Source organism: Plecotus auritus (assembly GCF_963455305.1).
Source record: "Plecotus auritus genome assembly, chromosome: 9".
NCBI classification, from domain to species: Eukaryota; Metazoa; Chordata; class Mammalia; order Chiroptera; family Vespertilionidae; genus Plecotus; species Plecotus auritus.
The window spans coordinates 13,136,618-13,280,796 of NC_137783.1; the positions used below are offsets into that span (position 1 = coordinate 13,136,618).

Here is a 144,179-nt window from a genome sequence, read left to right on the forward strand (position 1 = left end):
AAAACGGGATTTGACAGGAAAATTGTAGATTGCCAGGTCCTATTGAATTTTCTCAACAAATTTAATGCTCACAAAATCCTATGAGGTAGATATTGTTATTCTTTTCATTGTATAGATGAGAACTCTAAAGGCCAGAGATAAAAAGTAACTCGCCCAAGTTCACACCACAGGAAAGTGGAGGAGTTGGGGTTTGAAGCGAAATTCTGACTCTTGGTTAATTACAGGATCCAAGTGCAGGGTATGAAGGGTGAAACGTTAGCTCCTTAAGTCAGAAAGAAACCCGAGAGTGTGAGAGATACACCCAAAGCCCAAGGCTCGCCATTCAGATGCTAGAGCAACGGAATAGTTCCCATGGCTTCTAAATAGGGAAAGTTTCAAGATTCTGTTTAGTTGCCAAAAAATGCACCTGTTGGCAACGTTCCCTTGCTCAGCTGGGAGGTGGACACTGGATGTTGCTCTGAGCCTCATTTCTGCTTTGTGTGCTTTCTGCATGTTACCTTTCACCACAAAGGTGGAGAAGTAAGCCTGAGCTGCCTTATCGATGGTAGATATGTGATCACTTCCCCTCAAAATGTGGCCCAACTCTTCAGTTCCCAAACTTGACCAGTCATCAGAACCACCTGGGGGAACTTCTAACGTGAAGAGTCCTACCCAAGACCAGGGACTCAGAATTCCCTGGCATAGGGCCCAGAACTTGCATCACCAGAAAGCTCCCTGTGACTCTCATGCTCAGCCAAAATTGGGAACTGCAGGCCTCAAGCACGCCCATTCCGTTAAAATCAATGTTTTCTGTAATGTTGTTTCCTATGGCCTTTAGAGATGCTCAAAACATGAGTCATGCCAGACAGAAGCTGGTTAATTCGACAGTTTCCTACATTCTGCCCCACACCCTGAACTTGACCCTATGCTTTACCTTCCTGATCTTTCCCTTGCTGTGTACCATGAAAATAAGAAAATATATGCAAGTACAAGGTGTTATAAGAAAAATCCTTTAGCTTACACAACAGACCATCATAAAAATGATGGCATCTCTTCCTTCTCTTTAGCATTCCCCTCTCTTGACACCTCCTGGGGAAGGACCCCATGCCACCCTAAAAAAGAGAACTCTGTACAGACGTTATAGGTGGAGGCACTTACACATATGTGGGAACTGACTGGCCTCCTCACTGAAATGAATGGAGCATCAGTCAGGTGCTACCCCTGCTGAAAAGGCCAGAGCAGGGTGCTGGTCATTAAAGAGGAGTTCTCCACACTCACCTTCAAGCTAGAGCCGGTGAGAAACCATAGTGACCATGGCCACTCCTGGGAGGGAAGGCAGAAAGGCTCAGATGGGGGTTGATGTCTCAGAAGGTGAGAGCTGAGGCTGCAAGAACCAGCCTGTGTTCATGATCAAGGCTCCCAGAGGCCCCGAAGAAGCCAGCTCTGGGAGTATCACTTTCCCTCATTCTCTAGCCTAGAAAAAATACAATCAAAACACAGTTCCAGTGGCCGCCCTTCCCCGAAAAGGAGGAAGAAAGGAAGGAGCGTGAGGTCAGGACTTGCTTTGCGATTTGAATCTCGGGAATGCATAAGAAACAGCAGTGCCTCCTGAGCAAGGATGCACTGTTGAAACTTGACTCATCCTTGGCAGTTTATTGTGTTTCTCCCCCTCTCCTTCCTTGTGACACAGAGGAGTGAGGTGAGTAATGCAGCGAGAGAAAAATAGATCCCCGAAAGCCTTCCATTATGCTGAAAGCCTGTGTCAAGCGGTGGTGGCAGGGGGTGTGGTCACCATCCATTACGGGGGAAGAGCCACAACTTCGGACTCCCTCTCCAGGGCTATGTGCAGTTCTGAAAGCCCAGCAAGCAGGGACTCGGAACTGATAAGCACAGAGACGTCTCCAAGCCCTGCCGGGGGTCTTGGGAACACCACAGCGGCCGAGAGCCCGTGCACGCAGGAGTCCCCAGGGCCACAAAGAGGAAAACAGTCATCCACTGTCTGCTGCCTGCCATTGCCCTCCCCGCAGGCCGAAGAACTACCTCTCCTCCCCAGAGTAAAAACAGCAAATACTTACTGAGCGCCTGTTACATGTCAGGCACTAAGCAAAGTCTTTTCCATGGATTATGTAAACAAATTCATGTGTGTGTGCGCACGCACATATGTACTCAAATGAGGTGGGTACTAGTAATATCTCCTTTTACAGATAAGGGAACTAAGGCTCAGGACATTTCAGTAACTGGCCAAGAATCACCTGGCTGGTGCAAGACACAGACCCAGGCAGCCTTCAGAAGGAAGCTCTGAACAAACAGCCATGTTGTATCGCTTAGCGAAGTACCGTTATTTGCCCAACGAACAAGAGAAATATAGGAACACATTTCTGTTGCTTCATTGACTTGTGTCATAGCCTCCCAGGTCTTATCCTGGAGACAGGAACATGGACAGATCCATGACCCCAGGTGTCCTGGAAGCTTTGTTCCCAACGGCCTTCTAAGGGAAGAAGAGATGGGTCAGTGCCAGAGCCAGGGGCTTGCTAACAAGGCAGCAGCGGCTATGAATCACAGGCAATTATGTGAAGCTTCTTTCTCCATCACAAAAACTTCCAAATAAAATAAAAAGATTATAGCCTCCGACCTTCCCCTATGCAGGTTTAAAAATATATATTAAGTTCCACTATATCAGAAACACATTTTCCCCTCCTGGAATTGACCACATTATCCTCTTACCCAGCTGGAACCAAGCTAGGAAAAAAATAGATGTTTGTTTCAATGTCATTTTCTTATTCAGCTAATTGATTTTTTTAAAATAACAGTAATGCCTGAACATCCAGTCACTAATTACCAGCAGCTTTTTATTTGCACTGTCATTAACTTCACAGCTGCCTTGCCGGTGACAAGTGGCACCACAGAGACGTCAGCTGCAACCGTTAGTTTCTGAAAGGAAGGACATGAAAAAGGCCGGACTCCCCCTCTGCCAAGGTCAGCGAGGGCTTAGGGTTATTTTAGCAGCACAGGTGCCCAACTTCAAATGGAGGAAACCGCACGTGGAACCATGTTGGGTGGAAGGGAGCCTGGAGGGCATCTGGCTCAATCCCCTCCATTTATAGATGAGGGAACTTGAGGCCCAGAGAGGGTTAGTGGCTTGCCTACAATCACACAGCTGGTCACCTCCAGTGCTGGAATAGAAGCCCAGGCCTCCTGATTCCTAGCTATTTTTATAAATTTTAAATTGAAGAATAATACAGAAAAATGTACGTAAGTGTACGGCTTGAATAATTAAGTGAACACACTTATGTAACTACCACCCAGGTCAAGAAATAGACCATTTCTAGCATCCCAGAAGGCCCCCAATGCTCTCCTTCCATTCACTACACAGTCTCCTCTCTTCTCTGTTCACAGGTAACCATGACCCTGACTTCTAACAATAGACTACTTTGGCTTAGCTCATGTTCTTTCAATAAAGAGCTGTTTTATGTGAACTTTAGCTATTTGGACCTAAAAAATAAATCTTCTTTTTTTTTTTTGGAGTGTATTAGATAGTGCATTAAGAAAGTATATTCCAGCCCTAGCTGGTTTGGCTCAGTGGATAAAGTGTCGGCCTGTGGACTGAAGGATCCCTGGTTTGACTCTGGTCAGGAGCACGTGCCCTGGTTGAGGGCTCAATCCCCAGTAGGAAGCGTGCAGGAGGCAGCCGCTCAATGATTTTCTCTCATCACTGATATCTCTATCTCGCTCCCTCTCCCTTCCTCTCTGAAATCAATAAAAATATATTTTAAAAAAGTAAAGTATAACTCAAAAGGAAACTCCACACCCATTAAAGAGTATGGGGTTCCCCCTGGGAGTGAGGAAAATGTTTGGGAACTAGATAGAGGCCAGGATTGGACAACGTTGGGATGTATTAAATGCTACTGAATTGTTCACTTTAAAATGGTTAATTGTATGTTATGTGAATTTTACATCAACAAAAAAACTCATCACTTAAGATATATGTATTTCATTGTATGTAAATTAAACTAAAAATAAACTGTAAAAATATTCAACTAAAAAAAGAGCATATCCCTACATTGCCACCTGGGTGTTTTCCTCTGACTCCCTTCTCATTGCATTGCCACACAGCTTTTGTCCTTACCCCTCCACTGAACGGTCCCTATCAGGGTTATCTTGCCAAAGCCAATGGCTGGTTCTCTGTCCTCATCTTATTCAACCTCTGGGTAGCCTGCGACCTAGATGATGACTCTCTTATTCTTGAAGCACTAGTCTAGGTTTCCGTGACGTCATGTTTGTCTGGTGTTCTTACCTCACTGGCCCTTCCTCATTCTCCTTTGCTCCTTCTCCCCTTCTCTGAATGGTGCAGAGCCCAGGCCTTTGTTTTTGACCATTTCTCTTCTCTTCTCCAGCTGGGTGACCTCATCCAGTCCATCTGTATGTCTATGATGTGCAAATAGGTCTCTCCAACCTACACATCTCCCTGAACTCCAGGTGTGGCTAACCGTCTGCCCATGTGACATCTCTGCGTGGATGTCTCACATAGCTGAGACAGAAATAGAATTCTTTCCTATCCTGTTTGCTCCCCAACTCAGCTTTCTCATTTTTGTAAATGGCACCATCATCCATCTAGCTGCTCAAGTGAAAACTTAGTCATTGTGCCTGCACTATCTCTTTTCCTCACACCTCACTTCTAAATTATTAGTGCATCCTATTGGCTCTGACTCCAAAATGTATCCTAAATCCCACCACTTTCTTCTATTTCCATTTCTGCTGCGTCAACTGTGGTCCAGAGCCCCTCCATCATCTCTTGTTTGAACTATTTAATTATCTCCTAATGGGTCTTTCTTACTCCCCTCTAGTCTTACTTTAGTCCAACCGCCACCCAACAATGGGAATGCTGTTTTTGAAAGGTAAGTCAGGACCTGCTAACACTGCAGTGAGTGCCCGTTGTATTCAGAATAAAACCCAAACTCACAAGGTCCAGGGGTCTGCCCCAGCTTACCTGTCCTTTCACCTCCCTCCACTGTTCCCTAACTCAGGATACTCTAGCCATACTCTCCTTATTTCTGTCTCCTGAACAGGCCAATCTTATTCCTGGCTCCCAACCTTTACATTTGCTCTTCTTTCTGCTGAGAGCATTCTTCCCCAATCTTTGAACAGCTGCCTCTTCTTACCATTGTGACCTCACTCAAATATCACCTCCTCCTCTGATAGACCATTCTCTGGCTACCCTCACTAAAAACAGCCTCTCCTGCTCATGATCCTATTTAATCTTCTTGATATCTCTTATCTATAGCTAAAATTAGGTATGGTAGACTGGTTGAGTGGCTGTCTCATTCTTCTAGAACAGGGGTCCTCAAACTTTTTAAACAGGGGGCCAGTTCACTGTCCCTCAGACTGTTGGAGGGCCGGACTATAGTTAAAAAAAAAACAACAACTATGAACAAATTCCTATGCGCACTGCGGGACGAGTCGGCTGCTAAGCAGGACAGGCAGCGGCACCCGGCGGGCCGGATAAATGTCCTTGGCGGGCCGCATGTGGCCCGTGGGCCGTAGTTTGAGGACCCCTGTTCTAGAATGTAAGTTCTTTGACAGCAAGGACTCTTTTACTCATGGCTGCATCCCCAGTGCTTAGAACTGCCATTGGCAATAGATGACACTACATAAACATAAGTTGACTGGCTGGACCTCATCAACTCATCTGAGAAGATGGGAAGGCAAAGTTATTTATCATAAGATGGTCTCCATTATTTATCGTTTCAGGATTCCAAGTTGCAAGTAACAGAAACCAAATCCAGGGTTTGTTAAACAATGGTAACAGAAGGCCAGGAGTAGGCCTGTCTTCAAGCACAGCTGGCATTAGATACTCAAATTATACCACCAGAATGACTGTTTTTCAATTTCTCCTTTTTGCTCTCTTAGTTCTGCTTTCCTCTGGATTGGTTGCACTTGCTGGCAAGCCCTTTCCATGCAGTGGCTCCTGCCAGCTCTGTGCTCACATTCTACATTGTACAGTTCAGCAACCCCAGCAGGAAGAGAGCTGTCCCTTCCTGGTAGTTCCAGCAAAAATCTCAGAATTGAGTTTCATTGGACCAACCTGGACTATGTCTAGAGGGATAGAATATGCTAATTAGTCAAGTCAAGTCACCCATTCCTAGATGGAAGAGTGTGACGGAGCTGGCATCACCTTAGTCACATGGTTTGGAAGCACGGAGTGGTCTTCAAAAAAAACCCCCGCCGAAACCGGTTTGGCTCGCCGAAACCGGTTTGGCTCAGTGGATAGAGCGTCGGCCTGCGGACTGAAGGGTCCCGGGTTCGATTCCGGTCAGGGGCATGTACCTTGGCTGCGGGCGCATCCCCAGTGGGGGGTGTGCAGGAGGCAGCTGATCGATGTTTCTCTCTCATCGATGTTTCTGGCTTTCTATCCCTCTCCCTTCCTCTCTGTAAAAATATCAATAAAATATATTAAAAACAAAAAACAAAAAAAAACCCCAAAACCTGCAATGCTATAATTAGGGAAAGAAATGAAAGTTGGGGTGGCAGGAGTGGGCGGGGGGGTGTTGAAGGGGGAAGATGTCCTACCATGACTGTCTTTTAGTTTCAGGAAACTGAAGGAAGATTTTGCCAGTTCCAGAAGAACTTGTAATTTTAGAGCTTAAGAATGAAGAACTGTCTGATTGATGACATCTTACAGGGCAGCCTGATGAACTAATTCAGCCACTCAACATTTAACACAGCACTGACTATGTACCTTATCTCACAAGGCCTATGGGGAAACTCCTAACCTAGAAGTAGTAGTGCTTTGTTAGTCTCCTGTTTCTCAGCTGGTGTTGAGTTTTATTACTAAGGCCCAACCTCAAGACTTACAGTCAATGTAATTGACTCTTGTTTCTTTGATGTCTGGCTTCAAAGCTCCTGAGCTCTGCTCCATGAAGCCCCCTCTCTCTAGGTCTAGAGGGTTTATCTTGGTTTTACATGATAGTTAACCTTCCTGATTTAAAAATAATATTTTTACTGATTTCAGAGAAGGAGAGGGAGAGAGAGAGATAGAAACATCAATGAGAGAGAATCACTGTTTGGCTGCCGCCTGCATGCCCCACATTGGGGATTGAGCCTGCAACCCAGGCATATGCCCTGACCAGGAATCAAACTATAACCTCCTAGTTCATAGGTCAATGCTCAACCACTGAGCCAGGCCAGCCAGGCTTCATCTTCCCGATTTTGCCCCTCACTTCATTTTGCTGGACTGCTCCTTCCTACCTCAGCTGCTGAATTTGCTTTCTGACCACCCAGAATTTGCTTTCTGAATCACTAGGCCTATCACTACCTCAAATCTGTCTTCACCTCAGTCATTTTCCTCACCAGGTGATTCCTTCCTTCATCAGTGATGGGTCTACTCACTCTCACTAGTGTTCTCTTCCCTAGAGACATAATGAGACCATCCCATCATGTGCACAAAGAATTCATGTAAGGCACTTAAATGAGTCCATCCATTACTAAAATCTCTCTAAGGAAGGCCATTTTCCAGGTTAAGTTGGCACTGGGCAATCTTTAAGAGGATGCTTTCATGCAGAGGGAAGACCTGTAGATGAGCTGATCACTACCTCCTGTGACTACCTTTCACATAGCCAGATTGACACTCAGTAAATCAAGTGTTCCTAACCCTTTCAGATTGCTACTCCCCATTTTGGTCCTCTGCAATTACCTGTCTTAGGCTCCGGGGCTGAGATATTGTAATAAGAGCACTGCAGTTTTCCCTTTGAGTCATAAACTTGGAGATAAAGTATTCTTCATGATCTCACTTGTCATTTCCTTTTCCTTTAACTACAGAAAGTCACTCTGGTGCTCAGGTGAATTCCTAAACACTGATCCTTTGGCACAGATGCTCCCATTCTAACTACTTATGTTGGGTAAACCATCTCCTCTCTGTACAAGGAGAAACATAAAGCTTATTTCCCTAGAGAAGCTGCTAACCTGACCAGCGAGTGCAGTGTTATTCCATCACAATATAAAATCAAGAGGACAGGGACTTTGTTTAGTTACTATTTTGTCTCTAGTACTTGGCATCATGTAGGCACTCAATGACTACAAATTCATTCATTCATTCATTTATTCATTCAACAAATGCTTATTTATTAAGAGGGCATTTTGCCAGGTGGTACTTGGGATTGAAGAAATAAGAACAAGTGTATCTGGGAGGATATTTCAGTCACAAGTAATAGAACTGTCTTAAACAATTAGGCACTTATTAGTCCACATATGTGGAAGTCTAAATTTAGATCAACTCAGGCTTGCTTGATCCACCATTAAAGATCTAGGGTTTTTTCACAGTTTCCTCTTAAAACTTGTTCCCTCTGAGGAAGGGAGAGAGGGGAGGGAGACAGATCATAGGTGGCTGCCAGTGACTACCAGGGTACCAGCAAGAGAAAGAGTAAACCTTCCTACAAGAGGAAGACCCTTCCTAGAAGTCTCCCCCACTCCTCTTAACCTCTCAGAGGCCAGAATTGGGTCACACACCCATTCCTGAATCATGGATTTAACCTCAGACCACTCAGTCTTTCACCCAACCTCACCCTGGGGGTGGAAGAGCTTTCCCTGAAGCAAGGGGATTGTGTTGAGCCTGCTGAACACATGGAAGTTTTAGAAAGACCGGGAGTAGGAGCTAGGGAGCTAGGGGTGGGGTTAGGGGTAGCATTAGCATTCATTACAAGACACAGTAAGCATTTCTAATTAAAGTCTATAGTTTAAAAAAGTGTCTGTCTCTATATTAGCTCATGTAACCCTTACAATAACAGCAAAGTGGTAGTTCTCAGCCCGGGGTAAGTCAGAATCATTCAAGTAGTGATTCTGATTCGGAAGGTCTGTTGTGGGGCCTGGACAGGGGTGACTCTGATGCCCAGCCTGCACTGCACACCAGGGCTATAAGCTAAGTACCACCAGGTATGCCAATAAAATTTCAGCTCAGTCTCCACCCTGGGAAGCCTACACTAAATGTCATTTAAGAGATTGAACTCTGTGCCAGAGGAGTTGGGGGTGGGGGGTAGGGCTCCCTCTAAGCCAGTGAGTTGGGGATGAATAAGACTAGAATAGAGAATGTATCCAGAAGGGCCCAGCATAAGCCAGTGGAATAAGATGGAACACTTGTCAAATTCATGTGCCATATTTGTCAGAGGACAAACTGCTCTCTGGTTTGTTGTCATATTAGTGCACGAGAAAGGGAAGTTTTCTCATCTTGAATGCGGACTGGAGAAATTGAGGTTTGTTTCTAGGACTCGGGGAATCAGTGCTATCTGATATTCCCGATACTCTGCTGGAAGTATTAGCCAAGCTTCCTCTTTGAGCACAAAGGGGATTTTAAGAGACAACGATTGGGGCTTTCACACATTTATGTTTTAAAAACTAGACTCCTTGGGTGGAAAAACCCTATGAGATCACCTCTCTGCTCTACCTGACCTGTGCCAGGGGTGGAGGGGTGAGAGGATTAGGAGTGGGGGAGGAAGGGGGTAACACAATAATCTTATAAAAGGAGGCATTTAATTCCTCCTCAAAGCAAACTTAAATAAACCTGATTATATCTAGCCAGGCTGCAAAGTGATTAGGAGGAAGCTTAGAAACAACCAAGAGAATATGGAGGAAGTTCGTAAATTGGATTACATTTAAAAATTCAATTAGTGATAGAATAGAGTTTCCTTTAGTGAGTATTAACTCTCGGGCAAGAGGCTGGTGTTTCACTGATAGCACAGAAAGTGAGTCATGCAGCACTGGCTCAGCCAGGCAGGGACAAATGTCACCCACTCACTTTGATGGACTCACCCCATGCACAGAAATATGCAGACAGATATTGATTTTTTAAGAACTCTACCATTACTCATTGTTCTTGACAACTTGTTTTCCTTCTTTGGTATACCTTCGTTGTTACTACTTCTGCTGCATCTAAAACTGAACTCTCAAGGGGTCTCACACATGTTAAAGGAGTATCTCAGAGGTAGAAAGGGAATCGGTAACAGACTCCACTGGACACTCTGCTGGAATATTGCCTCTCCCAGGTTTCAAGAGCCCTGCCTAAGTTTATGTATTAAGTGGGTTCAGGGTGAGAACTCTGGGGAGGTCAAGAGATATCTACAGAAAGTATAAATGTGATCTAGCAATTTTTTTTAAAAGTGCATACTTTTAAAGTAGAGGGTCATCTATAAACTTTCTAAGAGGCTGGTTATTGTCTGGGAGCCCCTATAAAGAAAACATCAGGCCACAAAGAAGTGGACTGGCATAGGCTGGTGAGGGCAGAGGTAAGAGCTGGCTGGTTCTCGGCCCTGTACACAACCAGCTTTGGAAGACGGAAGATGGAGTAGAAGCAAGAGTAGACATGTGCAAGAGGGAAGCTGATGGGGGTGGGGAGTCGGGTGATGCTGTGGCAGAGGCCTCCCTACAAAGTTAAAGATGACTCTTCCTGTTCAGCTGGGAGATCAAACCTGTCTGTGGTTCCATCTTTCCTGGTCTGAGCTGGTCTCTAGGTTCAGAGAGAATCATTTCCCTAGTGTCAACTCTGTAGTCTCTCTTCATGGTGGATCTCACAAGCTGACAAGTGGAATGTAATGAGAACAATAGACAATATTTTGAAAACTTTGGGCCTTGTTTTGGCAAGTGAGTTGCTTAAACCCATTCCAGATAGATTCACAAGGGGGCCTACTAAATATAGGTTAGAAGCAAAGACCCCAAGAATATGAATGATGGGCATGAGAACTATTCCATAAGAAGTAGCATAAAAAGCAAATGAAGGTAGTCTATCACCTATGGCTGGGAAAAATACCAAAAACAAGTTTCACTGGAAAAGATGGCTCTCCCAGTTTAAGCCAGCTGGTCTACCCACGTCATGCTCATGTCATAGGAGGTGATCACCTACGGAGGTGAATCGTTTAGCCCTCTTGGTGGGAAAGTAAGCCCAGTATGCCTCACTATCCTCAGGTCTCCTTGCCTAGGCATGTGTACAAAATTCCTCTTGGGCCTTTGCCCCAGGTTCTTGTCTGCTTTTTTCACGTGGATATTTTTATCTTGGGAAAGTTTATCAAGATCTTAATGACTAAGAATTGGATAAGATCCATATAGGTAATCAATTCATACTCTATTCATTCAGGCATTCATTAATTAATCCATTCAACAAACATCAAGCACCTACTGTATGCCATATTCTGCAGACCTTCAGATAAGTAAGACCTGACCCTAAAGGTACATCAATGATGAGAGCACAGTGGAACACTAGATACAATAGAGGTAAGTTAGCACAGGATGCCATGACATCAAAAGGAGAAGCATAGGGACATCTAAATCCGCCTGGAGAAAGGGGTCAGGAAACTCTTCCAAGAAAAGATGATCCTTGAGCTGAGGACTGAAGGACGAGTACAGATTAGCCAGGGAAATGAGAGAAGAAACTTCCATAAAAACATACCAAGATTGGCAAGGCCTACATCAAACTAACAAGTGTTTGCACAGCAAAGGAAACCATCAACAAAATGAAGACAACACACTGAAAGGAAGAACACATTCGCCAGTGATACAGCTGATAAGGGGTTAATATCCAAATTTATAAAGAACTCAAACAACTCAACACCAAAAAAACGAACAATCCAATTAAAATGGGCCAATGACCTAAAAAGACTTCTCCAGAGAGGACATACAGATGGCCAACAGACATATGAAAAAATGTCACTAAGCATCAGAGAGATGCAAATTAAAACCACAAGATATCACCTCACACCTGTCAGAATGGCTATCATCAATTAATCAACAAACAAGTGTTGGCGAGGATGTGGAGGAAAGGGAACTCTGCTGCACTGTTGATGGGAATGCAGATTGCTGCAGCCATGGTGGGAAGCAATATAGAGTTAGCTCAAAAAATTAAACATGGAATTCTTCTTTGAAGAATATATCCAAAAAAACCCCAAAACACTAATTGGAAAAAATATATGCACCCCTATATTCACTGCAGCGTTATTTACAATAGCCAAGATTTGGAAGTAGCCCAAGTGCCCATCAGTAGATGAGTTGATAAAAAAAAAAAAAAAAAAAAAAAGGAAATCTTACCCTTTGCTATAGCACAGATGGACCTGGAGAGTATTATGCTAAGTGAAATAAGCCAGTCAGAGAAAGACAAGTACCATATGATTTCACTCATATGTAGAATCTAATGAACAAAATTAACTAACAAACAAAATAGAAACTCATAGATAGAGAAGAATGACAGCTGTCAGAGGGGAGCAGGGTGTGGCACTGGGTGAAAAAGGTGAAGGGATTAAGCACAAAAACAAACAAACCCACAAATAAACACAACTTGCAGATACAGACAACCGTGTGGTGATTACCAGAGGGAAAGGAGGATGGGGGAAGATAGAAGAGAGTATGGGGGATAAATGGTGATGGAAGGAGACCTGACTTGGGGTGGTGAAAACACAATATACAATGTAATATAGAATTGTACACTTGAAACCTATGTAATTTTATTAACCAATGTTACCCCAATAAATTTAATAAAAGTATTTTTTAAAAGAAAAAAAAAAAGAGCCCTCAGGAGATTCGGTGATGTGATTTTCAGCTTTCACCTTCTAGTGTAGGATTCAATTTTCTTTGATCTAATAAATTGTTTATTACTTAAAAAAAGATTGGCAAAGCCACCGAGGTGTGATACCACGGCTCATTTAGAAACCTGCAAGTGATTGGTATGACTAAGGCTGGAGGTTTCAGCAGGACCCAGATCTTGAAGGACCCTCTAGGTCATGCTAAGCTACAGAAACTACGTCCAGTGGAATGGAAAACCACCGGAAGATTAAAAACTGGAAAGTGGCATGATGAAAGAATGATTCTGGCAGCTGAGAGAGCAGGATGACAATTTAGGAGGTTTTCAAGCAATTTGCTTTTTTGGACTGAACATTATTTTTTAGTTTTATCCATGTTGATACATGTACCTTGAGTTCATTCACTTTTATTAATTTCTTGAGTATTTATTCATTTTTGGATTTAAATGCACTGCATTTTCCCCCCTCTATTTTTCGGTTGGTGGACATTCAGGTTGTGATTTTTAAGTTTTTTATTTTTTAAAATCAAAGCTATAATAAATTTAATGTGTCTCCCTTAATACACAAGAAAGAGCCTCTCTCAGAGTGGAGCTACTGGTTTGTGAGGGGAGCCCACCTTCAACGTAAGAGAATGCCAACTTGCTCTCCACTGTGGACAGAACAATATGGACTCCCATCACTCGAGCGTAAGTGTTACCATTTTCTGGGGGTTATTTTTCAGACTTTTACATTTTCTTCAATTTGATGGGTTATAGTTTTTGTGGATACATCCCTGATTATTTATAACTTTGAGTATTTTTAAACACATTTTTTTAAATCCTCACCTGAGGATATTTTCCCATTGATTTTTAGAGAGAGGGAAAGAGAGAGAGAAACATCTAGGTGGGAGAAACACATGGATTGGTTGCCTCCTGCAGGAGCCCTGACCAGGGCCAGGGCTGGGGAGGAGCCTACAACCGAGGTCCGAGCCCTTGGCCAGAATCAAAACCAGGATCCTTTGGTCCGCAGGCGGATGCTATATCCACTGAGCCAAAAATGGGTAGGGTTTGAGTATTTTTAGATATTTATTGACCATTTGTGGTTCTTTCTTATGTAAACTGTTTCTTCATATCTTCTCCTCCTCTGACTTCTTGTGTATGTGTTTTTAACTTCTCCATTGGATTATTTACCTGTTTTCTTAATGATATATAGGATTTTAAAAAGTATTCTGGTTACTAGTTCTTTATTGCAAATATCTTTTCATGGCATGTCTTTACCTTTTTAATGATGCTTTGGTTGTATACATGATTTAAATTTTAACAGTCATTTTAAAAATCTTTCCAAGGATGAATCAACACAAATCATTTTGTGCTGGAGGGGGGGAATTATCAAAGGAAGTTGTTGCCAAGTGACCTTTCTTTCCCTGTAAAGTAAAAGGAGAAGTCAGCTCTCAAGAAATAGCTTCCTCCTTTAGCGAACATGTATTGAGTCTACAATGAACACCTAGATCTGGGAGTTGGCCTGCGTGGGATGGGGAGAGATGGGATGAGATGGAATTTCATACATAGAAATCCCTTATTAGAGCTTACCATTAGAGGACTAATATGGGCTAGTCTCACAGCTAGAGAGAGGCAGAATCCACGCTAGAACTACAGATCCCAGGTCCAGCGTGCTATTCCACAGGTCGGCAAACATGTTGACATGTCTTCCTTTGATCACAAGATAGAGATCTGAGAGCAATGCAGAATAAAAACAGCAAGATGAGACAGAATGTCAATTACAACCAAAAAAGCCCATGGCCATTTAATCTAGGCTCACAAACTGTTAGAAGCAGCTATTATAGTCACATTAACTTGTCTGTCTTATGATACAGGGAAATATCCTCTTTTTTTCCAGATGAGACAGAAAAAGTAACATGCCTTTCCCTAGGCACTTTAAAGTAATAGCAAAGAGAGTAAGTGAACATGGGCTTTGAGTTCAATACTCTTCATAAACCACAAGACAAATGGCCACATAGATCGATAAATTGTAGCCACTTTCTTGTCTCAGTTGCTTGAGTTTTGTTCTTTCATTGACTGTTGGGTTGATTGGTTCTACTTCACTCTGCCTGTGGAGAAAGCATCAAATTAGGTAGCTAATCACAAACCAACCAAAAAACCAGAGATACACTGACTAAATCGCTCATAGTCAAGCTATTACAATCCTGTTTTTTCTGTATATATCCTTCCCAGCAAACACACATGTCAACTGCCTGGAAAGAGAGACACTGTTAATTAGGATCAATCAAAAGTTCTCCCCACCAAGAAAATGCGTCAAAACATTAACGCCTTGCATCTTACTACAGTAATAACCTACGAAGAAACTGATACATGTGCCCATGTGTCAGAGAAATATAACTAATGACAAGGAAATTTTTAGAATACTCTCCAAAGTCAAATATAATGTTCACTGCTATCAAAAGTTGGCTTCTTCCATGTTTTCAATTCTACTAGTGCCAGGCACACCTTGCCAAGTGTTAAAGATGCAACAAAGAACAAGATGTCATCCCGGCCCTTTGCATATAATGCCTAGAGGAACGCTGTCCTAAACCCCAGTAGTCTAGGGTGCTCTTACTAGATGTAAAAATACTGAAGGAGAGAGAAGCAAGGTGTTCCGCCTGTGAACACTGATGAGCAGTCATCAATGTTTAATTGGAACTGGGCCATTAAAGATATTCTTTCAGACAGGGAAGTGGGGAAAAGAATGAGAGGTCAACCAGTAAGGCGAGAAAGAGCAGGGCAGGTTTGTACATGGAGTATGTATGTGGTCAGCGCTTAGGCCGAAAAGCAGACTGCGGCCATATCATTAACTAGAGGCCCGTAGCCTCTCCAATCTGGGACCCCTTGAGGGATGTCTGACCACCGGGATCGGGCCTAAACAGGCAGTTGGAAATCGCTCTCACAATCCAGGACTGCTGGCTCCCAAAAGCTCACCTGCCTCTGCCTGATTGCCCCTAACGGCTTCTGCCTGCCAGCCTGATCACCCCCTAACCACTCCTCTGCCAGCCTGACTGATGCCTAACTGCTCCCTGGCCAGCCCAATTGCCCCTAACTGTCCTCCCCTGCAGGCCTGGTCGCCCCCAACTGCCCTCCCCTGCTGGCCCCGTCACCCCTAACTGCCCTCCCCTGCTGGCCTGGTCACCCCTAACTGCCCTCCCCTGCAGGCCTGGTTCCCCCCAACTGCCCTCCCCTGCAAGCCTGGTCCCCCCAACTGCTCTCTCCTGAAGAACTGCTCCCCTACAACTGCCCTCCCCTGCAGTCCTGGCCCCCCCAACTGCCCTCCTCTGCCGGCCCAGTCACCCCTAATTGCCCTCTCTGCTTGCCTGATCACACACAACTGCCCTCCCCTGCAGGTCTGGTCCCCCCCAACTGCCCTCCCCTGCAGGCCTGGTCCCCCCCAATTGCCCTCCCCTGCAGGACTGGTCTTCCCCAACTGCCCTCCTCTGCTGGCCTGGTCACCCCCAACTGCCCTCCTGTCCTGGCCTGATCACCCCTAACTGCCCACAACTGCCCTCCCCTGCAGGCCATCTTGTGGTGGCCATCTTGTGTGTTGGAGTGACGGTCAATTTGCATATTACTCTTTTATTAGATAGGATGGCCTTATATGGTGGGCTAACAAGTTGAGATTTTTTAACAGGTAGGTGTAGTAGGCATATTTAGTGTTTCCAGAAGATCAATTTGGCAGCCATGTGTAGAAGATGCATCTCAGAGAAGGAATTCCATTCTTAGTCTATTGCATTAAGCAGGTGAGAAATGATGACAGCCTGTCTGCAGCAGGGAAGAGGGAATACATACATCCAGAAAACGCTGAAGTGGTAGAGTTAGTCAAATGGCTACTGTATAAGGGGGAAAGTGATTCTTGTAGCTGAAACTGGCAGAAAGTGAGGAAGAGCCTCAGTGTCACAGAATACAAAAGGCAACAAAGTCAGGCAAAAATATAAATTTTAAAACTTCTAATAGTTGGCCCTAGCCAGTTAGGCTCAGCGGATAGGGCGTCGGCCTGCGGACTCAAGGGTCCCAGGTTCGATTCCGGTCAAGGGCATGTACCTTGGTTGCGGGCACATCCCCAGTAGGAGGTGTGCAGGAGGCAGCTGATCGATGTTCCTCTCTCATCGATGTTTCTAACTCTCTATCCCTCTCCCTTCCTTTCTGTAAAAAATCAATAAAATATATTATAAAAAAAAAACTTCTAATAGTTGATTATGCATTTTCTTCCTGCAACTAGGTTATTTTCAGAAAATATGACTTATTCCTCTTTAAAAATACATAAAATTCACTCTAATGGCTTTTGATGTGTTGGAATAAATAATCACCAAATTGTGCCAAAAATTTTTGGAGCATTCTTCAACAGAGGAAATGCTTAGTCTTTTGTACCTGAGATTCTCATGCCTCAGCAAGCTCTACACCATAAAATATATATATATCAGAAATCAATTTGAAACAAACATGATATCATCTGCAGGAAGTGCAGAGGTATTTTTCCATTAGCTTTTAACGCGAGGAAAACAAGATTGAGAAGGTGACATTGTTTCAGAGTTTCTAATATGGGTATCTCCTGCAAGACTGGCAGCATCAGAGATGCCAAAAATAGGGGATGCTGTGGTACCCTGCCCAGATTCCCCCCTGCGGACGGAGGTTCTCATTCTCCTAGACATAGGGAGTGTTGGTGGCTGGCAGTGTTCAATTAAATTGCTCTATTGCCGTGGTCAGCAAACTGTGGCTCGTGAGCCACATGTGGCTCTTTGGCCCCTTGAGTGTGGCTCTTCCACAAAATACCACGGCCTGGGCGAGTCTATTTTGAAGAAGTGGCGTTAGAAGAAGTTTAAGTTTAAAAAATTTGGCTCTCAAAAGAAATTTCAATCATTGTACTGTTGATATTTGGTTCTGTTGACTAATGAGTTTGCCGACCACTGCGAGTCTATTGGCTGATCATTTGGGGTTGGGTATAAAGCCCTGGCTTCCTTAACTTAAGTGGGTGGGGGAGAGGAGCATGTCTCAAGGGCCATCCCAGCTCCACAGCTCCTAGAGAAGTGGTCGGCAAACTCATTAGTCCACAGAGTGGCAAACCGCGGCTCGCAAGCTACATGTGGCTCGCGAGCCGCAGTTTGCCGACCACTGTCCTAGAGGATTGGCTGAGGCCTCTTCTGCATATGCATCGAAGCAACGTCTCCCTCTGTCCAGTGCTGTTCTGTCACCTCTCACTGGTGATGTTCCCAAAGGCATTACCCAACAAACCTCGTGCACAGAAATCTCAGAGTACTTTTCCCTGGAACCCTAACCTATAACATGTAGCAGGCCACAAACAGCCTGTCATGAGCACTAATTAGAGAGAAAGAGGCTGTTGCTATAAAAACCCATATTAAAGGTAGTGGGGTCTTGAACACAATGAGCCACACTTCGCACAAGTGATCTAAAGGACTCTGGATAAAAGAATCATAGCAAGGACAAAAAACAACAACAAAAATACCGATCATGTCAAAAGCAAGAATAGGAGTTGAGTACAGGTGACTATCAGTTCTTCATTTCTTGGACACTATAAACCATAGTTTTTTGGCTGTTTGTTTTTCCCTGTCTACTGCCCCACAAAGCTGCATGGCAATGTTCCTTCACTAAAGCTCCATCTCTGGAGGGCGCGGGGTGGGGGGGGGTGGGGGGTTGGGATCAGACATCAAAAGATGCCTGTGTCCTCACTGCCACCTAATGGGCTCTTTGGGCATTAAGTTCTCCATTTTGTAATTGTTTTTTTGTTTTCAACTGCTGACCCTGTAAGCAATAAAATGGCTAAATGCGACTATATCAAACTATGGGCCAACAGTCTTAATGGGGCAAAACTGTGGGTCTCATTTTGGTTTCCTCTTTACATTTGAGAACATATATCCCCCACCACCTGTTGTTTGATGTAAGTATCCTTAAAAAAAAGAGTGTTCTATTATTTACTGTACAATAAGGGTGATGTGGAATGTTCCAGGCTTTTTCTGCAATAAACTTTCTAGGATAAATAAACTGGTGACATAAACGTATGGAAACATCCAGATACAGAAGGTACTTTCAGGGGCTGTGATGTGGATGAATCCAATTAACTCCAGGTTTAAAAGACCATCTAAAGCCCGGCTGGTGTGGCACAGTGGTTGAGCATTGACCTATGAACCAAAAGGTCATGGTTCAATTCCCAGTCAGGGCACATGCCTGGGGTTGCAGGCTCGATCCCCAGTGTGGGGTGTGTAGGAGGCAGCAGATCAATGTCTCTCTTTCATCATTGATGTTTCTCTCTCTCTCTCCCTCTCCCTTCCTCTCTGAAATCAATAAAAATACTTTTAAAAAAATAAAAGATCATCTTAAGACTACCGCTGGAGGCTATTACATGAGAAAGCCAAACAGGACCAAAAAAATGAAGAAAGCTCTGGTCACCACATCAGAGGGCAAGGCTTACTGGAGTCTCTCCTGTATGTGGGGAAGTCAAAGTAATTCTTTCTCATGCTTTCCTTCCTGGCCTTCAAAGAGATCCTGTGACTGCTTCGGCCTCCACTGCCCACATCTTCCTGCTAAGCCTTGACCCATCTGGCTTTTCACAGCCTTTTGTTTCTGACAACCACACATAGGCTTCTGTAATCTTCCCTATTACTTCTGAGTTGTTAAGCTACTGCTAGCTCCTAGCTCCCCTTAACTATCTGCTGCTTTACCCCATCATTCTCCAAACATACAACGCCCCTCGAAACTATTCTAGCTAGTCTATGGACACTTTTCTCCACCTTTTTCTTTTGAAAAAATTTGAAACATACAGAAAAGTGGAAAGACTAGTACAATGAACACATATATTCTTCCACAGTGATTGTTAACATTTTGCCACATTTTATTCTTTCTCTCCATACAAATATATATATTCATACACACATGAATTTTGTACAACTCTATATAATTTTTTGGCTGAACCATTTGAAAGTATGTTACAGGTGTTATAGTACTTCATCCCTAAATACCTAAATAGGACATTGTAAGTAACCTATGTAAATTTCACAGCTAATAAAATTAACAATTCAATATCATCTAATATTTAGTTCATATTAAGATTTCCTAAAGTGTCTTCAAAATTTCTTTTATAGCTTTGTTTTCCAAGATGAGACCCACCAAGATTTACCCATTGCATTTCATTGATATGTCTTTTGTCTCAATCTAGAACAGTCTTCCACTATGGCTAATAATATTGACTTGAAGAATTTAGGTCAGTTTTCTTATGGAATGTCCCACATTCTGGACCTGAGTTTTCCCTCAGGGTCATTTTACTTGTTCCTCTACCCCTGTATGTCCTGTAAACCGGAAGTTGGGTCAAAAGACTTGATGGTATTCAGGTTAAGTATTTTGGGCAAGGCTTCTTCATAGGTGAAGTTGTTACGTAACATTGCATCAAATCAAGAGGCCTTTAAAGTCAGGTTGTTCCACCATTAGTGGTGGTAAGTATGATCGCTAGGTTAAGCTGGTGACTTGAATTTCTTCATTATATAGTGTATATTCCCCTTTGTAATTACTAAGTACTCTGTGGGGTGATACTATGCAAACATCCTCCTTTTCCCTATCTCCTTTTACAAGATGGATTTTAGCTTCTACGGCTAACCTATGCCTAAATCACTGGGGACTGTACATGGTGATTTTTCCAATTCTTTCATTCCATTTATTGCCTGGCACTCCTCTAGAAAGAAAAAAAATCCCTCCCCCCACCTTTGATTTTGATTATCACTTTGAACTTATGGATTCTAAAAATATATTCAATGTTTTGATAACATATGGCAGTCGTTATGCTTTTAAGACTCATCGATTCACATCTGGCTAATGGAGTCCCCTCAAGCTGGTCGGTGAACTTTTGACTTGATCCTATTAGTTTTGGGGCACTTCCTTGCTTTCTGGCAAGATGTTCCAGGCTCACGTTTGTACTTTTTGGGCCTGAGACCTGAAATCAACCACTTCTTGGAGAAATGCTGTTTCTTTTGTGGGCTATGGTATCTAGATATCAAGATATTGGGCACTCTCCACTGGGGTAACATTACATCATATATGTCATTAGAGGGCTTCCCCCAAAAAACTCTTTATTTTCTACTTTTCTTTCCTCTTAAGAGTTTTAACTAGCATACATATATTATATACTTTATCTATACTAGACATGAAAGTTTCAAAATTACATTATCAATTGTACTATTAGCAATACATCTGTGATGTGAGTTTGTTTTTGTTCTTTTTGCCCTCAGAATATATCCCACAAAGAATGTATGTAAAAGTACTGTTAAACACCATTTTCACATAGGGTTTAAAGAACTGTGAATGACCCTGCCATTTCTGATCCTAGTGAAGCCTCTGATCATAGTCTTTTCCAAGCTGGAAGAATCCTTGCTTTCTGTTTTCATTGGCAGTTTTCTGTTCTTTAGTGGTACACATAAAACAGAATAGCTGGGAATGCACATCCTGAGACTGGCAAGGCAATGCAGACCTGTGTGAACAAAGCAGGGATGCTTTGACTGGTGAGCACCTGCATTGGTCAGCATCCATTTAAGGTTGTTTTTCCATCAACCTTAAGTGAATGATGCCCTGTAAGTCATCCAAGGATATGTTTTCAAGGTACTGTACCCCCAAATACTCAGTAAGCACAAAAAGCCAGTAGCTTGTCCTGCAGCAAATCTCTATCCAAACATTCAAAATACCTATTATGACTAAGGAGAGCAAAGAGCATAAGCAATTATGACTGTGTACACATCTCTAATTCATCTCCTCAGGCATTTGTTGAAGGAACAAGAAATATGTGGGCAAACCTGGGGCTACGCTTAGTCAGGAAGGAATACAACACGGACCAGCGGTCGCCAACCTTTCGGACCTCACAGACCACCGGTTGGCGACCGCTGCTCCAAAGGTTTCCTTAAACCAGTGGTCGCCAATCTTTCGGAACTCACGGACCACCAGTGGTCCACAAACTACCAGTTGGCGACCGCTGACATGGACTATATTAGTGTATTGTGCCCTCCAGTGGACTGACACATTTCCAAAGGCCACTGCTATACTTTAATTTTAGCAGTTTAAAAGTTTTCTTTGAAAGATAGGTAAAAGTGTAATAGTATATTCTGATGACAATTTGGAGTCTTTAAATTTTACTTACTACTGAGTTTCACTAAAATAAATACTAGGTTTAAAGAACTAGAGATTTTAGATTGTTCTTTTTGAAGAATAAACATGACTAAATTTGAATGAGAATTTTTAAAAATATATTTGTATTGATTTCAGAGGAGAGGGAGACAGAAATATAAACATAAATTATGAAAAAGAATCATTGATCGGCTGTCTCTTGCACGCCCCACACTGGGGATCGAGCCCTCAACCTGCTTCGATCCTGTACGCTGACTGGAATCAAACCCTGACCTCCTGGTTCATAGGGCGACACTCAATCATTGAGCCACACTGGTCAGGCTGAAAGAGAATGTTTTAAAAATCAGACACTGAAAGTAGATTTCAAAGGAAGTGGGAAGACAGAACACCTATTTGAAGTATCACTCGTAAATCAGTTTATATTTGCTCCAGTTTTGTCTTTAATAGCACATAGAATCATTGTGAAAATTAAATGAATACATGTAAAAATGGTACCGTGTATACAACTGTTACCATTTCTTTGTGAGAAACTAAAATTTAAGATAGCTTTTCCCCCCCGAATATAACCTATGTTGCACAGAAGGATAGACTAAAAGCAATCCTGAGAACAAAAACTATCCAGATGAGAAAGAAATCTATACTGGAGTTTGTAATAAATAATTTCCTATTTTCTCATCTAGAGGATTTGTGAAGAGTTGTTATTTGAGAGATTTTTACACAACTGTAAAGTTTATTTTATATTCAAGGAAGAGCCTTCTGGATTAATTTTAATAATACACAATTAGAAAAAGAGCAGTTGTCAAAAACTACACTGTATTTTAAACAAACTTCTACTATAAACTAAGGAAAAGCTCATCCTTTCTGGTTTGTCTTCCCCGCTAAAGCTAGCTGCATACTGCTGCCCTCTGCAGCATTTCCAATTCTTGCAAATTGCCACTCCAGTCATCACAAATTGCCATCTCTGTAGATTATGACTCAATATGAGGGATATGTGTAAGTAGAGAAGAAAAGGGAAGATCCCTTCAAAATAAACCAACCCACCCCCAAGAAGGCACTAAGGCAAAGCTATCACAGACCAAGAGTTAGCCCACCTGAGAAGAGGGCCTTAAGGTTGTAGCAACAGACCCCAATCTCCCAGAGAAAGATCTTTCCTGGCCTTTTGTGGCACGGGTCTTTTATCTTTTTATATAGCTAAGTTTAACTGGAAAAAAGTTATATATGTATAGAAAAAGGTAAATAGTAAAAAAGGGTAATCAGCGAAAAAACTGGCTTTCACTCTGAATCTCTAGGTAGGTTTGTGTAACAGTTCAGAAGTAACATGATATATACTATTAGAAACACACCCACTTCATACACATTCCCTTTTTTTGTTGTTAATCCTCACCTGAGGATATTTCCCATTGTTAATCCTCACCCGAGAAGCTTTTTCTATTTATTTTTGGAGAGTGGAAGGGAGGGGAAGAAACACACAGAGAGAAACATCGATGTGAGAGAGATGCATTGATTTGTTGCCTCCCCCACGCCCAACAGGCTAGGGACTCAGCCTGAGACCAAGGTACACGCGCCTTTGATGGATATCGAACCCGCGACCCTTCAGACCGCAGACTGAAGCTCTATCCATTGAGCTAAACTGGCTAGGGCCACATTCCTTTTTTTTTTTTTTTTTAATACATTTTTATTGATTTCAGAGAGGAAGGGAGAGGGAGAGAGAGATAGAAATATCAATGAGAGAGGATCATTGATTAGCTGCCTCCTGCACGCCCACACTAGGGATCAAGCCCACAACCCGGCAGGTGCCCTGACCCTCCTGGCTCATAGGTCGACACTCAGCTAAAGAGCCACGCCGGCGGGACAGGCCATATTCCTTTTTTTTTTTTTTTTAAATATATTTTATTGATATTTTACAGAGAGGAAGGGAGAGGGATAGAGAGCTAGAAACATCGAGAGAGAAACATCCATCAGCTGCCTCCTGCACACCTCCCACTGGGGATGTGCCCGCAACCAAGGTACGTGCCCTTGACCGGAATCGAACCCGGGACCCTTCAGTCCGCAGGCCGATGCTCTATCCACTGAGCCAAACCGGTTTCGGCCATATTCCTTTTTAAACATAAATGAAAATAGTCACACCACTGTTTATCATCTAGACTAGAACTTGGATATTGTTCTCTATCAAGTGAGATATAACCTACATAATTAAAACACATTTGTTCTAACAAAATAGGTTTTAAATAAATACATCTCCAATAGGTTCTGCCACAATTGAGTTTTTTGTTACTACTTAGGTTTTTATTTTAAAAATTGGTAGTTCTCAAACTTGAGCGGACGACCACACTTGGAGAACCAACTACTAGTACGACTGCTGCATTAAACCCCGTTACTCCCTCTCCCAGCGCTGCTCGCCGAAGGAGGAACGCGCCATGAATACCCAGGGAACCTCAAGCAGGACGCCAACACCCAGTCCCGAAAGAATCCGACGACTCCCCCGACTCCCAGCCGGAACTGGAAAGACGAACCTGCACTCAGCGCCGGGCGCAGTCCAGCGACGTCATTTCCGTCCCATTAAACCCCGCCCGCTCTGCGTCCCTAACGCAAGGAAGGGCTGGCGGCCTATTGGGCGCTACGAGTCACGTGACTCTAGCGGCGTCTCGCGATGGTTTTTAACTCTCGCGAAATTTCATCCGCCTCTGTCTTTCCTCCTCCCAGTGCCGGGCTTCCCTCCCCTCCCCCTTACCGCCGACTGAGTTCTTTTCAGAGTCGCCGCCTTGGTGTCGCTGGGGAGGTTTTTCTTGCTGCTACTGTTGCCGCAACCAACCCTGGGCTCATTTGCCCCGACCCCTTCCCGCCGCCCCGACCCCAACCCCACACAAGGTAACAAACCTGGTGAGGGAAGTAGTGAGGCCTCGCCGGGCCGCGGCCTCACCCGAGGGGAAGGGAGGCCCAAGGCCGAGGAGCCGGTCGCGCAGGAGAGGCCTGGCCGCGGGCCACAGTGTCGGGAGTTCCGGCCTCTTCTCCCACCCAGCATTGGGCCCTGAGCGGCGCCAGCGGGGTCGGGGCCTCCGGGCCGAGGCGGCGAACGTGGCTAAGCCGGGGAACCCGTCGGGTGGGGTTGGGACGCGGGAGGCTTCTGAAGGGCAACCCGGGCCGTTTCCGGCGGAGCCTATTTGGGTGTGTGGGGTCCCGGCACCGCGGGCGTCCGCTCGGTTTCCCTGGAAGCTGATGTTTGAATTACTTCGAGGTCTGAGGTAACCGGCCACGTTGTGGTGGGCTTTGAGGTGCTGGGTGGATGGGAGGAGAGCAGCCCGGCCTGCTCTCTCCCTTTTGGAGCCCTTCCAGGTTCCAGCCTGTCGTTGGACGGGACCTGTGAGACAGAAGGGTCCTCTGAAGCCCCGGGCGTGTGCTTATTTATACACCGGGAAAGGATGCCCTCGTATCTTATTTTCAGGAGGATGAGGAGGAGGATTTGGGGAAAGGCTCGTTCCTTAGAATGCCTGAACGAGAGAGTATTTGTGCTGTTTCTTTTACGGAAGGAAATAAATCGGCATTATTTAAGTGACTGGGTGAAAGATTTTGCTCGGAGAAGAACTTCTAAACACACTCAATAGAATAGCTCACGTAAAGGGAGTTATTTGTGTAGTTAACCCAAAAGCCATTTATATTTGGCTTTGGAAATATTCTTTAGTGCTTATAATAAATGTATTTTTAGAAGTCTTCACTCGAACAGATTAATGTCTTGGGGGTGGGGGGTGGCCGGTGACGATATAATAATCCTTTTAAATGAACCAAGCACAGTGCTTTCCTTATTACAGGAGTCTAAAGAAAATTAGAATTTCTGGTTCCCTCATCAGCTTTTCTCTGAACTAAGAGTAGAGGTGATGGTGATAAACTAAGCTGCAATGAATTGCAATGAGTTAGGAGCAAAATTGGTAAGGTTAATTCAGGCAGACGGAATTAAAAAAAAAAAATTGTGGGCTTTTTGTTGTAATCCTCACCTGAGGATATTTTTCTGTCTTTGTTTATGTTCACCCGTGGATATTTTTCTATTAATCTTTTTTTTTTTTTTTTAAGAGAGAGAGTGGAAGGAAAGGGGAGAGACAGAGAGAGGGAAACATGGATGTGAGAGAGACACATCCATTGGTTGCCTCCCTCATGGGCTGGGCATCAGAGCCCGCAACCTTGACTGCAGTCGAACCCGGAACCCGTCAGTCTATGGACGGAGGCTCTACCCACTGAGCAAACTGGCTAGGGCAGGGGTGGGCAAACTTTTTGACTCGAGGGCCACAATGGGTTCTTAAACTGGACTGGAGGGCCGGAACAAAAGCATGGATGGAGTGTTTGTGTGAACTAATATAAATTCAAAGTAAACATCATTACATAAAAGGGTACGGTCTTTGGGTCTTTGGGCTCCGCGGGCCGGATAGAACAGCCGAACGGGCCGGATCCGGCGGGCCGTAGTTTGCCCACGGCTGGGCTAGGGCAATGTTTGTGTTTTTTTGTTGTTCAGTTTTCATGGCCTTGCCCTTTTTTCCCTCCAGATGTCAGAGGATCTAGCAAAACAGCTGGCAAGCTACAAAGCTCAGCTCCAGCAAGTTGAAGCTGCCCTGTCTGGAAATGGAGAAAATGAAGATTTGCTAAAATTAAAAAAAGATTTACAAGTAAGTATGAGGGGACACTTATAGCTACATTATTCAAAAAGAGTAGTTCTGTCTTTTTCAAATGATTTGTTGCTTAGTATTTATAGATGTCCAAGGCACCCCTTGGAGGTGGTGTTTACCCTTTCCCTTTGTGCATATTCGTGGCTTGTAAAAGTAGGGTTGTTTCCTCAGTTTGCATACATCAAAATGAGTGAAGCATTGTCCTTTGTTATGTAAATCTTGTGTGCTTATTTAATAATAATAAAAAGTTGATTTTAGAAGTCTGTCAGAATTACTAGAGAAGAGAGATAATATAACTTTACAGTGGAAAGTGCTTTTACATTTAAAGACCTGGCAAAGGAAGTTTAGTTCATAAAGTAACTAAAATTAAAGGGGAAAAAATAAGACCTGATTAAGATTCTTTTTAATGCCACAAGTCTTTGAAAATGAGAGTGTGTGTTTGTGTGTATCAAAGTTAGCAGGTAACATTCTGTATTGAAAGCGCATTATAAAAACATAAAAGATAATTTGTTTTCTGCATAAATGTTACTTAATGTTTGAACTTAAAGGGTAGATTTTACAGTGTAGTATTGACACTTGTTGAAGTTAAATTGAATCTATGTGAAAGGGATCCTAACTTGTTTTGTTTGTCATGGGAGAGTTCAGTATGTATGACACCTGCTTTTAAAATCCTGTACTGGGCAGGGATTGTCTCAAGACAAATGAAGTCATAATAGTAAATATCTATTATTTCTCAGAACACTAGGTAGATTAATAAAAACTCCACATAAAAGATTTATAAATATATATGACTTTTCATCTTAACAAATTTGAGACTTAAAGTTTTGAACCTGATGTTTTGGCAAGTTTTAAAAGGTGTTTTGATTAGATGCTCTTTCTTTACTGATTCAGTACAAAACTTGAGTCTTCTTTGTCTTATCTAAGTAATTCTTTCCCTCTCTTTATCATCTTTTGCCCTTTAAAGTTATTATTTTAAGAATATTAGAACTGCAAACAAATGAAAATTATTTGACATGGAATCCAGATTCAGGATTCTGAAAGAGCTTATGTGGGCATAATTAAGATATTGAATATTTTCAGGTTCAAATTCTAGATTTAGGATAAACTCTAATGAAGTTGCGATGGTATTTATTTTGTTTGTTTTTAATCTTTACCTGAGGATATTTTTTTCCATTGATTTCTAGAGAAAGTGGAAGGGAGGGAGGAAAGAGAAACATCATGTGAGAGAGATGAATTGATTGTTGCCTCCTGCACAAGCTCCTACGGGAGCTGGGGAACCTGCAACCTAGGTACGTGCCCTTGACCGGGAACAGAACCTGAGACACTTCAGTCCCCAGGTTGACTCTCCAATTACTGAACAAAACTTGCCTGGTATGTTGTTTTTTAAAAACATAGAAAATTTGTAGAAGTCAGGCCAGTAGATTTTAGGGCGCTAGTCAATAAGGAAGAGATGTTTGGAGAGCAATTTTTCCCACTCCCAGGACAACAACTTGCCTCAAGGAAAGATCCTGGCACGCCCCATCTTTTACCAATTTAAAAGCAGTCCCTTCTTTTTAAGAAATAAAAAAGAAACATTGTGTGCAATGTTGTATATATTGCCTCCTGGGCAGTGGGAGAAAGGGTCTGTGTGGAACTGATCAAGGGGAAGTTGGGATGAAGGTTGAAACAGCATGATTATGAGGTCTTTTTAATATTTCTAGAATAAATTGTCAGAGCCTGAACAGAATTGCCTTATACTGACATGATCTGTAGTGGAAGTTCTGATAGGCCTTTAGTAAGAATTCAAATGCCCTGGGGGGCTCATTTATCTGTAAAATCTCTTCTATAACCATTAGAACAGCACTGTACAATAGAACTTTCTGAAATGATGAAAATGTTCTGTATCTGCTGTGCAATACTGGAGTCACTAGGCGCATGTGGCTGTTGAATATTTAAAATATGGCTCAGGTGGCTAAAAATCTGAATCTTTAATTTTATGTAATTAAATAGCCCATGTGACTACCTTATTGGATGGCACAGATTTAGAAGCTTAAGTTCTAACACTTCAGGTAGCCATACAGAATGTTTTTCCTGATTAAACCTTATCACAGTTTCTTTTCCTCTTTGTCTATCATGAGGAAAAAAATCATTTTGGGTACTAGATTTAGGTCTGTGTAAACTAAAAACTACTGAAAGATGGAAGGCATCATTTAAGATTAGATAAAATTCTGGTAAGTGTTTGGATATCTGCTACTACCTATAATTGTTGTCTCTATTGACTAGTTACAGCTTCTATTTAGCATGGGTTTAAAATTCTTTTTTCTTTTCTGCTTTCTGAGATATACCTCAGGCATTGACAATACTGCCTCTTATGTTTGCTGAAAAGTCTGGTCAAACTGATTGAGTTTGTGGCCTCCTTTGTTTTCTTGTGTTTCTCTTATGGAATGTCTTATTCTGGTTATGAATTTGCCCTTTCACTTGTGACAAATACTCTTTCTGTATTTTTTCAGTGACTTCCATTTTGCCAGTAAGGCTTCCATTTTTATCTCTTTATATACTGTCTTTCCTATAGAATAAAGTTACTCAGCAGGCAGCAAATTGATCTACTGAAGTTCTAATTGCCTTTCTTTTTTCACTTAAAAAAGTGGGTATAGTAAAATCCAGGCTAGCTAGCTGACTAGCTCCCCAAGCAGTCTATGATAATCACAAAAATAGTCAATTTATTAAGCTGTTTTGCTGAATAAAACTGGTTCTAAAGGAGGCAGGGGTCAAGTCACTTGTCTCATATATTACAGTGGCTCTCTGCATCCCCGAAACGCCTTCCTTCAGTAAGCAGAGTGCTTGAGTGCATCCCCTTTGACCTGCTGATATGTAGATCACAACATCTGATGCTTCCTGGAATTGCCGATTACTGTAACTGCTGCCCATCTGTCAATGAAGGAGCAGTTTCAGAACTCAGACTTGGGGGAGGAAAAGTAATTAATGGTATGTACCTTTAAGAACCCCCTCATACATAAAATAGTTTCTAATACTTTGGTCCATATGCACATGTGAAGGAAAAAATTCAGAAGGGTCTTCATAGTTTGTTGGGTGGGGTATGTAAAATATGGCACAATAAAAGGACAACTAGGGATAAATGCTGTGTATTTTTTAAAAAGTCATTTACTTGCAGGGCTCTGAAAATTATAACTTTTTAGGACCCTTTTCTTTGGTGAAAATGTATTTTCTTATGAAAATAGGATAGGCCTTCTATTCTAGGAATAGTAGAGTTCTAAATCTTCAACCTACAAATGCAGAATTCATGTTCGTTCGTTAGTAGGTAAATGATCATACCTAGTCAGGTGGAATTATTTAATGATAGAGGTTGTATGGGCTCTTGAGTCAGGCTTAGATTATATTACATTCCTGGCTCTTAAAGTGGTTTATTAAAAACAGGACTGATAATTTACTCTCCTTTGTATAGTACATGATATATATTTTTTGGAAGTTCTTTGCTTTATATGGAAAAGTTCATCTAATTAAATGGTATCTGAATGGCTACTTGGCACCTGATAAAACTTCATTAAAGATACTACTCTACTGAATTTTTAAATCTGAGTTTTCTAGGTTTTTATTCACAAAATTTAATTCACAAAACTGATCTTTCTCTAAGCTTAACATTCCCCCCATTTTTAGGCTCAAATATTAGTTTTTCAGAAATAGCCAGGAAGATTTAGAATCTTAGGCAAGAGGTAATATTTAACTTTCTTGGCTACTGAACCAGAACTATTTATAAAACCTCAATGGGAGCCAGAAGAAACTCAGTACAGAGTTTAACTTGGTAATTTTTATCCCGAAAAACACATGATGTTTTAAGGTATTTTGTATGCAGTAGTAGGGGAACAGGTCTGCAGGTTCTTAAGTCAGATAAGATGATACATAACATGGGTTGTTTTTAGAGTAAAATGATAGCAGACCTACCAGTTTGTACTATTCCTTGAGTTTTTTTAACCAGCCCTCCCAAATACCTTCGAATGAAGCCAATAAGTATAAGCCTGAAACACAAAAAATATTTGCCACACAGAAAGATATTGCTTGCCTGTGTGTGTTAATGTTTATTTATTTTTCCTTTTAAATGAAGATGTGCTAATATGTGTAACATTAAGGTATTGGGATATTTTCAATCTAACCTGGTAACTTGCTTACCTGGATGAGGTAAGCTTTATTATCAATGAATAGGAAGACTAATGGCTTTTTATATATACCTACAGTATTTTAGTAGAAATATGTATGAGCAGGAACATTCTTATTACTACAGATACAATGCTGCTTCAAGTGTTTTAGGGCTTGTGGGGTGTGGGGCATGTTGGCTAGGCAGTTAATAGTACTGTAACGCCCTGTAAAACAATAGTCATGAAATACATATATGACAGGATATAAGTGATCTTGAATCTAGCTCAGGCCTTCATAATTGACTATTTCCCATCTTTGCAGAGATCTGTTCAGCTAAAATTGACACTTAGAAATAATGCATGGTATAAGCTCAAGTCTACCCTATTTCTATTAGTTTTTGAGATTAAGTTGAAAGGTAACTGTCTGGTTTTAAATCTCAGCTCCACACTGTATAAAAATACTGTATCTCAGTTTACACATGGGGATAATCATAGAACATACACTATGCAGGCTAATTTATGAACTGTAAATATGTAGAGTACGTAAGTGCTATATGGTGAGAGCTGTCGTCATCAAAAAATGAAAACTTGGCTTGTTGAAAATAGGTGACAATGTGAATTATAAAAATAATGTTATGGTTTTTTGTTTTCCTTTTTAGGAAGTTATAGAACTAACCAAAGACCTTCTGTCAACTCAACCTTCAGAAACTCTTGCAAGTTCAGACTGTTTTGCTTCTGCTCAGCCCACTCATTCATGGAAAGTAGGGGACAAATGTATGGCAATCTGGAGTGAAGATGGACAGTAAGTGTAGAAAAACTAACTATAACATGAAATATTAATATACAATGGTAAGATGATTTTATTCAGTTTGAACTACCCTATTTTAATCTTCCTATATAGCCAATGTGGTTAATAGAGCCAATTTGATTCTTGGGTGGTTACAATTAATACAGTTTAGTTTTTAGTTTTGGATTAAATTTTGGGGCAGAAGAATGGCTAAGATCCCAGAGGAAAGAAAACTGAAAGCAGAGGAAAATAAATAGATACTTTAAAAAATAATCTAAATTCTGTTTTCCCTCAAATTGAAAATTGAGTGAATGGTTGGCTGTCATAGATGTCCATGAAGTACATACACTGAAATTATTCCTATAAGAAATATCTTTCCTCAAAGAGATTGACTAAAGCACTAGTAGATGTGTAAGAGACTTTCCTGGCAAATATTGATTAGGACTTCCTTTTAGGATACCAGATGGCTAACTCCAACCACTCTTGCATTATCTTTGCCAAAGGGTCATTTGATTACAGAACTTTTATTTTAGACACATGTAATAGTTGAATCACTGCAGTGTAAGTCTTGTAGGCTGAGTACTAAACCTTTACTCACCTGCTTACAGCCATGATATCTTTACAGGTGTTATGAAGCGGAGATTGAGGAGATAGATGAAGAAAACGGCACCGCTGCAATCACCTTTGCTGGCTATGGCAATGCTGAAGTGACTCCACTGTTGAACCTCAAGCCTGTAGAAGAAGGAAGGAAGGCAAAGGAGGACAGTGGCAGCAAACCCATGTCCAAGTAAGTGTCTTTTTAGCATTTTAAGTGTAATTTTCCCCATTTGGGTATTTGAGGTGGTCTGCAGAATCTATGCAGGCTAATTTAGGATAAGAAGGTTATAATACTGCTTACCATTATTTTGAAGATTAGCAATATAAGGTCATTCATTCTCTGTATTTGTATGCCAAGTAAGGTGAGGACATTTGGGTTTCCACTTAGGCATTTAGTAAGTATTTATTAAGTGGATACTATGTCTACTATCACTAACCCAGATGCTGGGGTTCCACAACAGTGAAGAAAGCCTTGTTCTGACTGAGTTTATGAATGAAACATAATAGGTACTTTAAGGGAACAAAGGACGGGTACCAAAACTGCACTTAGGCATTCGGGCAAATTACTTTGAGAAAATGACATCTAAACTTTAGAGATCTGAAAAGAAAAGGAGTTAGCCAGCTAATGCACTAGAACAGTGGTTGGCAAACTGTGGCTCCCGAGCCACATGCGGCTCTTTGGCCCCTTGAGTGTGGCTCTTCCACAAAATATCACGGCCTGGGCAAGTCTATTTTAAAGAAGTGGCGTTAGAAGAAGTTTAAGTTTAAAAAATTTGGCTCTCAAAAGAAATTTCAATCATTGTACTGTTGATATTTGGCTCTGTTGACTAATGAGTTTGCCGACCACTGCACTAGAAGGTATGACTTTGAGCAAGCTGCCTACCTTCTATTTCCTCGTCTGTAAAACAGGGAAACAGTATCTACATTTTTGAATTTGTCAAAGGAGTTTTTAAAACTTAAGTTGCTACTAAATATATTTGAATTTAAGAAAATTGTCATCTATTAAAATTACATTTGATTTAAGCATCCCAAAAGAAAATCAGATTATAGAACAACATAACATCTATTTTTAATTTTTGACATCTGTATGAAAAGCCACACTTGGCTTCATAGTGGTGATTATATGATACAAAGGAGTCTAGATCTTATTACCTCTTTTTAAAGACCTCTTCCTTCATCCTTTTTTATTGAGAACTCAGTGTTAACTGAGCAGAACTTACTGTGAGAGATTTAGGCTCTGATCTTATTCACTGTTTTTGGAAAACCTCAGTTGCTTTTGTGTTAAGAATTGGTAACTCTGATTTCCCTTTGTGCTTCTGTGCTCTTCCAATCTAAATGAAATAGAGATTTATGTTCCTCTAATCTCTTTATACACTTTTTCCAAATGCAGCATTTTACACTTGCTAACTGTCCACTTAGAAATTGATAGGTTTAGACATCTGGTGACACTCATCTTATTCCTAAAACACAACTGGCAAAAGCTATATAAACATCAGCTAAAAAGTCATAGTTGAAATATTTTATTTAAATGGGCAATAGATTACTGTTATGTTTGAAAGTTTCCAAGTATGCGCGATATATTTCAAATAACATTTTTTAGTAGCGCTGGGTCATTGGCATGATGTTAGTGCTTTTATTCATGAGGAGAAGAGTATGTAAGTTTATTCGTTTTTGTTCTTTTTGTTTGTTTGTTTGTTTTGTATTACTAAATATCCCTAGGAAGTCATCTTTTAAATCTTAAGAGTTGACATTTAGTTGTTATGTCCACACAGAAAAGAAATGATTGCCCAGCAGCGTGAATATAAAAAGAAGAAAGCTTTGAAAAAAGCACAGAGAATAAAAGAACTTGAGCAGGAGAGAGAGGACCAGAAAGTGAAATGGCAACAGTTCAACAACAGGGCCTATTCTAAAAACAAAAAAGGCCAGGTTAGTAAATCCTTTCATCATATTTTGTAAATTTGAAAAGTGCAGCTGTCATTAAAATGAAAAAGGAGGTACACAGATTTTTAAAAATACATGATTTTAAATTCAGAATTCAATCTTCAGTTTGGCTTATTGAAAAAATCTACATTATCCACTGTCTCTACAATAGAAATACTATGAATGAGAGGAATTACAAAAGATCTAGTTTTTTCCCCCTTCTATAAACTAAAATTTGAAAAATTATTTGCTGTTTTACCACTTAGAAGGGGGTGTATTGTACCACACTTGCTTTGTTAACATGCCTTATGCTGGACATCATCGGTAGATTTTATTTAAAAGAGCACTTGGGTTCCCTGATGTACGTTTTCTTCTACATATATTTTGTAATTTTTGTTGTTTCCAAAACTAATCAAGAATGGTTTCTGTTTCATTTCCCCTAGGTAAAGAGGAGTATTTTTGCTTCACCTGAGAGTGTAACTGGCAAAGTTGGAGTAGGAACTTGTGGAATTGCTGATAAACCTATGACACAGTATCAAGATACCTCTAAATACAATGTCAGGCATTTGATGCCTCAATAATCAGAAAAACTGTTGGATTTCATCTCTGCAGGGCTTTACATTTACCTTTTTATCCTTATATTTTTCTAAAGGTAAATTATTTGTTAGATGAGTAAGGAAAATACCATTGTTGTCATTGTTTGACTTCAATAGAATGAAACTTGAAGAAATTGCATTTGATAACCGCTATTCATTTAACTTGCTTCATTACTACTACCACAGTTTCCTCAAAGTTTGTTGGGTAACGCAACTTTTCTAGATAGATGCTGCTTAAATAAAGCACTTAGATGAATTGTTGATCTTCCTAATATCAGGCCCCATACATTTTGTAAAGTCCTAACCTGGAACTTACAGTACCTTAAAACTTGCCACGTATTCTGAAAGCAAGTCACTGGAATATCAAGGCAGAACACCAAACTTTACAGAGATCTTTTTATTTTTATTTTTTCTTACCTTCAACTTAAACTTAGCTATTGGCCAATTAAACCTAAAAAATAAGTTAACTTGTAAAAGTCCAATTCTGTTTTCAGGTTTTTCCTTCAATAACTTGTTTCTTAAGCCTGTTAGGCCATCTCTAAAATGTATCTTTTATTCTTTTCTTTCTTTTTTTTTCTTTTATTCTTTTCATTGAGTTTTAGTTTTTTGTAAAAAACCATGTTTTAGCACCAGCTACCTTTTCTAATTTTACCCCCCTCCTGTGTTGGTTTTTCACATAGGGTAGTGGTACCATTTTTTTGGATGTGAAATGTTTATATGAGAAAACAAAAAGCTGATGTATAGCCCTGTATACAGTGTAGATACTATTTTTGTAAAAAAAAAAACAAAAACAACCAACCAAGGCTAAATTAATGAACAAGAGTACTGAATGTTTCATCATTAAAAATTGACTGTATTTCTTGTGCATTAATCTGACCATAATCCCCTGTATATTATGTTCATGTAGCTGAGTTTGTAATTTTTGTTTACTAGATCAAGTTGTCAGCATTTGCTGGTGTAAGTGAACATCATATTTATCCTGAGTTGAGTTTAAGCCAAATATATGCATAGAAAAGTGTCTTCCTATTAATGGAAGTCAGTGATTTTCAGGATGTGTTAATTTCAGTTTTTGTATGTTTAACTTTTATTAAATAAAGTGTTTTTAAAATCTCCAGGGTGTGTTATGACAAAGGTAAAGTCTTACTAGTAGCTCCCAGCATTGATAATGATTAAGCCTCAATGTACTTGCATACATCATTTCTGCAAAAGAAAATGAGTATGATAAAGGTTTCAATAAATCCTTACCTACTCCCCTTCTATTAGACATAAAGAATTGTATTCTAAAGGGCAAACCAGTTTTAGGGGCTTGTGCTATAAGGGGAAAATAAATTTTATTTCATGTATTTTAATCCTTTTGGTAAATTGAAACTTTCAGGAGAATAGTGGTGAGAGGTAGAATTTTTCATCTTGCCCTTCCACCTCCCAACCCAGGAGATTACTTTTTCCTTTAGCCACTGAGTAGCACATATAGGATAGAAAAAAAGGTGAAACTTTTTTATATACAAGGTACAAATTACAGTAGAAAGAGGGCCACTTAACTTGAAAAACTTATAAACGAAACATACTAATGCTCTCGTTATTAATTGTAACATACTAATCAACAGTATCCTTGAAGAATTGCATTTGCACCCTTTTCATGAAAAACCACAGGACAGACATTTGGTATAACTGAGTGGCCACATCAAATGGTTTTTGGTGAGATTACCTTGGTATGTTTATCACTCACCTGGTTGTGTAGGCAAGACTTACGTTGAGACTTGTGCTGTGTTTGACCCTATGGGCCTTCCTTTCTGTACATTTTTCTGGAGGGCTTTGCAGTAGGAGGAGAAAAGAGTAAAGGTGACCATATCCTATAAAATATATTTTTTAAAATAGGCATATGTAACACGAGATCAGGAACCCTAGTGTCAAAAGACCTAGATGTGGTTTTGAATAGTCCGAGGTACCAGGATGATGATAGTGTCTTTGGACTAAACTAAAAGTTAAGACGCCTGGAGAGTGAGTATCTGTCTTGTGTCATGTTAAAGCAGAGAAGATGCTTAATGAGAAGCAACTCATAATACCAATACCTTTTTACAAATGATGGTGGTTAAGCTCTCAATATTCTGAAATCAAATATAACACTTAGTCTTATGAAGCTTTGTTATAAAATTTAATGTAATTTCCCATCAAGAAAGGCTTGACAAGCTCAGTAACTGACAGATTGTGCTGTCAGTCATTTAGGGCTCTCAAGTAGCTATGGTTGCGTACATGTTTTCAAAACTTGACATTTGACTTTATTGTTAACAGTTGAAGAAAAGATCAGTCCTAACGTTCCCAAAATACATAAAATTTAAAATTGTAGTATTAATGACAGGTAACATGCTTTTTAAATTAACATGTAGAAAGACCGTATTAGAAGAGTAAGGACTAGTCAGACTGCTGTGTTTGAATCCTGGCTTCCTTATTTATTACCTGTGTGTATAACTCCTCTTTGATTCAGTTTTCAGCTGTAGAATAATTTGTTTCAATAAATTGTAAGGATGAATGAGTATGTGTCAAGTGCTTAGTGGAGTATCTGGCATGTGGTAAGCACTATAGAAGTGTTTGCTGTTACTGTGCAGAGTGGTAATGATGAATATCTGATCTTTTTTTCTTAAATTCTTTATTGTTTAAAGTATTACATATATCTCTTTTCCCCCATTGACCTCTTCCTAGCCACTCTCACCCCCCTGATCCTTTTTCCTGAATTTGAACAATAATTCGTATCAAAATGTATAATAATGCCCATTGCTTACAATTTGTGACCCCTAATTATAAACATGCTACTGAAATATTATCAAACTTTATAAGAAGTACACCCTAGAAAAGGTTAAAATTGTTATATTAGAATATCTTAGGTATGTTTCTTAATGGGAACGGGGTACAGGTTATAATAAAATTCCTAATGCCTGTTTCAAATGAGGGATTCCTGGATCCTACCTCAGAACCATCTAAGCCAGGGGTGGGCAAACTTTTTGACTCGAGGGCCACAATGGGTTCTTAAACTGGACCGGAGGGCCGGAACAAAAGCATGGATGGAGTGTTTGTGTGAACTAATATAAATTCAAAGTAAAGGAGCGGAGGGGAGAGCAAGAGAACCAGATAGAACAGCCGGATTTGGCCCGCGGGCCCAAGGCTGATCTAAGCCAAGGTATAACTCACTCCACAGGTGATTCTGATGCACATCCCTGGCTGAGAACCATGTTTTTGGGTAAATATACAGGGGTGCACAAAAGTAGGTTTACTGTGCCATTGTGACATTTCTTTTGAGTTAAAGCTATTGTAACAATCATAACTTACATGTCTTTTACCATACAATTTTGTCCACCCTGTATAAAAGCAGTTTGATTTTTGAAATGAAGGAAAAATTATCTTAAGTGGCAGTTTTCTTAGCCCAATTATGAAGACTAGGCATCAAACTAGAATGAAATGCATCCATCTATTGTAATAACTCATTTTTAAAAAACTTGTTTTTCACAAAAGGGTGCCCATGTGTATGTTTCCACTACAATGCAGTTCTAATGCTGAGTGAGCCTGCCTTTAGTGAAGGAAAACCAGATAACAAAGGAAAAATCATAGTTTTGTAAATCGTGTGTCTGTAGATTGTAATTCTTAAAAGTGACAAATACCACTTGCAAATTCAGGCAAAAAATATTTTTAAAGCTTTGATTTGACTTTGCCTTAACTTTGATATTAACTGAAATATAAAATTATTAAAACCAACAAGGTTTATATTAAAATCTTGAGTTCTATAAATACCTGTTGAATTGTATTAAGTATTTGTATTATACTATGAAGCAACCAATTACTATAAATAGTAATTTACAAGTAAATATGAACATTCTTTGTATTTAGGATTTTTGAGTTGCAAGCTAAACACTGAATTTTTACTGCAGTGGAAAGGAAGAGCATAGCAGGCAAAATAACAGGTAATACCGTAGTTTAAACAAAAACCCAAGTAATTGAATCCCCTTACACTATGATTTTTAACAAGCATACCTGTATAGATATGCTCTTAAGAGATTCAGAAACCAATATTGACATTCTAAGAATTTGTTTTGGCCTGGCTAAAAATAAATAGTAAAAGAAAACATAAGATGGAAGGTATTAGATTTCTGTGAAGTTCTTTGATTGCCACCTCTTGCCTTTCAGCTTATGTACATAGAGGTGGTTCTATGTGGCCTTGAGGTAAAGCAGATCTGAGACTAACATGGCTTGTGGTAGTTGACAGCTGAACTAGCTAAAAATATCAAATTATGGATACTTAAATTACCTTTCAGTTCCCAGAAATAAAAACTAGTAGTTTACTTCCACCAAGCCTCTCACCAGTTCATTTTTATGAAACCAGTACAGACTTAGGTTACTGGAATTAAAATTATAATTTGTATCCTCAGTCTTTTTTAAGAGCACAGCTAAAGAAGCCATGGTTATACTCATTATGAGAAAAGGTTTGCTTTCTGTTTGAAGAGCTACCTTTTCAACTTGAGGCCAAAAGTCATGGTTATGATTTGCTGGCTCATGACTTCCCTTTCTTGGTGAAACTGATGTGCTTTTGTTTTGTTTTTCCCCCTTTCAAGCCCTGTACTCACTTTAGCAAGATGCAGTGAATTTCTGACCAGAGAAACAATTCAGGCTTGGAGGAAACGCTTGACTTTTAAGTCCTTGGAAAACTAAGATTTTGAATCCTGAGGTCTGCAGCTAGGCTAGTCTTTACTGGTAATAGATGGTAATTGTCCAGTTGTTCATTGCTCAGAAGTATGCAGGAAGCAGGAGTAAGTATCCCTTTGGTTCCTTTGCCCAGTTTTATCCTCCAAAAGTACTGTTAGATTTAGTTGACCTAGCTTTCAGAGTGTTGATGAAGCTAATCGAGAAGAAGCTGACTCCTTAAATTTGTACTTTTTAATGGCTTTTATGTTTTTACAATGCTATTCTGTGCTTGGTTTGAAAATCTAAGCTAAATGCCCCAAGTACTGCCCTATTAAGCGTTCCTCCATAGCAAAGAGCTTGAGGAAATGGGAAAAATTCCAAAATTTTAGAAAGTTAGCTGGCAGTACTTGAAAAGAGCTTCATTTAAGCCATGTCTCCTAATAATTTATGATTCTATAGAAGTTAAAACAACCAAGAAATGGCCAGCCAGTACATATATTTTGAACTATGCTGATTTAGAAGAATCAGATGTATTCCACAAGAAAACTAGTTTTCTGTTAGATCTGGTAAATGGGCCAGGAAGAATTTCCCCCCTTGGCAAAGCCAACACTAAATGTTAACTAGGACATTCAATTATGCAGTGGCGACGACCAGTGTATAATATACTCAAGCTCAGGGTAGTCATGCCCACCTCGCTTTGTTTTTAGATCCAGATAATTACTAAAACCGTTGATCCATCTATCTTGTAAAGGCTTTATTTTTAAAAATTATTAGGACATAAAAATTGACTTCTTACAAAGTGTAACCTGCTATGTAATTTTGTGAAAATGAACTATTTCATTTAATAGATAGACCTAATCAGAATAACTACTATTCAAGATTAAGGATGAAGAGATTAGAAGATTGCATTCATCAGAGAAAGTAGAGAAGTTATGTACCTTAGTTTCCTTCTGATGTCACAAACTCCTAGATTGAGGGGGTGGTATAATTTATATATGTCAATATTAATCCTTACAACCTTTTGAGACAGGTATTTATCACAACTTTTCAGGAGGAAATAGTCCCTATGAAGAAATTAAGCAACTTGCCCAGGGTCCTTAGCAAATGCTAGAACCGGGATTTAAAGTGACCAAAACCCTTGTTCTTACCACATGATGCTGTTTTTGATAGGGAGGATGGAATTTTTTAGGTTGAAGATAAAAAAAAAAAAAAGGAAGAAGGCAGCTTGTTGCTTTAAGCAGAAGAGAGACACTCAACAAAAAAAAAACACAAACTTTTCCCAAAGGCTAAACAATTTTCTCATGAGAAATGACCCAGGAAGCAGTGTGGCCTTAGGTTAGGAGTTTTGCCTCAATAATCCTCACTTTTAAAATTCCTTTATAATACTAAAGCTGTCTTTGTCACCAGATGAGTTATACCTATACTAATCAGAAACTAGAGAAACAATGACATCATCACAATCTTCTTTGGTAATAGGCACTGAAATAAAATTTACCTGCACCATCACTCAGTTTTTTCCATACAGGGTACCTTCTCAGGTCAGCTTCCAGACTTGGTTTCAATGTGAATTATGTGTGTAGCCAAAGGAATTCCTTAAAAAGTTATTTGGAGAACAGGTATGCATGACATGGCTTTGTGTCCTGCCTGAAGCAGTTAAATATTATCACATACAGTAAACCACCTGTAATTAGGTTATGTGGAATATCAGTCAAGAAGGCACCTGTTAAATTATAGAATAGGAAATGGCAATGATTCATATTGCCATTAATTCTGGACTACTGAAGTATCAACAGACATTTAGGTGACAGTTGCCTCTCAAGGTGTAGATGCTTATTTACATATTTTTTCTTCATAGAGAAGGGTGGTACAAAAAGCACTCAGTATTATTCATTCACAATTTTTATTTCTTGCAATTAACTTGTGTATCTTCAAAGTTGATTTGTCTTTTAAAAAAGTAATACTTCTTACTCATCATACAATCCACCCCCTCCCCCAGTAAAACAAACCCAGGGAAGGAGTAATTTAGGGGGCAGTTGAAATAGGTACTCTAGGTTCGTGACAAAGTCTTCTCAGCCCACCATTCAATACATATACAACAAAATGGCAGCACCTCAAGTTCACCTGAACGAATCGTCCCAAATTCCAGCCCAGGCAAGTGATGTAAGTGAATGCCATGGGAGTAAAACGGAAGCTTAGTCATTGGCTTCCATTTACTTTCCATGGTAGTTAGCAGAGTCTTCAGACTGTCTTACTTGGGAAAGTCGAAAGTAAGCAACATAAGAGCAACATTTTGACCCAGCCAAGAGGAATTTAAAATGAAACCAGAAATAATTTACCTGGGCCACAGAAATGAATTTATATTTTTCCTTGAGTCCCCAGCACCTGAAGTAGCAAGTTCTAATAATTGGCTTCTAAAGGCATGCAGTTTTTCACACATGTACTTCAAAGAATTTCTTCCACTCAAACAGCACAATCAAGGATAAAATATTTTTGAGGCACAGGAAGAGCACAAGAACAAGTAAGTATATGCTGAGGCCTTGTGTATGACCAAGATGGTACACTTCATATGTAGAAGCAGTAAAAGCTGTTAAAGTGCTACTTAAAAGGATAGTCTAATTATTACACACGCAACTCAACTGCACTGCTAAATATGGTTGTCTTTATTGTCTTTTTCTTTGCCCAGCCCTATCTAAACAAAATAAAACTACAGGACTGAAATTAACCCATTAAAATCAGCAATAAGTTATGAAAATCATAAAGCTTTTTAAAAAGTAATTATGGGTAGTTAAATTATTTAAAGTATACAAAGTTCAAAGAGCCAGGGGTAAGGAGGTCTCCAAGAAGGCTTCCTGGGGTAAGGGAGAGGCGAGGCCAGGGAGAAAACTTGGGAATTTGAAGGACAAAGGGAACACATGACATCAAAGTGCAGGCTAGGAATTTCACTTAAAATAACATTTCTGAAAATATTAATAAGAGCAACAATAGCACCTGCACAGTGGGACTGTGAGGAAGGAGAGAGTCTGCCTGTAGGAAAATGGGAGCAAATCTTTACATTAAAATGAGACAAGTCCAGAACTTAACTATGTTAACTATGATAGTGTGTCTGCTATAGATATCAGATGGATAAAAGCTGGTAATGATTCTAAAAGAAAAGAAAAACAGCACTGACCTTTTTCCTACCTAGCCCAGACCTCATTCACTTTGTGCACTATAAAGAGTGAGGCGTTTTATCATTATCAAATGCTGCATCAAAATAGATGATTTTTCCCCCCACATGTTTTTCCACTATAAAAGACATCTATGTTTTTATGGACAAGCTTTAAAAAGATGTCATTTTGGTTTTTAACACATACAAACAGTTATCAAAATCTGAAATAAAAATGCTGCCGTGGCTCAGACCTTGGCCTGCTAATCTGCGTGCACAACTCTTCTCGCCCACGCAGACACAGAGGCACGTGGAGCTTTTTCCTTCTGGCCCCTCAGTCCGACCTCAGGCCCTGTGTGGGAGAGGCTGTCACGCATTAACTGCCCCATGGTGGCTAACGAGCTGGCGGCTGGGTGCCCTAGTGCTAACAATGCAGGGTAAGGTTGGCTTGCTTAGCATGGAATCCAACAGATGGCTGAGCTGCATGATGATCCCTTTCAAAAGGCTTCATGGGAGTCTCTCCTTTTGCAGAGCATGAAATGAATGTGTGCGTTCTTTTTTTAAATTAAAGAATTGATCATCCCCAGGCTTCATGATAAGCTAGCCCAGGCTAAGTTTTAATAGCTGTGTAGCTATCCAAGATTAATGCCTAATTATCTTGTCTTGCCATTATTATACATCTGATTTTGTGTTTAGGACCATAAAGCTCAGGAAGGGTTCAGAATACCATCCTTAAATGTGTCTACACTATGAGCAAACTAGGAAAGAAAAAAAGAGGATGGAATTTCCAATGTCCTTTCAAATCAACTAAATCAAGTCAAGAAAATTTCACACAAGTTTTCTGCTGCCATTAGAAATTGTGATTTTCAAAAGTGAATATTAATATTTGTTCTGCTGGGGAGGCTCTGCCCCACTTTTTGCTAAGTATTTGCTTAAATAGAGGTCTTCTGACCCTTTTGTTCAAGTATGATTTTGTTTAGGTTAGTTTTAAAGGAGACTGCATCATGAACCCAATTTAAGAGATTGTTTGGATTGAATTGGCCCAGTGAATATTTTGCCCTGCACTGTTATGTCATGCTGGGTTCTAGGAAGTGAACGAAAGTTTGACACTGGCACTGGAGTAACCCTCGTCACTCCCAATACTCTGCAGGCTGCTGTGGTCATCAATGTCACTGATGCTGGTGGTACTGATATTGTCCACTTCTCCATGGGAGAACTCTGTGCTTTCAACATCCACTTCAATCTCCTCTGCCAAAGGGGAAAAAGAGAACGTTAGTAATCTAGTTTATGGGCACTTTAAAAAACTAACAGAGGAAAAGTGATTACTTTTTATAGTATAAAATAATTGTTAAACAAGTTTATTATGAGTGATGTCTGGAGAACAGAAGGAACCAAAGGTGAAGAGACATGGATATATTTTACAAAAGGGAATGTCTGGTATACAGTGGTGGTCTCAATTTAGGCAGCAAGTTTACTAAAGCCTTTGACGCCAGCCTGTCTGGACCTCCCACCAAAAGCACTTGGCCTATTTGGGAATTAGTGTTTAATATTAAAAGATCCCAACCCCAAATGGTTTAACAACATCTGTTTTGCATTAAACTAGAAACTAATTCTCAGTCTGTTTATTAATCAGAGTTGCTTTAAGGGGGGTGGGGGGAGGAGAGCATAAACTTAATATAGACAAACTAGAAAATTTATCCGCGCAGGCGTTTGGTAGTATCATTCTACCAACAGTGCTTCAGACTTCTAAGATTCATCATAAAGATATTTGACTATTCAGTAACCAAAATAAGCCTGTCATTATAAAGCAGACTATGGGATTTGTCTTCCAATTTAATTTTCTTGCATCAAATATAGCTTGAAATGAAGGACTGATGCTTAAAGCCTCTGGATTATAGTGAGTTCTATAGTAAAGATTATAGTAAAGGCATTTCAGTGGTGGTATTTAACTTCAAAAATCAAATTTGATGGAAAAAAGTCTAAATACATATTACCCAGCTATCGGTAGATATCTCAATTGTTAAGTACTACATATACAATCACCAATAATATATAAAAAGCAATACACATTTTAAAAAATAAAAGGCAGTTGAAAAGCTGTTTTCTCCCATAATAGCTAGAATGAACTCAAGGTTCTTCAGTTCTCTTAAAACAAACTCAAAGCCTAATGTTTCACATTTGGCACTGACTTTAAGGGTTCACACTGATCACAATTGCTTTAGGGAAAGTGGATTCTTGCTGAGCCCAAGAAGACAGAGTAAGTTAGTTCAAAGAGTATAATTTTCAAAAGGGTTTGTTGCTTCAAAAGTTTTAGAGATCTGTTTTTAAAATGCAGGCAGCTGTCCAAACAAGCTGTCCAAATAATCCTATGAATCCATAACTATTTGTTTCATACCCACAATGCTTCACAGGCTATTTAGTGTTTCCTAGTATCACAGAACATGCATTCAACCTCCAATTGGGAAATAAAATGAAGACACCCTATCTAACAAAGCATGCTGAACTCAAAGTAAAATGAGACATGCTCTAGCCAAATGGAATAGAGATTGTTACTAAAAGTTACTGGGAAAGAGGGCTGTCAGATAAGAACAAGAATACTAGATAAGGCAACTAATATGCTGGGGGTACTAAAAAATGAGAACTATAATGATGAAGATACAACCTCTAAAATTTGGAAGTGGGTAGGTACAAGGAGGAGATAACATCAGGAAGAGCAGTTAAAGCATGAAGACCTGACAGATCACAGTGTGTAAGCGTTAGAAAAAAAGACTAGGATCAAGGTCTGCCTCCTAATTCAAGAGTATTTCTGCTATACCTCACGGTCACTTATAAATGTAGCATGTCCTAGAGGTTCTTGCTGTTTGCCCTAGTAAATTTTTGTTCTTCAAAATTGAGTGCCACATAAAAACAAACTTTTACATAAGAAAAACAACAAACCTAAGGACTCCTACTGTGTTAAAAGGGATAAAAAAAAAAAAAAACAGGTTAAAAGGCTCCTACAGAATATAGGAAATTTGAGTATTAAAAAGAAAAAGAATGACTACAATGGACTTGAACACATTCAATACATGAAAACATGAGTTCATAACATAGAAAAAATAGCAAAACAAAAAGCCCTATTACTTCTGGAGGTTACCAAGGCACCAACTTATTCAGAAAATTGATAAAACAAAAACAAACATCCCATATTCCCTGTATGGACTTTATTTCAGAGTAACCATAAACTAAAGGAAATGTTCTTCCTTATAGAAGGAAAAGTTAAACATCAGAAGAATGATAAAATTAGAAAATCACTATTTTGTAACATCCAATGATATCGGGGCAATAATGATTGCTAAAACTATTAAGTGAAAGACTGAAACATTCACATAAAAGTATCAAGATGACAATACCTGAACCCACTAACCAATGTTTTCACTAGAGTGAGACAACTGGACACAATATTGATGTACCAAGAAGTGCACAGCACCACCTATGAAGTATTCTTGCCTCAAAAAAACCCAAAAGGAACCTGAATTTAATCAACCCCACAAGATCTACCAACTAGTTTACAGGAAATAAGAGGTACTGTTAAGTGACACCATGAAGACAAACATCCAAATAAAAAATGTGGGAAATTCTATAAGAAAAACGGCCCATCCTGTTTCTATAATAAATAAATGGTACTGGGGGGAAAAAGTGGGGAAGGGAAAATTTTATAGATGAAAAGTATCTTAAAAGTCCACAAACAAATACTATGTGGACTTTGGATTCTAATTCAAACATACCAAAGGTAAAATGACATTTTTGAGAAATATCTATTATGGCACTGAATAAGAGCATCTGATTTTATTAATTTTATGGGACATTATAATAATATAATCATACTTTTTAAAGTCCTATTTTTTTAAAGATACATACTGAAGTATTTACAGAAAACATGATAATGTCCTCTGGGATTGATTTCAAACATTCAAAAGAAAATGGTGAGGGTGAGAGTGCGGGTGACAGTGGGCGAACAGATGAAACAAGAATGACAGAATGTTGACAGCTGTTCCAACTGGGTGTTAGGTACATGAGAGTTCATTACTCTATTCTACTTTTGTATATGTTTGAAATTTTCCATAATATAAAGTCAAAACAAGAAATCTTGCAAAAATTTGTTTAGCAATCTCAAGAATCTCATGAGCTCAATTTTCCCAAATGTAAAGTTTAAAATCACCAGAGTTTACCTCTGGGATCCTTTACTGTGGTGTGAGTTCTGATGTAGTAAGAGCTACAGATGAGTAGATCAGTAAAATTCAAATAATTTCTTTTTGGTTGATTTTTCTTCTTAAATTCTGCCAGAGACAAATGTTCTGGGATAGATGGAAAGAGAAATGACGGATATGGCATTTTAAAATACAGGTATAAAAATTAATATCACCAGTAATAAGACATGTCAACATCATGTATCTTCTTGATACAATAAATTGAGAAAGGCATACTATCACTTCTCTGATATTTCTTCCCCCAAATGTATAACTTCGATCTATTAATAGAAAAACATGAGAAAACGCAAAGTGAGCAACACTATATAAAATAATGAGCCAATATTTTTCAGAAGTGTCATGGTCATGAAAGAAATACTGAAGAACTATGTAATGCAATGTAGAATCCTGCATTGGATCCAGTATCAGACCAAGAACATGAGTAGGAAAACTGGTAAAATTTGAATAAGGCCTATAGATTAACAGTATTGCATGAATGTTAATTTCCTGGTGTTGATAACTGCATTATGGTTATATAAAGATGTTAACGTTAGGGAAACCTAGGTAAAGGGTATATGAGAACTCTGTAATTTTCTACAGAAAACGTTTCTCTAAGTCTAAAACTGTTTCAAAGTAGAAAATTAAAAATACATATATAATCAAAAAAGAAGTTCTATAGTTCACATGGGCATTACTAGACAACGTTGTGATTGCCTAAAATCTAGAATATTACAATGTTGGCCAAAGAGTAAAAAGCAAATACAGTGCCTCCCAACCTATGTTCCCTAAATCCAGATACAGGGATTCTTAGTATTTCATTAGGGAGGTAGCACACTGCTTACCTCGCTCTGAATCAGAGCGATCTGAAGAAATAGTTGATCCGATGCTGTCCATTCGTATTCGTTCCATCTCCTGAGGACCCTGCAGCTGTTCCAGTCGCCGCTTTAAAAATCTCTGTTCTCTTTCCAAGTTTTCTAGCTGGTGTTGGCTCTTCCTTTCAGCTTCTTCAAGTTTCTAAAATGATATTTAAGTTTGTGTATAATCCAGTACAAACAGTAAAACTGATTTTTACCTAACATCTCAAAAGATTTGTTAGACATGAATGAATATACTACAAATACGTGTGTGTGTGTGTGTGTGTGTGTGTGTGTGTGTGTGTGTGTTAAAACACGTAAGTACAACAAAAATCGTTATTTCCTTACTTTTTGGGGGTGTGTGTATAATGCATACCACATTTACTAGAACAGTATGTAATTCTCAAAGTCTGTAAGTTATCTCCACGAAAGAGAAACTTGCTCTGCAGTGTAGTCTGATGGAAAAATACTGAGAGACAGAGTCAAATGAAGTCATCTCCACCAGAGGGCACAACTGCCTTCGTTCTGGGTATCACCAGAGTTATTATTTTCCTAAGTATTCCCAGCTCTTCAAACGGCCATGCTGTCAAACAATTATTTTAATCAGGTTATGTTGCTCCTTCCCATCAGATTAGCTGATAAAATTTTAGATTTCTCTTGATTCAGTTACTAAGGAGGGCATGGTGAGCTAGTTGGTGTATATGAATAGGAATCATTGCTTCTAATAAAACCAGGACCAAGAGAATCATGTGCAAATATGAAAGTAAAGGTTCTCACCTTGATGTGTGCTTTGGCTTTGTTGAGCAAACCAAGTGTTGTGTGCCTGGTGCAGTCTGGTCCCAGTGGAATCAGAACTTTTAAGCGTTCTAAACATAGACGCAGATGAGCTCGTCTAAGAAAGACAGAAAAGTCAAATAAGCACAGTCTGAATATTCTACTAGAAATATCCTAAAACCTATTTTTAGACAAATAATAATTTGTACATTATTCAGTCTATAACCATGTTACACCCCTACTTCCATATATGCAAGTGCAGGTATGCTTAGTGATTTTCAACCTGTCATTTCTGTTGTACTCTACAGCAACTGGCCACTTCATATTATTATCCCCAATGGTAATCTCTGTCAGAGATTATTTCATTTTAGCCTGCCCCATAAACTATCTATTAATGTATGTATTAATCTAACATACTATCTAAAACTATGTATTAATGTAATGTGGAAGTAGGGAAAGCATACTAGGGCAACTGTATTTGATGCTGAATAGCTAAAACTGAAGGCTAAAATAGGGGTTTTCAGCTGGGGTAACACAAGGACTTATAAAATGCTCATAGATTTCCATATCCTCCCTTCCACCTTACACACACACACGCACAGCTGTCCTACAGTGTTATATATTATTATGTGTCATGTTGAACCATATAAAATTTCTGCTATTCAACCATTTCTCAATTATAAAAACAACTTCATATGATCCAACACAATAGAAACAGCAAAATTCTGTGACCAGCTAGGATAGGATTAGGCAAAATATATGGCTCTGTGGTCAATTCTAACCACTGAAACCACAACCTATAAAACAGTTCCTTGCTTCCTAATATCTAAGCATACCAGCTCATTAGTTGTTTTTTAAAGATAATCTTTTTTAAAGTATGATTTTATTGATTTTTAGAGAGAGAGGAATGGAGAGGGATAGAGAGAGAGAAACATCGATGAGAGAAGATCATCAATCGGCTGCCTCCTGCACGTTCCCTCCTGGGGATCAAGCCCACAACCCAGGCATGTGCCGCGACTGGGAATCAAACTGGCGACCTCTTGGTTTCTGGATCGATGCTTAACTGCTGAGACACACTGGCAGGGCACTCATTAGTTTTTCATTTTATTTCTGTCTCTCTCCCTCTTCTCTTACTGCCCACCTGCAATGTTCTATACATGGGGAAAAGCCCGGTGAAAAATTCTTTACTGAAAGTCATTTGCGCCAAAACCGGTTTGGCTCAGTGGATAGAGCGTCGGCCTGAGGACTGAAAGGTCCCAGGTTCGATTCCGGTCAAGGGCATGTAACTTGGTTGTGGGCACATCCCCAGTAGGAGGTGTGCAGGAGGCAGCTGATCGATGTTTCTCTCTCATCGATGTTTCTGACTATCCCTCTTCCTTCCTCTCTGTAAAAAAATCAATAAAATATATTAAAAGTCATTTGCATTCTTTAATCCACCTATCCCATGTGGGCAAATTAGAGGATATTTCTCCTGGAAATGCTAGCAGACAACCTTATGGATTTACCTTCCCTGTACCATAAAGGAACTATGATTACTATGATGGGAGTTCTGGGTACATATTTCCACTCTAAAATAATACTAGTCCACATCTTTGATCCTGTGTTTCATAAGGCATAATGTAATTCAGCAGTTAATCATTTATTTATCTGGAAAGAAAATTCACAAATGTGTTCATGGTTTACCCCTATTCCTTAAAGAGCTATAATTGAACATTTAGCAGCAACTGTCTCAACTGTACCAGGAACAAAACACATCTTCCATTTTCTCCTCAAAGAAGGCCAAAATTGGTTTATCACCAAACTATGCTTTATCTGTCTTAATATACATGAAATAATCGTCAAGTGAAATTCCAAATGCTAGCAAATCCGAAAAAGGGGTAGGCAAGCAAGGATGATTAAAGGTAGTAAGGTCAGAGACTTGGCTGATGAATTGTTAAGATTCTTCCAATACCCACTAGCCCAGCTAGGAAGGTCTGTTAGTATTTCCATTCCAAATCTCTCTCCTGAGTTCAATAACTCAAATCTAATAAATTAGTTCCAGGCTGAAACCTGGCATACCTGATGTGGATAAAATACTTTTTTTTATTTTCCCTAAATCAATGGATTCCCCTTAATGTGATTTAATAATTAAAAAGTCACTCTCTCCCCAAATCACAGAGCCTTTATAAAATTTTCATTTTTAACTGGAAAACCTCATAGGTGAGGTCTTTAACATGATCACAGAGTGCTCTTGCTGAGCAGACTAAAAACAAAACAAAATCCACAGTAAAAAAAAAAAAAAAAGGCATTTAAACTCTTCATTGGGATCATTAGAGCACAGGCCTAACAACTGCACGCACGGAACGACGCTGGAGAGACTGGTGGTTCTTTCACCATTAACTAGAGGCTCCCAACAGGGAGCTCTGAATTAATCACGTAAATAAGTTTGCGAAGCAGCTGACCAGTGAAGTGAACAATGATGTTGCCATAAGAATAACTTGCCAATTTTGTTTAAAGTCCTTTAAACAAGAAATTCAATGTACATATAGGAAATATCTTAGAAATTCAGTGTACATATTGGAAAAATAACTTCAGAATGATTCTTTACATCAAGGGGAAAAATGGGTGGGTCAATGTTCTATTTTATGAGACATAAGTAAAGTCATATTAAAATCTGGGCAGAAATCCACTAATATTAAGATGTTTATGTTTTCTATCTCTTTTTTAATCATTCGGTTGTATATTTATTACGTGACTTTTGTATAATCAGCAATAATCCGGACACTTGCTTGAGTGGGAGACGTAAAAAAAGAAATGTAAACTTTTCAGAGTGTAAAATCTAGACTACAGAACAAAATATATTGTTTTGTTTCATTTGGTTCATAATGAAATAAGTCATACAGATAGCAAGGGCAACAGAAACTGAATAAAACGAGAGATTGTAATTGGAGGAGGTAAACTTATAAAAGGTTGAAACTTGACTTTGGACTTTAGGGATATTGAATTTGTCTATGAAAAAGCAAGGATTTTCAAGGGAATTAAAAGAGCAAAGGAAACAAGTTCATATATTGAAAGTTGAATCCTAAAATTAAAAAATACCTTCGTTTTTTTCATTCAAGAGAAAACAACTGAAGTAGAATTCTATTTTTAAAAAGTATAAACCAAGTTCAGCAGTCTGCTGATCTGCAATAGAGCAGTCACATCAGGAGATGCACAAGCCAAGGGAGTCAAGGTGTAAGTACTGCCTAAATGAGCAGGGAAGGCACACTGTCCTCTCAAATACTTGTTATTAGCCACCACTGGCCATTCCTTCCATCAAATACAAAATTATAAGTGCACTGTGAGACACAGCTTACACCAAGAAAACATGTCCTGAGATATCATGTCTCGCCAAGGTCAATGATGTCATTTTCTATGTTTCGTAAATACGGTTCTCCAAAATAGATAGTAGTGTAAAGGATGAGAGGTGAATCATGTCCTCTTTCTTACAGTTTTTGTATTTATAACTCAGTCAGTCAAGCATTTGGAGAGTAGAATGACAAAGGGTTAATGGCAGCTACAGGATAGCAGCCAACCAAGGGGGAGCCACACTTTTCAAAGTTGCCATCCAAATACTGCACACAGTTGTCCACATGTGCTTGCTTCTGTGCCACTTTTAGGTGCACACTTCTAAGAGCGACGGACACCAGGTGACTGTAAACTGCATGGCACAATTCTTCTTCCCTTACAACGGTGCTGTGCTCCTCTCCACCCTTTCTCCCACAGTCTCCCTGCTGGTGACCAGATTGCAAGCTTAACCACCAACGACCTAGAAAGGCGTATCTTTTGATGCCATCTGGTCCTTTCTTTTCTTGCCTTCATTCTCATGTGACTGGTGGCTCAGGAGCCTCCTGTGTGTGCCTGACAAATCATGGGCTGTACGATACTGGAGGAAGAAAAGAGGACAAGAGACAGAAGAAAAAAGCTTGGTTTGAATTGAAAATCCTTATGCACGGAGAAAAAAATTCCAAGTATCATAAAGATGATGTTTTTCACGTCCCCAAGGAGTGGAAGAGCTGACAGACAACAAGGATTTCTAACAGGTACAATCCTGCACCTTTAATCAAAGCAGGGTAAGAAGGCTGGGGAAAGTTAAGGCTTTTGTACTGACTATTCTGATGAACACTAGACTAGCAACCAATAGAAAAAATCCTGACACTGTAAAATCTATGAAACTAGACTTGATCAAAACCGAGAAAAAAATTTAGCTCCCTGGTTAGCATTTACTTAACTTTACACAACACATGGATGGCATAACAAAAATTAAATTAGGAAAGATTTTAGTTTCATAGTTTTTATTATGCTATCCATGTGTTGTGAAAAGTTAGGTAAATGCTAACCAGGGAGCTAACAATGGAGAGATACAAAAGTACAAATATGATCATATTCTACAATTCAGCTTATTTTGTTTGTGAACTAAGAAAGTTTAGACAAGCGGTCCCCATAAAATGGCATATGGCAAATGGCAAATAAGTAAATGCTAACCAGGGAGCAAAGTTAGGATTAGACACTGCAGCAGGAAGTGCCCTATGAGAAAACTGAAGTTTCCTTGCTGAGCGGGAGTGGGTAAGACAATGGAGAGATACAAAAGTACTTTTATTTTCAAAGATGCTTTGAGGTCTATTTTAAAATGACATTTAAAAGTGGGTTTTACCCAGGGGAAGGGCAATTCTCAGTGCCTAACCCTGTTAGACAGAAGGTCCTATCAAAATTTACCCACACCTTCAAAAAGGGCAAGCCCCTTGTGGGAAAAGGAACAATTAGAGTCTGTTTGGCTCTTATTTTGGTAGATTGGGATCATTTTTCTCTGAAGGAACCAATGCTGCATTTGATTTCAAACCTTGTAAACTCTACTGCAAAACTGAAATATCACAGAATGTGAGGGGAAATGATTTTGCTATTAAATGGCCCCTCCTAGTAGCTGTGATATTTTAAAGCATAGGTATATATCAACCACAAGAAGCAAACAGTGTTGAAGGAGAAGAAAGAATTCCCTTTCAGGAAAAAATTGCAAGTATCATCCGATGATGTTTTTCAAGTCGTCTCTGGAAACTCTAATCCCTCTGCCCAACAATAAGAAATTTAACGAGCCTGCCCAGCCTCACAAACCATCCACTGGCTGATGCCCTTGAAGGCACGGTCCTTCATTGGAACTTCTCTTTCATTCCTCCACTACAGGATACCAAGACTTTGCCAAGTAACTAAATAAAAATGGAAAACAAGTCAAGTGATAGGGACAGTACTTGCATTTTCCTCTCTGCTGAATGTTACGCAATGGGCTTTGAGTTCTCCCTTGAGCCACATTCTTCAAAGCTGCAGTGGCTTGTGGCCAGGTTTCCCAACTTGCTACACACTTTTGCACATGACATCAGCTAAATGCTTATCCTACACACTTTATATTCCAACATTTCTCTGAAGTTTACTGTGTTGAGAATCTTATGAAAATCTCCTAAACTTCAAAACAACTGCCTGCCTCCTTTTCTTATGAAAAATGACATTAAAAATGGATCCAGATAGCAAGCACACTCATGCTGCTCATGAATTTTATTTACAAAAACAAATATGATCATATTCTACAATTCAGCTTATTTAGTTTGTGAACTAAGAAAGTTTAGACAAGTGGTCCCCATAAAATGGCATATAGTAATTATGTTTCACTTACAATGTATATATTTTCTCCTTTGCAAAACATAAACGGACTATTAACTCCCTGGTATTAACTTGGTAAGTGGCATTTTCCTAGAGTTAGACCTGACTGTGGTATCATGGGGCTTGATGACAACAAAATAAAAACTCAGGAGACTATCTGGGACCCTCTTCTCAGTTTTCAAAAACAGATGCTTTCATTAATATTCTTCTTAATTCAACTGGTATCTTGTAAAATAACCAGAGAGGAATATCAACAAGTGTTATAATGACGTCTCAAATTATATAAGTTATATACATTGTCTAATATATATATATATATATATATATATATATATATATATATATATATATATATATATCTTATTTCATAGTCACATTGTCCATCAAAGCACTAAAAGGACTCATTTATATATAGATAAATAAAATCAGAAAAATAAAATCAGAAAAGCTGAGATACATGTTACTCATTCTTGGAAGACTTTTAAAAATCACCTTCTGCTAATAAAATCTAAGTAGTTCTTAGGTAGGGAGCCAGACAGTATTTAAAGCCAGAAAGTTAAATATAGTGTGCCTTCCAGAAGTCATAGTTTTCCTCAAATATTTTGAAGAAAAGCACTATTTTATATAAAATCAAGCACAGATGATGCAAAGTATACTTTTAAGATGAAAAAAAAAAAAGACTTCAAATTTCATTATTTCACACTGCATCCGAGGACCTCCAGGAATCTATGTTCAAACTACTAGAGCACATTACTGTAGATCCCTATGACAGTTCTGGATCTCAGAACCTCATTTCCGAGTCATGGCTGGGATTATGACTTTCAAAGGTTTAGACAGGGAGGAGGAGTGAAGAAGAGAGGGGAGGTGGGGAGGAGAGAGGAGAAATTGAGTACTCAAATTAATGACAAAATAGTGACATATTCTTTCTCAAACTACACAGATTCCGTGTAGGCTGACATTTATTTAGTCTTTCCATCTCAGAGATATGAGGAAGATGAAGTGGCCACTCAGAGGCAATAACAATGATCATCAGTAAACAATGAACTCCACCCTATTATGTCACTGAACTAGATGTAAAGATTTTTAAAAGATGCCAGTAGTAATCTATAATTTACCCTTCTCTCTACCATCTTTCCAGCCCCACTTCCCATCACTTCTTGAAAACCTCTTCCACAAACCAAATGTGCTTTCATATTTACTGATTTCTCTACCTGGAATGACTTTCTCTCCACTGTCCAACTAGCGGGCACCTACCTCATTTGTCAGCCCACAGTCAAACTATTGTTTCTCCCATGAGGCCTTCCTTGCCATACCCCTTTCTCAGGTAATTAATAATTGATTTTCATACCAATCACATATTTTAATTATCTTCTAGGTAAGACTGAATCCATTCTTTTACTCATTTCAGGTCTTCAAATACTAACAGAAAGACTGGCCCACCATGGGGAGGAGGTAACAATTTCCAGTGGATTTATCTAGGACTCTCTAGCTCACCAAAGTTGAGGTAACAATACTGAGGCCTCTAAAGACTATAATCAGGCCAACATTCATTAGAGATCTGCTTATGGATGCCAGAATTCTACACTGGGTTGTTTTGTGTGCAGCTGAGGTCACCACCAAAGATGACTACATGTAGAGTAACCAACAATCTCCAACTTAACTCTTGATTAGAGTCGACATCTCGTATTTTATTTTTAAATTTTATTTTTTCCAGCACCTTTTATCCTCTCTATGCCCTTTACCACTTCCACCCATCCCCCTCCACCCCCACAAACCACACTGTTGTACATGTCCATGAGTTCTTCTTTTTTTCTCAGGTTATCCACACTCCCCCACCCAACTCTCTAACTATGAATCTCGACATCTCTTTTAATAGTGAAGCAAAGGGTTAAGATTTGCAGACACTACAACAGAGTGACTTATCAAAGAATTTATAGTGATGGGGACTAGGACAACAATGTCAAAGGAAATTCAAAAATAAAAAATTTTAATTCAATTTTTTGGCACCAATTTCGACTTTTAGACTTTATTAACAACAGGCTTCCTAGCAAATAGAAAATATAACTGATATAAATTTGGCCTCTGTTCCATCTGTTATTCAATAAATAAAAAGTGATAAAAACAAGTATAATAATACTAAGGCAATTACTAAGAAGAAAATAGAAAAGAAACAGCTAAGAAAACTCAGGTATGAAAGGGGAAAGTCTAAAAAGAAGTACTCCACAATGCCCAGGGGCGGAGGGAGGGGGAAATAAATGAATAGTTTTTATCCCATCTGGTAATATGAGAAATTAGTGTTTGCACAGTTTTACACAATCCCAGGACTGCTGATCAGATGAAGGCTACTACATAATACAGAACACATAAACAAATGATTTTTTTTCACTGTCATGCTTTCATCTCTAAGACTTGGCTTTTGACAGCCTCATTTGAAAAAAAAATTTTTTAAAATCTCGTTCCAAAGGCCTATATTCTTCACTGAAACTCCAAGGAACCCAATCTCCAAAGTAATTTAACAAAAATTGCTCACTTGACGTCCATTCTGAGCTAAATTTATATTCCATGCATACATCTCATCCGCTCTATGTTTATGAGGAATTTGCGTGTATGTGGTTTTAAAAAAACAACAACAACACACACACACACAAAAAAAAACAACAAAAATTTATTCATTCACCATATTTCTTCTTTGGTCACACAAGAACTTTCTGTATTCTAAGTTCCAAAGTCTGGGAAATAGGGCTACATCACTGGGGAACACAGTGGCAATTTGTTCTAAATACAAAATAGCTTATTTTCCTTTGGCAACCCTCCAGGGGTTTCGGTGGAGGGAAAGGATACTCTTCTCTAAAGAGATCAGGAGAGATCATGCTCTGAACCTGGCCCACTGTCAAAACTTAGCTGTGGGTGGAAGAGACATTTTAAAAAATTAGTTACCTTTCACATCAACTTGGAAACTGATTAAAGTCTTTTTTGCATTATTAACTGTTTTTCTAATTTTCAGCCTTTTGTTGGTGTTCATCCCTATTCTGGCAGCCCCCATTGGCTGATTTAATGGTTCCAAGGGCTGAGAAGTGTTGCTCTCCAAAAGAAAAAGCATTCTCACAGGGACTGGGAAGGCAATCAGCAATCACAACAGTAGCTACTTGTTAATTTTCTATTTGAAACACAGTGATGTCAATAGTATTGTACCCTACCAGCCACCATGGGGTAAGGTACATTTTGAAATCAAAACAGACTTCCTACGTGCTGGCAAGTCAGATCTGAGACACAGTGATAATGTTCTGTAAGACACTGCCCTAGTTTCATATGCAAAATGCACATAACAAGCATTAGTCTACTCTTCTCTAAAAATCTAACTCTCACAGCCCTTTCTACCCCACAGCCTAGTTATTTTGTTATATCAAATTATAGTCCAGAATGGCAGAGAGAAATGAAGAAATATTGCTACTGATCCCTCATAAAATGGTGAGCCTACATAGCACAAACAGCACACCCAAAGAATGCTTTGTAATGTGAATGTTCATGTAGAGGCATAAAATGAAAATAGCACAATGCCTTTAAAAAATGGCCCTGCTAATAAGATGATTAGCATAATAGTCCACTTTAAGGGGGTGTATCTACTTAAAAGGAAAGACACATTTTATTAAGTGGAACAGGAACACTCTGGCCTAAGAATGAATGCATCTCCGGAAAAGGAATATTTACAATTTATACTGAGTATGAGCAACCTGAAATAAGGAACTAAATGATTAAAAGTGGTGACCATGCTTACCACTGGCAGACGGCAAATGGTTTGGCATTGCTGGACATTTGCCAATTCAGTCAAGCCAGCCAGGGATTATTTTGAAAGTCCCATTTTAGCACAATTTCCCCAGAATTAAAATGCAAGGAATTTTTTTGTGTGTGTTTTTTTTGTTTTGGGGGAGAGGGTTTTTGGGCAGGAAAAGATAACAAAGAGCAATTGTTGGCCCATCTGTAATTAACCCATTGGGCATTTGGAACCTCTGGAAAAATAAGATTCATAGAATTTTAAACATCATAGTTCTGACAATGACAGATAATGTTTTGGTATAGCTTTTTATTTCAGAGTTACTTAACTCTTCTGATCTTTCTCTTTCATAATACTGTATCACATTTTCTGACCACTTTTTTTTCAAGGGCCCAACTGAAGAGTAGTTTTTGAGAGTTACTATTGGAGGCAGCCTCACACAACACCTGGCATCAATCCTGAGCATGCTCTCCTCTGATAAAGCAAAAAAAATTTTCAGTATTGTATTTGGACACTGACAGATGAGCATTTTTAGGTAGGTAGAAAGTGAACATGCCTTAAGAACTACTTTACTTTTTAAAACCCTTCTGAAAAGGAAAAGGTATTCAATGGAGTAACAACAACTACAAGCCTATCTAATAAAAGAGTAATATGCAAATTAACCATCACTCTGCTATACCCACCAGCCAATCAGGAGCAAGTATGAAAATTAACCCAACCAAGATGGCTGCAGAAATGGAGAGAGCAGGAGGGAGGCTTGGGTTTCCCCGGTGATGGAGGAAGCCAAGCTTTCTGCACCCCCTGGCGGGCCCAGGCCTCCACTCAAGGCTACAAAGATTCAATTATAGAAGATAAATAAATCCCAAGAAAAATGGCAGCAGCCACAGAGCTGGAGAGAGCAGGAGGACAGGGTTGCCCTGGGCGATGGAAGAAGCCAAGCTTTCCACACACCCTGGCCTGCCTTGGCCTTCGCTTAAGGCTACAAAGTTTCAATTATAGAAGATAAATAAATCCCAACAGAAATGGCTGCGGCCACAGAGCAAGCAGGAGGCTTGGCTCCGCTCCAGGCTACAAAGTTTCAATTGTAGACAATAAATAAATCCCAGATACCAGGGCTTCCACTTGGGTCGCTGGGGGGCATGGCCCGCCTGCAAACCACCACAGGCCCCTCACCCAGGCTGCTCCACGCCCCAAAGGAACCCCCACCCTGATCCGGGACACCCTTCAGGGCAAACCAGCTGGCCCCCTCCCATGCACCAGGCCTCTATCCTATCTAATAAAAGAGTAATATGCAGATTGACCATCACTCCAACACACAAGATGGCTGCCCCCATGTGGTCAAAGATCCTGCCCCCATGTGGACACAAGATGGCCACCACAAGATGGCCAGCAAGGGAGGGCAGTTGGGAGGGACCAGGCCTGCAAGGGAGGGCAGTTGGGGGCGATCAAGCCTGCAGGGGAGGGCAGTTAGGGGTGACCAAGCCGGCAGAGGAGGGAAGTTGGGGGCGACCAGGCATGCAGGGAAAGGCAGTTGGGAGGGACCCAGGCCTGCAGGGGAGAGCAGTTGGGGGGGACCAGGCCTGCAGGGGAGGGCAGTTGGGGGGGGACCAGGCCTGCAGGGAAGGGCAGTTAGGGGTGACCAGGCCTGCAGGGGAGGGCAGTTAGGGGTGATCAGGCCGGCAGGGGAGGGCACTTAGGGGCAAACAGACTGGCAGGGGAGCAGTTAGGCATCAATCAGGCTGGCAGGGGAGTGGCTAGGGGGTGATCAGGCTGGCAGGCAGAAGCGGTTAGCGGCAACCAGGAAGGCAGGCAGGCGAGCAGTTGGGAGCCAGCAGTCCTGGATTGTGAGAGGGATATCCGACTGCCCGTTTAGGCCCGATCCCACCGGGCAGTCGGACATCCCTCGAGGGGTCCCAGATTGGAGAGGGTGCAGGCTGGGCTGAGGGACACCCCCCCCATGCACAAATTTTGTGCACCGGGCCTCTAGTAGTCTTATAAAAGGCAAACTTCCCAGTAAAAAACTGGGTTCAAATTATAACTGGGTTGCACCACTATTTTTTTTTACTTGTTTCTATTTATATTGTCTAAATTTTAGTTTGATTCCCCTTTGGATCAGCCCAGGAAAAAAATGAGAGAAGAATCAGAGATCTAATATATATTTTGTGTGATTCCAGCCTCAACTCCATACCATTACTAGAGGCCCAATGCACGAAATTCGTGCATGGGTAGAGTCCCTAGGCCTGGCCAGTGATCAGGGCTGATCTGTGGGGCAACCAACAGGGTGATCAGGGGGACCCCCCACCCCCACCCCCGCTGGCACCCGCCTTGGCTGGCCTGGGGCCTGCGGGCTGCTCCTGCATTGAGCGTCTGCCCCCTGGTGGTCAGTGCGCATCATAGTGACCTATCGTTCGAAAGGTTGTTCTACCATTTGGTCAATTTGCATATTAGGCTTTTATTATATAGGATAGTTTTCTGTCCAAGAAGGACTGTTATACAAGTGCTACTATTACACTTTGATTCCAGGAGAACAGCCCTGAAAAATCTATATTGCTATGTGGTTTTTGAAAAGAAGGAAAAGCCAGGATGAGGGAACATGGTCCACTTTGATACCACAGCCAATCAAAATCCTGGCTGCTCATCAGGGCAGGTTGTGTGGCTCTCTCACCTAAGTATATTCCAACAACAAGAACACAAAAATGGGCGCTCCAACCAAAAAGAAGGAGGTGGAGTTTGGAGGATAAATTTGTGCAACTTGGCTACATTTCCTTTCAGATATTAGAGATAGTATAGGCTGAAAGTCCTAAAACATCTTCCAGGATTACCAACACCTCTAATCTCAGGGAACAAAATATGAAGGATCCTTTAAAAGATGAAAAATAAGACCCCAAATCTATTCAGTATTTTTTTAAAGCACACCAATATCCAGAACATTAAAGATAGCAAATATAGTTCCTATTTCCTTGTCACCTGACCCAATCCATGCAGCAATAAATTCTGACTGCTTAAGAGAGTGCTCAGAGCCTAGGATCACCAGATTTCTCTTTAGGAAAGCCTCCTCCATTACAAAAATAGCAGTCTTGCAAAGTTGTTAGGCTCTATCTAATTTGTGTTATGTTTACAAATGTTTTAACTGCAAAGATGAAATTTCCAATTGAAAAAGAACCTTATGTAGAAGAGATTGGATTTTTTTATAGTTATGCCAAATACAAGCTGTTCTATAATTTGTGAACCAGGCTGGAATAAAGGAATCAAGATAGAAAAAACATACAGACGTTACAATCCTAGAGAAAAAAATGCCATAACTGGTCATACCAATAATTCAAATGCCAGAGTATGTTTTTGTCAGTGACACCAACAGATGGCTCGGAGAAATTATGATGGTTGTCCTCCATGACAATACATATTGACAATACATGACAATACACAAAAATACTAGTGGCCCAGTGCACGAAATTTGTGTACATTAAAAGGCAATTAATTAGAGGAAATATTTCAATATTGCTATTTGCCTGTTCTCTATAATAGAAGAATCAGAGATGAAAGAAAATTAGTAAAATGTATATGAAAATCTCCCTCCTGTCAGAGTCTGGGGCACGCCGCAGGACCCAGAGTCAAGTCCCCGCCCATCTGCGCGTGCCTCGAAATAGTTGTGAGACCCCGACCCGGCCAGCCCCACCCCCGTCAAGCCCTGCAGGATGGTAGGGCACAGCCTCAGGTCTCCTCTCAAGCCCCGCCAGGCTGGGGGCCGCAGCCTCAGACCCCCCAGTGCGAGGGCATGGGGGTGCGAGGGTACAAGAGCATGACAACCATTTGCATATTAGCTCTTTATTAAATAGGATATCCCCAACATATTTTGTAATTTTTTTAAATTTAATAAATCCTTATTGTTCAGATTATTACAATTGTTCCTCCTTTTTCCCCCCATAGCTCCCCTCCACCCGGTTCCCACCCCACCCTCTGCCCTTACCTCCCCCTACCCACTGTCCTCATCCATAGGTGTATGATTTTTGTCTGGTCTCGTCCCGCATCCTCCACACCCCTTTCACCCAGAGAATTGTCAGTCCACTCCCTTTCTATGCCCCTGATTCTATTATATTCATCAGTTTATTCTGTTCATCAGATTTTTTTATTCACTTGATTTTTAGATTCACTTGTTGATAGATATGTATTTGTTGTTCATAATTTTTATCTTTACCTTTTTTCTTCTTCTTCCTCTTCTTAAAGAGTACCTTTCAGCATTTCATATAATACTGGTTTGGTGGTGATGAACTCCTTTAGCTTTTTCTTATCTGTGAAGCTCTTTATCTGCCCTTCAATTCTGAATGATAGCTTTGCTAGGTAGAGTAATCTTGGTTGTAGGTTCTTGCTATTCATCACTTTGAATATTTCTTGCCACTCCCGTCAGGGCTGCACAGTTCCTGTTGAGAAATCAGCTGACAGTCGTATGGGTGCTCCCTTGTAGGTAACTAACTGTTTTTCTCTTGCTGCTTTTAAGGTTCTCTCTTTGTCTTTTGCTCTTGGCATTTTAATTATGATGTGTCTCGGCGTGGTCCTCTTTGGATTCCTTTTGTTTGAGGTTCTCTGCGATTCTTGGACTTGTAAGTCTATTTCTTTCACCAGGTGGGGGAAGTTTTCAGTCATTATTTCTTCAAATAGGTTTTCAATATCTTGCTCTCTCTCTTCTTCTGGCACCCCCATAGTTCTGATGTTGGTATGCTTGAAGTTGTCCCAGAGGCTCCTTACACTATCTTCATATTTTTGGATTCTTTTTTCTTTTTGCTTTTCCGGTTGAGTGTTTTTTGCTTCTTTGTATTTCAAATCTTTGACTTGATTCTTGCGATCCTCTAGTCTGCTGTTGGGTCTCTGTATAATATTTTTTATTTCAGTCAGTGTATGCTTAATTTCTAGTTGGTCCTTTTTCATATCCTCGAGGGTCTCGCTAAATTTATTGGCCTTTTCTAGGAAATTCTTGAAAAACCTTATAACCGTGGTTTTGAACTCTATATCCAGTCGTTTGCTTTCCTCCATTTCTTTCATTTGTGACCTGTTTCTTTGTCTCCGCATTTTGGCTGCTTCCCTGAGTTGATAGAGTCAGCTTTGTGTGCTAGGTGTCCTATAGGGCCCAGTGGCTCAGCCTCCCCAGTTACCTGAGGTGGACACTCTTGGTGAACCCTTTGTGGGCTGTGTGCACAGTCTTGTAGTTAAGCCTTGATTGTTGTTGGTATCACTGGGAGGAATTGACCTCCAGGCCAATTGGCTGTGAGGATCAGCTGTGTCTATGCTGGGAGAACTTCTGTGCTGGAGACACCCTTATGAGATAAGACTTGCAAAAGCCTCTGTGCTCAGCTTGGATGGGGCGGAGTCTCACGGCAGAGCAGACAGCATTGGTTTCCCATCAGCTCTGCCCTAATAGGCCCCTGTGTCTCAGTGTCCCGTAGTAATCGCTGCAAGCACCTCTGAGAGAAAGCTGCCCTCGAGTTCTGCCCGCTGCCAGACAGTCCAGTTTCTCCCCGAATGAGTCTGGGTCCCCAGAGTCTTGCCCGGAACTGGAGTTCAGTGCAGTCGGGAGCTTCTGTCTCCCTCCCGCTTGAGAAAGCCAGCCGCGCACTCAGTTGCCCGCCCTCTCCGCGTGCGTGCCTCGGTACCTCTGCCTTCCACAGTTCCTCTGAGTCTCAGTGTGCTTTTTTCTTTACCGACAGTCCAGTTTCACCCCGTATGAGTCTGGGTCCCCAGAGTCTCGCCCGGAACTGGAGTTCAGCGCAGTCGGGAGCTTTTGTCTCCCTCCCACTTGAGAAAGCCAGCCGCGCACTCAAATGCCAGTCCTCTCCATGCGCGTGCGTCTCAGTACCTCTGCCTTCTGCAGCTCCTCTGAGCCTCAGTGTGCTTTTCCCTTTCCTTCTAGTTGTAGAAATTCCACCCAGCTAGCCTTCCTGTGGTTCTGGATGATGTCCGTTTTGTCTTTTAGTTGTAGTTTTGAAATTGTTGTGCGAGGCAGCAGTTTAGGTGTTTACCTATGCCGCCATCTTGGTTTCTCATATTTTGTACTATTTTATCACAAGTGAAAGTGCAAAGGATGGGGAAGAGGACAGAGTTAGAGAGGTCAAATTGCACTTTAATGAAAATAATAAAACTGTTGCTAAAAGATGAGTAATTCTTAACTATTGTTTATTCCTAATCCTCTCTGTTGCACCTGTACTAGCATCTAACCCCTCTGTACTAAAATACTCAAAGCTCTATAAAAAATATTGAGAAGCCCGGTTGGTGTGTTCAGTGGTTGAGTGTCAACCTGTGAACTAGGAAGTCAGTCATAGTTCAAATCCTGGTCAGGGAACCCGCCAGGGTTGTGGGCTCGATCCCTATTGTGGGGTGTGTAGGGGGCAGCCAATCAATGATTCTCTCTCATCACTGATGTTTCTATCTCTCTCTCCCTCTTCCTTCCTCTCTGAAATAAAAATATTATTTTTAAAAATGGAGAAATCTCTAAGCTTCACTTGATTAGAAAAATAAGGCCATTTTGCAAACTGTAGGTGCCAAGTTCAAACATGTTTGAGCTCTGCTTTGCTATGTCTAAACTAAGAAATCCTAGAAAGATGTAGAATATAGTTCTTTATATTGTTTCCAGAAAGTTTCTCCAGTGAGGACTACCAACTGAAAAAAAATATTTTTAAATTAAAACACTAAACCAGAAAATGCCCTAATGCTAATGTTTAAAAATCCATTTTTTCTATTTCATTCAAATAAGTATTACTAAACTAAGCATTATTGACTACAATTTTAAAATAAAAAATAATTTTACTGTAGCAAATTTTTAAACATTTAGAAAATGACTGGCAAATGCCCATTATCTTTATCACAAGTAAATTAATCTAGATATCTATCTGCATGAAAATAAAATCTATGATCTCAAGAATAATGAAAAACTAATCACAAATATCTTTTCTTCTAAGCACAGCAGATCAAAATGTGTTAAACATATTTTCCCCTTTTTATTGAATTTATTGGGGTAACAGTAGTTAACAAAATTATACAGGTTTCAGGTTGCACAATTTCACAACACATCATCTGTACACTGTATTGTATGTTCGCACCCCATCAAGTCTCTATTCATCACCATTTATGCTCCCTATACCCTCCTCCACCTTCCTGAACCCCCTTCTCCCTGGCAATCATCACACTGTTGTCAGTGTCTATGAGATTTTTTTTCTCAGTCCCATAATTTTAAAAAATTTCTAATAAAATGCTCAATAGAGCAAGAATATGTTTTAATACAGCATATTTGAAATACATTAAAGGAGTCACAGATAATTTCCTATTTAATAAATTATTATCTCTAATTACTTCACAGCTTTCAAAAGAGCTAAATTCATAACTGCTTTTTAACAAAGATATATATTCATACACACATACTTATTTTTAAATTCTGGCATAATAAAAATAGCTCTAGATTTATACCTGTGAGCACCAATTAGCCATTTCAATACAATCTCTTTGGCTAGAAGCATTCATGGAAATTCCCAGCATTCTATGATGTTTTCCTAAAGCTATTAATTCTAAACTAAGAGAGATGTTAGCTTTCCAAAAAAGAATAAATCTTCCTAAGGCTCCACCCAAGAGCAATCTTCAGCTGATTATGGAAACTTCCATGAAATAATCTGTTTAAATAATTATACAGGCTTTTAATGGTGTCAAATTAAACAGCTATCAAAATAAGCCAAGTTACCAAAAAATTAGAAGCAAAACAGGATGAACACAACTGCAGATAAAAATCATAGGGAAGAGTATCTCAAAAAGCAAGCTGAAATTTAATAAGATGCTAATATCAAGTAATAGAGCTATGCAGACAAAACAGGATGACAACACATAAAGGACAAAACCTGTATAAATTCTAAACAGTTTGAGGAAATACTTTCACAATTAAAAAGGATGTCACAGCTTTTATGGTACCGTATTTATAATAAAATTTTAAGTCATAATTGAGTTTCTTGGTCTTCTGTATAAATTCAAACACAGAAAGAAATGTACTTTCATTTGTATAACCAGCACACTCAAGAGGCATTTTCCTGTGGTACAACTTTAGTAGAGGTCCCATTATGAAGCACAATCACCACATATTTCCTAAGTGGGTCATATTACCTAGAATATCCTATGGGGACAAACTGTTCTGAAGCAGGAGTGGAGAACAAAACTATTTTCCTTGGAAAGGGAAGATATTTGCAGGATGGCAAATATCTCACTATGTGCTTTCCTAAAATATTTTCTATCTTGAAGTGTCAGGTCTCACACACATACACACACACACACACACACACACACACACACACACACTAAAACAAAAAAAAACAGCTATTTATTTGACTTGGCATTTAACTTCTTTCTCTTAATCTAACACAAGGTGCATAGCCTACTACAAATATCAAACAAACAAAAATGTTAATTATTAATTCACTAAGCACCTGTTATGTGCAAGACACTGCATCAGATACAAAGATGAACAAATTACAGTCCCTCCCCTCACAGAAACTGTAATAATGAAAGCGTAATATGCTAATTAGACTGGACAGCTGAACGACCTTCCAAAAGTCATTCTGGATGAAGCTGTGGTGGTGGGGGCCAAGGCAGAGGTGGTTAGGGGTAATCAGGCAGGCAGGAATGCAGTTAGGGGCGATCAGGCAGGCAGGCGAGTGGTTAGGGGTGATCAGGAAGGCAGGCGAATGGTTAGGGGTGATCAGGCAGGCAGGAAGAGAGGTTAGGGGCAATCAGGCAGGCAGGCGAGTGGCTAGGGGCGATCAGGCAGGCAGGCAGGCAATGTTAGGAGCCAGCAGTCCTGGATTGGGGGAGGGATGTCTGACTGCCAGTTTAGGCCTGATCCCGGGGCCTAAACCAGCAGCTGGACATCCCCCGAAGGGTCCTGGATTGTGAGAGGGTGCAGGCCGGGCTGAGGTACCCTCCTCCCCCCCCCCGCTCCCATGTACTGGGCCTCTAGTATCCTATCTAATAAAGAGGGAATAGGCTAATTGACCCTCACGCCATCACAAAGATGGCAGCGCCCACAGCCAATAAGGAGGGAATATGCTAATTGACTGTCACACCTTCAAAGATGGCGGCGCCCACAGCCACAAGATGGCGGCGCCCAGTTCCCTCAGCCCCCCAGCCACCCAGGGCCGGCCCAAGGCACAGGCCAGCCTTGGATGGCATCTGCCCAGCCGATGCCCAAGGCGCAGGCAAGCCTCAGATGTCGGCTGCCCAGCTGCCCAGGGCCGGCCCGAGGTACAGACAAGCCTTGGATGGCAGCTGCCCAGCCGCCCAGGGCCTCCCAAAGCTTGTGCTGCCGCTAGTGGCAGCATCAGAGGTGTGATGGGGGTGTCGCCTTCCCGATTGCCGGGTCGCCTCCCGCTCCTGAGGGCTCCTGGACTTTGAGAGGGGGCAGGCCAGGATGAGGGACCCCCCTCCAGTGCATGAATTTTCATGCACCGGGCCTCTAGTTCATAAAATAAGGATACTAGACTAGGTGACTTTCTAAGATCCTTTCTAGCTTTATTGTCTATGAAAATATATGGGTAGGATTACCCATACATTATTGCCTTTTAAAAATCTTTTTTAAGTAACACATTCTTACTACAAAAGACTTAGCAATAAAATCAACATGATAGTTTCTCCTTGACTCTTGCTTTCTTTCCCATAGGAAGTTTATCAGTTTGACATGTATCTTTCCAGAACTTTTCCAATATATTTATATATATGAATGTGGTTATTTTTTAACATAAATGAGATCATACTGGAAATGTTATTTTGCAATTGGCTTTTTTCACTTAATATGTCTTGGAAATCTCTCCACATATACACATAGAGGTCTATATCATTCTTTTTATCTGCTCCAAATTTATGGATGTAATATCATTTATTTAGCCATTCCCCTATTGATAGGAATTCAGATTACTTCTAATTTTTGGTTATTATAAACACTTTTGTTATTCTTGTTCAAAAGGAGAGTGGGGAGAGAGGGGTTAAGGAATTTGAACCATAAGTATAAAGATAGAAAATATAGGGGGAGATGAAGTTTGAACCAGGAGTCTATATTTTCAGCAAAAGAGAAAATAGGAGTCGATAATATACAGAGAAATATCTTTAGACCAGGAGCAAGGAGATATGGGTTCAAAAACTAGATCTGAGTAAAAAGTGGGACTGAGTACCTAAGATCTCAGGATTTTTTCAGATTAGAAGAGATCTTAATGATCTTTCCATTCTACCACCTAATTTTAGAGAAACTGAAGCCGAATCCTTAAACTAGAATGTGATACTGATAATGTCTAGCTTTGTGCTTTTGCCTCACACTCATTGAAGGGATTTTTGAAAAAAGGAGGGGGTATCTGTAGTACTTTCAACAATAAAGATAATTTTTTTAAAAAGTTTGAATAGTCACTGAAATAAACATTATAGGCAAACAATAAGCAAAAGGCCCAAGATAGAATTATCCGAAGAGGAAGTGAAGGCCCATGTCAGCAAGGGCAAGCTGGGTAAGCTCAGTGCCTATGCTGAAGGAAGTCTGCAGCAGTATGGGCTGTAGGCTGGGATGAGGAAGTGGGAGCTGCTAGGCACGCTCACCAAGCACGTCCAGGACCGACCAGAGACTGTACACACAGCCACCTTTCCACACTGTCGCCAGGCTGCCTGGTTTTGCTCTCAAGTTGAAAAATGTCTCTCCTGAGCCAGGAAGGGTCTGCCTCACAGAAGCAGGACTTGACATTTATGAGACTCTCTGTTGCTGTGGAGACAGTATAGCACCCCCACTTTGCTGTGTCCTATCCTACTGTCTGAAAAAAGAGCCCCAATTTTGTACCATAAAGAAACGTTCATAGAACTATAAAACTTTTCATATAGGGAAGGAATTCAGAGGTCATCTAGGTCCCCTTCTTTTACAGCCAAGGAATGCAAGACCCCAAGAAGTGAGATAACTTAGGTGACATCCACAGTCTACCAGCAGTAGAAATAAAAAGAGAAATTATTATCTTCTGACTTCTGGTACAATTCTCACATCAATGTATAACCTATCCCCAAAAAAAGTCATCAGGGCTGGCTTCCAGGCAGCTTTTTGACAATTTAGCTCTTAAAGCATGTATAGTATTAAAATCTACTTTTTTTCCATTTGCTTTTACCAAAATAACAACAAAAGTCATTTACTTATGAGTTAAGTGTAAACTTTTCTTGATTTAGAAGATATGGATATAAGCAATATGTTATGTGTTTGTCCTGGAGCTGAATTAATTATCTTCCAAGCAAATCTGCCTTCAAGAACTGGTTAGCAAATAGCCATATTAGGAAATTCGATTCTCATTAATGAATCCTACCCTTGAGACTTGTGGTTATTCACTAGTAACACCCATGGGACTTCCAATTGGCATTATTTAATAGAATACATAGAAAAATATAAGCAAGTACAAAATAACTACCCTCTTCTCTGCAAAATCTAAAATATAGCAAAAGAACCTGAATCTCTTCATTTTTAAAAGCTAAATAAATATAAGATACTAAAGAAGTCACTCATTTAATAAAAGGATTTCTTACTGATATATCTCTTGGCATGCCTGAATTGCCAAAAGTTGCACCAAAATAGAAATTTCTTAAAATGAAGATGCTAGTTTAAGAAAAAGTGTTTGAATTGCATTTATTATTAAAACAATGTTTATCAAGAACATTTACACTGCAGTAATTACTATACGCAGCAAAGGAATTTAGTAAACTAGCATATTGCCTTAAAATCTAGAATTCTGCTCCTGTATAATTATGAGCATTAATATAAAAGGTATAGTCAGTTTTATGGATCAAACACTGTCCTCAAAGTTGCATATAAGATAAACTTTTTATACTGCATTATCTAAAATATATCAGGAAAATCTAATTAAACTATTCCTTTTTTAAATTACCAATTCATAGTTTGAGAGGAAGTGGGTTTTTTTGGTTTCTTTTGGTGTGTGTGTGTTTTGTTGTTGCTGTTGTTAATCCTCACCTGAGGATATTTTTCCATTGATTTTTATAGCGTGAAGGGACGGGGAGAGACAGACAGAAACATTGATGTGAGAGAGACACATCGATTGGTTGCCTCCTGCACACACCTTGGGGGTCCGGGGATCAAGCCTGCAATTGAGGTATGTGCCCTTGACTAGAATCAAGGTTGACCCCTTCAGTCCGTGGGTCAACACTCTATCCACTGAGCCAAACCAGCCAGGGCAGTAAGTATTTTCTTAAACAAGTTACAGCTACACTGAGATATAGAATCTACAATCACTTGTAGAGTGATATAAAAAAGCTACTACATACATCTTCTCTATCATGGCCACCATGTAAATTATTTAAAGTCTGATTTAATTATTTGTTTATTTCTAGAAGTTTCAAGTTATAATATTTCTGGGTTATTTTTAAGACTAATGATCTCATCTATTTCCATGTGTCAGTTGTAGAATTGATTTAAACTTTAGGAATTGGATAACTGAAGTTCTGAGAACACTTGGTTTCTAGAATGCAACCCTTGTCTGAGTCAGTCTCTGTCACCTTGCTGGAAGTACAAAGCTTAGCCTTAATGAGCTATTTCTGACAAAGGTCAATATAGAGACTGTGAATATATCTAGACACTACTGCAATGACTTCATTGCACAGGCTGCATTTTAGATGTGTAATTTTATCCTGGTTATGCTTCTTCTATTAACCATAAATTTTATCTCCAAAACCCACACATTACTTCATCTCTATCTCATATAACATTCAATTCTTACTGTAACAGGTGCCTATCTCTGTACTCTAACAGCTATTTTTAGTTTGTCTCCAGTTTTCAGCATTCCTACCCATATAAAAATACAATTAAAATATTCATTTACTTGCATACAAAAATACATGCACCAATTACATGTCTCTCTGACAAATGATATTACCCTGCATACTGTTTAATAATGTAATTTCTATATTTATCTGGTTCCATAGCTTCATAATAGTCAAATTCTATTAAATAAGTGTCCTATACTTCCCAATCTTAGCTACTTTTTTAGTGTTTTATAGTTACCCTTGAAAACTCAGTACTATAACTGGACTCATACTATATATTTATAAAAAGTACAGAGAATAAATTTCTCTTCCTTAATATTTTTACATAAATTAAAAATAAGGGTGTCAGTTTCCCATCATTAGACTAAAAAAGAAAAGCAACCATCATTTTTACATGCCAAATCAGAAAACCAGATCAGTAGCTATTTCCTGGTTTCTGGGCAATGCTGTTTCTCCTTCCATACAGAATTATACTTGTTAAACTTTGTTGTTCAAGATCTAATAAATACAATCAAGTTATATTTTATTATATCTTAAGTGGAACTGATACAATTACCACATTTGTTCAATATATGGTCTTAATTTTGTTAGATTTTACTGTTAATTAATGGCTTTTTAAAAACCTTTACCTATATACCCTTTTTATATGCTACAGAGGCTCAATCTTTCCTCATTACCAAGTAAATCACGTTAGGTAGTAGCACCATATAATACATTGTAAACTTATCTGTGGTTAATTACATGTCTTACTTGTAAAACGTTGAATCATTTGTGCAGTGCCATTGGATGATAATGACATCAGCACCTTTTAAGGGCCAAAATGCAAGGTTAGTGGACTTTTAGGACCTTCTCCCCAATCAGTGGTAGCTGGTATGATGAATGGATGGGCACAAAATTGCTGAGCAACACTAGTTAGCCATTTTAGTAAGTACGAAGTGATAGCCTACATTTTCCTAACGACTACTGATGTCGAGCATCTCTTCATGCGCTTACTGGCCTTTTGCATATTTTCTTTGGAGAAATATCTATTCAAATCATTTGCCTGGTTTTTTTTAAATTAATTTCAGAGAGCGTGAGAGGGGGAGGGAGGGAGAGGGAGAGGGACAGGGACAGGGAGATGAGCCAGGGCCCTTTGCCTGTTTTTGTATTGGGTTGTCTTTTTTATCATTTAGTTTAAGAGTTCTTTATATATTCTGAATACAAGTCTCTTTTCAGATATATATTCTGCAAGTATTTTCTTCTACAATTTGTTTTCACTTTCCTAATAGTGTTCTTTAAAATATGAATGTTGAGAAACCAAGATGGCGGCATAGGTGAACACCTTAACTGCTGCCTTGCACAACAATTTCAAAACTACAGCTAAAAGACGGAATGGACATCATCCAGAACCACAGGAAAGCTGGCTGAGCGGAAATTCTACAACTAGAAGGAAAAGAGAGGGGCACATGGAGACTCAGAGGAGCTGCAAAAGGCTGAGGTACAGAGACACGTGCACGGAGAGGACAGGCAGCTGAGTGCCTGGCTAGCTTTCTCTAGCGGAAGAGAGACGGAAGCTCCTGACTGCACTGAACCCCAGTTCCGACTGCACTGAACCCCAGTTCTGGGCGAGACCTTGGGATCCCAGACTCATACGGGGGGAGTCTGGACTGTCAGGAAAAGAGAGGAGCACATGGGAGCACATGGAAACTCAGGGGAGCCGCGAAAGGCAGAGATCTGGAGGGGCACGCGAGTGCGTGCAGGGAGGACTGACTGCTGAGTGTGCCGCTGGCTTTCTCTAGCAGCGGGGGTGGGGAGGGGGGGAGACAGAAGCTCCCGACTGCACTGAACTCCAGTTCCGGGCGAGAATCTGGGAATCCAGATTCATTGCGGGCGAAACTGGACTGTCTGGCAGCGGACGAAACATGAGGGCAGCTTTCTCTCAGAGGTGCTTGCAGCAATTACCGAGGGACACTGAGACCCAGGGGCCTCATAGGGCAGGGCTGACTGGAAGCCAAGGCTGTCTACTCAGCCCTGAGACTCCGCCCCATCCAAGCTGATGAGCACAGAGGCTTTTGCAATTTTGCAAGTCTTGTCTCATAAGGCTGTCTCCAGCACAGAAGTTTTCTCAGTGTAGACACAGCTGTTCCTCACAGCCAATTGGCCTGGAGGTCAATTCCTCCCAGTGATACCAACAACAATCAAGACTTAACTACAAGGCTGTACACACAGTCCACAAAGGGGTGCACCAAGAGTGTCCACCTCAGGTAACTGGGGAGGCTGAGCCACTGGGCCCTATAGGACACCTAGCACACAAAGCCACTCTACCAACTCAGGGAAACAACGAAAATGCGGAGACAAAGAAACAGATCACAAATGAAAGAAACGGAGGAAAGCAAACCACTGGATATAGAGTTCAAAACCACAGTTATAAGGTTTTTCAAGAATTTCCTTAAAAAGGCCGATAAATTTAGCTAGACCCTCAAGGATATGAAAAAGGACCAACTAGAAATTAAACATACACTGACTGAAATAAAGAATATTACACAGAGACCTAACAGCAGACTAGAGGAACGCAAGAATCAAGTCAAAGATTTGAAATACAAAGAAGCAAAAAACATTCAACCGGAAAAGCAAAAAGAAAAAAGAATCCAAAAATATGAAGATAGTGTAAGGAGCCACTGGGACAACTTCAAGTGTACCAACATCAGAATTATGGGGGTGCCAGAAGAAGAGAGAGAGCAAGGTACTCAAAACCTATTTGAAGAAATAATGACAGAAAACTTCCCCCACCTGGTGAAAGAAACAGACTTACAAGTCCAAGAATCGCAGAGAACCCCAAACAAAAGGAATCCAAAGAGGACCACGCCGAGACACATCATAATTAAAATGCCAAGAGCAAAAGACAAAGAGAGAATCTTAAAAGCAGCAAGAGAAAAACAGTTAGTTACCTACAAGGGAGTACCCATACGACTGTCAGCTGATTTCTCAACAGGAACTGTGCAGCCCTGACGGGAGTGGCAAGAAATATTCAAAGTGATAAATAGCAAGAACCTACAACCAAGATTACTCTACCCAGCAAAGCTATCATTCAGAATTGAAGGTCAGATAAAGAGCTTCACAGATAAGAAAAAGCTAAAGGAGTTCATCACCGCCAAACCAGTATTATATGAAATGCTGAAAGGTACTCTTTAAGAAGAGGAAGAAGAAGAAAAAGTTAAAGATAAAAATTATGAACAACAAATACATATCTATCAACAAGTGAATCTAAAAATCAAGTGAATAAAAAATCTGATGAACAGAATAAACTGGTGAATATAATAGAATCAGGGGCATAGAAAGGGAGTGGACTGACAATTCTCGAGGTGAAAAGGGTGTGGGGGGTGTGGGAAGAGACTAGACCAGGGGTGTGCAAACTTTTTGACTCGAGGGCCACAATGGGTTCTTAAACTGGATCGGAGGGCCGGAACAAAAGCATGGATGGAGTGTTTGTGTGAGCGGAGGGGAGAGCAAGAGAACCCTCCGCTCTTTCGGCTCCGCGGGCCGGATAGAACAGCCGAACGGGCCGGATCCGGCCCGCGGGCCATAGTTTGCCCACGGCTGGACTAGACAAAAATCGTACACCTATGGATGAGGACAGTGGGGGGGGGAGGTAAGGGCAGAGGGTGGGGTGGGAACCGGGTGGAGGGGAGCTATGTGGGGGGGAAAGAGGAACAACTGTAATAATCTGAACAATAAAGATTTATTAAATTAAAAAAATAATAAAATACAAATGTTTTCAATTTTGATAAAGTCCAATGTATCTATTTTTTAATTGTTGTTGCTTGTGCTGTTAGTGTCATATGTAAGAAATGATAGCCTGGTCCAAAGTCATAAAGATCTACTCTCATGTTTTTTTCTAAGAATTTTACCGTTTTAGCTCTTTAATTCAGATCTGTGATTCATTTTTGAGTTAATTTTTGCATATGGTGTGAGGTAGGAATCCAACTTCACTATTTTACATGTAGATATCTAGTTGTGATAGTACAATTTGCTGAAAATACATTAACTTAACACCTTGTTGAAAATAATTGACCCTAAGTATGCAGGATTAGCTTTGGACTCTATTTCATCCTATATAATAAAAGGCATTAATATGCAAATTGTCCCCTCAACTGGGAGTTCGACCAGGGGGCAAGGCCAACTGGACAACTGCCCACGGCCCCTCCCCATGGCAATTGCCCCAATTGTCCCCCACCCCAATGGCGGTGGGGCCAGCCCACCAACGGCCCGGGGCCCCTCGTGCACTGGGCCTCTAGTTGATTTTTAAGTCTATTCTTAGGCCGATATCACATTGTCTTGATTACATAGCTTTGTAGTAAGTTTTGAAATTGGGATGAGTCTTCCAACTTTGTTCTTTTCAAGATTATTTTGGCTACTCTGGGTACCGTGTATTTCCATATAAACTTGTTAATTGCTGCTAAAAAAGAAAGCTTGGATTTTGATAGGGCTTACATTGAATCTGTACATTAATATGGCGAGTACTGCCATTTTAACAATATTAACTCTTCCAATCCATAAACACAGATGTCTTCTTTAATTTCTTAAAACAGTGCTTTGTAATTTTCTCTTTTTAAAAATTTCTGATTGATTGCTTTTAGAGAGCGAGAGGAAGGAAGAGAGAAAAAACAATATCGACTTGTTGTTCCACTTATTTATGTATTCATTGTATAGGTATATGGGTTTCAACATTCAGGGACCAAACCCACAATTCTTGGCGAATTGGGACAGTGGTCTAACCAGATGAGTTACCTGGCCAGGGCTAGTCATTTTCAATGTACAAATCTTTCACCTCTTTGGTTCAATTTATTCCTATGTATTTTATTCTTTTGGATGCTGTTGTAAATGGAACTGTTCTCTTATCTTCAGATTGTTCATTGTTGGTGTATAGAAACACAACTGGTTTTTGTGTGTCATTCATGAATACGGTAACTTTGCTAAGTTCATGTATAAGCTCTAATAGTTTTTTTGTGGATTTCTTAGGATTTTCTATACATAAGACTATGATATCTGCAAACAGTTTTCCTTCTTCCCTTCAAATCTAGATGCCGTTTATTTCTTCCTCTTGCCTAATTGTCGTGGCTAGACCCTCCAGTACAATGCTGAGGAGAAATCATGAGAGCAGACATCCTTGTCTTATTCCTTATCTTAGAGAAAAGCATTCAGTCTTTTACTATTAAGTATGACATTAGCTGTGGGTTTTTCATAATGTTATTTATCAGGCTAAGGAAGTTATTATAAGGTATTTTCATACTGAGATTTATATCTCAGTAATAAACCAAGGCTAATAAGAGCTTTTGATTAAACTTTCCATAATTATCAAACCCAATTCAAAACTGTGGACTTTTTTTTAAAAAAATATATTTTATTGATATTTCACAGAGAGGAAGGGAGAGGGATAGAGAGCTAGAAACATCGATGAGAGAGAAACATCGATCAGCTGCCTCCTGCACACCTCCCACTGAGGATGTGCCCGCAACCAAGGTACATGCCCTTGACCGGAATCGAACCCGGGACCTTTCAGTCCGCAGGCTGACGCTCTATCCACTGAGCCAAACCGGTTTCGGCTCAAAACTGTGGACTTTTGATCCAACTCCAGTTATATCAAACCTACAATAAAGGTTTAGTTTCCTTAACCCCATAACTTGTTTTTAATGCAAGTTCTGCCAAACTTCCCTTGCAATTTATTTTTCACTCCTAACAAAACAAATGTACGTTTTTTCTTGAATGTGCACACTGTATATAAAAGTGTATGTTCTTTTTAAACAAATGTCATCCAAGCACCCAAAATATGCAGCTAAAATCAGTTATGTTCCTCCTGCCAAGGAATCCTAAATAGTCAGGTGATGTACTAAGAAACCACTCCCTAACCCATGGTCACAAAGATTTACTCTTATATGTTGTTCTAAGATAAGGTAGACTAAAACACTTTGTCAAAATTTCCATGTCAAATGGGGACATGTGAATAATCTAGAAAAACGTACTGTATTCATTATCATGTCCAAACCATTAAGATCGATCTAAGTAATGTATTAAAAATTCTAACACAAAAAAGTTGAAATTATTTGTGACATCTAGTCTCCAAGTATATATGCATCTTTACCTCATAAAAATGCTTCCCATTTCAACTCATGGAATGAAAAAAGAATAAAGACCTCACAAGTGGAGCATAAACTCCATCAAGTAAAGTGTTCTCCTTTATAAAACCTCCCATCTTTATTTTAGTGTACTCTATACTATCCTAATGAACTGAAAGAATCAATTAGCCTGTTTAAAAAAGGTTACGGACTCTTTTCTTATTAGCAGGATAAAGTTCTGCATAGGAAAAATCCTTTAAGATGTTGGCACTCATCAAGCTTTTTCATATAATGTACTGAGAGAGAGAGAGAAACATCGATGTGAGAGAGAAACATTGATCAGTTGCCTTCCTTCTATACGCTCCCGGACTGGGGATCAAACCTGCAACCCCACCCAAGTATGTGCCCTGACTGGGAATCAAACCGGCAACATTTTGGTGCCCAGAACAACACTCAACCAATTGAGCCTCTCCGGCCTGACCATATAATTTACACCTGAAGAATTAATTAAATATTCCATTTACCTCCTTTGAAATTATTTTATTATAATGCCTGTTACACTTTCAAGAGTATATTATTTGTCATTTTTCACTTATGTTATTGTAATTCATTAACACATATTATTGGTTATAGATATACTCAGTAGTACACAGAATCATTTTGTCACTCAATAATATTTATTGAATGACTGCTATATGCTAAGCCTAAATAGAGTCCCTGCCTTCCTGAAATTTATGGTTTAGTGAAAGAAGTCAGATAACTGAAATAATTCAGAGATAAATGTTAAGGCAACAAAAAAGACAATGGGATAGAGAGTGATGGGGGGGGGGGGAAGAGCAATTACTGTTCTCTAAGGAGATGACCTGACAACCGAGAACTAAATAATGATGAGGAGTTAGAACAAGGACTTTCTAAGTAAGCTAAAGGAAGAGCAAGTGCAAAAGCCCAAGATGAAAATGAACATGGTCTGTTTGGGTGGGGGTGGGGGGACGGGACGGGAGGCAGTGCCAGCTGGACCGTAGGGGATGAGGGGTAGAATGGTAGAACTTTGTAGGCCATAGATTTTACCTAATAGCAATGGGAAGCCAGTGGGAAATTATAAACAGAAATGACAAGATATATCCTTTGAGAAGATCACTGTTGCTGCTATGTGAAGAATGAAATATGAGGAGTTGATGGAAAACAATATTCTTTCTTTATATGGTTTCCTAGTCCTCTCTCTTCCTTTCTGTTCCCATTTCTAGCACCTGACTGCTGGTTCTTATATCCTTCCACTACCGTCTCCCTGCTTCTCTAGCTAGACTAATCTTTTTTTTAATGCTTTAATCTGCCTATCTTGTTGCTTCTAAAGCCTCAAAAACTCACTACTGTCAACAATATAAAATCCGAATTCCTTGACATTCAGTAACATTCCACAATTTAATTCTAAACTACTTTTCCAGCCTCATTTTCCACTATTAATTTGACTGACTGTTCTTCACCTCCATATGGTCTACTCACTGTTTGAACACAGCTTATTATGCCACCTCCCTGCTTCCAGGGACTGCCTCCTTTCCTTAGATTCAAATCTATTTCTTCTTCATGGCCCAGCACATATTCTCCTTGACTATCCAGAGCAGTGGCTTTTTTACTATGACCATAGTATTTTATACCATGTCACTTTACTTCAAGCAATGCACTTTGATATTTTCTATTCTATTCCTTTTTCAAAATGACTCACTAAAATGACTACACAGACCATAACTGGGTTTCAACGTTCAGCATGAAAACCAATTTTTGTACACCTTTCTAGAATTCACTGCTAATTTAATGAGATCCTGGTACTGAAAGATGAAATCTGTAATTACCCAACTATAATGACCTTAACCTTAAGAATAGGATAGGGTCAGTATCTTATACTTCATTTGACCTACCATGATGCCAAGAACAGGTTTTATTAATCATTACTGAAGAAAAAGACTGCTATTAAACACAGCTATCATATTTATGATCAGATATGATCATGATTGTGTTTCCATCGTCTTATTTCAAAATGTAGTAATGGTGGTCAAAATGGCTAGTTTTTAGTATTGCATAGTGGGGGAACACAGCAAGTACTCTATAAATGCTTATTTTCATCTTTGCTTCAGAGGTACGACAAAGGCTCTATATGGAGGATACCTATTGCTACCATTCACTGGACATGCTTTTTTTTTTTTTTTTAAATAAAAAATACTCAGGCACTTCTGCTCTGCCTAGGAAGGCATTATTAGTCCATTATCCTCCTTTGGGCCTTCTAGCTTTGCCAACATTGCAATAAAGGTGAGCCTTTTGTTTCAATGTAATGACAGATATTAAGGTTGGATGGCCTCTCTTGCCACAGCACTAAGGTTCCTGACCATTAAAGTCCTGTTAAAGTTGTTGTTCTTTCAAAAACATCATCAGTAATTTTAATTTAATAAAATAAAAAACAATGAAGCAATCTAAAATCTGTAATGGTTTCTACTCTGGCAAAGGACCCAACACATAAGGTAAGCTAATGTAAATTCTTGATTCTTAAATCTCAAAGATTCATTCATTTTACCATGAGATGATTCATACAGATTCTTGGGGAATGCAGAACAGCTAGAGGTACCCTGCTGACCTTTTACCTCCACCTCCTTGTCTTTTAAGACCTATTATGGGTCTAGGGAGACAGGGTGAGTATGCAAGTAACAAATGCTCTGAACCATCTGGACTAGGCTCAGTGTAGCTGACAGGGTTGTAGGCAGAAATAAGCCCCCCAGGACCTATCCAAAAAAGGATCTGAATTTCTTTATCAGTCCTGGGACTATCTAAAGCTCCCTAATCATCTGTAGGCACTTTGGGGTGATTTTGGACCAGAACAAAGTTCTCTGGGCCAGCCAGACCGTAATCTCCACCGTCAGGCTTCTTTCTGAGATCTGGGTACATGAACCTCAACATTTGTTGGCTTTTGTCTCCTCAAGGACAGATCCAGGGCTTCAACAATCTTGGGGCTTTAAGTTCACTAACAGTTTAGAACCATCTACTCTACTCCTCACTGCATTGCCCCAGTAGGAAACACTAACTCAAAGCAGCTTTATATGCAAGATTGTAGAACCAAGGTAAAAAAATAAAATAAAAACAAAGAAAGAAAAAACTTCTAACATCAATATGTATGTAAAGCGGCAACATTTCAAAACTATGAATTACTTCAGATATTTTTTCAGAATATATTTTCAGGATGAGGACAAAAATCAAATTGCCCTTTTCATAGTGAATTACTTTCCTCATATGAGCTCACACTCAAAAGCAAATGAAAGGTAAAGCCAAAGTTCTATTTATTTTAAAGGATGCCAAAGTTAGATTAACTTTTTTAAAATTTAAAATGCCAAATAAAAAATGGTGTCTTGGGAAAAAAAGAACTGTTAAATAGAACTAAAGGCTTAAAAATGTGGTAACAATACAAACTTACATTTTTAAAATATTTTTTTATATCTGGCTTCTTGCAAATTTGGCTAAAACACCCCCCTCCCTTATATCATCCTGTATCTACCAACATTTCTGTGTGTTGTTTTTTTTTTTTTTTTTGCTGGATCACAAGCTAGTAACTTTTCAGAAGTGAAGTAGAGGTTATTAAACTGGATTCTTCTTTGGCACTCATTCTCTGACATATTCCACTAAATAAGATTTATTTATGTTGATAGATACCCCATTTAAAAACAAATTCATCTTGGAAAGGTTAATTCTGTATTACCTTTCAATTAAGCCTCAAGGAAGAGAGGGAGGGATGAACGGATAAAGGAAAGACGGGAAGAAGAGAGAGGGGAAGAAATAATTTGAGAAACAAAGGCTATCTAGGACTATCAGGAGAGGACAGAAGAGGATGAGGGAGCCATGCCTTAAGTGAGGTAGGGTAGGAAACAACCAGAAAGACTTAGACCTTAGTACATAAAATGAGGACAAAAAGCCTTCACTGGAGACACTGGAGATTGTGTACAGTCCAGGCAATAAAAGCCACACATGTTACACCAGTGCCACAGAAAGACACTAGATTAAACAATTTATAAGGTATAGCAAAGTAATACTACGGGTGATGAAGTTATCAGTAAATCAGAACTGGTATGCAGAATGCATGAAACAAAGTTTACTCAAAGATTTAAAGAGCTCCATTCTGAACAGTTTACTGAAAATTCTCTTTACTCCAATGATAAAAAAAAAAAAAAAAGAAAAAAAGGTTTTTTCCAGGTTTCCAATGAGGGTCTCACCCAAGGACCACATTCAGGTGGGAGAAATTATTACAAAAGCCACGTTTATCAGTATTTAAAGCATGTGACCCAAAATATACTCTGAGCTCTAATTTAAAGTTCAATCTAAGGGGTTTTTTTGTCGAATCCTCAGAGCTGTTATTTATTGGTCTTTTTGCTATGTCTTAATTAGCCATAATGTAAGGCAGAAAAGAGATTCTTTAAAATGAAAGGTTTCCTGCCAAACTGCTTTGCTACAAACCAGCAAACATCTTTACTAAACCACTAAACTTTGCTCCACTTCTATCCTTCACTCAATATTGAAGCCATCAGCTACTATATATGCATCAAATGCTAGGAGCTGAAGATAAAAACTTGAACAAAACAGAATCCCTGCCTTTGAGCAATCACAGTCATATGGCAGAAAGAGACATGAACAGATACTACCTGATTAGGTTTTACAGTAGGAGATGAACAGAGTACACCACAAACAAAGTGGTAAAAGCCGAAGTCTGCCTGGAGGACTATGGTAAGCCTGTTCAGGAGAATCTGACATTTAAATTCATCTGCAATGAGGCAGTTAGGCTAGTCAATCTGTAAGGTCTCCTCTATTTTTAAAAAAAGGGGGGGGGGGGCAGGACAAAAAGTTGTCACGGAAATCTTTTTTGTCAAAAATGACTGGTACAGCCCTAGCTGGTCTGGCTCAGTGGATAGAGCATCAGCCCTCGGACTGAAGGGTGGGGCTCTATTCCAGTCAAGGGCACATACCTCACTTGCAGGTTCTATCCCTGGCCCTCCTCCAGGCTTGTGCAAGAGGCAACCAGTCAATGTGTCTCTTTCACATCACTGTTTTTCTCTGTGTCTCTACCCCTCCCTTCCACTCGCTCTAAAAATCAATGGAGCCCAGATGGAATGGCACAGTGGTTGAGGATCAACCTATGAACCAGGAGATCACAGTTCGATTCCTGATCAGGGCACATGCCTGGGTTGTGGGCTCGATCCCCTGGTAGGGGGCATGCAGGAGGCAGCCGATCAATGATTCTCTTTCATTATTGATGTTTCTATCTCTCTCTTCCTCTCCCTTCCTCTCTAAAATCAATAAAAATATATTTAAAAAATTTTTTTAAATCTATGGAAAAATATCCTTGGTGAGGATTAACAATAACAACAAAATGACTGGTGCAGACAATTCCAGTTTGTTGGTTATTAATCTAATTTCTATCAAAAAGAATATTTGTAAAATCTTCACCTTCTCTCCCAAACTTGTCCTCTTCCTATATTCATTCTCAGTAAATACTAATACCACCTAAAATTTAACCTTCTATAGCAAACTAATCACCAATTTCTATTGCGTATACTCTATACTATCTCTTTATTCTGTCTACTTCTTTCTCCAATGGCCCCCATCATCTCTTACCAAGGAGGCTTCCGATAGCTTCCAAAAGAGTGTTCCTGTCTCTGAGATCCCTTCTTCTAATCAACCAATGCTTCACACTGCAGCCAAAGTGATCTTTCCAAAACACAAAGTGGATTGTATGACAACCCATCTTCAAATCATCCAACTGCCCCCTATTGTGCTCAGAAAAAGCCCAAACTCTTCAGCATAGCTGTCAACCACTGATCTGGCTTGTCTTGTGCAACAACCTTTCATACTCATATTGAAAATCTTGAAGTTCCTTCAATATACAATGCTCACTCACCATCCTCTGCAGAGCCTTCCAAGACTCCCTCAAAAAAGAATCAGAGGACCCTCCAAAGTAATATTTCAGCACCCCTGCTTCTCTATAACCATACTCACCATTCTCCATAGGGTTTTAATTACCTGTCTGTCTCCCCAGGAGGTTGTAAGTTCCTTAAGTATAGAAACTATCTTATGCATTCTTATATTTTCTATGTAAAGCATTATGCCTGCCTGACAGACATATATATAGTTCATGCTTGATAAAGATTTGCTGAATGCATGAATAAATGAATAAAACTACAAAGAAAGAGAAATTCAATGGTGTACAATTTTTCATAATATGTATTAGCTACACTACTGAAACCTAATACTTTAGCAAGACCATATTTAAGCCATGAACCTATCACAATAGACCTGTTTTCAGAGACAGAAACAAAGGCTATACCATAAACTCAAAATTGAAATGAACTTAAAAATGTATTTCCAGTTTGGATAGTATAAGCTTACTATTGTATGCATTTTTTTGGAGAAAATACATATCATGATATGCTGTACATTTTTTTTTAAATCTATAGCTACAGCCCTGGCCGGTGTGGCTCACTTGATTAGGTGTCATCCTGGGCACCAAAAAGGTGCCAGTTTGATTCCTGGTCAGGGCACATGCGTGGGCTGCAGCCTCAATCCCAGGTAGGGGACGTGCAGGAGGCAGCTGATTGATGTTCTGCTCTCACATCAATGCTTCTCTCTCCCTCTCCCTCCCTCTCTCTCTAAAAATCAATGAAAATATTAAAAAATATATACTATATATATATGATTACATATGCATTATAACATTATTTTCACAGGTAAGATGTTGAGTTTGCTTTTTAAACATAAATGGAAACAGCACCTCATCACTGACTCACCGATTCTTTTCCAGCTCATTGTGTGTAGACCTAAAAGGAAAAGAAAAAAGAGCATTAGCCATGTTTTGTTGCTAAGGCTTTAGAAAGGAGGGATTAGTTTAGATACAGCTATATCGCATTCAGTGAATTTATTTAATAATGCAATATATGATCAGACTTCTATAATCTCACTCATCAAGAAGAAATAGACTGTTCACTCAGATACAGTATTTTTAGTTAATAACTCTATTCTAAAACTGGAGTTTCATTGTTATTTTAATAAAATTAATACTAGCATTAATACTAGTTCTTTTCCTATTTCTGCTACCCCACATTTTGTTGATTTGCAGACATTGTATCAGAAATTTTAATTCACATATAACCTCATTTTTGTTTAAAATGAGAAAAAAAAAAGTGTATGTATTTCTATGTCCTCTTCCATCTCCACTTACTCCTAAACATAGGGAGAAAAGGTTTTGGCAGCATAGAAGCTGCAACAGCCTTGCCTTACTGCTAAGTGACACAGACAAATTCAAGCCTTCCTGCCTTTTGTGTAAAATATAAACAAGGAAAAGTTATAAGAGAGAAAAATAACAAGCAGTCGATATAATAATAACATAAGGGAACACATTTTTAAGAGACTGGGAGGATATACCTCAAAATGCTAACAATGGTTGTTTTCTTTTCATGACTTTTTTCATTTTGCTTATCAGTATTTGTTATAATACCATCTATTGAAGAAGCATAGTGTCTGCTAAAGAATGTGCCAAGCAGTTAACATACATTATCTCATTTTATCCCCTAAATAGCCCTTGTTTTATAAACAAGATTACTAAGGCTTAGAAAGGTCAAGAGAGATGCTCTTGTCCCAAGAGTGTAAGTGGTAGCCATGATTTAAGCCCAGGTCTTTCTTACTCCAAACCTCAAGTTCTTAACCACCTGGTGACAAGGAATACTGAAGGGCACAGATTCTACGGCCAGACTGCCTGGGTTCAAATACTGTGTGGCCTTGTTAAAGTCCCTTAATTTCTCTGTGCTCAGTTTCCTCATCTATGAACTAGGAAAAATAATAATACTTGCCTTATATTATGGTTATAGGGAATAAACAAGATTACACTGAACAGCAGAATATAATAAACTCTGAAGTTAGCTACTATCAGAACTATGTTATACTAGTTTTCTTGAATGAACATGTATTACTTTTACAATAATTTAACATTAACAATAACACGACTTCTTTAAAGGAGAATTTAAGATCCTAACACCAGAACTAAAACTTTTAACCATTTAAGATAGTGTATTCTGGCTAATGTTAAATGCCTTCAGAATATTACATTACTGATGACATTAATCTGATTTATTTTTCAAATGGATGTTTAATAATCAAATTTCTAAATTTTAACAATAAGAGTGTTTTTGTCAGTCTCATAGTTTTGCGGAAATTTTACCCACTGTCTTAGTTCAAGAGCCAAAGGCTTCTCTGAGTTACTGTCTCCTGTCCATCTTTTACTTTCTTGGCAGTTTCATAAGGTCCAAGTGACACAGGATGAAAAAGACTGGCATTCATTTTTAAGAGATTATCTTAATTAAAGGACTTCTCCATCAAAGGAGGTAAAAAAATCTTAGGATTCTTCGAGAGTTCAACCAAATTAAAGGCAAAGATATGTACAATTCAGATGGAAGAAACTATAAAAACATAGAACTTTTAAGTCTAACAGAGACAAGAGTTCAATACCCAATAAGTAAATTATATTACAACTAAATATCTAGTATCATATAGGTGTTTATAAAAAGTTTTAAGTTCTTTTTTGTTTGATTGAAATGTCTAAGTAAGACAATAAGTTAGAATAGGAAAAAGGCATATTAGGGCGATTTAAAACAAAGAAATATTATTCAAAATTTGAATGAGTAATCAATAATAAAATTCCCCACTCCCTCTTAGTAAGTTTTGGTTTAATTACCATTATCTGAGAAGAAAACTCAGAACAAGTAAAATGAAAACAATGTAATACTAGAGTAAGTAATTAATGGTAACTGTCTATTTAGAGAGAAGTAGACTGTGTACCATAACCCTATTCTAAACAGTTTGGCAATCCCATATATGGCCATAAAAACAAAAAATAACATACCCAAAGATAACCAACTATTGAATTCCAATATTATATTGAGCCTATTATCAAAGGAGCAGCAAAAGAACAAAATTTGACGCCCTGCTATGAACAAAATTTTAACAGCAAATTCTTCTCACCTCTCTGATTTTTATTTATCATTTATCTTCTTAAAAATATAAAATGATAGCTAAAAATATGAACATTTTCACCAAACCAGGAAATACATGCCATATCTAGTTATACCACTAGCAAAATTAAACACAATTTCCAAATACTAAGAAGCAAAAATGATCATATATGTACAAATCTTTATCACACTGCTATGTTTTTCAAACTAAAAAAAAATGCATCAGTAGTGTTTACTCCTATTTTTATGGTTGTTCTTTGCCTATAATCTCAAGTCAACAAATACTGAGTATTTTAGTATTCAAAGCTGTTTTAGGCTATGAGGACAAATTCTAACCTCTCTGATTAAGAGTTTCCTCATTTGTAAAACTGAAATGTTAGCTACTGCAAATATTCTTATTATCTACACTAATAAAAGAGTAACATGCTAATTGACTGTGCCTTTGCAACCCCCCCCCCCAGCCAATCAGGAGTGAGTATGCAAATTAACCCAACAAAGATGGGAGGTTAATTTGCATACGTAGGCACCGAGCGGCTGGGGGCAGGGCAGGACGCTTGAGTCATCGCCATGGGAACGATGCAGGCATTCCGCACCACCTCAGCCGCTCCAGGCCTCTGGGCAGCATGGGAAGGTGGAAAGGCGGCACCAGCCAGAGTGAAGACGGTGCTGGCAACCAGGGGAAGGAAGGCCCATTCTTGCACAAATCTTCATGCATCAGGCCTCTAGTTTTTAATAAGTATTATTAAGTATTATGTATACTACATGGGACAAATTGAAAGGTTCCCAGTAACACCCAGAATTAGCTTGAAAATAAACAAACCACCATAATGATGAAAAAAGAAACTGAAAGAAAAGATTGGTATTTTCATTATTTAGTCAGCTATGAGGACAGTACAAGATTTAGGGTATGACAGAGAGGAAGATGCCTAACTATATGTACACAGAGAAAAGAATGACCTAAATAATGCTAGCAAAAATGAGTAACTGAACTTATCACATACTGCCACGCTCAGAAACAACCTCTTTGCTCTTCTGAGCCTGTGTGTCCAACCAAGCCCTTCCAATAATGTGCCACTGAAATATCCAATTATGATAAATTCTCTATAAGGTTGAGATGAACTGAATAATCCATCTGGTTAACCCACTCTTCTTCTCCAACTAAAATGCCCCTCTGAGAGCAAACACTAATGAACTGTCTTTCTTTCAGACATCTTTACTCTGAATGCTTAGCTTCCAAGGACAGAGAGAATGACATTTCTATCATTTTACCACTGAATTACAGGCAATCTTTTTCACAAATAACATCCCTATAAGACAGACATGTTAATACATTCTCTATTTAACTGGGAGTCATTACCTCAACCAGATCTGTGACTTTTCATTGACTACTACACAGCTCTAATACATAAACTTTTAATTCTTTAGGGGGCAGTTTGGTGGCAGTCAATAAAATGAAGCACAGAACTGAAACTGCACAATACTGTAAGAGTAGTGCCACTGTGGAAGGATAATAAAAGCCCCCATTCTCAGAATTAATACTCACTTCTTGTAAAAGAAAATACCTCTATATTTGTTTAATTAATGAGCCAACTCCTAATTTACTAACGTATTTCTTTCCCTTACTTTCTAATCCTAAAGTGCCTAATGGATGTCGCCCTCCACACAATGAAAAGAACATATTCTATGAAGCTAAATGAGTATCTCCTAACTGTATCCCTTACACTTCATATATATATATATATATATATATATATATATATATATACACACATATACATACATACATATATGTATATGTATGTGTGTATATATATATACATATATATACACATATATATATATATGAAGTGTACTAGTACACACACACACACACACACACACACACTCAAAGGGCAAGAAAAAAAGAAAACTTTAGAGAAAGGGTCTGCAAAGTATATAACCTGAAGGAGGTGAAAAAGAATTAGTGGAATAGTAAAACTGCTATTTATATGTATTCTTCTTAAGCTTTATCTTGTATTTATAAAACATTAATACAATAATACAAGTATACAATTATAAATACATTCTCATATAGTGGGGATATAGAATATTTTTTTTTAATATTGCAGACTTTTAGAAAAAAATGCACCATAAGAAATTTATTGCTTTCTTTAACAATGACAAAAACACATCACCATAATAACTAAGACCACAAAAAAGCAAGTGCCTAAAAGGATGAATAACAAAAACTACAATAAAATTTTGCTGAGAAACCAAGATGGCGGCATAGGTAAACACCTAAACTGCTGCCTCGCACAACAATTTCAAAACTACAACTAAAAGACAGAACGGACACCATCCAGAACCACAGGAAAGCTGGCTGAGTGAAAATTCTACAACTAGAAGGAAAGAGAAAAGCTCACAGAGAATTGGAGGTACGGCAAAGGGGCTTTGTGCGCGCAGAGAGGAAGGGCGGCTGAGAGCCTGGCTGACTTTCTCTGGCGGAAGGGGGAAAGAAGCCTCCGACCGCACTGAACCCCAGTTCTGACTGCACTGAACCCCAGTTCCGGGCAAACCCCTGGGGACCCACGCTCTTACGGGGGGAGTCTGGACTCTCGGGCGGAGACTTGAGCTGGGAAAGGCAGAAGTCTGAAGGCGCACGCGGGCCAGTGCGCACAAAGGCTGCAGAGGTTGCCACAGGCTTTCCCTAGTGGAAGGGAGTCAGAGGATCCTGACTGCACTGAGCCCCAGTTATGACTGCAGTGAACCCCAGTTCCAGGCGAGCCCCTGGGGACCCACGCTCTTGTGGGGGGAGTCTGGACTCTCGGGCGGAGACTCGGGAGCTGGGGAAGGCGGAGGACTGAAAGCGCACATGCGCGCAAGGGCAAGGCTGACAGGAAGCCAAGACTGAGACTCCACCCCATCCAAGCTGAGCACAGAGGCTATTGCAATTTGGCAAGTCTAATCCTATAAGGCTGTCTCCAGCACCGAACTTCTCCCAGCATAGACACAGCTGATCCTTACAGCCAACTGGCCCGAAGGTCAATTCTTCCCAGTGATACCAACAACAATAAAGACTTAATTACAACAAGGCTGTACACACAGTCCACAAAGGGGTGCACCAAGAGTGTCCACCTTGGGTTAACTGGGGAAGCAGACCCACTGGGCCATATTGGAAACCTAGCACAAATATCTACCTTACCAACTCAGGGAATCAGTGAAAATGCGGGGTCAAAGAATCAGATCACAAACGAAAGAAAGGGAGGAAAACAAATGACTGGATATAGAATTCAAAACCACGGTTATAAGACTTTTTAAGAATATCCTAGAAAAGGCCGATAAATATAACGAGACCCTCGAAGATATGAAAAAGGACCAACTAGAAATTAAACATACACTGACTGAAATAAAAAATATTATACAGAGACCCAGAAACAGAATAGAGGAACACAAGAATCAAGTCAAAGAATTGAAATACAAAGAAGCAAAAAACACTCAACCGAAAAAGCAAAAAGCAAAAAAAAAAATCCAAAAAGTTGAAGATAATGTAAGAAGACTCTGGGACAACTTCAAGCGTACCAACATCAGAATTATGGGGGTGCCAGAAGAAGAGAGAGAGCAAGATACTGAAAACCTATTTGAAGAAATAATGACCGAAAACTTCCCCCACCTGGTGAAAGAAATAGACTTACAAGTCCAGGAAGCCCACAGAACCCCAAACAAAAGGAATCCAAAGAGGACCACACCAAGACACATCATAATTAAAATGCCAAGAACAAAAGACAAAGAGAGAATATTAAAAGCAGCAAGAGAAAAACAGTTAATTACCTACAAGGGAGCACCCATACGACTGTCAGCTGACTTCTCAACAGAAACTATGCAGGCCAGACGGGAGTGGCAAGAAATATTCAATGTGATGAATAGCAAGAACCTACAACCAAGATTACTCTACCCAGCAAAGATATCATTCAGAATTGAAGGGCAGATAAAGAGCTTCACAGATAAGAAAAAGCTGAAGGAGTTCATCACCACCAAACCAGTATTATATGAAATGCTGAAAGGTATTCTTAAAGAAGAGGAAGAAGAAAAAAGTAAAGAGAAAAATTATGAACAACAAATACATATCTATCAACAAGCGAACCTAAAAATCAAGTGAATTAAAAACCTGAGGAACAGAATAATCTGGTGAATATAATAGAATCAGGGGCATAGAAAGGGAGTGGACTGATAATTCTCAGGGGGAAAGGGGTATGGGGGGTTCATGAAGAGAATGGACAAAAATCATACACCTATGGATGAGGACAGTGGGGGGGAGGTAAGGGCAGAAGCTGGGGTGGGAAATGGGTGGAGGGGAGCTATGGGGGGAAAAAGGAGAAATAATTGTAATAATCTGAATAAAGATTTATTTAAAAAATAAAAAATTAAAAAAAATAAAAAATAAATAAAATAAAATTTTGCTTAAACCTTACATATCAAAGCTGAATATATACACACCTTATGACTAAACATTTCCACTTATAGGAATACACCAAACTAATATATGCATATATGTTCACCAAAGGATATACAAAAGAATGCTCATTCTTTTCACTGGGCCCAAACTGAAACAACTCAAATATCCATCAATAGTAGAATAAATGAATAAGTTGTGAAATATTCACATAATGTAATATTGTATAGAAAGCTGAGAATGAACAACTATTATGCAATAACATGGGAGAATCTTCATAATTTCAACATAATGATGGATGAAAGAAGGCAAATACACAAAAATACATACTGTGTAATTCCATTCATAAAAAGTTCAAAACTGGCAAAATTAATTTATGGTATCAAAAATCAGGGAGGGGGGTGACAGTGACTGGAAAGAGTTAAGAGAACGGCTTCTAAGAAGAGTCTGTAATATTTTATTTCTTCACCTTTGTGAAAACTCATCAAGCTGTACTCTTAAGATTTGTACATTTTTCTATACATACATATTCAATAAACAGGGAAAAATTACATATAAACTGAATTCTGTAAAAATCAATTCATTTTCAATTATAGCAAACACCCTAATTTAAGTCTTTGACAAATCCTTTGGCATATTGCATAAATATTCCTAAGTTATGCACTTTGTAAAGCACAATTTTTAAAATAAATTTATAAGTACAAAAATCATACAGAGTAAGTTTTCTAAGCACAATGGAATTAAATTAGAAATCAGTAACAGTAACATAACTATTGGTAGAAAAAAATCACTACTTGGAAGATGTGTCACAAATCAAAGAATGAACTGCAGAGAAATTAGAAAATATCCTGAACTGAAAAATAATGAAAGCACAACCTATCAAATATGTTGGATGTAGCTAAAGCAGTGTTTAGAGAAATATGTTTAGCTTTAAATCCTTATGTTGCTGCTGGAGGAGCCCAAAATCAATGATCTAAGATTCCATCTTCAGAAGCTAGAAAAAGAAAAAAACTGAACCAAAAGAAGTCAAGCAACGGTTCTCAACTGTGAGCTGTTTTGTCCACCAGAAGACATTTGATTATATCTAGAGACATTTTTGATCATCCCAACTAGGTAAACGTTACTGACATTTTCTAAGGAGAGGCCAGGGATGCTTTAAACAACCTATGATGCTCAAAACAGAATTATCTGGCCCAAAATAGTGCTGAGAACAAAAAACTCTAAAGTAGAGGAAAGAAATAATAATGCCAAGAACAGGAGTGAACAAAACAGAAAACAATATCAATAAACCTAAAAGCTGACTTTAAAAAATCAGCAAAACTGATAAACTTCTTCGAAGACTGATGAAGAAAAAAAGACAAAAATTACTAATATGTACAAATAAGAGTGAAAGAGGGCCTATCTCTACAGCTCCTATATACATTAAAAGGATGATAAGAGAATATTATGAACAACTTTAATGCCAATAAATTCAACTTAGAGGAAATGAACAAATTCTTAAAAACACGGTATTAAAACTGACTCAAGAAGAATTAAAAACCCTGAATAGATTTGCATTTATTAAAGAAATTAAATTTGTAATTAAAAAAAAAACACCTTCCCACAAAGAAAACTCTAGGCCAGAAATCATCATTAGTAAATTTTACCAAGCATTTAAGGAATAAATAATACCAATCTTATAGAAAAATCTTTCTGAAAATTAAGAGGGAACATTTCCCAGCTCATTTTGAGGACAGTATTATTACCCTGATTCCAAAAACCTGACAAAGAAACTACATTGGGATAACAAATAAAACAAAGCAAAAATAGACTACTATCCCTTGTGAACATAGACATAAAAATTCTTAAGAAAATATTAGCAAATAGAACCCAACAATGTATGGAAAGTAGCAGTTTAACAATAAAGAATTTGTCTTGTCTTTGTCCCATCTTCCTGAGACAGAGCTTCTAAAACCTTAGAATTTCCCAAGTTATAGCAATGTCTCCATTATTCATGGTGGGCCCTGGGACCACACTTGAGTTTATGCTAAGCTTCACATTGGAGGATGACCATGCCAGAAAGACCAACCATGTGATTAGAGGTTTGGAGCCAGTTTAACATACATATTACTTCACATATTACTTTTATTAGTACATACATGTTATATATATTACTTTTTTAAGTGTTAAGTGGATTTAAGATAAATATACCTGGCTTGCTTTCAAATGCTAGTAATGCCAGAAATTAAGAAGCACCCAATACATACTAAAGTTTATACATTATTAGTGAAATAATCACTTCTTAGGTAAGAGAACAATATTGGAAACCATAGAGAATTTTGAAGATCACAATTACTGCCCTTAAGCATATTTTCAAAGGTTAAAACAGAAAATTTAAGAAGATAAACCACTAATTATCTAGACTACTTCATTAGTTAATAACATTTTATTACAGAGCAACAGTCTAAAAACCTTTAAAAATGGAGAAAATATTAGTGCTCCTTAATCACTTGAGTTCCAAATTGTAATTCAATATTTTCAGGAAAGAGGCATAAAAACAAAACATTCAACAGGTACTCGGTGGGGGGAATGGGGGGGTGAGGGAGTGAATTTTAACAGCATTACCCATAATAAATATAAAATCCATTTTTTCGAAGTTGGTCTTAATTTTACTTGTTAATATACTCTGTTTCTCCCTATAGTACTAGAAGCAGACACAGATCTTGTACATCTATTTCGAAGAATCACAGAAAAGTGGTTCTCACAGGGAGTGAGAGAGGTGAGGTTGGCAGTATAGCTCAATTTTCCTGCTCTGGGAGCTCCAGGAAAGTGGAGATGCCTTCTTCTAACCAGCTATACTCCCTACTTACTAGTTTATTTCAAGTGTTAAAGGAATCTGCTTAATCTTCATTCATTCCACATTTAGTTCTTTTTAGCATTGTCACATGTTCAAGGCTCTTCATTATTTTATTGTAATAAATAAGAACGGTTAATCTTTTCTTTTAAACCATTTTATTCAGGTGTAAATTTAAATAATATAAAATTCACCCATTTTAAGTGTACAGTTCAATGAGCTTCAGTAAATTTGTGCAGTTGTGTAACCTTTACCATAATCCAGTTTTAGAAAACTTCTATCATTCCAAAAGTTCCCTCATGTGCATTTGCAATCCATTTCCACTCCCATCCCCTAGCCACCACTGGAGTGCTTTCTATCTCTATAGTTTTGGAATCATATACTATGTACTCATATGTATCTGACTTTGTTTACATATGTTTCTGTGGTTCATCCATTTTGTTATATGTATGAGTGGTTTGTTTCTTTTTATTGCTGGGTAATATTCCATTGTATAAATATACTACATTTTATTTATCCATTCACTAACTAATGGATATTTTCATTGTTTCCAGCTTTTGGTGATTATGAGTAATGTTATAACCATTTACATTCAAGTCTTCCTGTTGACAAGCAGAATAAGAGACCTTCACCTTCTAAGACAGTGCCTCACACTTGTTACACTTACTTGACCATTAAAATCCAAGTTATTTTTCAAACTTATGAAAATGGCACATACTGGTACTTACCAAATCAATATTAAATTCCTAGTGATACTTAAAGGTTTGCTAAAGAATAAAAGAAACACAATGCTCAGCTATTTCTCATAATATGGGCCTCAACTTCAAATGTTGAAAAAAACATAACTTTGTCTCCAATAAGTGTACCTGCTAAAATAAACTGACAATGAGAATAAAAATATTAAACATCCCTAGATCAGTTTCACAGAAAGGGCAATCAACTAAGCCCAAATTTCTCTAAAAGTCTTCTCAACATATGTCAACATTTCATTTAAAAATACCTATGTAACTGGGCTGGAAATATTCAAGTACTCACTCAATTAGTATGTATTTATTGGGTATCTATACTGAGAATACAAACATTCTAACATTACAAAGTCCTTGCCCTAATGTAGCTCGCATTCCATCATCCACTTTTTGCAATAAATAAACAAAAAAGGCAGGATTTACTAAGAAAATTACAACTAAATACTCAGCACTATTGGCCAAAAACGGGGTCTAGAAATATATTTTGTCAAATCATACCATCCAACCTCTCTGATTAGATTAAGATCTGGAAAACTGTCTTCACTTGAGAAATAACAAAGAATCATGCTATATCCAAAGTGAGGCAATGCTGTTTCACTTGTAAGAAGAAATTTAGAAGAGAAAGCTTTCTTCAGGTCAACGGTCTTAAAATCCAATTTGATGTTAAACTCAACCATTACCGATACCTATCACGCTTAGGCAAATCACTCACCATCCTACGCCACATGTGCTTTAATCATAAATGAGTGGTGATATCTTACCTTCATAAATCAGGGAACTATGCAAGATGAAATTCTGAATTCCCTTTCTATGATTTGTGATCTTCCACATCATATATTTAATATTCTGGCAAAAGGCATCTCATCAAATAGGAACAGAAACAGTTACCCTACTGACTTACAAGGCATGATCATTTAAGTCTCCTTCAAAAGATATTTCCACAGAGGAATATATCTTTAAGAAACCCAGCAACAGCAAACTTATGCTTCAATGAAGCATTTAATGAAAAGTCTGAGTTTGTTTAGAAGTATATAAATAATTCTTGAGAATTTTTCATTTAAACTCAATTTTAGTGGAAGACAATATCACAGAACATATCACGCAGAATGTTAATCATTCAAAAGATACAAAAGAAATTTTTCATCAGCTTGAAATTCAAACATAAATTGATACTCACTATTTTCTAGATCACTTTAAAAATAATGCAATTACTATGTATATGTCACAGGTACATACCAATATTTGACAGACATATGGTTCTTTGCATACGTAAGTTTTGAGATTTTGTTTTCATGACAAAGAACACAATAAGTGTTCTTTAAAATTAATTGTCACATTCTGTAGAACTGGTGGTTTGAAGATTTTTATTCTTCAAATATCACATATTGTTTTCCTTTCCAAATGTGTTATCATTAACATCTTTAGAGTACAAAGTAATCAAAGAGGTTGCTAAAGCAAGAGTTGCATATTCTTCCATCATTTCTCCTTCAAGAGTCTGATATGGTATGCAGCACAAAAGACAAAGTCCGTTTCAACTTAGAACAGTCTACCTGGAGTTTTAAAACCTTCTACTCTATACAGGGCACCGTGATAGGTACTGGGGATAGTACCTAAAATCTATTTCTTCTAAAATCTATTTCTCTCTTATTAGTACAGCAAATGAGACATAAATTAATCAGTCAGATAACTATATTCCTGCATACTATAAGAAGAAAAAATAAGGGTGCGATGAGGTATGTGAACATCTGATTTACTTTTGCAGGTGAGGAGAAGCTTTCCTGAAGAAGTTATGAGTGAGAGGAAATAAGAGTGTTATTAGGCAGAGATAAATTGGCCAAAGGGGAAGAAAAACTATTCCCCAGCAGAGAACAGAGTACAGGCAAAAAGATAGGAGAAAACATCAGAATTATCTTTGGGGGAAGAGTGGTTGCAGAGATACCAGTTAGGAGGTTATGGCGGTCGTCCAGGTGAGAGATGATGGTGTCTTAGATTAGGAGGGTAGTAATGAGGACAGAAGGAAGATTGAAGAGATAATCAGGAGGGAATCAGTGTTACACACTGAAGCCACATAGAGTTAGCAGCATTTTAAAGATGACAGATCTTGAGATATTTTTCTGTTGTGAAACAAAACAGTAAATAATCTGGGAATTTGCGCTTATCTGATGCTCCTCAATAAACCAGATAGCGATTGTAGCCAGGCTCTCTAACAGCAGTAACATCCTAGCAAGGGTGATTTCAGATGGTGTGCCAGAAGCCCATGACCAAGACTACAGTAAAGTCGACCATGTATTTAAGAAATAATTACATATCACAGATTCCAAGTGTCAAAATTACTTGGATTTTCAGGGTACTGCTTATAACATTACATTATAGCACTTAGTCTCTCTCCTTTGTATGTCTGTGAAAATAAGATTTCAAGACTTAGGGGAAAGGAGGAATAGAAATGTATAATATTAAGAGTCAACTAGCAACATAAATTTGTAAAATAACATTTGATATCAGGCATATCTTATTATATCTGAGATTATTAGGGAAAAAAACTCAATCAACATTGTATCTTACAGATGTTGCCATGTAAAGGAAACACATGTCATTTTATGATATACAAGACCAATGTTTGAAATGCATAACAGGAACAACAACTTCCACAAAGATAGCTTTTTTTGGTCAGGAAAATAAGACATATATACTCATCAACTCTATTCCTTTCCTTGTTTCAGATTACTAATAAATGGAAAATGTTTACAAGTTTTCTTTCTTTCTGCCTTATGTAACCGGTATAATAAAATCTCTATTAAATCCAGTAATAGGCTTAAAGTTAACAGGAAGTCTACAGTTTTCCCTTACAAAAGGACTAACAACACTATTTCCCAAGTATTCCGGTACTGAAATTTAATTCTTGGCTCCCCTACTTCATGAAGCAGAAAAACATTTTTAAAACAGTAAGGAGGAATAATTTCTATTGTTTCACTTTAACATACTAGTTTTTATCTATAGGCCCCAGTTTAAATCTCACACGTGAGAAAACTTTGATATAATATATGCTAAAATCTATTTCTCTCTCTACTTATATTCCCATGAAAAATTACCTTCCTTAGTCTTAGGTGGTCCAATGTACATGTAGTTATTTTCCCTTGGGAACTGTAAAAACATGGAATGCTTCTAGTTTTACAAATTTTCTGACATGCTATTTGAAAACACACAGTAATTAGCACTGGGGTCCCACACACAATAGTAGAATCCTGACAGGAACACTAGCGTGAAAGAGAAATATCACTTAGTCAAAACCCCAACCTGAGAAAGTAGGAGTCCAAAGATGACAAAGACTTATTAATGACCTGTAACGTAATAGGTAAAATCTAGAAATGCACATTTATTTATGTCTCTGTAATCTTTGAGCTGTTATTAAAAATGTCACATCTGAAATGATGGGGTGGTATAGTGAATAACTAATAGAGGAACTGATCTCTAAAACTGTCAATAAATCAGTGTCATAGAACTTGAGGGAAGAAAGGACCTTGGGGAATATGTAGTCTATCCCCTTATTTTAAAAATAAGAATGTCAAGGGACAGGGACAAAATGCAATGAGGTCATATACCTGATATCTATTAGATAAAAGACTCAATAAATACTTGTAGCATGACAGAATCCAAGCCTGGTGTTCTAGCTGGTACTCTTCTCAGGTCTTCAAATTTAAAAAAATATATATTTTTTAAGCCACGCATGGATTGACAAAACACACAAATTATTGAATAGAGGTCTTAACTTCTGATTCGTTAACCAGAGAAACTTTGAAGAGCAAGAAAATTTATACTTACATTTTTTAAATAATGCTTATCATACTATATATTTTCATCCCAAACCTACTATACCACAATAAACCCTCTAGACCCACACATAAACATAAATACAATATAAAGTAAGTTTAAAAAATACAGAATAATCTTGAAGAAGAAAAGAGCCAAAAAAGGAAGCACACAGCTTTACAGACGAGTCAAAGGGAGAAGAGCGAATCCGAGTTTTGCTTCAGTGATGTTATAAATGCAGAATAGGAAAATCTAACCTTTTTACCTCTGTCCTCTACGGGAGTTTCAGGTTTCCTGCATCAATCAGTAAGAGCCCCTTGTCCTGCTGCCTACCTACGTGGCTATCCAATCGCTTGTCTGGCTTTCTCCACAGCCTTCAGAGATTGCTCTCTGCCCCTCCAAAATGCATGTTTATATTCTCTAGACAAAGCTTTGGGAGTCAGGGGGAAACATCTCAATTCCTCTCATCCATGGAAAAGGCAGCATCTGTTGCTTTTCTTTTAAGACAGCCTTTTGAAATTCTCATGAGATGAATCCTTAGAATTCACTGACCCTCTCGAACAAGAACACTGAAGAGACAGCCAGTCACTACCAAAAATTTTCAAAAAATGGAAGTCAACTGTGTCTGAGGTCATCCAGACAAGCGTTTTCTAGGGGTCTGTTCTGACTGAAGAATAAGCATCTTCCCTCTATTTTTTTTTTTTGCTCCCTTGCCAATTCAATCTTACTAAATAAAAGGCAAAACTTCCACAGCATGTTCTTCCCCTTCATCCTTAAACAATCAACAGACCATGCCCACTAACTTCCTACTCTACCTAATACGATATGTCTGTTCCTTTAACAAAACCCTTAATGCTGCTTTATGTCCTGCCTGAGATAGTTCTGATTTTTAAAAATTCTTCTTGGATCATCCCAAGTTTAAAGCTGGGCCCAAGATTACTTTCAGCATGTCACTGCATGCATATTTACATGCTGCAAAGCCTACTGCCCTCTAAATCATAGACCTCCCCCCGCAATCCCAGCAAGAATTTGTATGGTTGTCTTTCCAGGTTCTATTCCTTCCCTTCCACACCAAGTCAGGTTATGGTTCCTGCACTGCATTATGTTAAAAGGGCCACATCCCCAGGGGTGCTGGTAAAAGAACCCACCTGGCTGAGCAGTGTTGCTCCAAACTTGGTGTTAGAGACCTGCGGTCGTGTCCCTGAGTGTGTCCTCCCTCCCTCCCTCCTCCCTCCTCCCTCCTGCCTCCCTCCCTCCTCCCCCCGGAAAGCCTCCCACCCCCAAGCTTCCCCAGCTTGCTACCTGTTGGCAGTGCTGGTGGTGCCGCTCCCGCCGCTGTGTTTCTGCGCCCGGCTCAACCTCCGTGGGGGCTTCGAATGCTGCAGCCGGGGGCTCGGCATGGAGGGAAACGTTGAGGCGTAGCCATGTTCACACTCTAAAGAGACAGCAAGAAAAAAAAAAAAAAGATATAAGGGAAATATACCCAAATCCATGGATCCATGGCGCTGAAGTGCTTGCAGGAGCATGTTGTTAAAACAGGAGAAGACAAAGAGGCACTACTTTTCCATTCTTTCTGGTTGGAAGATAAAATTCCCAGTCCTTACCTGGACATCAATCCTGTGACGTTACACACAGACCCAATCAACCACCTGGAAGGTGTGTGGAGACTTCCTCTAAATCAAGTCGTTTACCCCTCTAACAAAGTCATTTTCTCCAAGAATTCTGGCCTTACCCTAATTTCTGAGCCAGGTTACCATTCACCTCAATCATTTCACTTGTCTCACAATTTCCCCTTTCCTTGAACTCTTCCCATTCTAGAAGGTGTCATTCTAAGCCCCACATTTTCATGTACTGAGTGATTCAATCTCCTCGTCTTAGGACATTTTCTCTCCTGACACCACAACTCCCACTGTTGCTTCTCTTCATACCCCATCTCTTGACATCTCCTCTAGTCTCCATCCCTAAAGGGATCTCCCGTCATCCCGCCTTGATGGATCTCCACAGGTCCCGCCCCAGTGTGCACCCTCTCCCTTGTCTCCCACCCCTTCCTTCAGTCTCTGGGGTCCCATTCCCCCCAGCTTCAGGTTCACCCTCTCCAGACGCCTGCTCTCCAGCCTCCCAGCTCCCACCCGTTCCCTGGCCCCTGCACCGCCCTTGTCCTCCTGCACAGACCTACATGCGCCTTCCCACACGTGTGTGTCTACCTCCTCTCACAGAGGGGCCTCCCACACGCCGCTCCCTCACGAACTCACATGTGCACCTACCTCCTCACACGCATCTCCCCTCACACATGCACCCTCCTCATGCATGCACCCTCCTCATACATGCACGGTCCTCACACACGCACACCTCCCCTCACACGTGCACATTCCTCACACATGCACCCTCCTCATACATGCACACTCCTCACACACGCACACCTCCCCTCACGTGTGCACCCTCCTCACACACGCACCCTCCTATACACACACACCTCCACTCATGTGTGCACACTCCTCACATATGCACACTCCTCACACACGCACACCACCCCTCACGTGTGCACACTCCTCACACATGCACCCTCCTCATACATGCACCCTCCTCATACATGCACGCTCCTCACACACGCACATCTCCCCTCACCAGTGCAGCCTCCTCACACACGCACCCTCCTATACACACACACCTCCACTCATGTGTGCACACTCCTCACATATGCACACTCCTCACACACGCACACCACCCCTCACGTGTGCACACTCCTCACACATGCACCCTCCTCACACACGCACTCCTCACACAAGCAAACCTCTCCTCACGAGTGCACCCTCCTCACGAGTGCACACTCCTCACACATGCACCCTCCTCACACACGCACACCTCCTCCCCTCACGAGTGCACACTCCTCACACACGCACACCTCCCCTCACGAGTGCACCCTCCTCACACATGCACACTCCTCACACACGCACACCTGCCCTCATGAGTGCACCCTCCTCACACATGCACACTCCTCACACACGCACACCTGCCCTCACGAGTGCACCCTCCTCACACATGCACACTCCTCACACACGCACACCTGCCCTCACGAGTGCACCCTCCTCACACATTCACACTCCTCACACACGCACACCTCCCCTCACGAGTGCACCCTCCTCACACATGCACACTCCTCACACACGCACACCTGCCCTCACGAGTGCACCCTCCTCACACACGCACACCTCCCCTCACATGCGCATACACCTCACCCACATACGCGTAGTCATAGGCACCTCCTCACATGCGCAACTGCCTCATGCACACACGACTCCTCATACACGACTTTCACATGCGCACCTCCCCTCATACATGCACCCTTTTCACACGCGCACTTCACACGCGCACACCCCTCCTCTCACGCGCACCTCCCCTCACACGCGCACACCCCTCCTCACACGCGCATCTCACCCGCCGCACCGCACTCCCCGCGCGGAGCAGGAGTGCGCGGGCTCCGGCAGCGGCGCCCAGCCGTTACCTCGGTCTCGGCGCTCCAAAAACTCGGCTGCCTCCAGCAGGCGCTGCACATTGATCATCCGCACCCGCTCCATGGGCACCGCGGTGGCGGCCTCTCCGCGCTCCCTTCCCCGGCCCACAGGAGGCGCCGCAGGCGTCTACAGTCCGGCACCGCCCCGGGACATGTGCGGCAGGGGCCGGCCAGCCCGGCCGCTGCTCGGCGCGCTGTCCGCCCCCAGCCCCGCCGTGCCTGCGGCCCCACCACCCTGGCCGCGCCGCCCGCAGCCCGCGCGCGGTTTGTTTACCTCTCCGCGCGAGCACGGGGAGGGGCGGGAGCAGCGCCGCGGCCCGCCCCCTCCCGCCCCTCCTCTGCCTCCTGGGAAATGTAGTCCCGCCCCGCCTACTGCACGCCGGGAATTGTAGTACGCAAACCGCTTTGGTGCTCTGCGTGCAGCCGGGTTCCGCAATGGCTGCTGGGACATGTAGTCACGTTTGGCTTCTCTATAGGGTAGAAAGACCAAGGGGTTACCTGGGTTTTGCTTCTGTCAGGGAAGGGTTTGGGTGAGCTGAGTGTCCACTGCCAGGAAGCCCTTTTCTCAGCGACTACCAGCGGGTGCCCAGAGCTGGAGCATTCTTTTTCCCAAGTTCCAGTCCTCTGTCCACCCCCAGTCTCCTGTAACTTCTGTACCTTAGTCTCTCCCTCTGCAAAACGTGCTGCTCAGACAGCACACACAGAAACACTTGAAAAGCCAAAATCACCGTTCAGAAACAAGGGAAATTAGATGTTCACAAGCCACAGGAGAATTAAATTTTTTGTAAAGATCCCTTCACAAACAGAGAGGGCTCCATAAGGCCCTTCTTCCTACCTCAGTTTTCACGTAGAGGTAGGTGTTTCCTTTTTAATCTTCTTTTTAAAAACTCCTTTCTCCTCCCTCAGCCCTTCACTAGTGATTTTAGAGGCCAGAAAACCGCTCTAGTGCTGCAAGTGAAGGATGTAATTCAGTGGGTAAGTGATTTGGTGCTGAAGTCACACAGGGTCAGTTCAAATCCTGACTCTGCTACTTACACTAGCTGTGTGGTCCTTTCAAGCCTCATTTTCCTCATGTGTAAGATGGATATAATTACTCCATTTATCCAAATGTTAAAGGCCTGCCACATGCCAGGCACTGTACTAGACATAAAGTGCACAGTAATGAGAGAAACAGACAAGGCCCCTGCTCTCAAAGAATGTATAGTCAGTACGAGCTTATTGTGAAGATTAAATGAAATAATTCCAGCACTTAATACATGACACTTAATAAATGGAAGCTATGATGGCTGTTTCCTCTCATGTTTTCCGTAGAGAGAACTGAAAGCGGTGGTTAACGACAGCTGGGACCACATTAAAAGACTGTCAATGGCTGCCCTCACCATCACCCTCTTTCCAAGTCCTCAAAGTCTAGACCAGAGTTTCTCAGCTTCAGCATTATTGACATTTTGGGGTGAATAATTCCAGGGCGGGGTGGGGGGGTTGGGAGCAGGAGGCAGTGGGTGATCTGTGCATTTTTGGATGTTCAGCAGCATCCCTGGCCTCTACCTATTATATGCTAGTAGCACAACACCAACCCCCAGTGTGGCATCCAACAGTGTCTCCAGACATTGCCAACTGTCTTCTGAGGCACAAAATCATCTCCATTTGAGAACCTCTGGTCTAGGGAGCGGAAGGGCAAGACGGTCATAACTGTTGAATGCTCTAGGACCAAGTTGGTAATTATGTAAACATCCATAACTTTTCCCCACCCTGATTATTTTAACCTGCTGGTGGACATCCAAAATAACAGGAAGCTCTTGGTGAGGGGAGAAATTCCAGTGGCTACTGCAGAAAATACCATCTCAGGATGAAAATCTTACTCTCAAAAATGTCATGGGCTTCATACTGCATTTTAATACCTTCTCTCTTTTTTTTTTTCAAAGTGAACAAGATTTCCAATGAGGTCAAACACTGCAAACGTCTGCCAGCCCTTTTAAATATTATACTTGGCACCACATTTAAGAACTAAATAGATGGTCCAGCAAGTGCAGGGAGACCCGAAATGAGAGATGTTCACAAGCCACAGGAGAATTAAATTTTTTGTAAAGGCTTTAAAACAGGGACTGTGCTTTTTCAGCTGTTGGCTGGGCCACTTCAGATCTGGACTTTCCCATTGGGTATTGGTAACAACCACCCTCCACCCTCAAAAAAGGGTCATGTTGGGTAGGAGAAGAATAGGATAATTTAAAAGACAATACCTATTCACTCATAACATCTGTTAGGTGAGGGTAGAAATTATTTCTACCACTTACAGAACCCCTTTAAGCTTTAGACCTCAAATTGCTAAGAGCTATCTGCAGAACTTAAAAGAAGTAGTTTTACGACAAATAAAAGTCTACCCAATGGGAATTAAACCATGTGACATGCAATCAAGAAAAAAAAGTACAAACCGAAAATACATATGGGTTCAAGATGGGTTCAATGCATAGATCATAAGCCCTAGGATGTTATTACGAGAAAGTGGGATGCTTAGTGCACATGTATGGCCTTCCTTAGTTGACCTACAGATGAATTAACCAGCCCTTCTTTTTGTTATTTTTCTCCTGAAATTGTTATTGTTCACAATGGGGGGGGGGGGGAGAGAATCAGTTTTTCAGTTGAAACATATTGGAAATTTTAGTTAGCCTGGAAAGAATAATTATTACTGGAAATCTTATAAAGAAGATACATAAGGATTAACCTGGATCCATTATGTCTGTAATGATTTTTAATAATATATTCTCTTCAGTGAATATATATTACTAGCGGCCCAGTGCACGAAATTCATGCACGGGGTTGGGGGTGGTCCCTCAGCACGGCCTGCGCCCTCTAGCAGTTTGGGACCTCTCGGGGGATAGCTGGCAGGCGGACATCCCCTCACAATCTGGGATCCCTCGCTCCTTACTGCCCACCTGCTCGCTGCTCCTTACTGCTTGGCTCGCTGCTCCTTAGCACTGCAGCGGAGGCGGGAGAGGCTCCTGCCACCGCCGCTGCACTCGCCAGCCATGAGCCCAGCTTCTGGCTGAGTGGCACTCCCCCCGTGGGAGCGCACTGACTACCAGGGGGCAGCTCCTGCATTGAGCGTCTGCCCCCCTGGTGACCAGTGTGCATCTTAGCAACCGGTCGTTCTGGTCGTTCCGCTGTAACAGTTGTTTAGGCTTTTATTATATAGATATTAAAAGCATAAAATAAGAGAAACATACAGATAAACGACAAGTCACAAAACAACTCTATATTCTTGTCTTTTAGTATATATTTCAGAATAGGTGAGTATTATAAGCCAGAAAAACGGCTGCTTTGAATCAGCCCTTCATTAGAGCCATGGCCAAGGGGGAGATGGGAGATAGAAAGTAGAGCAAGAGCCACCGAGAGGCCACGTGCACACACGGAAGAAGAGGGGAGATGACGTAATGGTGGGCAGTGGAAAGGGTTAACGGCTGGTTTGTATGTAGAATATCCAGCCTTTTCTCTTTTCTATTTTTATTTTTATTTTTTATTTTTAGGGAGGGTGGAAGAGAGAGGGAAAGACAGACAGAAACATCGATGTGAGAGAAACACATAGACTGGTGGCCTCCTGCACGAGCCCTAACCAGGGCCCCGGCCGGGGAGGAGCCTGCAACCAAGGTATGTGCCCTTGACCAGAATCGAACCCAGAACCCTTTGATCCGCAGACCGACGCTCTATCCACTTAGAAAAACCAGCTGGGGCGCCAGCCTTTTCTAACAGCAATGGAAGCGGCCACTTTCTTCTCCCTGCTCTGGGTGACTCCAGAATGCTTGTTGGCCACATGGGCCTCCGCACGAAGCTTGGGGCTCTAGCCTCAGGAAAGGGATGCCACCCACCAACCATCCCCCAGCATCAGTCCCAGCCCGGAGGAACCCAGCGGCAGCCCTGCCCTTCCTTTTGCTCACGGGTCCGTTTTTGCACTACCAATGCAGATGGGGAAACTGAGGAAAAGCACTTGCTTCCAAAGCCTACTGACCACAGAACCTGGAATTCTACCTGTGTCTCTGGTTCTGTGCCCTCCTTAAAGCAGCTTTCTCCGCGAGTCTCACTCAAGGTGGAAGAAGCCCCCAGGCCTATAACTAACATAGCCCGATGAGGACAATCTGCCTTCTGGAGGAAGCAGGCCAAGCTCTCAGTTCTTAGGGGTGCCTTCCCTGTACAGTTTACTCAATGCAGATTTTCAAACGATGTATTGCATATTCACGAACAATGCAGGAGGCTGGTCTGTGTTCTCTTTCCTGCAGAGAGAAGAGATGGAACAAGGGGAAGGGACCATGAGGTGAAGGTGCAAGTCCAAAGTCACTGTGTTGATGACACTTGGAGCTTAAGAGAACTCTGAACTGCCCGGTGCTTACTGTGCAGGGCAATGTTTTCTGCAATTATCTTTAAGAATGGGCATTTCAAATAATCAAGGCTGGGGGCAGGGGAGGGTGAGTCCTGAGCTCCTAAGTGAGAACCGTAACAGTTCTACATCTTTCTATTCCCCTCACCCCGAAATGACAACCGCAGCCTCCTCCGCTGCCCTCCCCCTCAGAGCCCAGAAACGTGAAGAGCAGCAGAAAACCTTTCCCTCCTCCCAGTGAGTCAGCCTTGCCTAACTTCATGCGTAAGCTCTCCTCAAGTCAGTGGCAGCTCAGAGCTGTGGGTCTGTGTGCAGCCGCGATAAATTTGGGTCTAGAAGGGATGACGTAATGCTAGACCCGAGAGGTAGCTGCTGCCTCCCAGAGCTCCGGTCGCCAGGGCTGTCGGCTGACATCCCAACCACAGGGGAAAGCAGCAGGCGACCCAGGTGCCTGAGCTGGGGAGAAAGGGACAGAAAGAACGAGGGGGTGGGAGGAAACAGGAGGGGAAGACAGTATTAAGCAGAGCTCTCTGAATCTGGAAGTTTGTTGTTTTTTAACTTCAGTTTTCTGGTGAGATCAGGCCACTGGCAGAGGCTCAAACAGCTGCACTTGACTTGCATCCTGGCCTATCTCTTCCCCCTTATAGAAAAGGGCTTCCTACATTATATTTAATGGCCCTTATTACAGCAGCCGATTTCAGTGGCTTTGTTACTTGTTAATCTCTCAGATTTCCCTTTCCTTCCAAGAAGAAATCTGCATTGCAGGACTCAACAGTCACATCTAAGAGGCTTGCTTATTCTGGAGCATCCCACTTGGGGGTGCAACTGATGAGGTATTCGGGAGCGTTTTGCTAGGTCCATGCCAAGTTAAGGCATTTTGTGGTTTATTTCATGGAAGTTTATATCATTAAGCTTATTGCTTAATCCAGTCTTCATTTTTCAGATGGGAAAACTGAGGCTCAGAGAGGTACGGTAACTTACCCAAGGCCACACAGCTGTCTACCAAACAAAGATTAGGACTCAGGGCTACAGACCTTTGCCTTGTGCTCTCTGCCCATCTCCATAATTCTTTTTCAGATTTATTCATGTTTTTAAAAATATATATAACTAAATGGAGTGAGTTTTCTGGTCTTTTAAATTTGTGGAGCCCCACTCCTTTAAGTATCAAGATCAAGTTACATTCCAAAGGAATCCAAGACCTGCTTTTGTTTTCTGTTCAAGGTTCATTCTTCCCTAAGGAAAGGACGGCCTCCGAATCAGCTCCTCCACTGGTGAGGACCATAAGCCATGGTCCCGACTTCACACTGCACTGCTTTAATTAAAAGACCACCACAGGTGAATAATCCGTGTTGTATGGAAGGACGTAGTCTCCTTCATCACAGATGCCTCCCAACTTCTTTTTTCAAATGGCATTTCATCATTTGTTGCTGTGGTCATGTCTTGAACTCCTTTAATTTGTGGTTATAATCATTTATAGCAGTAGACTTGGTGACTTTCCGCCGTCTCCGGCATCTCGCCTGGTCAGCCATGGTATGTTATTCTTCTGAAACGCTGCCATCCCATGAGTTAATATTTTGTTTAGAATGTTTGCATCTATATTCAAAAGCAAGATTGTACTATAAATTTTTGTGGCATTTATTGGGTTTGGGATGCAAGGACCTGTTCTTTCAAAGTTAGATACAATGTGATTTTACAACCTTAAAAAAAAAAGGTTGACAGAGGCCTTCCCCTGCTGCTAAGGATGCCTCAAATTCTTGCCACAGCACTGGGTAACCCTGCATCCCCTGCCAGGATCGTGCCTAGAGTTGCCCTACCCCCACCCCTTGGCATCACCATTCCCTTCCAGGCAACAGAAACTTGTGGAGGTCACCCTTAAGCCCAGCCAGGCCCTGGACACTAAATCACACACCCAGCCCTGCTGCCTTGTGGCTGAATTCTCAACCTTAGGTGGACCATTTAGAATAAAAATACCGGGTCCTTGCCTGTCCAAGGACATTGGCATCGCTTCCAACTCCAGCATTCTGATTCTAGGCTTCTGGGATTCTCCAGAGGTCCTAGAATAACATGCCTCCATTTGCCTACTAGTTGTCATGTAGTGAGAGCCAAGTATGTGCATGGTGTTGCTCCTACATGCATGCTCATTTAATTCTCAACATGCCTTTGAGATTCCTGTTTCACAGATGAGGCCCAGAAAGATCAAGTGATTTAACCAAGGCCCCATAGTGAATGGATTCAAACCTTGATTTTCTAACTCCTGGACCCCATAGCATACATACATCAGGGTATGTTCAATTAGACAAGGTCGAACAAAATTAGTTAGGGCAATGGTAATGTCATCCCCCTAGAAGGCTTTGGAAGGTGTGTAGGAGTATCTTGTTATTTTTTTTCCAATATGTTTTTATTGATTTGAGAGACAGAGAGGAACGGAGAGGGATAAATAGAAACACTGATGAGAGAGAAACATCGATAGGTTGTCTCCTGCACATACCCCCACTGGGAATTGAGCCTGAAACCAGGCATGTGCCCTGACCAGGAATTGGACGGGTGAACTCTTGGTTCATGGGTCAACACTCAACCACTGAGCCACCCTGGCCGGGCAGGAGTGTGTTTCTTGAGTATCACAATGACGGAGTACTGCTGGGATTTAGTGATTGGGAACCAAAGATGTTGGATCCTGCCATATTCTGGACAAATCCGCACAAGAACCGTCTCACCAGTAGCTCCCTTGTTGAGAGACACTAGGTCAGAAGGCAGAGAACTCATCATTCATTCAACATCTATTGCTTAAGCATCTATTATATACTAGGCACTAATCTAGACGCTGAAGATAGAATAATGAGCAAAATTACTTATGGTCCCTGTCCTCAAGGTACTTGTATTCTAGCCTGGCAGACTGATGATAAGCAAGTAAAATCATTGTAAGTTGTGATAAGTTGGATAAGGGATAAAGAAAAAAACGGGGGTGGGGTAGCTTTAGGTGGGTGAAGCAATTAGGGAAATCACAAGGGCCAGCTTCTCGAACTTGAATGGACACACCAATCACCTGGGAATTGTAAAATGCAGATTCGGATTCAGCAGGTCTGGGTTGGGGCCTGGGAATCCCATTCCTGACAAGCTCCCAGGACACACACCTCGGCTCCCCATCTGCAGACCGCACTCCCTCTAAGCAGTCAGGGTGAAGGCCATGAAGGAATTTGGATTTTATTCTAAGCGAGACAGGAAAGAAACTATTGAAGGGCTTTAACAAGTAAGTGACTTGAACCCAGTTATATTTAGGGTTACTCCAGTTCCCTAGATCTCCATTGAGGAAAGGAAGACGTTGGTTGGACCGATGCCGTTTGACTGGAACCAGCTGGCCTGCGCTGTCATGGTGACAGCCAGGGCCTAAAGCTCATCTGCGCAGCTCACACTTGCCTCTCTCCTCTGGCTTCTTTGGCAGAAGCCCTTGGCTTCGAGCATGGGCCAGACCAGTTGCCCTACGAGCTCGGGCGCCTTAAGGAAGCCTAGTACAGCCTGATAGGGTGTGGATTCACACCCCCGACACCCTAACACGCAGAGCCACAGGTGAGCCCTACTGGTTGGGTGAGTTCCCCAGGGGGTGCTGGGCAAGGTAGTATTGCACATGCAAATAGCGACACCCTAGACCAGTGGTCGGCAAACTCATTAGTCAACAGAGCCAAATATCAACAGTACCACGATTGAAATTTCTTTTGAGAGCCAAATTTTTTAAACTTAAACTTCTTCTAATGCCACTTCTTCAAAATAGACTCATCCAGGCCGTGGTATTTTGTGGAAAAGCCACACTCAAGGGGGCAAGGAGCCGCATGTGGCTCGCGAGCTGACCACTGCCCTAGACCATTGTCCTCCAGAAAAAAAGAGTCCTATCTGGCTTCAGTGTCAACACCCAGAGAGGTCTGGGAGATTTTGGCTGCCCTCTCTCTGCCCGAGGATGAGTGGGAAGTAAAGGAAGTCGCTCCAGGGAGGCATTCCCAGGGGACCCTCAGCCTGGACTTCAAACATTCTAGATTCCATTTCTTGCCTCTTGCTTCCTGAGGCTTCTCCCCGAGCCCTAAGTTCTTCTAGAAAGAAAAACCTGGGTTTGAGCCTCAGCTCTACTCTCTGCTAGCGTGTGGCCTTGGAATCTGTCAGCCTTGCTGAGGCTAAGGTTTTCCTCATCTATAAAATGAGGGTAATTATAGCACCTACCTTCCTATTGGATGGTTGTGAGGCTTTAATATAAAGCACGTAGCATTGTGCGGGCACATAGTAACTGCTCAGTAAAAAGTGGGGCGCCATTATCACTATTCCTTTGGAAAACAGAGAAAACTTGACACAGGTTATCAGACTCCCAGGAGACAGACCAGATTTGCTGGCCTCTGTGTGTCTATCAGGTACACTGCAGTGTAGAACTGGACACCATCATAGTGCACTTTGGAAGCACCGAGTGCTTTCATATAACCTGGCTCCTGGTTATAGGTTAGAGACATTGTTTATTGAATCGAGCTAAATTTTACAGCTGGTGAAAAGAATGATAGAAAGTTGTATGCAAGGCACTCAGAGTCTTGGGAGTCAAGAACCATGGTAAGGATGGTCAGGTGTGGTGGAGAAAAGAAGGAGAGAACACAGGGACACCACAAGGTAGTTCTGGGTCCCTGTAGAAATAAAAACAAAGGTCCAGCGAGCTCCCACTTGCCACCCATGGCCAGAAACAGAGCAGCCCTGGGCATGCCCTCTATTAATACTGTTGTATTATCTTTATTCAGGTATCCTCGCCAATGGCAATAAAGATACAGAGTAAAATATCTCAAATAGTAGGTAATCCAAGTCCCCTTTTATTGGCCCTAGTTTGAATTTTCCAATCTCCCTCTCCCTCAGGACACTGTTTGTCTTTCTAATTTTGCTGTGTTTAAATTTCCTTAGCAGACACTGGAGTTGGATAGTAGAGGTATGTGGCCAAGGGCATGTTGCATGCGAGAGCAGGCTTGGTAGGAACACTGGTAGGGACAATCCTCCAAGTACGGACTGCACCAATCTGTAAAGAACTGGGAGTGGAATGTGTTTACTTCCCAGGCTGCTTACACGGTACTTGGTTTCCTAAGCTCAGGCAGTTTTTTGTGGGTTTTTTTTTTTAAGTCAGAGCTGTAAAAATTACAAGGACAGACACAAAACACAAAGGATTTTAGACATGGGGGCCACAAAGGGGAAGTAGAGGTACAGGGAGGGTAGAAACTATTCCTTTTGGAAGCCCACGATATAGTTTTGTTTTATCTATAATGACAGCCAGAACCAAAGACACAAAACCCAAGTCAGATGCAATCCCACCTTGTTGAGGTTCACTTTAAGACAACTGCATTTCTAAAACCTGGTCCTGGATTAGAGTATACACTCCATGAGGAAAGAGACTGTACCTCTGGGACCTAGCACAGTGCCTGACATAAGCAACATGTGCTCCTTAAATACCAGTTGAATGAATGAATGAATGAATGAACTCACAGAATAAATTAGGGAGAACTCCTGGTACATAATTCCATATTTTATAAAAGTATTTGCCATGAGTGCCTTTTAAAGAGAGGTTCTCTACAATTTAAAAAAAGGGGATCCTATTTACATATATTTCGTGGCGATTTATTGCTCAAGCAAGAGGCACCTGAACTTTTAAAATATTTCATAAGCAAGGGGCCCAGCACAGCATTCTGCCAAGATGAGGAAGCAAAGAAGGAACCTCCAGCTCAGGAGAATGGCAGCAAATGCCCCATTATTTTTGGCCTGGAGAGAACAAGTCAGCTGTTGACAGCTTTAACACCTCCAGCCAGGCCACTCAGGGACAATGATATCAGAGACAATTACTTCCCTTTAGTTTAGCATTAGAGCCAGTGAGCAAGTGTCTGTTCCTGCAGAACTGAAGTCTCTCTCCAGGTTGAGCCCAGAGCTCCACCCTCCACCCCCAGGAGAGGCCCCTCTGGGAAGACTTGAATTCCTCCTCCTCAGTGAAGGCTTGTGTAGCCATCCTGTCCCTCTCACCGCCTTCCCACTCCCCACCCCCAATAGAAAAGAAAATATTTTTTTTCTAAATGACAAATTCAAATTAGCTTCATTTTGAAAGACCATTGAGAATGTTGCAATGACCTTTGCAATAACTGGACACACCCTAGAATCAGCAAACCAGGTTTGAGAGTTGCTGACTTTATGAGCAACTGACCTGTAAAACAAAAGCCCAATGTGGTGCTCAGGCTGGGACCCATTCTCATATCAGGCAGGAGAGAACACAGCCCAGAAGGACCTGGTTCTGCCTCTGCTGTGGCCTCTTGAGTAAGCCACTGTCCCTCTCTGGGCCTCAGCCTCCCCGTCTGCATAGTGAGGATGACGGATGCTCTGTGACCTCTGGGGCTCCTTCTGGCCCCAAAGCTCTGTCTTACCACCTGCCTCCTTTCCAAACAAAACCCAAAATGGAGAGGAAGGAAGAATGGGAATGGGAAGAGAATAGTTCAGAAGGCCAGACGGCAACCAACCTCCTTCTATTTCTGCCTGCTTTCTTCCTTCTGCAGGAGGATTCCCATTTCTTCCCGGGTTGTTGCTTTTTTACTACTTTTTATTCCTCTCTCTTTAAGCTCAAAAGCCACAAAACCACAACTCACCTCCCCCGAATGGGTCATTTGGAAGCCAGAGCTGTCTGTCAGGGTTAGGTGTGTCAGGCCTGGCGTACTGCTGGTATCTAAGTGAAGACCGGGCCAGGGCAACCATGTGCTCCTCCTCCAGAAACCCAGTTTAAATCAATATTTATCTAACTGTATTTATAGAAAGTGGTGGTGGTAGGGAGGAGGGGGTGGGGTGGAGAGGCAGGGGGATCTAAAACAGAACAAGCCACAATGACTAATGCAAATCCTTGTGGCCAATTCGTTTCTGCAGGACAGGGTTTTGTTGTTGTTGTTGTTGTTGTTGTTGTTGTTGTTGTTTTAAGGAAAAAGACCCAGCTTTTGATGAACCTGCTGTTGGCTCTAGTACCATAGCAACAGCCCCAAGTCCTCTAATATGTCCAGAGGGCAGACTTGGGAAAGGCAGAGGTGGGGGGTGGGGGGAGGGAGAGGGTGTTTCCTAGGAGCATGAACTTGAGTTAGGGCCTGGAGCGTTGAACAACTCTTGAAAGTAAGAAAACTCTCTGGTTGGCTATTCTGTCTCCAGCCTAACTTCTCAACTTTGTGTAAGCAAGGTGTGTACAGGAAGACCTTGGACAATCAGCAGGCTATTTCAAATACCAGCTCTGTTCTAGGTTGCTGGGTGACCTTGAGCAAGCCATTTCACCTTTCTGGACTTCATTCCTTGGCTGTAAAATTCATACCTGTGTAATTCATACCTGTGTATATGGTTAAGACCTCAGCCTCATTCTGGTATCAGGCCTAGGTTCCAAACTCAGCTCTGCCACTTACTAACCATGTGACCTTTGGGTAAATTACCCAGCATCCCTGCTCCTCTGTAAATGAGTGTAATAACATTGCTTGTGTCAAGGGGTGTTGTAAAGATGGAAGGAGATAATGCATGTTTAGCCCCATACTTGGTATATAGTCAGTGCTCAATAAATGGTAGCCAGTATTGATACTATGCAGTACATTTAGTTGCTGCTGCTGCATGCTGGTACCCTCTTCATTTCCTTCATTTTTACCTCCAGACTTTTGCTCAGTCATCCTCAGATGAAAACCCCATTTCTGAGTATGACAGTGGGAGAGTGTTTTGGTCATTAAGGGAAGGTAGGTGAGCAGCGGTTGCTTTGCCTTGCAGCTGATAGAACATCCCTTTCCCCCAAAACCAGGAATGTCTCAATTAAGCTTCAATTTAATAAGGCCCTCCCCGCTTTCCCTGGGTCCCCTCTGCAGGATACCCAGTCCCTGGGAGCTCCGGGACTCTAAGAGCCACAATAATATCCTGGAAAGCCTACTTCTGGCATTTAACCAGTGGGCAGAGATCATATTAAAACCAGAAAAAAATGTTGAATGGGGAACATAATTCAGGATGCAGAGGGAATAGGAGCCTGATTTAAGAATGTTTTTTATACAACCAAAAACAAATATCCCACTCTACCCCCAGCATAAATCAACCCAGAGTTTTCAGAAAAAAGGCAACTGCATATAGTAGGTCCTCAATGAATATTTGTGGAATGAACGAATGATAAGACACCTGCCATGCAGAAATGTGACCTGCTTGAACATTAGTTGCCATCAAAGCCCTCAAATTTAGCATAAGTCCCTGCTCTTTAAGCCAGTAACTAATGCACTTTCAGAGACACAGCAGATCTCAGTATGCACTTTCAGCTCTCCAGGCCTTACCTACCATCTCCTTGCAGGCTCTGTTCTTTACAGCCCAAGGGCAGTGTGTGGGTTATGCATGCAGCAGCAGCAACTGATTGCATTGCATAGTATCAATACTGGCTACCATTTATTGAGCACTGACTATATACCAAGTATGGGGCTAAACCTGCATTATCTCCTTCCATCTTTACAACACCTCTTGACAAGCAATTTTATTACACTCATTTACAGAGGAGCAGGGATGCTGGGTAATTTACACATAACCCTCCCTTCTTGGAGGAGGTCAACATTTCCAAGTCTTCTCCAAATCTTTAGAAAGTCTGTCACATGTACCCTAGCCTTCAAACCTGATCGCTCTGCCATAGCCAATAAGTGACAAATCCAATCAATCAAAGAATGTATATTAAGTGTTTACTGTATGTCCAGTGGTATGCTATATGCAACAGTGATATATACTGAGAAACTGTAGGTGATCTTTTTTCCTTAAGATGCTAATAATCTCCCTGTGAGGATAAAGCCAAAAGCACAGGAAACAAGCAGAAAATTGCATGGTACTGATTATCAAAGCTAGGAGAAGTGACTATTTATTGAGCACTTACTATATTCCAGGTACTTTAAATGTTTAAAGGGAGTGCCTCATTTAGTAGGTCAGCAATGACATAAGGCTGGTGCTACTGTTATTCCCATTTTACCAAAAAAGAAATGGAACCTCAGAGAGATTCACACAGCCAATAAGCAGCAAAGGAGGAATTAGTTCCCTGCTTTGATGACTGTAAAGCGAGCATGTCAAGCTCAAAGGCTAACACGGGCCAAATAAACGAGGCATGTGGCCCGAGGGCCGCGAGTTTGACATGCTTGCTGTAAAGCTTTCACTGTCTCAACTGCCCTGACTTAAGAAATAGCCAGGGGAGGCTTCCTGGAGGAGGTGGGAACTGACCTAGGTCTTGAAAAGTAGGTAAGATGCACCTAACCCCAAGGGAGTAAGAGAATGAGGGCATACTAGACAGAGGGAAGAGTCTGAGTCGCACACAGAGGCATGACTGGGAACCCTGCTTGCTGGTAGACCTGCTGGACAGGAGCAGAGGAGATTAAGTCAGGAAGGCAGGGTGGGGCCAAATGATACCACACAGTAGCAGCTTCCTCCATTAGGAGGAAAAGGCTGCTCCTTGGCCTGTTCATGCTCCCAGAAAAGTACCTCACCCTCAAACCCAGGTAATCCGTTCCAGACCACGGCTTCTACTCCCATTTAATCATTCCTCTCTATCCTAAGCATTGTCCCGAAAGTCACCTTCACCAGTCACGGAGAAGCTCATTTCTGTCCTCTACTGAGTAGACCTCTCCTTGTTGCAGTAGTTTCCTCTTGCCTACTGAACGGCTTTTATGCACACAGCACCCCTTTGTGAATCTTTCTCTCTCAGTTTTAACCTTTTCCGAAGCAGGAAGCAAATATGTTTATCAGTCAATCCTAAATCGCCACCCCTCCACTGGACCCCAAATGGATTTAGGTGATGATGCCAGAGGTTATTTATATATAAATGCTGAATTTGTGGTAACAGAGCCACAGTCTCCATGATTAATGTTTCTGGAGGCCTTTGAGGTTCTTAAGGACTCACATCAGTTGGGACTTCAGGAGAATGTACCTGCCTAGGGAATCCTTGCCTTGCACAGAGCAGTCACTACTGGATGACTTACTTTGGATCCCCTCCCCACAAGAAAACTCGCCATATCTACTGGGGATAATTCAGCACGGTGGCCATAACTTGGTGAGCACTCCTAGTATGGAAACCTCAACTAGGCAATGAAAAGTAGTTCTGGTGAGAATGGAAAATAAGGCAAGCTCCTGCCAAATAAGTACTTTGCAAACAACAGTAAAAACGGAACGTGTGAACTCATGACCAGGGACTACCGGTGCATTTCAGGAAGTTCTTACAGAACGTGAAATGGAGAATCGAATTGAGGCTCGACAGCCATCTCCGGGGAGAAGAGCGTCCCTTTAAGAAGGGACTGTACCAGCTAGCCGCACTACAACTCCCAGAGATTTCCTGGCTTGCCTCCTGGCCCCACCCCCTGTCTCTGGCCTCAGCAACGCGTGACGTCATATGAAGCTGCCGCTGCCGATTGGCTAAGCGACGCAGCTAGGTCAAGTCCAGTCAGAGGAAAGAAGTTTGTCTCCATGTGGAAACCATGTGTCTCTAGCTGGGAGGGGGTTGGAGGAGAAGGCGGAGAAACTAAGATCAAGTGATTACAGGGGAACTGGCTGAAATGAAGGCGGGGAGGTTGTGCACCTGAGCCGACTAGCCATGCCCTTTGCAGTAGTGACCTAAAATAAAAGAACCAAAACTTGCCCAAAAGACAAAACTTGAGCCCTCCCATCATAATAATAATTACAAAGCTAGGGTCCCTGCTTCCTTCCAAAAACCAGGGACCTAGGAAACGCTGGAATCCTATCGAACGCCCTGATCCCAATCCCTCCTCCCAACGACGAATGATGTAAGCTTTTCGGAAAGCGGGGCTCTGAAGCAAAACAAGCCCCGCGCGCGCGGAGCGACCCGCAGTGCCCGAGCCGGGAGCACGCACGACCCGCCCCCCGACTCACGTTATTGCTGTGCACACGCGGACCGCCGTGACGCGCGGGCATTGTGTGCAGCGAGCAGAAAACAACAGCGAGCGCCGCCAGCGCGAAGAAGCGCCCCCAATAAAATGAGGCCGATGTAGGGCCCGCCGGTTTCCGTACCCGGACTGGGAGCGGGTGGTGGTGGTGATGGAGTGGATAAAGTGGCCACCGTGGGTCTTTCCAGTTTGAAAGGGGGGGTCACAGAGGGCCCAGCAAAGGGTCGCCCGTAGTTTGCTGGAGGTCGCCCTCGCCTGCGTGAGCCGTTGGGGTCTGGAGTGGGGTCTCGTTAGCCGAGCCGGGAACGGCGCAGCGTCCCACGCTCTCGGGGAAATCTGGGGGCTGTTGACATCACGTCATGCTGAGCCAAACGGCGGCGGTGAAAAGAGGCAAGAGAGCTAAAAATACTCCCCCGGGGAGCCGGCCCGAGGGGGGGGGGCGGTGTGCAGCGGGGCCGAGGGACTGATTACGCACTCGAAGTTGACTTTGGGGCGCTGAGGTTCCGAGCCCCTCTTGGGGGCTGGCGGACGTGCAGCGCGGACGCCTCGGGAGAGGGACCGGGAGGAAGCCACTAGGCTTCTCAGCCTGGGGAGCCCAGCTCTGTTGTTGCTGTCCCGCCCCATGCGGGGCAGCCCGGCCCTCTGCTTACGTGACTAGTGGCCACGCCGGAGCCCCGTCTGGGGTAAACAAGGAGGTGGCGGCGGCCAGGAAGGCCGGGGGTGGATAGTGAGGGGGTGGCTGAGGTCTCCGATTGTCTGCGGGTGCAAAGGGGTGACGGGACGCGGTGGGAGCTCCAGCAGCCTCCTTAGTACACCCCACTGGGGGAGGGGGGCCAGCCAGGTTCGCCACACACTTCCAAGGTGCCCTCTTAAGGTGCACCCCCCCCCTCCGCCCCTGCAGATGCCGGCGCTACCAGACGGGCTCCAGAGAACAGGGAACCCAGGCTGGGGGCAGCTAAAGAAATCGCGCCCCTCCCCCCTCCAACAAAAGCAAACACACCAAACAAAACCAGGTCTTCAACCATTTCCCCACCAGCTCTGGCTTTTCAGTAACTACCCTCCTGACAAATGCACAACCGCCACCACCATCACCCCCCCCCCATACACACACACACACACACACACACACACACACACTCCGAATAATAATCACAATCTGATTTGGCTACACAGCCGGCGATGCGCCTTTCTCTAAACCCAGGCAGGCACTTCGAGAAAACAAGAAAGAAGAGAAAGAAAAGATCGCATCACCGACCTCCCAACACAAATCCTTGGTTTTTTGCCTTGCAGCTTTTGAAAAATTGCGTTGCCAACACAGGCTTACTTTAACCCTGGAGGCCTGGGGTGTCGGTCAGCTAAGATGTTTTTGTGTTTGAGGGTTGTTGTTGTTGTGTGTTGGGGGGGGGGAGGTTACAATATCTGACACGTTGCAATCGGACCATCCCCCCCCCCCCTTCTTATTGATCTTCCTACTTGTTCGGACAGATTAAACAGGCTGGTTTTCTCTAGTCTGTCGTTCTAACTGCCCCTGCCCCTTCCCCCTTCTCGCAGCTATTATTTGTGAGGACCGTGCTGGAGACACCGCACACGCGTGCCCCCATTAGGGCGCAGAGTCGACTGCCTGGGGAGGACTGGGGGGACCCGGCTGGCAGGAGCAAAAATGAAACAAATACAAAAAAAAAAGCAGGCCAGGGTGGGGCTCCCAGCCCTCCCCCACTACCACCACCACCAACGCATCACTCTCCACCTGAGCCGGGGTGGGAAGGTGGGGGTGGACGGTAGAAATCGACCAGAAAGGCATTTGCCTTCCTCGCCCTGCTCACTCGCTCGGGAGCCGTCTCCCGGAAAATAAAGAAACCGCACACAACAGCCCACACCTTCTTCCCCAACTATTGTTTCCTGCGAGATCCCAAAGTTTCCTTCTAGCTGCGTCCCCCTCGCCAAGTTTCCCCGTAGGACGGCGGGTTCGGGGCGAGCTGCTGGCGCTGCTTGGCCCAGCCGGCCTGCTTCTTGGGGGAAGTGCGGGGTGGGGGGGGGGGGTGGCACCCCAGGGCAACAGAGGCGAAGGAGCACTGTACCGGAGGACGCGATGGCCTGAGCCAGCCCTGCTGCGAGAGGGGAGAAAAAAAGCGAAGTAGACGGGAGGGAGAAGCCCCGCCGAGCCAGCCCGAGCCCACGCCGTGAAGGGCTTTTCGGTGGCTGCTGTTATTGTTGTCGTGTATGTCTGTGTGTTCTCTTTCTGAAACCGCTGAGCACTGCCTACGGTTTCCAACTTTCGGCTTCTAATCCTCCCCACCCCACCCAGGAACGAGCGACAAAAAAACAACACTTGTCTGCCCGAGAAGGCTCCGGAAAAAAAAAAAAAAAAAAAGGAAGAAAGGCGACCTCGAAGAGCTGAGCTCTCGGCTCAGTTGTCAGAAAACAACAACACTCTCTTGCTCTTCGTCCAGGCGATCCTCCCAGCCTGCGGGAGACGGACAGACAGATGCACGGACACCCCCCCACCTCCCCCCCCCCGCTCGTCTTTGTTACATCTTTAGCAGCTTTGTGCGTGCGTGTCCTTTCTCCCGTGTCATCGGTTTTTCCTGCCGAGTGCTGGATGTGTGTTGGGGGGAGGGAGACGCGGGCCGAGCAAGCGACAGGGGTCGCCCAAGTGGGCGAGGAAGAAAGAGCCGGGTCCCGAGGAAGAGCGGGGGCCCCCAAACTTACTTTTGTTTTCTTTCTCGATCTGCTCCAGGTAGCTGGCGGCCTCGAGCAGAATCTGCACGTTCTGCAGAAAAGTGTTGATGTGCTTCTCCATCGAGTTCTCGCTGGTGTTGAAAATGTCCGAGAAGGGGCACCTGAGCTTGGCCCCCGCGGGCTCCTCCGGCTGGGCAGGGGGCTGGGGCGCGGCCACGGCCGGGGGCGCGGCGGGGGCCAGCCCCGCGCCCTCGCAGCGTGCCTCCTTGCGCGGCCGTCCGCGTTTGCCCATGGGGGGACCGGGGTCCGCCGAGCTCGTCCTCGGGTAGGGCTACGCGGCCCGGCTGGGCTCGGGCCCCAGGGAGACCCGGCTGGCTGGAGCGGAGGAGGCGCCCAGGCGAGGAGGCGATCTGACTTCCCGAGCCTCACTGCGTGCAGTTGTGTGCCTGAGTGTGAGTGTGTGTCGGTCTCGCAGTGGGTCTGTGTGTATGGGAGATTGAATGAACCTACAGGACAGACGGAGGCGCTCTGGCGCCTGGGTCCTAGCGCGAGCTTGTCGCCAGCCGACCGGTCAAAATAAAAGGTGGAGACTAGCGAGGCAGGGACCGCCCCCTGGCCGTCCCCGCACCCCTCCCCGCCCCTCCGCAAATCTTGCCTCGGTGTACAGCGCCGTATTTTAACCGGAATAGAAAAAATACCCGATGCCTTGATTGCACCTGCATAAAAACAAACTACTAAGCTATTTTTTCCTTCACATCAAAATATTACCTCGAAAAGCGTCCAGCACAAGGCTTGGCACATAATAGGTCTCCAATAAATGGTAGCAGCTATGACTTTAAAAAAACAATAAAAGCCCAATCAAGAAAACCCATCACATGTAATCTGAAGTCCCCCCCATACTTAAACACACACACACACACACACACACACACACACACACACAAGGGCTTGTGCCTTCAAAGGGCCAAATGAAATCCCCAGGCCAACAAATCCCAGGTTACAGATTTACTCTCCTTCTTTCTCCCTTCAAATGCAAAGTTTTACCCAGGAAGGGGAGGAGATGTAAGCATGTCTCCATACTCCTCTTCCCGGCCCTGGTCCAGCTGTGCAAAGCTCACACTAGGGGGCCATCGCACCTGGCCCTTTTATTTGACAGAGAGGCAGAAGTGGCAGCCCAGGGCCACCCCACTCCAGCTGAATTCCACCTTTTGGCTCTGAACACCCCTACCCCAGTTGGCATTATTTTCACTGCTGCTGCTGTCACCCAGTCAGGGTCTGCAGGATCCCTGGGTGCTTTCCAGACCTGGGAAGTGCCCTGGGAGTCAGGGATATTTGAAGGCCTCTGGGGAGTGCCATAGAGAACGTTCAAGTCCCACCTCTGATGCAGACAGACTGTGTGAGCTTGGGCAAGTCCCCTAACCTCTGGCCTAAGTTTCCCCACCTGTGAAACTCTAATAACAGTCTTGTTCTTGCCAGGCCAGTGTGGCTCAGTACCTGAACGTTGACCTATGAACCAGGAGGTCACAGTTCCATTCACAGTCAGGGGACATGCCCAGGTTGCCACTTGATCCCCAGTGTGGAGCATGCAGGAGGCAGCTGATCAATAATTCTCTCTCACCATTGATGTTTCTCTCTCTCTCTCCCTCTCCCTTCCTTTCTGAAATCAATAAAAATATCTTTAAAAGGAAAAAAATTAGAAAAAAAAGTCTTGTCCTGATTAAATTGTATCTGCACTGCGCACACTACCTGGCTCATAGTAAGATATTTTTCTTCCAATCCAGACCCAGACAAGAGGCTGGGTCCCCTACTGCCGTGGTCGGCAAACTGCGTCTCACGAGCCACATGCGGCTCTTTGGCCCCTTGAGTGTGGCTCTTCCACAAAATACCACGGCCTGGGCGAGTCTATTTTGAAGAAGTGGCATTAGAAGAAGTTTAAGTTTAAAAAATTTGGCTCTCAAAAGAAATTTCAGCCGAAACCGGTTTGGCTCAGTGGATAGAGCGTCGGCCTGCGGACTCAAGGGTCCCGGGTTCGATTCCGGTCAAGGGCATGTACCTTGGTTGCGGCACATCCCCAGTGGGGGGTGTGCAGGAGGCAGCTGATCGATGTTTCTCTCTCATCGATGTTTCTGACTTTCTATCCCTCTCCCTTCCTCTCTGTGGAATATCAATAAAATATATTTAAAAAAAAAAAAAAAGAAATTTCAGTCGTTGAACTGTTGATATTTGGCTCTGTTGACTAACGAGTTTGCCGACCACTGCCCTACTGCATCAGAGAACATACGTTGCAGGAAACAAGACTCTTCTGCACTTCGTTGGAAAACATCTCTGCCACAGGCCCGTCTAAATACTGTCACCCGGCAAGGCCACCTGGAGTTTTCCTCCCAGGGAACCATTTCAGAGAAGACACAGGAATGCTGCCCCCTAGAGTTGTCCACCCAGCCACCCCACTCAGAGGCAGCTTCCTACACAGGTGTCAGGAAGACTCTTACTGGAAATGGAAACTTTTTGGAAAAAGGAGAGAAAGTGCATTTCTTTGTAAAACACGCACTGATAGAAACTTTGGAGTGCACACACCCTCACAGAGCCTTCAAAAAAGTCTTTTGTACTTTTATAATACAACAGGTCCTCAAATAACGTCATTTTGTTATGTTAGTGAGATGCTGTAGAAACATGTTTATATTAATTAGCCAATGGAAAAATGGGTTTTCTTATAAGTTATTTTGCTTCAAGTCGCAGAACCTATGGACAATGTTAGGTGAGGGCCTACTGTAATACGTATTAATAACAGGCTGCTGGTGTGACAGGAACAATCAGTCATTGACATTGTAAAGCCAATGTATTCCGAAGAGCTGTGAGATAAAAATTCACCTTCCATTATCACAATAATCACTGACTTTCTTGTTTCTATCAGAACCACAACCCAAGTTATTCATGTTTAAAATCTATAAATGTGGCCCTAACTGGTTTGGCTCAGTGGATAGAGCGTCAGCCTGCAGACTCAAGGGTCCCAGGTTCTATTCTGGTCAGGGGCATATACCTTGGTTGCGGGCACATCCCCAGTGGGGGGTGTGCAGGATGCAGATGATTGATGTTTCTCTCTCATTGAGGTTTCTAGCTCTCTCTCCCTCTCCCTTCCTCTCTGTAAAAACTCAATAAAACATATTTTTTTAAAAATCTATAAATGTGTGAGGGCTTTAGGAAGTTACAGTTTCAAACAAGTTTTATCCAATACCATTTTGCAAAAACTGGCATTTGTGTGAAATAGCCCTGATCTTCCCCAGCCCTAAATAAAAGAGGATAGTGAGACAATGAACCAGGGAAGCCCAGACCCCAAAAGCCTTGGTCCCTCTAATTCCCAGGTGGAGGCCTGGGCCAATGTGCACATATGCAGTCCTGTGACCTACATGTACGTGCACGCGTGCACACACACACGAGGCAGGCACACTGCACGAATGAGTGCAGGGGTTGGTAGTAGGGTGTGTTGTAATTATTTATTTATCCTTATTTCATCTCTCATAGGTCTGTGAGCCTCAGAAAGCCCAGCAGGAATCTTCAAGCTGGGCCATGGATCTGACCAAAGCCAAAATAAACAATGGCTTGAAGAAAATCTACAAAAAGTGCTGATTTGCACTATTCCCACAGATGGCCACAGCCCCCACCACCATTCCCATGGAAAACACCACCGCTGGTGCCAAATCAAGTTTTTCCCCCATCATAGGGGCATTGTTTTTTGTTATTATGTGAGTGCTTAGCATCAGACAATGGCACCACAAGAGACACAGTGGAGGCAGGAGAAATGCCTTTTTGTTTCACAAAGTCTGTGCTATTGTAGCCCAGAGTCTCACATGTAGTTTCGTCGCATATATTCATTTTGGTAACATGTATGTGGAAGGATGAATGTGTCAAGCTAAATTAGCTCAAAGCCCCTTTCTTGGTTTTGCAGAGCCCATCAAGTGTTAAATCATGTTAGCGTCATATTGACTCCCCTCCCCCACTGTCCCCAATTAACAGATTTCTCTAATAAAATTGGCCTCGACAGAAAGAGTGGTGGTTCAGGGGTTATATCATGGGCTAGGCCTCCAGGATGCTGGGTTACAAGCTCAGCTCCATTCCCGATTAGCTTTGCTTCCCAGGAGGAACCATTCAAACCCTTTGCACCTCGCTTTCTCCGGGGCTTTGACTCCATAAATAAATAGGCCTCTTTGGAAACTGGCCGAGAATTTGTGCAGAGAGCAGGTAGGGGATGAGAAGGCTGGCGCAGCCCATGAAGAACATATGCGCTCTCTGAAAGGAAAGCATGACTGCAGTGCCCAGCAAGGCCGGCCACAGCGCTTTCAAAGGCCCAAGGTATCTTGGGTGCCTGCTCAGCATGGGTCTTATCTTCCCAACCTTCTTTTATCTTTCTTCAGCCTATTTGCCTGTTGGGTAATATTTTTCCATCAACCTTGTTTGCATTTTAAAGCAAGATCACTCTCTCTTTTATTTGCCCCTCTTTCCCCCCAGACATTCTGTACTCTTACTTCAAAGGAGTTGTTTTGTCTGCAATCGTGTCTTCAGGTGCACAGAGGCTGGTGAATTACCGAGATGGCGTTAGGACGGTTGCCCAGACCTCCCCATCCTGCGACAGGATGGGATGCTGGGACGCCCTTTCCCACCCTGGACCGTTCTGTCTCTCCTGGGCTCCTTAGCTCTGCTCTTCCTCCTTACCTGTGCTCCCCTCACGAGTCCTTCCTGTCTAAATCTACAAAAAGTGCTGATTTATCCAATCTGTCCCGCCAAAGTCTAGCTTTTCTTTGGGCCTTGCCAGCATGGCCAAGTCAGGTTCTTCCCTGCTCTTTGACCTGTGGTCTTTGTACTCAGGCTTGATAAATACCATCAAGAGGTCTCCTGCCCCTGCATTGTCACTTGAGTCCTAACCCCCAGAGCTTTCCCAGCCAGGTTTTTCCTGGGCACCTTTCCCTTTGACAAGGCATCATGGCAACGAGTGGAGGAACTGGCTTGGGGCTCTTTCTCTCCCTAAGAGTCTTCATCGTGTCTTTATCCATTAGAATGGAGGTGTGGCTTCAAGGAAGGCCCACGACTAGTCAGGAGCTGTAAGACCCAAGTAGCATGTCAGGAACAAGGAGAGCTGTGGGACTCTGCCTCTCCCAGTGGCTCCTGGCACAGGCTTAAGAGTGTTGACCAGGCCTCTTCCAACCACTCCCCACCCCCACCCACACACTCACCAGCGGGTGTAGACATGGGCAGAGGATAAATAGCCTCCACCCTCCACGGGAGCTCGCCCGGGTGTCACCTGCTCCTAGCATTATCTCTGCTCTTCTGGACTCTGCCCTCCCTCCTTCTGGACCTCTGAGGTTGGCAGGCCCTTCCTGTCTCAGTCTGGGCTTCTTCTATACAACGCCCAGTACTTAAAGGGTTCATTAGACTATGAGCTCATCAAGGACAGGAAGCATACCTCCCGCCCCCTGTCATTCCCAGCCCCTGGCACCTGGCACAGCACATGCAGGACATAAAACAGGGGCTTGGGCCATGAGGGTCGAAGGCAGGAATGCCCTTACCTGCCTGGCCAGGATCTTGATGCTGGCCCTTCATGGCTTCCTTGCTCCAGCGAGGCAAGAAGAAGAATTTGACACTGTTTGCAAAACTATTTCTGAGTCACTCAATTAAAGTTTAAATATCAAGATGCTGTCTCCGTGGAGAAGCCAGAAACCCAGGGAGCCAGATGGTTGAAGATCCCTGCCCCAAAAGTACAGAGGCTCAGCCTGCCTTTCCATATTCTCACTGCTCTACCGACCTGGTGCCATGATGGGTCTCCTCTGTAATAAGATGCCTCTGATGGGGAATTTTCAAAAATCACCAGACAAGCCCTAGCTGGTTTGGCTCAGTGGATAGAGCGTCAGCCCTTGAAATGAAAGGTCCCAGGTTCGATTCTGGTCAAGGGCACATGCCTGGGTTGTGGGCTCAATCCCCAGTGGGGGACTTGCAGGAGGCAGCCAATCCATGATTCTCTCTCATCATGGATGTTTCTATCTCTCTCTCTCCCTCTTCCTTCCTCTCTGAAATCAATAAAAATATATTTTAAAAAAATCACCAGGCAATGAAGGCAGTGGCCTGAGATCAAGGTGAGATTCATACACAGCTAATTTTTTTTTAACATCTTCTCACTCTGGGTGTCTTGTAGATGGATCCATCAGGCCCCTACTTTCTTTAATGTCTCCATATTTTTTAAAAAAGGGGAATGCATCAAAGATCCTAAATTCATGTACATTAAGGTACCCGTGAATGATACTAGCTGAAATACAATCATTCCCAGAGACATTTGGCATTAAAAGGTGGCCAATGCCTTGAGCTAAAAGGAGAAAGTTTTACCCAGCCAGTGTGGCTCAATGGTTGAGCGTCAACCTATGAACCAGGAGGTCACAGTTAGATTCCTGGTCAGGGCATGCAGGAGGCAGCTGATCAATGATTCTCTCTCATCATTGCTGTTTCGCTTCCCCCCACTCCCCAGTCTCTCCTCCTCTCTGAAATCAATAAAAAAAAAATATATATATATATATATATATATTTTAAAGAATAAAGTTTTAATGGTGAAATGTTAGCTATCAGGTGATGGAAGGGAAGGTATCTGCAGATGGCAAAGGATTTCCCTCCTGATTGTTAGCTGGATAAATTTGTGTACGCGACTTAACCTGTCAGAGCCTCTGAATTCTCATCTACAAAGTGGGAAGAACAAGGTTTGCCCTGCTGAAGGGGCATATATAGAAACTTTGAAACTGTGAAGTGTTGTGCACATCAGGATAACAGGCTAAGAGAGTTCTGAAAGATTTTCAGGGAAAACAAAAACAATGACAAAAAGATGGATCAAGAGTTGGAAGCCCAGAGCTTTGGGCTGGCTCTCCCACTGTATTACTGTGTAATGTTGATAAGTAACCTCTCCATCGTCAGCATCAGGGCCCTCGCCCATGAAGGGAGAGTTTCATCGGCACAGTCTACCTTTCCCCCATTCCAAAAAGAATCATTAATTCATCTCCCCATATTCACTAATCACAGGCTGCGATGTGACTGCCCACTGAGGTTTCGGATTAGCAAGGGAGAACCAGCATGACCACACTGATAAAATTCTAGTCCTAAACAAAGCAACTGGCATTTTAGGTCATCCAATCTACCTTACTACTGGGAAAAGCCTGCTTCCCATTGGTTCTTTTTAAAACAACAACAACAAAAACCCCACACACAATAAAATGCAGGAGGCAGCTGATCAGTGATTCTCTCTCATCCTGATGTTTCTATCTTTCTCTCTCTCTCCCTTCCTCTCTGAAATCAATGAAAAAACATTTTTTAAAAAGAACAAAGGAGGCCCATTCCTATGTTCAGAGAGGTCTGGGGGGTCTAGGACCCCAGGCTGTGAACCACTGGGTCCATAATCTTGGAGGCAGCCCCCACATCGGGGTCATACAAAATCTACAGGTGAGTCCCTGACCTTCTGCCTGGACACCTGCCCACCCCCATCCTCTCCTCCCCTGAAGCCTATTTTCTCTTTCTCTGTTTCCATTTCTCCTGCTTGAGCCCCGTAAGTTGCCCTCTCCCTTTCCTGACCCAGAGCTCAGTTCTCATGGATGAAAGGTTGATGAGCAATGAAGTGGGTACATTTATCATAGATAACACACATGAGGACCAACTCAACATACAGATTAATTCCGCTAATCAGAAGACGTATTTTTACATGTGTCAGACTTGTTTTAGGTTTAGGGACAGAGCAAAGAGCCAAAACCTACAGTCTCATGGGACTTATTTCTTACCCAGGTATACATGTAGACATAGGACCAGTCCTATGCATGCAGATATCCATGTGAGCACACACATGCATTCAAAGACAGTCCCTTTGCTCCCGTGTCTTTCAGAAAATGAAATGAAACTCCAAGTAGAAGACAGAGTAATAGGATTCATCCAAAGGGACTGTTACATCCTCTTATTCATCACAGAAATAGTCATAAAAGGGAGTGCGGCCCTGGCCGGGTAGCTCAGTTGGTTGAGCGTTGTCCATGCATCAAAAAGTTGCAGGTTTGATTCCTGGTCAGGGCACATGCCTACATTGTGGGTTCCATCCCTGGGAGGCAACTGATGAATGATTTTCTTTCCCATTGATGTTCTTTCTCTCTCTTCCCCCCCGGCCCGCTAAAATCAATAAACAGCCCTACCTGGGTTGGATCGGTGGATAGAGTGTCAGCCTGTGGACCAAAGAGTCCCCGGGTTCGATTTTGGTCAAGGGCGGTGTGGTTCCAGTCAAGGGCACATACCTTGGTTGCAGGCTTCTCCCCGTCCTGGGCTCTGGTCGGGGCACATGCAGGAGGCAACCAATCAATGTGTTTCTCTCACATTGATATTTTTCTCTGTCTTTCCCTCTCTCTTCCATTTTCTCTAAAAATCAATGGAAAAATATCCTCCAGTGAGGATTTAAAAAATAAACAGATCATTGGTGAGGATAAAAAAATAAGAGTGAGGAAGTGTTTGCCTTCATATTCCCCTTTCTGTCTTCTTGTGTTCATTGGAAATTAATTTTGTTTGCATAAGACTGACCCTTTGCAGATTTCCACAGTAGTAAGACATACCACATTATGTATCGGAATAGTTAAATTTTTAAAAATGTCATATGTCATTCTAATTGACATAGTCCCGATGATCTCACGGATATATGTGGCCTGCCAAGGAGTCACGTCAAAACAACCATCTGAAATTATAACCTACCTGGAAAAGTCAGAAACGTAATCAGAGGCAATTTTCATATAACTACACCCTAAAACACCCATCCCAGACAGGCAGGCACATGAGAATAACATGTTGGCATACAGATGCAAGAATCTGCCTTAGACTTTTGATACTTAATTGCATTAAAGTAGAATTGAGTAAAAAAAATCTCAGACACAGAGGCTAGAATTGGGAAATTCTTCTTCATTTCCTGTCCATGTTTCAAAGTTGTAGAAGAGCTGGGCTCTGTCAAACCTCTGGCTGAACGAATGTTAAGGAACATCTTAACTTAATTTAATTTAATTTTATATCCTATGAACATGAACACTTTTAGGTGCATTATATAGGGGTGGGCAAACGAGAAACAGTTTATTCTTGTATTATTATTTATTAATTATAGTATTATTTATTAGTATTACAACCATAAACCTCCGTTTGCCCATCCCTGTATATATGTGTAATGTGGTCTCAGATTGTCTTAGAGATGCTCTTAAGTATAAGAGCTGCTATTCATAAAATGCTTATAATATTCCAGACCTGTTTTCCAAGCACAATTTTATTTTATCCTCACACTCCATAAGGTATTATCATCACCCCTATTTTACAGATGAAAAATGGAGGCTGAGGGGAAAAATGCCTTACCCCAGATGGCACAGCTGGTAAGTGATGCTCCCTGGTCCCAGCCAGGCAGAGCAGAAGGTCCTTCTTCCTGTTTGGAGCACTTACCTTTCTTTGGTCCTGTCCAGCCACATGCCCAGTGGGTGTAAACTGACGCTGTCTGGCTAACTGGGGTTATGTGCATGACAAGGGTGCTTATTCTAAATCCTCATCAGATTGTAGAATGAAAATTTCTCCAGTAAAGGAACTTGGATTCTCCCTTCCTAGGCCTAGAGCATCCATGGCATCTCTGGAGTGCCCAACCCTGCATAGCTTACCTACTAGGACTCAGCACAGGACCAACCCAGGGAGCAGGCAGCGTCTTCAGTGTTATTTACCAGACATCACCAGTCTCCCAGTGGCGCCCCAGCTAACCTCTCATGATTTGTCCTCCCCTGTACACAATCAGCTCTGCTGCCGAGTTAAAGGCCAGACACGGTGCCACAAAAGACCCTAAAACACACACACATATTGCCGAGTGGTCGGCAAACTCATTAGTCAACAGAGCCAAATATCAATAGTACGATTGAAATTTCTTTTGAGAGCCAAATTTTTTAAACTTAAACTTCTTCTAACGCCACTTCTTCAAAATAGACTCACCCAGGCCGTGGTATTTTGTGGAAGAGCCACACTCAACGGGCCAAAGAGCCGCATGTGGCTCACGAGCCGTGGTTTGCCGACCATGGCCCTAGCCGGTTTGGCTCAGTGGATTGAGTGTCAGCCTGCGGACTGAAGGGTCCCGGGTTCAATTCTGGTCAAGGGCCCATGCCCAGGTTGCAGGCTCGATCCCCTAGTAGGGGGCGTGTTGGAGTCAGCCAATCAATGATTTTCTCCTATCATTGATGTTTCTATCTTTCCCTCTCCCTTCCTCTCTGAAATCAATAAAAGTATATTAAACACACACACACACACACACACACACACATTTGCTGCTGGGGCTGGAAGTGGTAAAGCTGAGAGCAACCCGTGAGTGCCTGTGGAAGGAAGGCTTGCCATCACCTAGGACATAGGTTCTCAGCCTGCATCTGCGGATTACAACCTGGGGATAGGAAGACCAGACTTACCAAATGAAAATACAGGGTGCCCGGTTTAATATGAATTTCAGATGAGCAACAACTAATGTTTTAGCATAAGCATAACCCATGCAACATTGGCGATATACTTATGCTAACATTTTTAATAAGCAGCTGTTATTATTATTTCATTGGACTACCTTTCCCAGATACCCCCTGCAGCTCTTCCTCCCCCAAAGCTTGGCAGCAAAAGAGCAACCTGACATGATCTCACTCATTTATGGAATGTAATGAACAACATAAACTGATGAACAAAAACAGATCCAGAGACAGAGAAACATCCATCAGAACGTCAAACCTCAGGGAAGGTAGGGGAGGGTGGGAGTAAGGGGGAGAGATCAACCAAAGGACTTGTATGCATGCATATAAGCCTAACCAATGGACACAGACAACAGGGGGGTAAGGACATGAATGGGGGTGTTGAGTGGGTATTGGGGGAATAAGGACACATATGTGATACCTTAATAAAGAAAAGAAAAATGAGCAACCTGGAGCTCCCCAAGGAGTCCCTCTCCTGGATGGAACATGGGCTCAGACCCGCTTGTTCTCAGCTTCCTGGCTTTGAGCCCTTGACCAAGCCTGGTGAGATACGATTACTCACAGCATAAAACCATGGCTTAGATTGCACTATAGGGCCCCGACTCTCTGAACTCTACTTGTGATTTTGTCACCAACTGGTCATGATGTAGGCAGGTCTTGGCCCCCCTTGGGGCTGTTTCTTCATTTGTAAGATGGATAAAGGCCAAATGGTCACTTCTAGCCATAATGCTAGTACTCTATGATCAGCTTACTAGTAAAAATTCTGGCCTTGACTGCATAGCCACTCTCTCTCCCCAGAGAATTAAGATTCCTTTTCTACCTATTCCCAGGGTCCTGAAGTTGAACATTGGGGTCCTGCAGAGTGAAGAGGAGATATCCTGCCTTCTTTTCAGGTACATATATTCTTCTGTTTTGCTAAAACACACATACCTTCTCACTTTGAGTTGTGTATTAACCAATGCTACCCCAATAAATTCAAATAAATAAGCAAATAAAGAAAGAAACATCATGTTTTCAAGCTAAATGTGAGCCAAACAAACAAAAACAAAAAAAAAAGGAAGGAAACTTCTGTGCTCATTCTACCTTTTGACCTTCTGTAAAACGGCCACAAACTCACCAACACTGGCCATTGACAATGTCCATGGGTGTAAGTATAACTGAAATGCAAAGGGGCTATTTTGAGGGCATTCAAACACTGAAGCCCCGCTCCCAGCCCAGCCTGGAGAACCCTGGATACACCTGTTCCTTTTCTCTTAAGTAACCCTTCCCTGATCCTTTTCCAAATTTCACCTGTTGTTGGAGTTCACTGCTGTTGTCATTTTTTTTTGAAAGACAAACCTGTTTTTCAATTGGTAAATGCATGGGCCATGTGTCTCCATTAGCCACCCCCCATCCCACCATCTTTCTCCAACCTCGAAGTGAGTGAAATAATAGTGCAATAAAAGACTGGTTTCAGCAGACAGCATTCTGTTCATGTATGTTTAATATCAGGATGAACCTATGAACAGACCAGGTAACAAAAGAAAAACGTCCTCTTTGGGTTTCCAGAAGTTTTCCTGCCACAGGGCTCAGAGCTTAAGAAACGGCTAACTGTCCCCTCTGATGAAGAAAACAATTTCATTAGTGTAGACCCCCAGGAGGCATTGTGCTGCTTTTAAAATATATGTATTCAGAGAGGAAGGGAGAGGGAGCGAGAGAGAGAAACATTAATTATGAGAGAGAATCATTGATTGGCTGCCTCCTGCATGCCCCACACAGGACTGAGCCCGCAACCTGGGCATGTGCTCTGACTGGGAATCGAACCATGACCTCCTGGTTCATAGGTCGATGCTCAACCACTGAACTACACAGGCCTGGTTTGCTGCTTTTTTACGGGGGAACATAACTGGCTACGTTCATGCTGATGGATATTCTGAGAGCACGCCTATCTTCATTAGGGCTTGAGATAAAGTCCTAATCAAAGTGGTCATGACTCCTTTTGAAGCTGCACAGGAAATCTCTAGGAAACACAGTTTAAAAGACTCTCATTCAAAGGAAACTCCTCCTTTATTAATAATATTCAGAAATTTGTTTCTGATCTGGTTTTGGTAACTTGCTGTGCTAAAAGAAACATCATAAGAATTTGGACAGTTTTTCTGGGAAATCAAATCCAAAAGGTTAGGGTGGGGGTTGCAGGTCACTAATTTTGAGGGACATTGTTAGCCACCACTTGCAGTTTGGGCATGGGAAAGCAAGACCCAACAGAGGGGCATGTTGGTGTGTTTAGGGTAGCTATTCTTGGTGTAAAACTATCTTTGCCTCTCCCCTTTGAACTCGTAAGGTTTAACATCCTTTGATGTAGTTAATTTTACTGTGATAACAGATTTACCCAGAGATCATTCTTGCATAATTCAGGCCTGATTATCTCTCTGAAAAGGTGGGTCCAAAATATCTCATGGAGATATTCTATTAGCAAAGGGCTTTGGTCACTTAAAAATACTGGTGGGTTATGCTAAAGGTGGACATGATACTGAAATTCTGGTGGGTGTTTGCTTGGGTTAGAGGTGTAGGGAAAAGCAGGAAGGAAGGCACTTGCACTTCCAGGAAGATGAGGTAGACAGTTTTCTCTTAGGGACCTCAAGGCCCAAGGAACAACATAGTGAAGAGTTCTCTGGGTTTTAGTTTTGCTTCATTTATCCCAGTCTTGGAGCTAAAGAAGCTGGCAGCCTGGAAACGTTAAGTGAAGACAACAAAAAGGTCAAGAAAAACCTGTTCTCTCTTTCCAAAGGACCAGAAAGGGGCACCCTGGCATGACAGAAATCTTTTAGATAGTAACCACTGTGCTTCAGCCAAACACCACCGAAAAACTGTGACCCCACCCACACTCACCCCAGTCAAGGCCAAGCGGGAGCCTTGACTTCCACCCTAGCCGGGCTGCAACAAGGCTCCCCAACATCCCCACCAGAGTGGTGCCAGAGAAGGCAGAACCGAGAGCCCGAACCTTGAACTCTACCAGCCGGGAATGAGGCACACCCCTCTGCAGTGTTAGGGCAGGTCACATTGGGAATTCCCACCCCTGCACAGCTTAACCAAGTGCCCTTCTCCTCAAGGATCAATGGAGGCCCAGAGGCGAACCTGGACTTCTGTCTCCACCTAGCAGTTACAGGCAGTGCTCCCCTTTTCCTGCCATAGTGGTGTCAGAGGGAGTCACAAGAAACAGGAGGTTTAAATAGGATGAAGAGTCTTATAATATGAAAATGCCCATGTTTCAATAGAAATTCATTCATCATGTCAAGAACCCGACAATCTCAAACTAAATATAAAAAGACAATCAATAGATGCCAACACCTAGAATAGAGAACTAGTCACATAAACATTTTTTCAATGAACAATTAGGAAACATGCTTGAAAAAAAGTGAAAAAAAAAAGGGGGGGGCAGCCAGCATGGCTCAGTGGTTGAGCAACGACCTATGAACCAGCCAGGTCACGGTTTGATTCCTGGTCAGGGAATATACCTGGGTTGCAGGCTCAATCCCACTGTGGGGCATGCAGGAGGCAGCCGATCAATGATTCTCTCTCATCATTGATGTTGCTATCTCTCTCTCCCTCTCCCTTCCTCTCTGAAGTCAATAGAAATATCTTTTTTTTTTTTTTTAAAGGAAGTCTCAACAAAGAAATCTGAGAGATAAAGAAGAGCCAGATGGAAGTTTTAGAATTGAAAAGCACAATAACCAACATAAAAAGCTCAGTGGATGGGCTCAACAGCAGAATGGAGGAGACAGAAGAAATAGTCAGTGAACTGGAAGCTAGGACAATAGAAATTACACAATCTGAACAACTGAGAGAAAATAGACTGGAAAAAAAGTGAACAGCCCTAGCCAGTTTGGCTCATTGGATAGAGCATCGGCCTGTGGACTGAAGGGTCCCGGGTTCAATTCCAGTCAAGGGCACGTGCCCAGGTTGCGGTCTCAGGTCCCAGTGGGGGAAATCAATAAAAAAGGTATATATATTTTAAGAATGATAAGTGCTAATGAGAATGTGGAGAAAAGGGAACCCTTGTGCACTATTGGTGGGAATGTAAATTAATGCAGACACTGTGGAAAACAGTATGGAGATTCTTCAGGAAATTAAAAATAGAACTACCATATGATCCAGCGATTCTAGTTCTGGAGATATATCTGAAGGAAATGAAATCCCAATCTCAAAGAGATATCTGCACCTCCATGTTCATTGCAGCATTATTTACAATAGTCAAGACATGGAAACAACCTAAATGTGAGTCCACAGATGAATCGATCAAGAAAATACGGTCTATATACATATATATAATATTATTCAGCCTAAAAAATAAGGAAATCTGCAACAACACAGATGATACTTGAGGACATTATACTAAGTGAAAGAAGCCATATAGAGAAAGACAATGCTGTATGATCTCACTTATATGTAGAATCTAAGAAGAAACTGAATCCATAAAAAGAGAAGAGTCACCAGGGGTGGGGGTGGGGGTGAGGTGGGGATAATGAAATGAAGGTGGTCAAAGGGTACACACTTCCAGCTATACGATGAGTGAGTTCTGGGGATCTAATGTACAGCTTGATGGCTGTAGTTAATAATACTATATTGTAAACTTTAAAGTAGATCTTAGAAATATCACCACACACACACACACACACACACACACACTCATACACAACTATGTGAAGTGATGGTATGTTAGCTTAACTAACCTCATTGTGGTAATCATTTCACAATATATATGTATATCAAGTTATCACATTGGACTCCTTAAATTTATACAATGTTATATGTCAATCATATCTCAATAAAGCGCTATTTTCATAAACACTCACACAAGTGTACTTGCAAGTACCATTGGGGGCAACCAGGTAAAGGGTAGACAGGAGCTACAATTATATAAACATCAAACATTTAATTTTAAGAAACAGCTCAGGGGGAAAAGTCAGAATTACATTTAGAAGTCACAACCATGCTCCCCATTCATAAGGGTAGAGTTTAAGCATGTCATAATATACCTCATTCCACTTCAATATGAGTAACCTCTGGTCCAAAAAGAACTAGAATTATCTTACTGTGATGTAAATTTAAGAAAAGAAAAAATGCATTAGTGTTGCCCAAATGTTTAGTACAATGTGCTTATCATTGCTTTATGCTACATTTAAATGCTATTTTTATTAAGTAATGGTTGCAGCTAAACAACACAAAACAGAAAGAAGCTCTCTAGTCCAAGCGTCACCACGGTTCTGGGTTGGAGTTCTCTTTTTCCTGTTCTGCCCGGTTCCTACCCGCAGCTCTCCTGCACAGCAGTAGTTTTGGTTTCATTGTGTGTTTTTTTTCTCCTTTCCAGGCCTCACCAAAAATGAGGTGACCACGTGGCAGAGTCAGGCCAAGGAGAGCCAGCGTCTGCCCAGAAATGGAATCTAGCCATGCCAGTACAATTGACCTAAGGAGGCGTGACTACAGGAAAGAGGGCCTGGCCGTTGGTGGCATGTGTCCCAGGGGCCCGGGGAAGGCCATGGGCACTGTCCCTGAGAGACTGCGGATGAGATTCCAGAGCCACCGGAGTTTGCAGGAGTTTGCGTGGCTGCTCTCTCAACTCCCCCACCCTTCCACCCTCCCTCCCTCCCTCCCTCCCTCCCTCCCTCCCTCCCTCCCTCCCTCCCTCCCTCCCAGCTCTCAGGTCCTCCAGCCACCTTCCTTTGGATTCCTTTTAGTCTTTTTTTTTTTTTAAACAACACCACCAAAAAACTTTAACATTTTAAATAAATAAATTATCATCACAGAAATACAGAGGGAAAAAAAGATAATAAGAGTTATTCAAATCCCGGCTGGTACTGATAACATTTTGGTTGGTATATACATAGAAACATACTTATTTTCACACTTCAGGCCCTTAATTTGTACCACCCTTCCCTCCAGGGTAAAGTAAAAACTTGGTAAGTGAAAAAGCCATGTTGCCATAATGCAGCAGATATCCCAGACGGCCCCGAGTCCACGTGCCTGTAGCCATGTCTCCCCTGAAAGAAAGTTCTCCCTAGTTACTCCCCAAAATGTGTACACACTTTGAAGCCAGTGTTTATTAAAATACATTTTACTTTCAAAACGTGCTAGAATCTACAGTTATCAGCTGTTAACGTGTGTACACACTTTTTGGGGACAGCCTGTATATACACACACACACACACACACATACATACACTCCACACACACAGATTTTTAAAAAATAAAAATGAGATCCTATCATATAGTTTTGTAACCTCTTTTTTTTTTCCCCCCCACTCACTCATGAACATCTTTCTAGGTCAGTAAATATGCTTTACAATATTATGATGGCTGAACAATATTCCATTATATGACTGGACCATAACCAGTCTCCCAATGGTAGACATTTAAATTGTTTCCAAATACTTTTTGCTGCTGTACTGTAAACAATGATACAATAAACATCCTAGAGCAAAGCCTTCGTGGACATTCTTACTTATTTCCTTGGGATACATTCCTGGAAGGGAATAGCTAGCTATATGTTTGAATTTTTTTAAAGAATAAGTATTTTTATTGATTTCAATTCCCATGAACTCCTGGTTCATAGGTCAACGCTCAACCACTGAGCCACGCTGGCCGGGCCACTAGAGGGTGTTTCCAAGGAGCAGTCATTCAATGTCAGCTTCAGAACAGGCGAGGTCTTCCTGTCTGTATACATTGTTTTAAGTCTTTCTGTATTGGCGTCTTCAAAAACTTTGAGCTAAAGACAACTCCAGCCCTCTAGTCCCAATGCTATTGTAACATCAGAGCTTGATGACCAGACTACTTTATGAAACCACCTCGGTCACAGTCCAGATCAGTGGGAAGGGCGCTGGAATCAGAACTGAAGACCTGGGTTCAAGTCTCAGCTACACACACACACACACACACACGCACACGTATGGACAAGTCACTGATTTGTGTAGCCCGGGCTTCCTCTCTGTGAAATGAGAATAATTGTCACCGCTGCCTACTTCACAGTGTTGTTATGAGAGAATCCGTTAACACGTCCCACGAGGAGCCCTGTCATTATAGAGCACCATACAATTACGGGGCACCATGATTATTTTTTCTTGCCCAGACACTTATTTGGTTATTTTTCCTGAAGATCACATTCTATTCCATCTGTACGTGGGGAAATGAACTTCGGGCAAAGCCAGGTACGTCTCAACTGGCCCTAGGGGAAGTGGGGAAGGTGGGGGCGGTCGTGGCAGTTGCTCCCCTTTCCCTTCCTCAGAAGCCCCAGCCCCCACCCCAGCTCCCAGACACTGCAAGACTCTGCTCTCAGGGCTTATAGCATGGGGGCGGAGGGGGGCGGTGGGGACTGGGGACGGTGGGAGAAGTGAAGAGACGATCACGTGTTGTGGTAAGCGTTACAGAGGTCACCTGAATCTGCGGAGGGCAGATCCCTCCAGAACAGGGAATCTGTCCCCGGAGCCTGGTGGTCAGGGCTGGCTTCTGGGGAGGGAACCAATGCTGAGTAAAAACAAACAAGCAGCTAAGCAAGGCAGGGGAAGGAAAGGGCGCTCGAGTGCAAGGAACAGCGCCTGTCGAGGTCAGGAGGTTTTCAGCAGCATACTGGGTTCCCAAGCCTTGGGTGGGACAGCCAAATCCACAAGGCTGTGGCCGGCTCACTTTTATCCTGTGGATTTTCCAAAGCCCCAAGCCCATCCCAGCTTATTCTGAGCGGGCCTAGGGGTCCTGCAGGCTGCATCCCTGTCCTGGAACCCGCCTCCGCGTGGCTGTGGAACTTGGACGGCAGCTTCAGCTCCTGGCTGCCTTGCAAACAGCCAGTCTGTCATCAAAGAGTTTCCCACTGAAGGCAATTTTGTTATGGCTGGGGGGGGGGGTGCGGGGGGGGATAGCCCCTTTCCTCCCCCAACTCCCTGACTTGAGTGAGGTCGTGTCATTAGTTTCTTGCTTTGGCAGTTTTATTATGGAAATGACATATTGAAATACAAATTGGGACGTGTACAGTATAATTACTGATACTGCATATTCATTTCCTCCCTTTGTTACTGGTGAGTCCCCACGAAGCCCTCCCACCAGCCACGTCCCAATCCTGCGCGCTGCTGGCTCTTGCCTCTTTTCTTCTGCGGGCCAGGCGGGACTGAGGGAAACACAGCCAGAGGAAGTACCTGCCTTCCCCGAGAAGGGCTATTTTTGTGACAATGCTGAGCTGTCCCGGCCGCTGAGGTCCAAGGGCTTCCCAGCTCTCCCCACACAAATAGTTCGCAGACCGTGCCAGACACGGGAAGTCCCAGCCAGGGGACCTTTCTAAAAAATTAACTGCAACAAAACAAGTATTTTCAGCGGTGGATCAGGCTGGACTATGCCATCCTCCCGGGCCCGTGACTGTCTTCTGTCAGCACCTTCTCAGGAGAAGGAGGTCACATAAGCTGGTTGATTTGACCACCTGCCAGAGCTGCACAGTCAGGCATTCAATGCTGTGTGACCTTTCCTGGCTCCTTTGATGACCTTGACTTCGGCTTCTCCCCAGGGGAGCTGTAAACACACCTGGCGGTGAGGCAGGAGTGGCTAAGAGAGTGGGCTCTAGGTTTTAATCTTGCCTCTGCCACGGAGCAGTGGTACCACTTTGGGCAAATGTGCTTACTCAGTCTGTAACTCAGTGTCCTCATCTGTAAAATGGGGCTACGAGTAGTTGCCATGTCAAAGAGATGTTCTGAGGACGACGTGCCTTCATGTAGATGAAGCATGTGGAACAGAACTATTGTGCTGTAGATTCATTGCACTGATGGCCTCAATTCATGTCCTCTCTGTATACAGCCTTTTGCAATGTGGCTTTGCGGGAACTTCTGTCAGCAATACGAGCCTATTTCTCTACTCCTTGAGTCTGAGTCAGCTTGCTTCTTGGGCCAGCAGAAGTGACAGTGGGCCAGTTCAGAGCCTAAACCATAAGACCTAGGTCCCCAGAGGTCTTACTCACTGCTGCTGTGTTGGATCCCTGGCTCTGCCCGGAGAGCAAGCCCAGGCTAGCCTGCTGGGTGATAACAGACTACGTGAGGCAGAGATGAGTCAGCCTTATTGTCCCAGCAGAGGCCCCAGACATGTGAGGAAGTCCAGCAATGATCAATGAACCAATCCCTAGGCAACCTTTCTAACCAACGAGCAGCTGACCACAGGGGCATGAGTGAGGCCATCCTAGACCAGAAGAACCACCTACCCAACCCACAGGCTCCGGAGTTGATTACATGCTTATTATTTTAAGCAACTAAATTTTGCAGGTGGTTCGTTATGCAGCAATAACTAACCGGTGCATATAGTAAGCTATTAATGTACTTTCCCCCTCCTCTAGGACTCATTTTCTAAGTGTATTGAACCATTGCCTATCTATACCACCATCTGATAGTAAGGTATCAGAGCAAGAACATAGGCCTTGGGCTCAGACAGTTAGAGTTTAAATCCTAGAGTTTAAATCTGATAGGTACAGAGATAGGACCTTTAACAAGTAACTTCTGTTCCATTACATGGAAATAATAGCATCATACAAGGTTGTAGTAGGAATTGAATAAAATAATGGATGGGGAAGAGTCTGACACCCAGATTCTCCTTCTCTTTCCACAGGAAGCTCAGTGTCTTGCACAGAAAGTAACATTCAATCCATGGTGATTGAAATCATATTTGACAAGGTTGAGCGGTTAAGCTCAGTTACCTGATGCTCTAAAGCAGTGGTTCTCAACCTTTTTAATGCCGCGACCCTTTAATACATCATGTTGTGATGACCCCCAACCATGAAATTATTTTCGTTGCTACTTCATAACTGTAATTTTGCTACTGAGGAACTGTATTGAAGGGTCATGGCATTAAAACGGTTGAGAACCACTGCTCTAAAGAGAAGGCATAGGTAAATAGCTTCATTTGAAAGCACAAAGGAAGTGTTCTCCAATTAGCCAGTGATGATAATCCCAATCCCAATAACTATAGAAATCCATGGCGTTTGCTTTGTGTTTGGGAAGCACGTTCCCATAGACATTGTTGAGCTTCACAGTAACTTTGTGGAGCCCTTCAGGATCAGCACTGTCCCATTGTACAGCCTCCAAAGAAACTGTGGAGGTCAGTGGTTTACCCTTTGATACACAGCTGGTCAGTGGCAGGACTGGGACTCCCAGGGCGCATGCTACCCCCAATATTCCAGTTGATACAGTGCTGAGGGCCCATGCCCAGGAAGGTCCTACTAAGGACACATTCACCTCCACTTTTCTGTTTTTTGAGTGCATATACTGTTACACGATGTGTTCCCCATCTCCTGGAAACACAGTTCAGACCTTCCCTTGGCTAAGCACTGAGGTCTTGGGCTTTTTCCATTCAGGAGCCTTTTTGTTGAGGCAAAGAACCTTCCCTTGTCCTCATCACTCACTGCCAGAAAAGAAAAGGACTCAAAACAGCAAGAAGAACAATCCGAGTCAAACTCTGCAGCCGACACGTGGGCAACCAGTCTACTACACTGATGGGCCTTCCTCCTGCAATTGCTGGGAGGGTCCTCCCCAACCGCCATTGGACGATGTGTCTCAGCAGCTGAATCCTTCAACGATGAGGCTGTTTCCTGAATAAAGATCATGAACTCCTTTCTAAACTCATTTTCAGTAGGAAAGCCAGGGCTTCCCTTCCAGTGTCAGTCAGCTCGTGCACAGAGCCCTCCTGATGGGCTGACTTCTATCCTGGGTGAGATCATGAAGAGGTGGGCATGGAGGATGCAAAATGTCAGTGAAACAGTCAAGTACCACTTCTGCCTTCCAGGAGCCCAAAATCCAAATGGGTCCTGGGAAATGCCCTCCTGGGAAGCCATCTCCATCCAGGAAGTTGGTCAAAAGTTTAAGAACTATTCGTATAAAGATATATACAGCAGCATTATTCCGAGTGAAGACAATCTGGAAATTGCCCAAATGCCCAACCAAAGAGGATTGGTTATGCAAACTTTGTTTTATCAAATTGAGGGAATATTACTTTTCCATTAAGGATCCTAATGAATTATAAGTAGATCCATGGAAAAGTGCATATGAAATAATATCGGGTAAAGGAAGAATGCCACAGTTCCCATGCCTTGGCTACACCTGTGCAAAATCTGTCTTGCACAGTGATAATGACTGTAGGAAGAGATCACAAAATAAACATGTGTTTTAAGGTAACGGCATGATTGTAATGTTTGGGTATGTGAGCTTAATATGCAGTGGGAAAAAAATCTAGAAAGTAGCAAGAGAGACACAAACGATCTGGCTTTCAGAACACCAATAGTGCAAATGAGAAGAAGATACGTGTACAATAGTCGGTGGGGGTGGAGGGGGGGGCGGGGAGGTGTTAGGAAAAGTTGCGATTATTCAAGAGTTGGACTTTGAGTGGCTGAATGAAGTATCACCACTGACCGGCACTCCTAGGGACATTTGGCCATACTCAGAGAGCGTGCAGCAGCTGTTACGATGGAATCCCAGACACAGGGCCGCCTACTGGGAGAGCTGTGGAGTGTAGGGAGGTCTATGGGGTGCTCTTCAAGTCATATCAATAACTTGGCCGCTCACTTAGCATGGGGATGGCTGGTCCTCGACCTGTATTCAAGTTTTCTGGTGTGTGTGTGTGTGTGTGTGTGTGTGTGTGTGTGTGTGTGTGTGTTGTGTTTTAATATATATTTTTAAATATATTTTTATTGATTTCAGAGAGGAAGGGAGAGGGGGAGAGAGAGAGAAACATCAGTGATGAGAGACAATCATTGATCGGCTGCCTCCTGCACGCCCCGTACTGGGAACTGAGTCTGCAACCCGGGCACGTGCCCTTGACTGGAATCGAACCTGGGACTCTTCCGTCCGCAGGCTGACACTCTATCCCCTGAGCCAAACCAGCTAGGGCTTGTGTCTTAATATTAATAGCACTGTATAATGATGCGAAAGAACAAAGATGAGCAATGAGAAGGTGAAGTATGCATTCAATTTGCTTTGAAGAAGCCAAGTCTTATTATCAAGATGTTTAATGTAGGATGTTTCTGGGGGTTCAAGGGAGGCCAGTACATGTCCCCTGTCTGAATTTCTTCTCTGGCCAGAAGTTAGTGTCCCAAAATGCACAGCCTGAGACTCTACCTGTCTGTTTTCAAATGTCAGTCTGAGATAGACTTTGGATGCATAAACATGCAGATTCCGGGGCCTCGGCACTGATTCGGACTCAGACAGCGAACTAGTTGTCAACACACCAGCCAGGGGATGCTGATGCATGTGGTCCTAGGACTACAATTTGAGAAGCATTGAGCGTCAATTTATTTAAAAGTGCAAATCCTAATCTAGTCCTCGTGGAAGGTGTAGGGGCTATTGTCACATAATAATGGGGGAAACAGGAGGGAGGAGGAAGAGCAGAAGGGCACCGATGCTAAGGAAGAGGGGGCAGGTCCCTCTCCCCTGAGCAGGGAGACCAAGACCGGAAAGCCAAGCTCTTTATACCCAACTAGACTGATGCCAATCTCTGCCACCATTGGCCAATGGTGCATGACATCTGTGACGTCTTCCATCCTGTTATGAATGGATTGGGGAGGATGTGTCCACGGGTGGTTGTGTGTGAGTTTCAGGGCTCAGGCCGGGACAGGCACAAGAATGGATTGGGGGCTGTAGGTACCTCTCTGGTCCTCTAACTCTCTCAGTGTACTCACAGTTAGAGAGAAAGAGACAGGCTCAAATAGATTATTACAACAAAATAATTTTTAAAATGCCCTGAGAGAGTAATACAAGTATTGTGGGAACCAGGGCAGAGAAGGGAGTGACTAATATCTCTGTGTGGGGGTAAGGAGAGGGCGGGGCTGGTTGGATGATTAGCTGATGGCCTGTTAAGGGACAGGTATGGTAAACAGTAATTTCATCCTCACAACAAATGCAAAAGGAGATGTTATTTTATATGGATGAATGTGTATCTCAGAAAGATGGGTTGTAGGCCAGTCTCATACAGTGGTGATTTGGGTGCAGGCATCTCTGTCAAACCCTGAAACATGAGGTGTGATTTCCCCCTAGGATTCATTTGGTTGTGATCTTGGGTGAGTCATTTCCTTTCAGGTTTCTCATCTATGAAAGAAGGGTTGGGCTCCCTGTGTGACCAGACGTGTTCCCAGTTTAGATCCTTGAGGAGCCTACCAAGGCCTCAGTGGGCAATCACTAGACCTGAAAGAAAACAGAGATTCTACTCTCCAGGAGGGACCCTTGCCTTCCAAAGAGGAGTCATTACAAGACTGGACAGCACCATCACCCCCTCCCAACCCCTGCCCACTCCCACCCTCCCGTTAGGCTTGGGCAGGAAGCTAGCCCCAAAATATTTCACCAGGTTGCAGCAAACCCACCAGGGATATAGGAGGAGAGGTTTTTTTCCCCCCTGGTTTCATATTTTGACTCCTGATCTCCCCTCGCTGTTAGAAAGTTTACTGATCCTCTGTGCAGTTTGGGATAGAGGAAGTCTTCTTTGTTAAAAGTCTAAAAAACTCTGTTTGGCCACTGCAGAATGGATGGGCTGGGAGGAAGGCAGCAAGGTGGGATCCTCTCTGGGGAGCCCTGGGAGGACCACACATCAGGCTGTACCTCCCACAGCTAAACGCAAACAGAAGGAAAATCAATCCCGGTTGTGCCAAGTCCCTGGCTCCAGGCTGTTAGGAAGATAAAAGATTCCTTCCCTCCCCCTCCCCCAACTTCCCCGGTCACCAGAAAACCTCTTCAGCTGTAAAGCCACACCCATTCCTGCCTGCCCAGGGGCAAGCCTGCACATAGGCCCACGAAGTCTACTGCCACCAGCTCAGAGCAAAGGCCACGGAGACTGACCATCCCATTCCTGGGGCAGCCGCCACCAACAGAACCCAGGGTCACAAGGGTGTTCAAGGGCCGCTCCAGGAACAGCCCAGGGGCCATCCATCCAACTGCCTCACACTAGCTGCTGCTCAGGGTTGGGGACCTTGGCAAAGCCCCAGCCCCTGGTCCAGAATTATTTGTCTCTATCCATGGACAGTTTTGCCAGCCAGGCTCTCGGGGACCCCGTGTGGTGCTTTGACACCTAGATGTTAGACCAAATAGTTCCCAGCTGTGGAAACAGGCAGACCAGCTGTGGCAGCTCAAACCAAGGGGTGGGGGGTGGGGGGGGAACTATGGCACATTTGTACCATTCCCCACACAGCTCAAGAGTAGCTTTAGCTTCCACTGTTCGTACCAGTGGCAAAGGCTTGCTAGAGACTTTTATGTGGGTTGTCTTACTGATTTCTCAAAGTAACTGGGTGAAATGGATACTAGTTACTATCCCTTTTGTTGTAGATGAACGCACCGCGGTTTAGAGAGATTAAGTGGTGGAGGCGAGATTAGCTCCATGGCAGTCTGGCTCCAGAGCCTGGGCTCTCAACCAGTTCACCCCGGGAAGGATCCTGGGTTCAGAGTTGCAAAATATCCACAATGGCCTCCATCCCATGATGACCAGTCCATGGGAAGTTTTCAGGCGCCCCTGTCCCTCCTGGGAAAATAGGAAGCAGTAACTCCAGAAGGTTAATTCCAATGGGAGAGCCTGTGGGAGGGGATGGAGGGTGGGGCAGTGGTCGGCAAACTTATTAGTCAACAGAGCCAAACATCAACAGTACAACGATTGAAATTTCTTTTGAGAGCCAAATTTTTTAAACTTAAACTTCTTCTAACACCACTTCTTCAAAATAGACTCGCCCAGGCCGTGGTATTTTGTGGAAGAGCCACACTCAAGGGGCCAAAGAGACACATGTGGCTCTAGAGCCTCAGTTTGCCAACCACGGGGGGTGGGGGTTAGGGATGGAGCATGTTTAGCACCAAGAGGTCACCTGGAACGCCTTGGCTTGCCAGCTGCTGCAGGCCCTGGGGTGCTGATCCCCAGGCACGGCCTGGGCCCTGGGGCCTGTCCCTCAGCACCTTGTTCATCTCTTCCAGTACATTCTATAGCTCCGTTGTTCTCACGGGCTATTGCTGCCTCTAAGTCACCTGTT

At 42.0% G+C, this 144,179-nt stretch overlaps 2 protein-coding genes across 5 annotated transcripts; one reads left to right on the plus strand and one right to left on the minus strand.

Annotated features, from left to right (window-relative positions):
• The first annotated feature begins 24,282 nt into the window (after positions 1–24,282).
• Positions 24,283–35,466, plus strand: SMNDC1 (survival motor neuron domain containing 1). Of its 3 annotated transcripts, XM_080687694.1 has the most exons (7): positions 24,357–24,538; positions 26,203–26,322; positions 29,097–29,286; positions 31,112–31,254; positions 31,865–32,026; positions 33,609–33,762; positions 34,200–35,466. In XM_080687694.1, the coding sequence occupies exons 3-7, from the start codon at positions 29,284–29,286 to the stop codon at positions 34,335–34,337; spliced, it is 600 nt and encodes a 199-aa protein (XP_080543820.1). In that variant the 5' UTR covers positions 24,357–24,538; positions 26,203–26,322; positions 29,097–29,283; the 3' UTR covers positions 34,338–35,466. The 3 variants fall into 3 exon arrangements, with proteins under 3 accessions (XP_080543818.1, XP_080543820.1, XP_080543819.1); XM_080687692.1 differs by lacking the exon at positions 29,097–29,286 and having other exon boundaries at positions 24,283–24,538; XM_080687693.1 differs by lacking the exons at positions 24,357–24,538; positions 29,097–29,286 and adding an exon at positions 24,691–24,912.
• A 6,191-nt stretch (positions 35,467–41,657) lies between these two features.
• MXI1 (MAX interactor 1, dimerization protein) lies at positions 41,658–119,213 on the minus strand. 2 transcript variants are annotated; one of them, XM_080687690.1, is made up of 6 exons: positions 118,707–119,213; positions 98,513–98,645; positions 83,179–83,208; positions 48,026–48,140; positions 47,237–47,408; positions 41,658–43,413 (listed from the first exon to the last, which is right to left on the minus strand). In XM_080687690.1, exons 1-6 carry the CDS (start codon positions 118,966–118,968, stop codon positions 43,250–43,252), a joined length of 876 nt encoding a protein of 291 aa, XP_080543816.1. In that variant the 5' UTR covers positions 118,969–119,213; the 3' UTR covers positions 41,658–43,249. The 2 variants fall into 2 exon arrangements, with proteins under 2 accessions (XP_080543816.1, XP_080543817.1); XM_080687691.1 differs by lacking the exon at positions 118,707–119,213 and adding an exon at positions 100,713–101,011.
• Between the last annotated feature and the right edge of the window lie 24,966 nt (positions 119,214–144,179).

Excerpts from the sequence above, each read along its gene's own strand:
- SMNDC1 (XM_080687692.1), top strand. The coding sequence starts at position 26,203 with ATGTCAGAGGATCTAGCAAAACAGCTGGCAAGCTACAAAGCTCAGCTC. Across the intron at positions 26,323-31,111 it reads AATTAAAAAAAGATTTACAA|GAAGTTATAGAACTAACCAA; the intron begins GTAAGTATGAGG and ends TTTCCTTTTTAG. Across the intron at positions 31,255-31,864 it reads ATCTGGAGTGAAGATGGACA|GTGTTATGAAGCGGAGATTG; the intron begins GTAAGTGTAGAA and ends ATATCTTTACAG.
- MXI1 (XM_080687690.1), bottom strand. The coding sequence starts at position 118,968 with ATGGGCAAACGCGGACGGCCGCGCAAGGAGGCACGCTGCGAGGGCGCG. Across the intron at positions 83,209-98,512 it reads ACCACCAGCACTGCCAACAG|GTCTACACACAATGAGCTGG; the intron begins GTAGCAAGCTGG and ends TTTTCCTTTTAG. Across the intron at positions 43,414-47,236 it reads TCGCTCTGATTCAGAGCGAG|AGGAGATTGAAGTGGATGTT; the intron begins GTAAGCAGTGTG and ends CCCCTTTGGCAG.